The 122,190-nt window shown below is 36.5% G+C and overlaps 5 protein-coding genes and 1 long non-coding RNA gene across 8 annotated transcripts; 2 read left to right on the top strand and 4 right to left on the bottom strand.

Moving 5' to 3' along the window:
• Positions 1-7,280: 7,280 nt before the first annotated feature.
• LOC121426587 lies at positions 7,281-9,953 on the bottom strand. The gene is made up of 2 exons (XM_041622939.1): positions 9,796-9,953; positions 7,281-9,551 (listed from the first exon to the last, which is right to left on the bottom strand). Exon 2 carries the CDS (start codon positions 9,373-9,375, stop codon positions 7,588-7,590), a length of 1,788 nt encoding a protein of 595 aa, XP_041478873.1. The 5' UTR covers positions 9,376-9,551; positions 9,796-9,953; the 3' UTR covers positions 7,281-7,587.
• Positions 9,954-17,933: 7,980 nt separating this feature from the next.
• Positions 17,934-23,041, bottom strand: LOC121426489. The gene is made up of 2 exons (XM_041622818.1): positions 23,000-23,041; positions 17,934-20,600 (listed from the first exon to the last, which is right to left on the bottom strand). Exon 2 carries the CDS (start codon positions 20,422-20,424, stop codon positions 18,592-18,594), a length of 1,833 nt encoding a protein of 610 aa, XP_041478752.1. The 5' UTR covers positions 20,425-20,600; positions 23,000-23,041; the 3' UTR covers positions 17,934-18,591.
• Positions 23,042-27,850: 4,809 nt separating this feature from the next.
• On the bottom strand, positions 27,851-30,055 carry LOC121426567. The gene has a single exon (XM_041622917.1). It carries the CDS (start codon positions 30,053-30,055, stop codon positions 27,851-27,853), a length of 2,205 nt encoding a protein of 734 aa, XP_041478851.1.
• A 4,783-nt stretch (positions 30,056-34,838) lies between these two features.
• LOC121426566 (aqualysin-1-like) lies at positions 34,839-42,548 on the bottom strand. The gene is made up of 8 exons (XM_041622916.1): positions 42,507-42,548; positions 42,209-42,350; positions 40,416-40,594; positions 40,025-40,163; positions 39,221-39,423; positions 37,123-37,300; positions 35,475-35,589; positions 34,839-35,217 (listed from the first exon to the last, which is right to left on the bottom strand). The coding sequence occupies exons 1-8, from the start codon at positions 42,546-42,548 to the stop codon at positions 35,214-35,216; spliced, it is 1,002 nt and encodes a 333-aa protein (XP_041478850.1). The 3' UTR covers positions 34,839-35,213.
• An 8,170-nt stretch (positions 42,549-50,718) lies between these two features.
• LOC121426590 lies at positions 50,719-75,206 on the top strand. 2 transcript variants are annotated; one of them, XR_005971615.1, is made up of 3 exons: positions 50,719-51,134; positions 73,377-73,535; positions 75,002-75,206. It is a non-coding gene; the product is annotated as an uncharacterized LOC121426590 (long non-coding RNA). The 2 variants fall into 2 exon arrangements; XR_005971614.1 differs by lacking the exon at positions 50,719-51,134 and adding an exon at positions 67,321-67,785.
• LOC121426589 (ly6/PLAUR domain-containing protein 6-like) lies at positions 75,204-120,013 on the top strand. Of its 2 annotated transcripts, none has more exons than XM_041622944.1 (6): positions 75,204-75,238; positions 100,201-100,286; positions 101,442-101,634; positions 115,646-115,744; positions 116,821-116,966; positions 117,973-120,013. In XM_041622944.1, exons 3-6 carry the CDS (start codon positions 101,508-101,510, stop codon positions 118,156-118,158), a joined length of 558 nt encoding a protein of 185 aa, XP_041478878.1. In that variant the 5' UTR covers positions 75,204-75,238; positions 100,201-100,286; positions 101,442-101,507; the 3' UTR covers positions 118,159-120,013. The 2 variants fall into 2 exon arrangements, with proteins under 2 accessions (XP_041478878.1, XP_041478877.1); XM_041622943.1 differs by lacking the exon at positions 75,204-75,238 and adding an exon at positions 95,652-95,926.
• The last annotated feature ends 2,177 nt before the right edge of the window (positions 120,014-122,190 follow it).

The raw sequence follows: 122,190 nt of genomic DNA, 5'->3' as shown, positions 1-122,190 counted from the left end.
ACTCCTGGTCAGCGTTTCATGAAAGGATTAATCGGACGTTTAATCCGACAAGTCCAATTTTATCCGATAGTTACTATAAGCACAGTGCTCTCAACCAATTAAAATTAAGGAAAGTCGTCAAATCTGACAGCTTGTCAGACGAAAAATATTGGGGAAATGCTCAAAATGTGAGGGAGAATGAAATCCAAGGACCGGTTGACGGGTGCATGAATAAAACAGGAAAAAAAATCAGTGTTTGCGTGAGAAAAGAAATTAATGAATAAGTTACATTTTGTGGATATGTTATTTGTATTGAGTGTTTAAAAATGTCGTCAAATGTAATAAGAAAGGAGATGTGTTCTGTAAATCTTGTTTGAGCAAGTTGACATTTTACATGGGAAGTTCACCCTGACAAAAAAAGTTTGTTGTAGAGATAGCAGAAAAATGATTAAAAATATTGGAGAAGGTTTGAGGAAAATCCAAAGTTGTCTTTTGCGTCATATACGAACAGCTTCCCCATCTGTTGTGTAATGTGAAATGCATACATTTTAACTTTTTGATAATTCGTTTTGACACATAATTTTATTCCTTTCAGGAGCTGGTGTGAAATTATTTGTCTATTGACATACTAAAGGGGAATAAACACTTTTTCAAAACTAGTTTTTTGGGGAAAATGTAATTTCATTGATTTCTTTTACTATTCTGTATGTGGGAAAGCTGCTCGCATATGACGTGACAAATAAAACAAAATAAGCCTAATAACTTCTTTCTTCTTTGATATATTTTCCTCAAACCCTCAAAAATATATTTTCTACTTTTTTGCAACAAACTTTAGGTCAGGGTGAACATCCCCATTAATCATAGTGTGAATATATTAATGAAGCTATATGTTAAGAACTATTATTCTATGACACCCATTCGCTGACTTATAAATTATTTGTCAATATTGTGGATGAATCAGATACTGTATTGGTATGAGGATACAGATTACAAAAGTGTAATATATCGTATATTTCGCTCCTTCGTGCTTAATTTTTGTTTAAAGGTATTGTTTAACTTTGTGAGCAGCCGATTTAAAAAAGTCTTAAACCAAGATGAAAAATGTGTACAAGTGCATGTATAAGAACTAATAAACCCTGAAAACGACCATTATTGATAATGAAAAGCTAAAACTACAAGGCAAACCCCGATTTTGTAAATAGGCGTCTCATAGACGCCTAGATAGTACACATAAGTGTATGGGACGAAATTAAGATGGTGTTTCCGGTCACTTTATATTTCAATTTTTGAAGCACTAAATCATTATTTTCGAACGCAATTTTTTCTGGGCTTCATTTTTGTAACATATCACAGACACAGGTGACAAGTGTGACCTTCTAGCTCAGATTTTTTTAAATTCAAACCAATGTTAACCAATCACTTTAACTTTCTTGATCATGTTGATTAATGCATTTTCAAGTTTATCTTCAACACTCCCTTGTACTGTCGATCTTTTAGTTTCATTCAATTTTCATTCATTTTAATTTGTATGATATAATGGGAAAAGAAAATGATAATAAACTAATGATATATACGCGGTAAAATATATAGTTTGTTTGCCAGTTTTTCTTCACGAATCAACACACCATCGTAGAGAATCGTTACCATGCCTCTGTTAGGAAATACATTTTCCCATTCAATATTTTCTGACAAGCGCAAAAGGGTCATCGTATCTTCTTTAGAACAACTTCAATTAAACCAAAAAGATTGACGAGACTTAATTGGTTTTATCATGGCTCTTGCACCAGATTCTAGGGAGTTTGTCGATACCTACATAGTGATTACGAGCTATATTTATAGGGCAAGTATTGGGCAAGCCCACAGACTTGTGATGATGAGATGATACTTTGATAATGAATAGATATGATATGAATATACGAAAAGGAAACTTTGATGATATAGACCACAAATCCTATGAGCGAGAGATTCATGTACAAGAAATATATATATTTTTTACTTTTTAAGCAAAATTTTTTTTTTCTATTTCTTCGTTTATTTTTTTTTTCATGTTCATGTTTTTGTTTTTATTTTTTTTATCAATATTTTTTGAGGGGTCCAAGGTCCCCTTATTCATTTTCACCAGAGGAGCTTATAGTAAGGTTAATCCCCCCCCAAAAAAAAAAACGAGGGGATCAAGAACAAGAAAAGGGAAGAAAATGAAAGGAAGAAAAAGAAATCCATTCATTACTACATGATATTATCAAAGTATAGTGTCCTATGAAATATAAAAAAATACTATATATTTCTTTGCGATATACATGTTAGGTTTATGCCCGATAGAACTCAAATAACTCTGGGTTCTATTTCTTCTGGATATAGAATCACCCAAGCATGGAATGTGCTGACAAATTCGGCAAGCTATTTACTAGCTTTCCGATGTTCATATACTGGCTATATACATAGTTATGAAACAAAAATGATATGATAAAACAAAAAAATAGTTATGATACAAGATACGTACTTAAGCGATAAAAAAAAATATTCCTCTCAGAGGGTGCCAGATACCTTGGGAAAAAAGTCAACTGAAATTATTGCCCTGTTTACTAAATGAAACGCATCCTTTTCGTTAATACAGGTCCAAAACTGAACACTAAGTATGGCAGCAGAAGGACGTCTCCTTCCTCGCTCTCTCGACCTCTTTCCTTCTTCCTTCCAAACCAACGCACACCCTCACTCTAAAAAAAAAACCCACATTCCCTCTCGGACACCTTTCTTCGCAATATACATACACACACGTGCCCCTCACAAACACTCCTCCACAACCAGACACCCACCCCATACACACCCGTGCGCGCCCCAGAGGAACGCCAATATAAATATCTCTCTCCTACGCACATGACTAGCTAACAAATGCACACACACAACCAAACACCTCAACCTGACCTCAACACACGTGCGCGCACAGAAGATCACCCACATTCTTGCCAAACCACACACTCTCTCCTCACAAAAAACGCACTAGACACGCATACACCCCAACGGGCACAGAGAAAAACCCAGACACCCACCTTCCCCTTCTATATCTATCTCCCTTATTGACCTCTTACAATAAGGTATATAAATGAGTTTCTGATTCAACAGCCTAAGACAGCTCCAAATCCCTCGACCCCCTCCCCTTTCTCTCTTTCTCTGGTCGACAATGAAATCATGCTACCTCAGGAAATCACAACACTATACGGCTTATATTATGGAATGACGAATACTTTTATTGAAAATGAAAACACATATGAAAGGGATGGTCCGGGCTTAAAATATTTATATCTTGATACATAGAGTAAATTTCACTGAGCAAAATGCCAAAGGTTTCATCTAAATCGTATGACAAATAATAAAGTTATTAGAGTTTAAAGTATAGCAATATTTTTGGGCTGATGGCGGTTTTTACTAAATATTGCTAAACTTTAAAATTCAATAACTTTGTTATCTGATTTTGATGACTTTCCGGCATTTTGCTCAGTGAATTCTACTTTTTTCATAAAGCTATAAATAATTTCAGCCCGGACCATCCCTTTAAGCTCGCAGAGTGCACGTTACATAATACCTTGATTTTGAGTGTAACTTTTTTTAATTCAAATTCAAATTTATTTTCATTCTTCAAAATTATACAAATAAGTACAAGATAGATTGATTCAATTTAAATAAACAATAGCATGAACAAAATTCAATATTGGAAGAAAAAAAATACATATTTGAAAGTAATCTAAATATAAATTAACATACATGTCAAATTAAATCAATATAATCAATATCATTAGATATAATTGAATCAATGCAATTATATATCATAAGAAGAACTTGCACCATGCAAAAGCCTATGCATTTATGTTGTCGGAGACTAAATGGATCAAGACTGTTGTACAAATAATACATGGAACCGACAAGAATGAGCAATGCATCTTTTTTAAAGCAAGATTTAGGCCTATTTAACTGTCAGTTATTAGTTCTCCGTTGTCAGACGGGATCCATGTTGGGGCACATAAAGGAGCACCCTCCCCCTGCTGTCTTTGGAAGTGAGGATGAAAACAGTGATATACGTAGCATTTTTCTTTCTTTCTTTCTTTCTCTCTCTCTCTCTTTCTTTCTTTCTTTCTTTGGCTTGACATCTTATGTAAAGAGAATGGGAGAGACAGACAGACAGACAGACAGAGAGGAAATACTATCTATTTTAGAATAATCATTTCCCCCTCGCTTATGGGGGAGTTGTCACATTCTTTAGGCATTCTTTGTGCCCTCATCCGGAATCATGGATCCGTCCCTTTTCGTATTCCAACACTTTTCAAAATACTAAATCATGCATATTTTTTTCTATACAACAAGAATTAGTGGAAACTTTCGCGATTTTTGAGAAGATGTCAACGAGCAATGGATAATTGATGACGATCTTGAAAGTGAAACCTCTCACAATCTTGGCATCCCACTTTAGGTTTACATAGCTAATGATAACGCAAGCCGTTATGAATTTCTGGACTTGTATAGGACCTATATACAATTCATAAAAGTAAAAACAGACCAAAGTAAAAAGATCTTTGCAAAAGCTATTACTTATATCGACTACAAATTTCCAACTGACTGATCGATTGAGATTTTTTTTAGAAATAAGAACACGGTGTCAGTTGCTGAGTTGCAATTAGCAGAACAAGGGGCGTTTCGAGAGGCTGTTCGTAAAGTTTTGCGTACTTGACTGGAACATGTTCTTATAGGTTGAAATACACACGTCATGTGACACAAGAAAGTCTCATCAGCCATGCTTAATCTCAATCGTAACTTACGAACTGGGGTCCGTTGCAGAAAGAGTTGCGTTTAAACGCAAGTCAAAAAATCAATCGCAAGTCAAAAATGCGCGCTGTTGATTGGTTGAAAATCAAGTTGCGCATGATTTTTGGAGTTGCGATTGATTGCAACTCTTTCTGCAACGGACCCCTGCTCTATGAAACACCCATCAGATATACATCACAAAAATCTTTAAAGATTCTCGCAAGAGTTCAGTTTGATTTCAGATCCCTTTTTTACACTGTCAAAACTGTGGTGTTAAAACTGACACCAATTGGTGTTAATAGAGGACCACACCCTGAGGTGTTAAAATAACACCCTAGAGATTGAACATAACACCAAAGAGTGTGAACGTAACAACCATAGGTGTTGTAATAACACCTATAGGTGTAAAACTAACACCACCAATTTAACAACGGTGTAAAATAACTGGTGTGGTCCTCTATGTACACCGGTTAACACCACAGTTTTTGCTGTGTACAATCAACAATGGGACATCAATCAAGTTACACGTCAGGCGCCACTGCAATATTCGATACGACGCATTTTTTTTCAAATTGTGGTTTATATTATATTTGAGAGTTCAAAGAAAATGCTTGGAATACTCAAACTAGAATTCTGCTTCACAGCAAGAGTTGTAGCAGGAGTAAATTCCCAAGCGGCTTCGATTTTGTGAAAATTTAATCAGTGTACAAAAATATACGTTTATGTTCTCTGCAGCAAGCAACTATGCAACTCCATGGTCAGATATTTTGTTGTACCTTCTAACCAACGGTTTACTTCGTTTGTAATAATATTTCATAGAAATTCATATATATACAGTGCGTATCAAAAAAAGTTTACACTTTGAAAAAGCCCTGGGAATTCAAAAATATACAACATGTGGGTAATTTTTTCACATATGATTATGGGTTTGGGTCTCATCTATCAAATGAAAGTAAAGGTTTTGACAGAATGTTACACTTGAGTGAGCACTGTCCATTTTTGTAAAGCTCGCAGAAATCTTTTTCATGTTTTGCGCAGAAATGCTTGTTTTCACGCTGTGTCAAGGGGAAAGGGCGAAATCAAACTTAACCTGAGAAGCATTTCTCATAAATTTCCCTAGCACTTTTAGCCAATTGAAATAAAACAGATACATTCAAGCATTTGTAACAATTTTGCCGCCCAAATTTGAAATTTTAACACTTAGTAAGCACAACCTTTACCCTTTTTGTGCCAGCTGGATTTGAGGACATAACTGAATCTGAACAAAAGTTTATATCAGCCATCTCCAGCATTTTCACTAAGTTTTATCATTTAAAGTGGCTTTACATTTTGTTTTTCATTTAATACTTGTTTCTCCACACTTTTCCCAAGCTTGGCAATGATTAACAAAATAAAAATCAAGCCTAAGCCATTTCATGTAAATCACAGCTCAGTGTAAAGCAAATATCGGAACGATGGACTCGGTGTGTGGGGGAGTGGGGTGGGGCGCAATGCACTCTTCGAAGTATTTTGGGCAAGGAAACAAGTTTAAAAAGGTAAAAGATATCTTCAAATCAATTTTAATAGCTAAAGTCCACGTGTTCCTCATGATTAAGGTCTACTTTTATTCGCATAACTATTTCAAAGTTCTGCGCAAATCATTTTCACAAACTTTTCAAAAGTAAGTGGTGCTTACTCAAGCGGAAATATTTTTCGACAGTTATATCGTCATTTGCTTAAATGGATCTGTACCAATGCTAAAATGTGGAAAATCTTCAGGATATTACAAATATATAATTTTACAGGATTTTTTCTAAGTGTAAACTTTTTTTTGATACGCACTGTATAAACAAAAGAATATACAAGTAATATTATCAAACAATAATTGACAGTAATTTTAGTCGTTAATCTCACCTAAGTTTACAACTCAAATTGTCAAAATATCGTTGAAATTAATTATCAGAAAAGTTAAATGCGTAAATGTAATATATATTCTCTTTATCATGTACACCATATAAAACTCTCAAATTTTAACACCACTTGATCTTTATAGACAGAAGATTTGTATTATTTTTTTCAAGCTTGGAAAAGTAAGTTTCAAGGAATAAAATGTCATCGAAAGTCTAATAATATTGTTACGTTATTTATAGTTTTTGCATTTTACATTTTCACTACTAAATAGAGATAACACTAAAATCAAATTAAAAAAAAGGAAATTATTCCATCATCACGTAGTATAAAGTATAAAGGGTCAAATTATAATGTTTAAAAACAGTATGATACAAATGGTAAATGTCGAATGCAAGTAATCATATAGAATATAAAATGAAATGAATAATACACGAAGAAATGCGATGATCAACCTATTCAGCAGAACGTAAATCACATGTTTGATTAATTTTAACTGAAACAAAGAAAGTATTCCGGTATAGTTTGGTTAAAAAAATGATGCAATGAAATATCAACTAGCCTGTACCACCACGGAAGTCTATAACCATGATAACGTAACGTCTCCAAGCTTGTCAAGTCAGAAAATTGTCAAGCTCATTATCCATGGTAATGCTATCAAATTAATACAATATTTACAATTCTTCTATATACCTCTTCCTGTTTCTCCTTGTATTGGTGTTAAGGAATCTAGATGTCGAGCTCAATGCCATGCCATTTCCCAGGTTCCTGGATGTAAGAGCTTTGGTTTTGAATATTGTTAAGGTCATAATAATCGACAAAAATTAACCAAAGTTTGAAATAAATCATAACCATTCTTCCTCGTGATTTTTCCAAATTGAAACATACATGTTCAGTAATATTATGATTGTGATTAATACCATCGATCTAAAGGATAAAGCGCTTTTTGAATATGAGAATATTATCGCCATCACATGCAAGCATATTTCCCGATGACGTCATCATCACTCGAGACGCTATAATGTGAGCGGGTCTATTAGCCCGTGTGAGTCTAATTGATAAAGGGAACGATGTTACCCTTCTCTTTATTACATCACCCCCACTCGTCACCTGATCAATCACACACGTCTTATACTCATCATCTGATGTCACGACGTAGAGGTCGTCTGTCATACGATCAACACACACATTGTAAATGACGTCAGTGTGGGAGATTTCCCTATGATCACCGCCGCCCCTGTTAACGATGCGGATCCTCCGATCAAATGGTGTGGTTCGAGCGATGATGTGACCTGATGACAGCACACAGCTCATTCTCATCTTCTCTTGACACGTGATCGCATTGATAATGGTAGCATCAGCTGGGTTGTCCATGTTGATGGTATAAATCTTAGACTGACTCCCCTCGGCTGCGATGATCGTCCCATTCTCATTAGCTTCAACACCCACCCATGTACCATCGTGCATTGTGTTCCTTGGTATTGTGACGTCATTGATGTGATTCCACTGTCTGTCGTATACACTGATGCATCCAGGTAAACTGCGTCCTCTACAACCTTTGACGTATCTACCACATACCACCGTGCCGTCATTCAGCACCGCACAAGTAATAACCCAAGACATTTGATTACCGATGATCACTCTCTGGATATTTTTACTGTTCAAATCTAATATGTAGGTATTGCAGTGTTCTTCACTAGACGGTCCATTTGTGATCATCACCTGATCTTTTTTAATACACCCAACAAGGCGTGGGAATTTTATTGTATCTGTGACATTGATTGTATCAATGAGCTTCCACACTCCGTCATACCCACCAATTCTTCCATCATACTTCTCTCTCCCAACACCCTTCACAAACCTCACATCTGATATAACACGAATCAGTTCTTCCACCTCACCCCCGCTCAGTTGCTTCTTTAGTTTCTCACTCGCTGATGCATTCACACGATGTCCATCGTTCACAATACTTATATCGTCATCAGGAATTCTGTCCACAATCTCTTTTGCGTTTCCTCTTGCACTTGTGTCGTCTTGCCTTGATTTCTCTAGCTGAAGAATCCTTTGCTTATCACGGATCAGTTGTCGTCTTTTCTTTGCATTTGAATTATTTTTTTTATGCCGCCTCCCTCTCTCTTGGTTGTTGTTTTGGATCTCCTCCTGAATCTCTTGAAACTTCTCTTGGAGTGATTGATTGCTCACATCGATCTCCTGGTCGATTTCATCACCATCTTGTGTTTCCCTGGCTCTGTCTCTTTCAATAGCCCATTCTACTTCGTAACCAACCTCTTTCTTAGTAGTCTGGATATGGTGGTCGGCAACTGTTTTAATCTGACGAATCTCATTTCCATAATATTGGAATAGTTCTAATTTGTCCAGCGTAGATTTCTTGAGGATGCTGAGCTTTGCTTTGTTGTCTAGGAGTGCGTCCTTTATACCCTGATGTTTGCATTGTTGTTGGCGATGATCTATCATAGAGCATGAAACACATATAGCTTCCCTATGCGTCTTACAATACAAGTCCATGGTTTTATCATGCTTTTCGCAATACAGAGCAAGCCGGCCTCTTTTATCTAATTGGATGCATCCTTTCTTCAAGGCGCAGTCATGACAGAGCTTCTTCTTCTCCTTCACATAGAATGTTATATCAGTAATCGATTCACAGCCGTCTTCTTCGCAAACGACGCCCTCTATTGAGCTGAAATCACATGCCATCGTGATAGGTCACCTCAAAGGAAAACAACAGATGATATCTAGTGGAAGTTTTGACTAATATAAGTCACGATGTACTGAAACCATGGATCGTACGAGTAGCATCTATGTCATGTATGTTGAAACAAGAACATGAGAAGATAAAATCGGCTTGCAGCATGGATGGTGGTATAATAGCACTGTTGAGAAGGAAAAAATGAGGGAAACTTTAGATATCTATAAAACACATATATAACAACATGGTAGCGTTACGGATTGCATATACTGACCTTTTTATGACTCTTCTTTCTATTCACATACATAATGACGACGTGATGTTTTTATATAGACCTACTGCCTGTATTGATATATTTCCTTTTCTTTTGCCGATGCTTGCTACCTTTGTATCATATAACCAATGCATTACTTGTACTTTCGGCTTACCTTTAGCACTGCACTCAATGTCCTGATAATCACTGCCCAAACATGCTCCGAGAAAATTTCATACGTGATGCACATTACGTCTTATCTGAGTATTATAACAGTATAATGAGAACATTTGTACGATTTATAAGGTTGAAACAAAATATGTCACTAATTGATTTTCGAGACTTTGCTTATCTTCTTTGTAGGACGTTATCTTGTGTTTGCTTTCAGAGACTTGGCTTTATTGCTCAGATTTATTTAGCTAAGATGGGTATAGTTTTGTTGGGAATAAAAAACAGTTGAACGAAGAGAAAGAGTGGCATTTATCTTGTGTTATAACATTCAGTTTAATTTTGCCCAAACCTTAATATCCAGTGACAAGTGATTTACAATTTCCAGAGATCTAATATGAATTGATCAAGGTTTGTCTCGGTCATTACTTCATTTCACATCGATTTCCCTTCATCTGTGCCAAAAAATATCATGAATATAATTCTCTGGGCTTCCCGATGCGATTCAGACCTTTTTAAAGTTCCCATCAAATATTGAGGATGGAATAAAATAGGGGAGGTTAGAAGTCAATGTTACTAGCTTGTCTAGCTTGGCTTCTAGCTGACCGGGCTCCCTTTGGGGATGGCAACCATAGCTTGCATGTTCAGGGGCTGTGAAGAGGGTCTGTTTTAGTCCCAGGAAGATGTGGCTTCGGTACCAGGTTATTATTGTTTTGGTTGACTGCCCATTCCATCTAATTACTATTGTCAAATTATTTAATTAATGTTTATTATGTGGGAGTCATTCGAATTTTCCACTTTTCATCAATTTATGATGGCATATATCAGGCCCAAAGAACGATCTGAAAAAAATGATAAAAATAAAATTAATATCCCCTTTCTGAGGTAGGGGATAAGATAATGGAAATATCCTTGTATCACTATTCAATACAAGATGATACAATGGCAATATACATGCAAATGAAACGTAGAGCCTAAACCTGTAGAGCATTGTGGCCCAGTGGATTAGTCTCCAGACTTTGAAACAGAGGGTCCTGGGTTCTAATCCCAGCCATGGCGTAATTTCCGTAAGCAAGAAACTGATTTGTGCTGCACTCAACCCAGGTGAGGTAAATGGGTACCGGTAGGAAGTAATTCCTCAAGAAGCTGTGTGTGCTGTGAACGCCTAGCTTAGCCTGGTAATATAGGAGCGCCATGAGCACTTAAAAATGTGGATATGTGAGCAATATAAATATCCTTTATTATTATTACTATTATGCTAAAACTGGTTTTACAACTCTTTAAAAAGACCTTATACACGCATTAATGACACTAATGATGGAGATTTTTTCTTACCTTCGTATGATAAATTCAATCTAAAATGGTGAGCAATTAGACCGTCCAACATATGTCAAAATATCAATGAGGCTTTGTAAAACTCGGATACTTAACACATGACGTATCATAACAGTCCAACCGTGCTTCCGGAGTTTGTTTGACTTGAATTTGCACACAATTCATTTATACGTAGAATCTTACAAATGTCAAAGGTGTGTGTACATAACTGTTCACGTGTCAATAGCATCGTATATCAAATATGATGTACATATTGATGCAGATATCAGAAGACCTTTGAACAGTGCGGTAACTATGGCAAATGTGGAGTAAAATTAAGAAGGGGTGGGGCTGATTTTCAATACTAATAATTTGTCAATTTTTTCTAGGATTAATACATTTATGCCAATGAATGAATAGTATCTAGATATTTCGTCGTTGCTTTTAATAAGAAAGACATGTACTGATCAAATGATTTATAAAAGAAATCAGTGAAATGTCACAAACTAGGATTTGCCATTTTAGATAATGGGAATTTGTACAATTTTCAAGGGTCCTTTGGTCAGGGAGCTGTTACCCATGGACAGCCATTTTATTCTGGGGATACAGCAATAGAAGCCTTCAGTTTTTCGTCAGCTCTGAACCAAGATGATATATCCTGAGTGTTCAACCCAGAGTTCTGCATAAGTTCTTCTCGACGTCATGCTACTGGTAGAAAGCGCTTCGGTGACGCCAATCTTCGTGGATCTTCGATAACCCTCGACACACGTCATTCTACGTCATCGGTTTTCAAGGTCATTAGGTAACCGCTACTTCAGTCAATTATCCCCATTTTTTCATGGACATCATATGTACTGCATCCATGATTAATCAGGGAAGTCCTTTAATATAATAAACCCTTAATATTGTCCGGAAAAATTAATTTTTCTCAAATCCATTACTGATTTTTTTTGTTCCAAAACTGAAATTCTAAATTGATAAAATCAAACTTATTTTTTTTCTCTTCTGAAAGTCAATAATCATTAATTTTATATGTGGACTCATGTTACATTCATTGTTAAATTTTCCATGGAAATGAATCGCCTTTGGAGCGAAATGATAAAGTTGTAATAAACAACTTTAAATTGGAATGAATATTATGCAGTGCAATTACTTAAGTGTAATTTGACTACATCACAGCTCTCTTCACTTGAGGTTGTGATTTGGGGGTGATTGGTGACAAAATCTTTAGGTAAGCAAAAACCCAGTTTTTTTTCCTGACAGGACCATTCTGATGATTTTTTTTATTCTCCCATATTGGAATATTCTTTAAGGGGAATGAAACCTTTGGATCAAGTAGGCTTGTGTCGAAACAGAAAATTCAAAGAATAAGAACACAGAAAGTTTAAGAAAGATCGGCTGAATAATGAGAAAGTTATGTGCGTTTGAATACTGCAATCACTAATTCTATGGAGATCCTCCCATGATTGGCAATGCGACAAGGATGTGTGATGTCATATGTGAACAACTTTCCCTTTGATGGACTATAAAATACCCTCAAAATGTCTCTTTTTGCTTTTTCTTATGGCGATACAAATTCTTTATCCATGATGTATTCTTTAAAAATCTGTATAACATGCCCTCTTATAGAAAGAACACATGATCCCGCCGCCATTAAGCTCACGATGGTGGAAATAGTTTTGAGTTTTCGAGAGACGTTTCCTTGTAGGTCCATGGTTAAATTGACAGTACTCACCGAAAAACTTTCAAGGAAATATCTTCTTCTGTGCGGATGACGTCATCTTTCAGCCTTTAATTAAGCGGAAGGGACGATAAGGTCAAACTATTACGTTCAAATTTAAATTAAAAAAATACATTATTCATGAGGTAAGGTCCAATCAAATCTCAGTTGTCTTTTGAGTACGCAAAGAAAAAAATAAATGATTCATTAGCAATATGCACAAGCAATATGCACATATGGTGCTTAGGATTTGGTTCATTCATGTCAAATGTCCACCGGGAGGTGTAGCCGAAAGTTGTTAAAAATACGCGTATCACCATTGAGCTTTTATGGGGTGTCTGTAGGTTATATTTTTAAATGTTATTTAAATGATACTTTTCCGCGGGTGCTACCTTTCCGGTCTATCGTCTATCATGCCTATACGTACACTCAAACACACCCACCCAGTGCGCGCACAGATAAAAACCCAGACACCTTCCTTCGGAAACCTACCCCTAACATATCTCTCTCTTTCTCTCTCACTTTGACCCCTTTAACATAGGCGGATCCAGGAGGGGGGTCCCGAGATTTTGAACTGTAAATTTTTCTCGAAGTTTCTTCATTACGCTTCCCTTCCCGGGTTCTCCACCATGTTATGTTGGGATGGGATCAGTGATTATTGAAAGGGAAGCGTAATGAAGAAACTTGGAGAAAAATTTACAGTTCAAGATCAAAAAGTATTTAATCATCAATATTCAGCTATAGTTCGAAGTAAATGAAGATTCAGAGAATATCAGGATACGATGAATATAAAAATAATTTAGAAGTATCAGATTGAGATTCGAAGTGAAATTAAATTAACACTGGATGGACGTCTAAGTCTTTAAGTCAGTCAGTCTGTATCGATGAGTGTGGGTCTATTCTTCTGTATATTCTATCTCTAATAATCAAGAAGTGTTATTTCTATCATTAGTTTTAGGTTGTAACAATTTAAGGTGGGAGTGATCTCAACTTTATCTGATTGGTCTACAGGTAACTGTCTATCGAATTTTCTCTGGTATAAGGGGTGTGGTGATGCTCTGTGCAAGTGACTGGGGTTGGACGTGTGAGTCATACTTCTTCAATGAAGTTAGCTGACGTCACTGAGGGTTGGTCTTTTCATGGTCAAGGCTTAACAGTTAAATGGTATTGGGGGTTTAGGAATTCTTAGATAACATTGGGGGAGTTTGTAAACAAGTGAGGGTGAATGACTGAAAGGATAACAGGAAGTTAAATACATACTGACATAACACTCCTTTCAATCTCTTGCCCCCCGTCTTTGTAACAAACTCCCTCCATCTCTTCGAAACCTCTCTTCTCTTGACCTCTTCAAAAAAATCTCAAAACACACTTATATAACCATAAACCTTAACTTGTCTTATGCAATCAACAGCGCATTGTATCCACTGGAAAAACCGCTATATAAGTCCAATTATTATTGTTATTACAACAAACTAATTAAAATCCCCTTTTCATGACAGTGTATAAAAAATCATCAGGCTCGCATTAATGGTTAAAATATATTAACTGATGCATCCTATTAATAATTACAAAATTGCTTAAAATGTCCAGTTTTCAGGCCAAAATATTATTAGATTTCGCACCCCCATTAGGTATCAATGATTAAAATATTAATTTAATGATTGAATTGTCCCTTATGTTTCATCTCTCACTTAGCAAGTGGAATAAGAAGACAGTCATCGTTTTTATATGATGACATCATGTCCTAAAGATATCCCGTTCCTATGTCAAAACTCAAAGTAATTATCATGAAAAATATTAGCTCTTTATTAAGTGCGATCCATACCCACCTCACAATTTTTCCTACGAAGTGCATGATCAGAATATCAAATAGTTTAAGCTCGCGCTTTGCGCTCGTGTTGATTTTCATGATAAAAGAATATTTAAAATGCCTAGATTCTAAGTCTAAATATGAATTCAAATTCTTGACTTGTTCTCTATTCAAATCGTTATCTAGTTTCAGATCACAAAATCAAAAATTTTCTGCTCGCGCTTTGTGGTCGCATTATTAATGTAGCTTTAAAGCTTGGAATCTCCTCTTTCATCTCATATATATTACTTAGGTTATTTCTTATTCACACATGAGTGAGCAAAAACAATTTGAAGAAAGGATACCAAAAACTCATTTGGCGGGGGGTATCTGGGTTTCAAAAAGAAAACCAGATTTCTAAAAAGTTCGATATCTGCTCTTTAATTTGGTTCCTCAATTACAGAAAATGGTCAAGAAATAAAAAAGTTCTGGTCATTAAGGCTTGTATTTCCATAATTTCATGAGATAAACGTGTTTTCACCGGTTTCCCACAGAAGCTTTCGCATGGTGAACAAAGATTTAATGCCCGGCTGATCGTCAACAAAACGGAGTGTCGAGTGAGTTTGAAAGCCAGCCTGGAGAACCTCTTCATTTTATGAAATTATTGAAATTCAAGCCTTACTTCAAATGACCAGAACTTTGTTATTTCTTGACCATTTTCTGTAATTTAGTTATCAAATTAAAGAGGAGATATTGAACTTTTCACAAATGTGGTTTTCTTTTTGAAACCCAGATACCCCCCGCCAAATGAGTTTTTGATATCTATTCTTCAAATTGTATTTGCTCACTCATGCGTGAATAAAAAAAATAATCTAAGTAATATCAGATGAAAGAGGAGATTCTAAGCTTTAAATTGGTAGGTCATTTGTCTATTTTATTTATGATTAAGTAATGATAAATGATCGCTAAACCTCGGTTTCGTTTTTTCTGGGACGCACTGTACATCAATGTAAGGAAGATCCCCAATTACTTTTCCTCTTCATGATTTACGAAACATGAACAGTGTCTCGTTCAGTAGGTCTAAATCTCGAAAAATTTCCGCTCGCGCTTCGAGCTCGCATCAGTTGTTTAGTTATATACCTATTCTGTTCTAAATTACCAATTGTGCTTAGAATTTCCATTTTTAGTTAAAATGTCTAAAAATTTCAGCTCGCGCTTCGCGCTCGCAGTATTTTACTTTTAAAATATGTACCGCCTTAATGACTTATTGCATGCAGTCCTTAACAGATACCTTTTCCATCAGTCCATTTGTGCTCGCGCTTAGTGTTCGTAGTAATTATAATTTTATATCCATACATATTTTTTGTCAGGATTACAATCATTGCCCAGAATGTTCGAATTTTAGGAAAAAATCCATCAGATTTTGAAAATAAAATTGCTCGCGCTCGCATTATATGAACAAGGATTATGATATTAAATGTTTATGCTGATTTGTAAGAATAAAGCTAAGGAGTGACTATTAGGAATACCCCTTCAAAGAAACCAAAAATCATCTTCGAGTGGGCGATCGGGGAAAATAAGGCTGAAAAAAACCCCCCCCCCCTATTGGCGAAGGCTGGATCCGCCCCTGTTTAAGGTATGTAATTGAGTTTCTGATTCAACAGCCTCAGACATCTCAAAATCCTTCGACCCCCTCGATCCCCCTGCCCCTTCCTCTTTCTCTGCCCTCGCCTTTTCTCTTTTTGGTCTTCATTGAAATCATAAGTATTGTTACTTGAAGAAATCACGAGACTATACGGCTTATATTATGGAATGAGGAATACCTTTATTGAAAATGAAAACACATATTAAGCACGCAGAGAGTATGTTACATAATATATTGATATTGAGTGTAACTTGCACCATGCAAAAGCCTATGCATTTAAGTTGTCTGAGACTAAATGGATCAAGAGTGTTGTACAAATAATACATGAAATGAGAATATGAGCAATGCATTTTGTTTAAACCAAGATTTAGGCCTATTCAACGGTGGCAACTTTCTCATTAGAGGCGGACCCATAATGGGGCACATAAAGGAGCACCCCCCCCCCCCCCCGCCTGCTGTCCTTGGAAGTGAGGATGAAAAGAGTGATAGACCTTAACATTTCCTTCTTTTCTTTCTTTATTTCTTTCTTTCTTGGCTTGTCATTTATGTAGAAAGAGGGAGAGAGACAGACAGAGAGGAAATAGCATATATTTTGGAATAATCATTTCCCCTCGCTTATGGGAGAATTGTCGCATTCTTTTTGCCCTCATCTGGAATCATGGATCCGCCCCTCTTCGTATTCCAACACGACTAAAATTACTAAATTATGAATTCTTAAACAACAAGACTTAGTGAATAGTTTTGCGAATGGGAATATGTCAAAAAGCAATGAATTGATGACGAACATGAAAGTGAAACCGCTTAAAATCTTGGTATCCCACTTTAGGTTTACATAGCTATAATGATAACGCAAGCCGTTATGAATTCCTGAACTTGTTTAGGACATATATACAATTCGTAAAAGCAAAATCAAGATAAAGAGTTAAAATATCTTTGCAAAAGCGAATTGTTTGCTATATCGATTACATATTTCCAAATGATTGAGCGATATTATGTTTTGAAAGAAGAAAACAGTGTTGGTTGACATTGGCAGAACAACGGGCGTTTGGAGAGGCTGTTCGTTAAGTTTTGGATACAGGAAACTCTCACCAGCCATGCCTAAAGTCAATCGTTGAAAATTTAATTAATTACCAAAATATTCGTTCATGTTCTTTGCAACAAGCAACTATGCAACTCCATGGTCAGATATTTTGTTGTACCTTTTAGCCAACAATACAGTTCGTTTGTTTGTAATAATATTTTATCGAAATTCATGAATATAAACAAAAATACAAGTAATATTATCAAACAATAATAGACAGTAATCATAGCTGTTAATCTCACTTAAGTTCACAGCTTAAAATATCATTAAAATTAATTATCAGACATGTTAAATGCGTAAATCTAATATACCGTATATTCTCTCTACCATGTATACCTTACAAAACTCTCAAATTTGTAAACCACTTTATCTTTCTTTGATATAGAGACAGACGATATATAATTTACATGCGTGTGAAAGTAAGTTTCAAGGAATAAATATCATCGAAAGTCCTATACTATTGTTATGCTATTTATAGTTTTTGTATTTTAAATTTTCACTTCTAAATTGGAGCCTTTAATCAACAAGCTCTGCTTTTACCTTTGGCTCCCCATACCCACACCTCTCATTTTCTTTCTTACTTTGTCATTATATTACAACCATTTACAAGAATACATTATAGTACGTTTTTCTATTGTTATATTAACTATACATTTCATATTTTACGATATTTACACTGAATTTAAAAAAATGCTTCATTTTATCATCACGTGGTAGAGTATAAAGGGCAAAATGATAACGTTTAAAACCAGTATGATACAAAATGAACTGGTAAATAAGGAATACAAGTATTCATACAAAGGTATAAAATGAAATGAATAATACACGATGAAACGCGATGATCAACCTATTAAGCGATCTGCAAATCACATGTTTGATTAATATTAACTGAAACAAAGAAAGTATTCCGGTATAGTCAGGAAATTATTGTCAAGCCCATTATCCCTGGTAATACTATCAAAATAATACCATATTTACTCTCATTCTACCTCTTCTTCCTTGTATTGGTGTTAACGATCTAGATGTCGAGCTCACATGCCATGCCATTTCCCAGTCCCCCATCCCTCTCAAATATCTAGGTTCCTGGATGTAAGCGCTTTGGTTTTGAATATTGTTAAGGATTATGTATAATGATCGACAAAATAAACCAAAGTTTGAAATAAATCATAACCATTCTTCCTCGTGATTTTTCCAAATTGAAACATACATGTTCAGTAATATTATGATTGCATGATTGTGATTAATACCATTGATCTAAAGGATAAAGCGCTTTTTGAATATGAGAATATTATCGCCATCACATGCAAGCATATTTCCCGATGACGTCATCGTCACTCGAGACGCTACAATGTGAGCTGGTCTATTAGCCCGTGTGAGTCTAACTGATAAAGGGAATGATGTTACTCTTCTCTTTCTTACATCACCCCCACTCGTCACCTGATCAATCACACACGTCTTGTACTCATCATCTGATGTCACGACGTAGAGGTCGTCTGTCATACGATCAACACACACATTGTAAATGACGTCAGTGTGGGAGATTTCCCTATGATCACCCTCTCTGTTAATGATGCGCACTCTACGATCAAATGATGCAGTTCGAGCGATGATGTGACCTGATGACAGCACACCGCTCATTCTCATCTTCTCTTGACACGTGATCGTATTGATAATGGTAGCATCAGCTGGGTTGTCCATGTTGATGGCATAAATCTTAGACTGACTCCCCTCAGCTGCGATGATCGTCCCATTCGGATCAGCTTCAACACCCACCCATGTGTAATTATTTACTGTGTTTCTTGGTATTGTGACGTCACTGATGTGATTCCACTGTCTGTCATATACACTGATGCACCCAGGTAGGCTGTCTTCTGTACAACCTATGATGTATCTACCACATACTACCGTGCCATCATTCAGCACCGCACAAGTAATAACCCAAGACATTCGATTACCGATGATCACTCTCTTGGTGTTTTTACTGTTCAAATCTAATATGTAGGTATTGCAGTGTTCTTCACTAGCCGGTCCATTTGTGATCATCACCTGATTTTTATTTACACACCCAACAATGCGCGGATAATTGATTTTATCTCTGACATTGATTGTATCAATGAGCTTCCACTCTCCATCATACCCATCAATTCTTCCATCATACTTCTCTCTCCCAACACCCTCCACAAACCTCACACCTGATATAACACGAATCAGTTCTTCTACCTCACGCCCATCCAGTTGCTCTTTCAGTTCCTCACTCAATGATGCATTCACACGTTGTCCATCTTTCACAATACTTATATCGTCTTCAAGAATCCTGACCAGTATCTCTTTTGCTTTTTCTCTTGCTTTTGTATCGTCTTGCCATGCTTTTTCAAGCTCTCCAATCTTTCTCTCGATCTCTTGAGCGATGTTCTGAATGTCAGCATGAAGAATGTGTTGTTTATCCTTGATTAGTTCTCGTCTTTTCTCTGAATTCGAACGATTTTCTTCATGCCGCTTCTCCCTTTCGTCGTTGTTCTTTTGAATTTTATTCTGGAGCTTTTGAATCTCTTCTTGAAGTTGTTCACTTTTGGCATCAATTTCCTTGTCGATTTTATCAGCGTCTTCCCTCTCCCTAGCTCTGTCTCTTTCAATAGCCCTTTCTACTTGGGAACCGATCTCATTCCTAATAGTCTGAAGATGGTGGTCGGCAAATGGTTTAATCTGATGAATCTCATTCCCATAGTCTTGGAATAGCTCTAATTTGTCCACCGTAGTCTTCTTGAGGATGCTGAGCTTTGCTTTGTTTTCTAGGAGTGCGTCCTTTATACCCTGATGTTTGCATTCTTGTTGGCGATGATCTATCATAGCGCATGAAACACATAAACCTTCGCCATGCGTCTTACAATACAAGTCCATGGTTTTATCATGCTTTTCGCAATACAGAGCAAGCCGACCTCTTCTTTCTAATCCGATGCGTTCTTTCTTCAAGGCGCAGTCATGACAGAGTTTCTTCTTCTCCGTCACATAAAACGTGACGTCAGTAATCGATTCGCAGCCGGCTTCTTCACAAACGACGCCCTCTATTGAGCTGAATTCACATGCCATTGTGATAAGTCACCTCAGAGGAAAAAAAACAGATGATATCTCGTGGAAGATTTGACTAATATGAGTCACGACTTACTGAAACTGGATCGTACGAGTAGCATCTATGTCATGTACGTTGAAACAAGAATATGAAAAGATCCAAATCGGCTTGCAGCATGGATGGTGGTATGATATCACTGTTGAGAAGGAAAAAACAGATTGAGCAAGACTTTGAATATCTGTAAACCTACATTTTGGTATTTTTACGGCTTGCTAACATTTTCTGACTTGTTCTTTCTGATCTTTCTATCCACATATGTGACTACTGTATTGTTTTTAAAGAGGCATACTGCCTGTATTGTTAAATATTTATTTTTCTGTTGCTGATGCTTGCAAAGTTTGTATCAAATACCCATGCAGTTTTATTTGTTCTTTCGGCTTATCTTCATAGTACTGCAATCAGTTACCTGATTATCACAGCCAAAACATGCCTAAACCAAAATGTTCTAAGAAAATTACATACGCTTTACAAATTACGTCCTATATAATTATTATCACAGTATAGAATCAGAACATTCGTAGAATTTATAACAAAATATGCCACTAATTGATTTTGTTGACTTTGCTTTCATTTTATATGTAAAAGTTCTCTTCTGCTTCTATAATTGATCCTTGCTTTCAGAGACTTGGCTATATTACTCAGATTCATTTCTCTTGGATTGGTATACTTTTGATGGGAGTGGAAGGACAGACAAACGGAGAGAAAGAGTGGCATTTATTTTGTTGAATTTTGCCCAATCCTTAAAATTCACGAACAAGAAATTTGCAATTTCCAATTTAAGATGAATTGATTAAGGTTTGTCTCGGTCATTACTTTATTTCATACCGATTTCCCTTCATCCATGATAAAAGATATCATGAATGTAATTCTCTGGGCTTCCCGATGTGATTCGGACCTTTTTAAAGTTCCCATCAAATATTGAGGATTTAATTAAATAGGGGAGGTTATAATTCAAGGTAACTTGTCTAGCTTGGCTTCTAGCTGACCGGCCTCCCTTTCGGGATAGCAACCCTAGCTTGCTTCCATCCAGGCTGTGAAGGGGGAAAGCCTGTTTTAGTCCCAGGAGAAAGTGGCTTCGGCCCAAGGTTATATTTGGTTTAGGTTGAATGCCATTCCATCTAATTAATATTGTCACATTATTTAATTATGGTTTATCTTGTGGCAGTCATAAACATTTCCCCACTTTTCATCATTTTAAGAACAATCTGAAAAAATATAAGTAAAAGTATTACCTTCTTCATAGGGTGTGGGATAAGATAGTAGTATCCTTTTCTTACTATTCAATACAATCATGACAATGGCAATACACAATAGCAGAGAGAGCCTTAACATGCTCAAACCATGGGCGGATCCAGCTTTCAATAGGGGGGGGGGGGCCGAAAAATATTTTGATCAACATTTTTCTCGATTGGCCGCTACAATCTGGCTTTTTTTGTTGGTTTTTCAGGGGATAGTCCTAACTAAAGACTGACGTTTTAAGTATATGTTAGTGTTTATTGCTATAAACAATATAAGGTATCTCATGTGGTCTTAATAAATAATGCAAGCGCAAAGCGCGAGCTAAAAATCTTTGATACTTTATGTCCTTAGAACTGAAGATTCAGAGCAGTTTTTATAATCATGAACAAAGATAAGTATCCGACTAAACAAGGCGAGCGCAAAGTAACGTGAAAAGTGACTCAATTAGGACTGTTTTAGTGATTAATGAAGAGGATACAAGTATCACCAATTAAATAATGAGAGTGCGAAGCGCGAGTTCAAAATTTCTGATATACCGACCTTAAAAAAAATGAACAATTTAAGCGCGTTTTTATTTAAATAAACAAGCTGTGTGTCTCAAACAATTAAATGCGAGCGCGAAGCATGAATTTTTTGATATACTGACATGATAAAGGAGCATTTTGACAAATTTTGGTAAGAATTTCCAAAGAGCTTAGGTTTCTCACAAATCAAACAATGCGAGCGCGCTGAACATTTTGATACACATAACAATTTGTGTAAATCAAACAAAATACTGAAAGCTTGATGTGCGAGCTAAAAAAATGTGTGCAAATTGATATCAGAACTGGATATATTGTATATATATATATATATATATATATATATATATATATATATATATATATATATATATATATATATATATATATATATATTGGTTATATATTAGTGTCATTTAACCCTCTTGAATGGGATTCATTACACAGGCAATTTATATAAAGTCTATTTTCCAATTCTTCCCCTCACCTTTTTTTGTATCCTTTCGGGGTCGGGCCGGTCGGTACGAGGCTGTAAATTACACATCATGGGTAAAATACCTCTTTCTTACTCTTCTTTCTGTTTTTCGTAGTTTCGATCAAGGTAAAGAGTACACTTTTTTTCTGCAGGTTGTCAAAAAATAGGGAGGCCGGGGCCGGCTCGGCTCCCTCCTGGATCCGCGCCTGCAAACTGGTTTTACAAATATATGTTCTTCATCATGTTCATAAAGACCTTTTGTACACATTAATTACACCAAGGATAGAGATTTTTTCTTACCGTTGTATGATAAATTCAATCTAAAATGGTGAACAATTAGACCAGGGATTGTCAAATGGTGGCGCGCGCGCCACTTGTGGCGCACCGAGCCTTGCGGAGTGGCGCTTGGGAACCGGTATGAAAAAAAAGTAAAAATAAGGAAAAATTGGTGAGAAAAAATGTATCTATCAGTAACCTTGAAATAAGGATTTGGTGATCATTTTGATACAAAGAGAAAACAAAAACTATTGCTAATTGATCAGTTTCCTCTAATTTTGTCCAATTTAGCACTCGATAACCCCTATTATGGAGGATCGATGGTGTTCTCCTTATAGTATGCTGTACAAAGTTTATGTGCCACACAAGTGATTTGAAAACCCCGTTTGTAGGATTTCTATTTCAACGGCGAGAAATTTTGATTGGGGATTGGGGCCCCCCAAGTGTTTCACAGCCAAGAAAAAAGAGGAGAAAAGGAAAGGGGAAGAGTGGAACATTGTATTATTCTTTTAAGTCCAAATATAGATTTTTGTATTGAAACTGAGTTCAATATTTTTACTTCAGCTGCCATATCTAGCCCACTCATTTTTTTTTTACTCATTACGCCACTAAATTGCTTCAGCCAATAGATCTGGTGCAGAACAGTCTGAACTAGTGGTATCATGTACGTGTTGTGAAAAAAGTCATTGGTCATTTTTCTTTTAATGTTGATATTGTGTAGTTTGTTGGAATTTTAATTTCGTCTGTTGATATCAATTAGAGCCCCTCTGGGCAGTTTAAAATGCCTCATATTCCAAAACTTCTGGGGGCTCTGCCCCCTCGACCCCCATCAGGGGCCTCTGGACCCCCTCCGCTGATACATTGCTGGTTTGCGTATGGATAGTGGAGCATTATAGATTCTCAACAAGAAATGTGGCGCTTCAAAAAAAGTAATTGAGAATGGCTGAATTAGACCGTCCAATTACTGTCAAAAGATCAATGAGGCTTGGAAAACTCAGTTACTTGGCAACATGGCGGCGCACTAGCTTATACCAGTCCAGCCGTGCGTCCGGAGTTTAACTTAAATTTGCTGACATTTCATTTAGCTACGTACAATCTTATGAATGTCAAAGGTGTGTGTACATAACTGTTTACGTAGTCTGCTATGCAGACTCTGAATGGCTCGTGAGGTGGAGCTGCTGGTTTGCGAAGCAAACCAGCCTGAAAGGGAGAGCGAAGCGAGCCTCAGTAGACCTAGTCTGCTATGCAGACTCGTTGAATCAGCTGAGGTACACACACTGCAGATGTGGGTCTACATTTGTAGACTACTGTTTACGTGTCAATAGCATCGTATATCAAATATGATTTACATATTGATGCAGATATCAGACGCCCTTTGAACAGTGCGGTAACTATGGCAAATATGGAGGAAAATTAGGAAGGGGGTGGGGCTAGTTTGTCAATATTGATAATTTTCCGGACAAGAAATCTGTAAAATACATGTACATATCTAAAAAAAAAAAAACAATACCAACCTAAATTCCCCCAACCAAAAAAAAATGATAATAATGATAATTAATAAATTAATTTTAAAAATAATATATGATAATGATAACAGAAAAACAATAGAAAACAATAAAAATAATAAATGACAATACTGAAGATGATGATGATTAATTAATAATTATCTTAATGATTGTTAATGATGATAATATTAATAACGTTTTTATTCACCAAAGGTAACCTCTTAAGTAAAAAAAAAAAGCTCTACCAGCGGGGTATTTGCATATGCTGAGTGCCAAGCATGAAGGGAGAAGGTCCCATATTTTTGTGTCGTCTGCAAAGCAGAGCGAGACTATAAGCGCCGCTTTTCCGATACGAGAAGTCCAGATTGGACCTTGTTGTTTGGAAGTGCCCTTTCCCAAAGCTAACATAGAGGGCACGAATCTCCCGATCTCTAATGGGCACACAATGAGTATTACAGACCCCCATTCACTCACGTGTTATATCATAGCTCATCAAAAAATCATTAAAAATCAATCCCTCGATAGATTTTGCTTTAATTTACTCAGATTATTCACAATTAACAGTACATTAAGACTTGATATCTTAATCAGGTACTTGCCCAACTCAATCAAAAGATAAATGGCCTGAAATAAGAATAACCATAATTTCGGCCAGTTCTGGGCGTTGTGGCGTGCGCCTGTAATCCAAGCTATGTGGGGAAGTTACAAATTGATGCAGAGGTTCGAGGTTCGAGCCCTGGTCACGTCTTTTGGATGGTGACGTTAAAGGTCGGTCCCAGACGTAAATAATCATATCTGATTGATACACGTCTGACAAAACTCAAATACACACACACACACACACAGTTCATTGCCAGAAAAACCAGTCTGCATTGTGGGTAATAATAATTAAAATGAAATACAAAAATGCAGTCTAGCCTCCCCATACGCCTTAATTATGAAAGAGTATGAACATAGCATTATCTCTATGGTTTTTCTTTTGATATACCAACATTTGATCTATTTTTAATGAATTATTTTAATCAAGAAAGTCATGCGATCTTCACCAGTCCGGCATGCTTTGCGCGCAGATGAATTACTCTCGTGTGCCCTAATCAGCGCCAATCCACTCATCTTCCCTGGATTGGCGCTAATTAGAGATTAGGAGTCATGTGCCCTCTATGTTAGCTTTGGGAAAAGGCACTTCCAAACAACAAGGTCCAATCTGGACTACTTTTCGGATGGTGGCCTTGGCATCGGCGACATCGTCAATATTGAAATCTTAACCCAGGTTAAGTTTTTGAAACATCATCATAACGTAGAAAGTACATGAACCTAGTTTATGTTACTTAGAGATAAGGTTAATCAAGTATTACTGAATAGCCTAACAGAGTTTCAGGTCACATGACCTAGATCGAAGTTTATATAGGGTCAATGATGGACTTCATAGACCATATTGAGATGTTGAGGAATCAACGATGAAATCTTAACCCGGGTCAAGTTTTTGAAATTTCGTCATAACTTTGAAAGTATATGGATAGTCTCCAATCCTAGCTAGATAGATAAATGGATTTTATTAAAAACATCATGTCTCGCAGTAAAAACTGAAATGAACATGAATTACAGATTAAAACAATTACAAAGACAAAAAGCAATATAAAGTATTAACATAGGAATTTAAATTAAAATTAAGGGGTCACTCTCGCAGTGCACTTAATTTCGGCAAGGAGGAATACATTTCCAGGCACCCCAAATGGGGTACCTGTAGAAAATTAACTTTGAATGCAATCATCCAAAGTGCACCACAAAAATGACCCTGTAAATACTTGACATGAAAAAAATCTATATATAAAAAATACTAAGTTCTTACTTCGGTATAACAAGGCATAAATTAAACTAGATTCGATTCATAAAAAAATCATGAGTAAAGTTAAAACTATCAAAATTGTACAGAGGAAACCATTAGGACTTTACATTTATTATTGATAAGACACTTTACTACTAATAAAATAGGGAAAACTAGCATTTATATAAAACAGAATTTCAAAATATATGGACCCTAATTGCACTTAAAATTAGTTACACCAGTGACTAGGCTTATTTATGTGAGATATTGCACGAAGAGAGAGAGAGAGGTGGAACGAGAAGTATTACATGTATATAAAGTCATCAAGCAATGGAAACCTCATATACAATGAATAAATTAAAGTTATATAAGATATAATTACAATTAACGCCAATATTTAATTATAAATGCATTGTCAATGGTAACTTGTATTTTTTTAATTATTGTTTTAATTTACATTCCATAAACCCAGTAGTTTCGCTTTTCATTTCATTGATTATATGGTAAATAAGTATGTATGTAACCTTTATGTACGCAAATTGTGGTTTAGCAATTTTCCAAATAATGTAAATATAAACGTTAACTAGTTACGCCAGAGTTGATATTCCAATACATTTGAGACCAGTAGGTGTGCAGGGTAAGACGAAACCATGAGATGACATAATTTTCTTTTTTTTTAAAGTGTCAAAAGCCAAAAAATTGTAAAAACTTGTTAAATACAAAAAAAATAATCTCGAAGTCATGCAATCAGGAAAGTGTCACTTGTTCATTTACAGTCCATATTCATTCAGCAGTCTGTGGAAAAAAGGAACAGGACTGATGTTCATTCTAGTAGTTCTACTTCTTGGTTCAACACAGACACGTTGTTTCCTAAGCTCTCGACGATGTTCAGCAGGTGCAAACCATCCATGTACTGCATTCAACTTGAAAGCACTGCGAGCAAAGGAAAGACACAACTGAACCCTTCTTTCGGACAACGTCTGCAAATTTGTCACAGAAAGAGCATTTTGGTATGATATGTACTGATTCGATAGGATGATTCGCAGAGCACGTTTCTGGACGCCCTCGATGGTCTTAGCCTGCTGTTGGGTGAGGGAACTGTGCCAAACTTGACATGCATATTCCAAAACTGGTCTGATGAAACCGGTGAATACTAATATCATGTCATCAGGAGGGCAAGAAAATGGCTTCAACGATAGCAACAAGAACAGACGGCGATTTGCACGAGAGACAATAGCATCTACATGTTTATCCCATCTAAGATTATCCTGAATTGTGATTCCAAGGATTTTGGTGTCATTCACTTGCTGGACCGTTTCCTGACACAATTCAATGTTAGGTTGTGAACGAGTGGTTTTACTAAATGATACTTCAAATGTGACACACTTCTTGGCATTAAGTTTAACATAGTTGTCCTCGCACCAATTTTCCAGATATGATAGAGCATCAAGCAATCTGTCCTGGTGGTCACTAGCTTTCCGTGAACAGGCAATAGACATATCATCAACATATTTCCAATGGTTTACCGATAGATCCCGCATAAGGTCATCGATCAAAACAAGGAAAATTAGTGGACCCATGCAGACGTGTGCCCTGTGGCACTCCGGCATCAACGCGTTGCCATGATGAACAGGTGTTGTGGAAACGGACGCTGTACTCGCGCTCCGTCAGGAAGTCGCATATCCAGGAAATGACAGCAGGCTGTACACCTAGGTCAATCAGCTTCGTGATGGCAACTGTATGGCTTACACGGTCGAATGCCTTTTTAAAGTCAGTGCAGACAACAGTAGAAATGTTGGTTGGAGCTTCAGCTTTCTTCGCAAGGAAGTTGATGAAATCGACAAGGTAGTGAGTAGTTGACAGCCCCGTTCGGCATCCATACTGCATGGGATCAAGAATCGCTGAAGTATTACAGATGACCTGCTTGGCGATGAATAGTTCTGCGATTTTTGCGAAATGATCCGTCAAGGAGATAGGGCGTAAATTGTCAATTGTCACTGGCGGAGATTCCTTGGGCAAAGGTACCAGAATAGCTTTCTTCCAACAAGATGGGACACTGCAAGCTGCGTATGACAGGTTAAGAATGTGACATAATGGGGTGGCAAGAAAGATGGCGAATTCACGGATAAGTCTCCCTGGTATCCCATCTGGACCACCGGATTTGCCAGGTTTGATCCTCTTCAACTCATTATATACCTGCCACACGTTAACCTGCTTAGCTGGTTGAGCTGAAGGGAGATATGCAGGCAAGGCATTTCTGTCGAGTGGTGGTATATCGGCGTTAACATCTGCGAAGAAGGATTTGATTTTCTCTGCTGTTTGTGCGTCCAAGTCTTCAGAATTAGCCTCACATGAATCATGAACCACTTCCAATGGGGGACTCCTGTTACCAGTAAGTAGTTTAATGTGTTTGTACCAACTGGCAGGGTTCTCGTCTTTCAGATGCTTCACTCGACCTACGTAGAATTCAGTCTTCAGGTTCCGAATCTCTCTTTGGACCTGATTGCGAAGTAATTTCCAGCGGGCTTTGTCACCTTGTATAAACGCATCCTGTCTTTTCCGTATAAGGGATTTCAGGTACGGGGTTACCCAAGGTTTATCACGATGGTGAATCTTAACTTTCTTTATCGGAAAGTTCTGATTCATATGTGAGTCAAGTTGATTATAGAAGGTGTCACAAGCAGATTGGACGTTGTCATCGGTAAGAACTTCTGCCCAGTCATGGTGCGAGATCCAATCCCCAAATCTCTGTATGTCAGAGGCTTTCATAGGCCGGATTACTCTAGTCATCGAACGGTTACTTCTCTTATCACGCACAGAGTTAGGTGACCAGAGTACACAGTTGTGATCCGAAGAGCCTATAGGTGACAGGATTTGAGGCTTGGAATACAAGTTGGCAAAATTAGTCAGAACTTTGTCCAGAACAGCATCGCCTCGAGTTGGTAGACTGACTATCTGCCTCATATCATTTCCGGAGACTAGCTGTTGAATACTCAGACGGTTGAAATCACCTAGGATGATGAATCCTGCTGACTGATATTTAGTCCTCAGTATGTCCATACACCGTAGAAGGTACTGAATGAGATCTTCACCATGATCATCATTTGGTGGAGAGTAGACCGCTGCGACACATATACAGTTCACTGAACGAGGAAGGCGATGAGGTCTCAACTTGACCCAGGAGACCTCAAGATGACCAGGTTCAGGTAGTCCATCGATGTTTTGAGGGTTGAAATGGGGTTTCACATATATGGCCACCCCACCCCCTTTCCGCTCAATTCTTGACTTGGTAAATACTTTGTATCCGTCAATAGAAAAAGAGCTCTCAGGTTGGTCGGCAGTCAGCCAAGTCTCTGTAACAGCGCACAAACCTATTCTTTGCTGATTTAGAATGATGTCTAGTTCATCTAATTTGTTATTAATTGACCGTAAGTTGCAAAGAAAAACAGTTGGTAGTACAAGTTCAGTAGAATTGCGTTCGAAGATGACATGAGTCAAATTCTTTTCATTGACACAGTGTTCATTTCTTGATTTAGTTTCGTCACGATTTGATGATAATACTTTGATAGTACGACGGATATGTCTACCCCCACGACGTCCTCGATGCCTTGCTATACCGAAATCACTGATAACAGTTTTTACTTCATTGCTGAGAGGTTCACTGACATTATTACGTAATGCCCGGAGCTTCTCGCTTGTATACCGGTGTATCGACACGGGCCTGTCCAGACATGCTTGCGATGAATCCATGCATGACGAATGAAACCACGTACCGGTATCACAGTTCACAGTATGTACTAATGCATAGGCGAATACAAAAAGGCGAAGGCAGAAAATTAAACTTGCACATATTTCATCTTAATACTACTCCATTACAGCATATAAAAGTCACTTCGATGGATTATCAGGAGTTCAATAATGAAGATGATAAAGTTAAAAATAGCATTCAAACTCGAAAACCACTCTTCAAATTGAAGAATTTCAGGAGCACTTTTCTCCCCGTCGGCACAGTTCTTGAAACTTGAATACAATTTTTAATCAGATATCAATTTTTAATCAGATATCAATGAACAGCCAGCCTAAGTTTCGGGTCACATAACTAAGGTCAGGGGTCACTTAAGGTCTATGATCTTTGGACATGCTGGGGTATTTGTTGAATGGCCATCATAACTTTGAAAGTTTATTGATTCTAGTTTATGAAATGTGGATAATCAAGTATCACTGCTCGTCTTGCACGAGTCTGAGGTCGCACGATCAAGGTCAAAGGTCAGTTATGTTTAATGAACATAAAATCTTATTACCATATGAATGGTACTTAAAAAAACAGTAGTTGTTTTCACAGTCAGCACTACTGCTTTATTTTGAATCGGGTGTTGCAAGCAAGACTGCCAGAGGCGTTCCACTTGTTACGTGTCTTTGGTATGACTCGGTTAGGGATCGGACCCGGTCGACTTCCCGTTCATGGGACGGGCGATCTACCAAGCTACCATGCCCAGTTAAAGATGAAATCCAGGGGGGGGGTGCGAAAGTAATCAAAAGTAATGGTAGGGGAGCAACAATATTGAAAAACTAACAGCATGCTTATTTTGTATTACCAGACTTTGGATGTAATAAAGTTATACAACCCAAATATTTGTTTTAGTATTCTTCAGCATTCTATTTCGTTTTCCCTTCGATCATGCTATTGGAAGAACCTATCAATACACGTGAAGAGGGTTTGCAGTGTTGACGAACATGGCCGTTGGCAGCAAGGGGGCTAGGGGACAGTCCCCCCCCCCCCCCCGCCAAATATTTATATTGAGAAATTTTCACTAAAGTGTGCACGAAATCCTTCAATATTTATTATTTAACTATAGGAAATGCAAAATCACTCCATGACAAGCTTGGTCGCTTCGTTTCTTTGACCTTTTTGGAAGGGCTTCTTGCCTTCATCCTCCAAGAAAAGCGACTTTGTGTACAGACGGCCATGTTGACGAAGAAGGCACAAAATCTTGTGTACGCAAATAAAGATTATTATCAAGATAAAGGCAGCAAAGTCTATTATAGGATCTTGTTTCGAGCGATCAAACCTGAAGATTTAACGGGCCATTACAACATAAATGGTAATGAGGTTGATGAGAGAGCAAATTGATATGTCATACAATTATCAGGATTATATTGTTGCATTCTACGACAATCTGCCCGAGGGTTCGATCGACAAGTGAATGTTTATGTATAATTATGCATGTTAAGAGGTGCATGAATTGACATTATATGAAAAGGCCTCGTTTTTCTTCTTGAACGTGTTGAATATCAATTGTTAAGTTATCACGATTCAGTCAAGGGCGTCGTTATTATACAAAAATTTTGAGATATCTTACATAGTGAGGATGCAAGGAAATAATGGCCCGTATTCAAATGTTTAAATGACACCATGGTTTAAAGTAGTTTTTATCTATGGATAATCATTTGGGGCAAACATTTATAACAGTACAGTCACATCCAATTTATTAACTCATATGACAGTCAAATTGTTCACAATTGTCTGGGAATAAAAACTTATAGGTCAAGTCCACCTCAGCGGCGTACCCAGGATATTCCAAAAGGGGGCAATTTTTTGAGGATATTTCGTCCGCGAAAAAATTGACAAGCCCCCCCCCCTCAAAAAACAAGGTCTTTAACCATAATTAAAGGATTTTTTTACCAGAAAAAAAAATGACAACCAAAAAAAAAGAAAAGGTCTTCAATCACAAATAAAGGATTTAGTGCCAGAAAAACAATTCACAAGCAACAAAAATTAATGAAAAATAAAAAAAAAGTTTTCAAGTTCAAAAGAGGGGGCACACGTCTGTCATTTTTACTTTACAAGTTATTAATTTTGCTTCTCAAGAGGGGACGTCCCCTGGATCAGTTGTGAATTGTCAGGGGTGGGGGGGGGGGGGGTAGTCAGTCCCCCCGCCCCCCCCCCTAGGTACGCTAGTGGTCCACCACAGAAAAATGCTGATTTTAATAAATTGAGAAAAATCAAACTAGCACAACACTGAAAATTTAATAAAAAATCGGATGTGAAATGAAAGAGTTATGACATTTTAAAATTTCGCCTATTTTTCTAACAAGTGGAATGCCTCTGGCCGTCCCACTTGCCTCACGCAGTTCAATATAGCAGCAGTGCTGACTTTGAAAACTACTCTAACTCGCACAAGATGTTCAGTGATACATGGTTACTCTTATGTCCACTTTTTATGAACTAGACCAATAAACTTACAGAGATATGATGGCTATTCAACAAAAAACCCCAACATGGCCAAAGTTCATTGACCTTACATGACCTTTGACCTTGATCATGTGACCTGAAACTCGCACAAGATGTTCAGTGATACTTGTTTACTCTTATGTCCAAGTTTCATGAATCAGATCCATGAACTTTCAAAGTTATGATGGTAATTCAACAGATACACCCAATTAGGCCAAAGTTCATTGACCTTTGACCTTGGTCATGTGACCTGAAATGCGCACAGGATGTTCAGTGATACTTGATTACTCTAATGTCCAAGTTTAATGAACTAGACCAATAAACTTTCAAAGTTATGATGGTAATTCAACAGATACCCCCAATTCGGCCAAAGTTCATTGACCCTAAATGACCTTTGACCTTAATCATGAGACCTGAATCTTGCACAAAATGTTCAGTGATGCTTGATTACTATTATGTCCAAGTTTCATGAATCAGATCCATAAACTTTCAAAGTTATGATGGGAATTCAACAGATACCCCCAATTCGGCCAAAGTTCATTGACCCTAAATGACCTTTGACCTTGGTCATGTGACATAAAACTCATGCAAGATGTTCAGTGATACTTGATTAACCTTATGTCCAAGTTTAATGAACTAGGTCCATATATTTTCTAAGTTATGATGACATTTCAAAAACTTAACCTCAGGTTAAGATTTTGATGTTGATTCCTCCAACATGGTTTAAGTTCATTGACCCTAAATGACCTTTGACCTTGGTCATGTGACATGAAACTCTAATAGGATGTTCAGTAATACTTGATTAACCTTATGGCTAAGTTTCATGAACTAGGTCCATATACTTTCTAAGTTATGATGTCATTTCAAAAACTTAACCTCAGATTAAGATTTGATGTTGACGCCGCCGCCGCCGTCAGAAAAGCGGCGCCTATAGTCTCACTCTGCTATGCAGGTGAGACAAAAAAACCGTGATATGCAAAATTCAGGGACATGTAAATAAGAGTCAATGATGTCCTTACTCACAATTTCTTTTTTATTGTTTGAATTATACAATATTTCATTTTTACATATTTGACAATAGGGACCAGCTTGACCTAAACATATGTTTTTAAACAATGCTATTTCCAAAAGTTCAGGGAGGAATTAATCATTGTTTCACTTGACAATTTGTGAAAATTTTGAATATTTCATGTAATAAAATACTAAAGAAATAGTGAGTGGATGACATTATCAGTCTCCTCATTTTGCATACCTACCAGGATGTGCATATAACTGTTTTGTGAAATTAAGCAAAACTTTATCATAACTTTCTCATTTTACATCCGATATTGATAAAATTTTCAGTGTTATGCTTGTTGGATTTTTTCTTTTTATTCAAATTATCTTTTTTGTTGGAATGAACTTGTCCTTTAAGTATTTGGAAGTATTACTTTTTGTTATGAAGGCAAAAGGAAAACAACGTAAACATAAGAAATAGGCTTATACAGCATAGACAGAAATTTTGAATTTCTGCCCAACACAAAGTAAGAGCGTGGTCTAAGATAAACCAGAATTCAGAATACGGGCATGATCTATTTCATCCCTGATTTTACGCCTATGAATTTTATAATTCGGCAAAGTTCAACAAAATCTGAAATCTCTTAATCTGGTAGGCCTATTATTCATCATTGGAATATTAGTGCCAACATTTAAACATTTATTAGATGTTTAATAAACAATTTGAAAACAAAGTTGAGAAATTGAAAAAAGCAGAAAGAATTACATTCCAGACTGGACTGAAAACAAAAGCAACAGCTTTATCTCTCTCTCAAATACACACACCCATCCACCCGACTTACCCACACTCACACACACACCATCACAATCATAACACACACACACACACACACACATGCCCCCTCCCTCACATATTGCTACGGCCATGAACGGTAAAAAGCGCTGTAATAATCCGTGACAACGCATGCGTTTGGCTTCGTATGTGGAGAGAGAGAGACACACACACACACTTTTGTAACTGGGGCCTGATTATCATTATTATGCAAAGTGGGGACGTGTGTGCGCGGTGTACTGAAATCCGAAATGTATTTATTCCACCCGACTCACTAAACGGTCTCTAATCTGGTTACAAATCATCAAACGGTTTTAAATGAGACAAACTGGGGATGGTAGTCTGAAGTCCCTGATTGCCTGGACTAGGGACGTCCCCGTTCTGTGGATGAAATGTAAGAAAATGCCACAATTTCATTGCTCAGTTTAGGAAGAAAGACATAAAACAAAACAAAATCTTTTTAGTCTGTTTATTCTACTTTCAACTATTCAGTGCAGAACTAATACTTCAAAATACAGTCCATTAATTTCGTTTTCTTCGCTATTTTATGAAGCATCACATATGCATTGATAATTTCTAAGAGCAGAAAAAAAATGATTGATGAAACTCATATTCCAAACCAACCATTGTGTCTTGTAAATCCCCCACCCCCTTCCACATTCCCTAGAGCTTTACATAACAATGATGAGAATGTGAACCATACCGGTCTATCGTATATATGCATTATGCAGAATTGAATATTTTTCACTTCAACAACGGTTTGTTTGTTGTTTTTTTTTTAATTCTCCATCATTCTACTATTTTTGCGGATACTTTTGAAGTTACAAAGTCTTGTCGTGTAAAGTTCCTCATCTGTATAAGAAATAGAAAAAAGGGAGAATGAGATTTAGATACAAACAAAAGCGAAAGAGATTTGCAAACATATTTCAGAAATACAATTGCTTAAATATTGTTCACTCAACCTGCTCAATGATTTGTTAATCAATTACAAAATTCACCGAACTTTCTTTTGAATGGCAAAAAATATAACACAGCAATTAGAATAACTCCCAGGTCTCACTTCCAGCATGGTCCTTGATTTTTTTTACCAAACCTTAAATTCGTCTAACCTTTTCTTATGGACATAGAGGAATCTGTTTGGCGACCCAAGACCTGCATCTCCTACTACATTAGCTGTACTCTGATGCATTAGTTCCTCTTCAGTCAGGTAAAGAGCCAGGGCACCTGAGGAAAAGGGTCAACATTGCAATTATCGTTTTCGTCATCGTCGTCATGATCATCGACATCTTTATCATCTTCAAAATCATAATTTCATCGTCGTCCTCATAATATCATCTTCATCGTCCATCGAAATCGACATTATCATCATCAACATAATCGTCATTATTACCACATAATTATCATCTACATCATCCTGCTTGTCACAATCATCTTAATTATCATCGCCATTGTCTCCATTGTCATCATCATCACTGTAATTATCAAGACCACTATCATCATTATCGTCGTTATTATCTTCATCATCCAATTCATATTTGTCGTCCTCCTCCTCTCCACCGTCTTAATCATTAACACCATCATCGTAATGGTCATTATTATTCTTGTTCATTTTAAAATATACGGTACCAAAAGAGACGTGAAAGCGACTTTTTCTCCTGAAGAATACATTATTGGCATTTCTCTTCTTCTTCTTCTTTTTCTTGGAAATGGAAGACTATGACATCAAAAAAGCAACAACAATATAATGTTTATGATAATCTATACTCTTAATCTTACTGCTACTACTACTACTACTACTACTACTACTACTACTACTACTACTATTACTACTACTACTACTACTACTACTACTACTACTTTCCATTCTTCTTCTCCTTCGTTTCGTATTCTTCTTCTATTATTTTTCCTTCTTTTTCTTGTTCTTCTACTTATTTCTCTTTTATCCCCTTCTTCTTTTTTTTCTCCTTCGTTTTTGTTTCTTCTTCTTCTTCTTATAATATCATTCCATTTGTATTTTATTTCTAAATATATTCATCAATTCATACTGGAAAAATATTGCTCGTGCAGATTACTTCGATCCACTCGTTGGGCTTTGACAAAGAAAGTGGAGGTTCTAAAGCTGAGGTCCGTGAGGTGGCCAATGAGGCGAATGCTAGTTTGTGATAAACATAATCTTTTCTATTACTATTATTGGTTGTGTTTCTGTAGTTCAGATGAAAGAAAAATTATTAAAACATTCGCATAATCAGAGTTTTCACATCGATGCTATCTCTGCAAAAGGCTCCCGATGATCATGATGATGGAAATGAGGAAAATTGGTTAATCGCGATATTAGAGGCAGAAAGCGATTTAAGTCAACATGGTCAAGGAGGCCAAAGTTCCTTTCTTCGTGAGAGGAAGCATAATGGTGTTGTGACTCAGTGGATAGGTCTTCGGACTTTGAACCACAAGGTCCGGGGTTCAAATCCCAGCGTAGCACTAGTGTCCTTTGGAAAGGCGTTTATCTACATTTGCCACAGTAGTATGCAGCGCTTAGAACATAGGTAATTAAGCGCTATACAAATGTTGCATATTGTTATTATTGATTCAAGAAATTGGTTCCTTGCATCAATATTCGAGAATATTCCCAACTAGAAGGTATCACCAGAATGCACCCCGGGGAAAAATGGTAGAAATGGGATAAGGCAGAGCTTGTTATACCTATCAGGCATGTCAGGATGAGCAAAACTTTTCTGGTATCAAGTGGAATAAACATACCCGCAACGTGAGCACAAGCCATAGAGGTACCACTCAGAGTTTCGGTTGCTTTGTTGCTACTACCAATCCATGTTGACTTGGTGAAGGCGCCAGGAGCGAAGATGTTGACGCATTGACCATAGTTGGATGTGACCATACGGACATCTGTATCATCATAGGTTGAGCCTACAGTTATTACCTAATCAATAACACGGATGTGAAACGGTTGGTTCGAAGCATTGAGTGAAATAAATAAGAGGCATATTTAAATAGTTGAACAAGTTTTTGAATTCGGTCTCCACTCCACAGAATCAAGACCCTTGAAAGAACACCAAAAGGCTAAATATTGGCAAAGGTTTTTCATTAGTCTCCAACATGTCCAAGATCAGCCAAATTTCCTCTCTTTTTTGAATGGCTCCAAAAACCTGTGCAAGACCAAATAAATTTCCAGCAGGATCACTAAAGGTACCTTGAAGAGTGGAGACAGCTGAAAGTTTAATGAGACTAATAAGACCATTAAACGTTTGTTGAAAGATCATCCGGCATATTGCCAAAGATTTTTCTGGAAGATCAGTCAAGAAAAACTGAAAAATGAATTTGAAAGAACTATAAACAGATAAAAGAGTAATGGATGAACTTGCCCCGAGAAAACTGAAAGACTGATTAATATTGATTTTATTGTCTTCTTGAATTTACCCCCATCCCATACAGTCATGGCAGATTCTTTTAATATTCTTTAAGTGGTCTTTCGAGAATCTTATATTTAACAAAATCTTTTAGCGATCTCCATGCATGCCTTTTACAGATCTTTCATCTATTCTAGGCCTATGTGGTAATGCTCTCTCAGCATTACTTCAGTGTTCTCAAGTGATTTCCATTCAAGAAAACAATAATGTAGGATTTGTAAAGCGCACGTATCCACCTTGCTAGGTGCTCAAGGCGCTCCTATATCCCCCCGGCTAAGCTAGTCTACCGTTGATTCTGGTGCGCACAGCTTTTTGAGAATTACTTCCTGAATTAATGGAAGATTGTCGAAGGACCATGGATTACGTAATGACCTATATCGAGACCGCTCAAAGATCAAAGACCAATGAAAATCCGATGAAAGACTGTTTGAACTGTTTTAAAAAAGAGTTGAAGAAGACGAAGGCAACAAAGACCACTGAAATATCAGTTGTGCAAGACCTTGCAGATCAATATAGATTAATTGAAAGAAAACAAGTTCCGTGATATTTAGTGGTTTTCCATTAGTCTTGCTTTCTGTGGAATGAGGATTTAACATGGATCAATTGTAGATTTATCAAAGTATCAGTATTCGTAAGATAAATTAATCTCCTATACTCTCTATACTATATCTCTTTCCATCTATCTATCTATCTATCGATCGAATCCGGTCCACCTCTAATGCAATTTGCTCTTTATTCTTATACCCCTTTCATAAACCCAATTATGCGGCTAATAGCAGCATAATTTGGTCGTAAAATCGGAGGAGGACCAGAGTTATCTGCATTATTTTGATGCTGCTATTATCCGCATAATAGCAGCATCGGGACCTGATTCTGACTTTATGAAAGCATTTCCAAATAATGCGGATAATTGCCATGGTGCGGTCACAAGGTCACCCTTTTCCAACACCACCGCATCGGAGGGGGCGTGTCCAGTTGTCATGACGGTTATCCGCCTTTTTCAGGACGGGCGCGCGTAAAAATAGTGCGATTATGATTTTCGGAGTTTGTGAACGCAATTTTTATTGAATTATCCGCATTACTCTAATAGGAGGATGGGTTTATGAAAAGGCTATAATTTTAACTCCTATCAAGCGCAACATCCTCCTTGTTAACTTTCTTTCTCGTAATCACCACCTTCGTCCTCATCCTCAATACTTTGCGATCGTCAGCGTCATAAGTGGCCCAATCATCATCACTGTCATCGACAACCTAAACGTCATTTCACAATCGCACGTCACATTCTTCCACCACCTCCCCCTCTCCAATCTTACGATCGTCATCGTCATAGCATTAGCCAATCATCATCATTGTCATCGACATCATCAAGGCTATCACAATCATATCTTCCTCCACCCTAACTCCACCTCCCACTCCCCAATTAGACGTCTTACTTTCGTAGAACTGCCTGGTGAATAGTCGCACGCATCTACTTGATCGTTGCCGGCAGCGACCGCGGTTTCGATTCCAGCTTCGACCATGGCGTCCACGGCATCGTTCAAAGCTCTGGAGTAAAACGTGGCTAAAGGCATGGCTGCAATAGATGGTCGGCGGCGAGCTTTCAAGCGGGTAGCTTGTTCGATAACCCAGTTCACTCCTGTAGATGAAAATAGACCGACACGTAGAAATAGGTAAGCATAATTCATTAAAGGTCAAGTGCACTCCAACAAAAAAGTTGATTGAGTAAAAAGAGAAAAATCCAACAAGCATTACACTGAAAATTTCATCAAAATCGGATGTATTTTTCTGGGGTGGATTTGGGGTGGATTTGACCTTTAAGAAGATAAACCACCTATCTGCTATAAACATTTCGGGGATGCCTTGTCGATGGTCAGATATTAATGGCATAACGATCTAATTTCACAAATATGTGAAAAACTTTACTTAAACCTCATGGAAATGTTTTAAAGGTTTAAATGTTTTAAAATTTGTGCTATAGCTGGGATGTGAGGCATGTCAAACTTCGACTCGATGTGCTCTCTCCAACGCATGAATCCCGACCCCTGGTAAATGTGCTGAACAGTATACCACCATAATCGTCTAATAACGCTTCTACCTCCAAACTTGGCCGACCTTGACTTGTTCGGTAATTAGTTATTTGACCCGAAGACCTACGCACGAATTTTTCATGCACATGTACATCCATTCTTTGCCCCCATCTAGCACTTATCGCAAACGGAAGTGACATCACAACTAACCTTCAATAGCTCCCGCAGTTGACCCGGAACCGAAACAACCAATGACCTTGACCCCTATAAGATTCACACCAGGAGCTACACCGTACGTTTTGGAGCCGACAGTACCCGCGCAGTGGGTTCCGTGACCATAACAGTCCACCTACAAAGATACATTAGTCAGGATTTCAATTTAGAGACACCATTGTCATGATTGTGAAAACATAAATAAATGAATTGAGAAATGCGACAGTGAAAGTCCGTAATGAAAACAAAGTCCATGAATTTTTGTTATTGTATATTTTTCTGTGTTTATCATTTTAGAACATCAAAATAACGTTTACAAAAATATAATCAGATATAAATGTTAATTAATAGATAATATTATCGTAATAAAAAAAACAAGTGTCCTTACGTTTCCACCACCCAAAAAGTCAAAGAGATCGGAAGCACAGAAGCCTTGAGTTGCTCGATCACCGAAGTCCTCGTGAGTGTCTAAGATTCCTGAATCAATCACATACACATCTACACCAGCTCCAGTCACTATGAAAGATAGAGCAACACAAAGGAATACAAGATAGACATGGACTATACCTTAGGTTTCTTGTGAAAAGATGGATCCAATATCAAAGTGTTTGCATAATTTTTTCTTTCGGCAAGCTGGTATGACATTATCATAATCGTTCAAGGCATCTCGCCAATTGGAAAATGACTTTAAATTCGTTTAGAATTGGACTTCACAACATATCTCATGTCGCCATTTCTACCAACAAATAGATCGCTTAGCATTGTTATTTTCATCCCATATCCTCTGATCACAGGAGCATGTACATGCAGTAAATTGGAATGGTGACACGGGTGTATTTTTGGAGAATTTATCTAAACTAAAGTTAACAAGATTAAATACAATTTCTTCGTCAAGAAGAATCAATGAGCTCCTTGATAGAAGAACACTTGAATGATTCTGTACACATGACACAAATGAAAAGAAGTTTTACTCTGTCCGATTGCTGTCTATGAAATCAACATAGCTGACTCCAGGCCGATTGCTGGAAGGGCTTGTAACACAGTGTACTCACATAGTGGATTATAAGATAGTAGCCTATTCACACTGTTATAATGCTCAAATTCAACCGTGAGTGTGAATGTATTGTCACACTGTGGACACCACGACAGTCAGTGACTGTTCATAGCGTGTTTACATGGTTAACTATGTGAATATGTGATTCACACTGTTGAAATGCTCACTGTGAGGGTGATTTCACACTGGGTGAACACAATACAGAGTTGTAATCACTGCGCGGCCGCTCTCTACAACGCACCAATTCCTTTAAAAATTAAAGTCAAATCACAATGGAGAGCCGAGAAGCTTTTGTCAAAAGTTGGTGGACCGGGGCAGGAGCGTCGTCTCGTGACTCTGGACAACGACATATTTGCAATGAAAATTGTTCATCCGGTGCAAATCTCCCGATGATATGCTGTCCCGTTCCACCAACTATCAACAAAAAGCCTCCAAGCTTTCCATTGTGGTTGTTACATTTACACTCTTTGGTTTTTTGTTCAATGTCTAAGGTGTAAGTTTAACACCTCAGGTTGTGGTCCTCTATTAACACCAACTGGTGTCAGTTTTAACACCACAGTTTTTACAGTGTGGTATTATTATCAGTTTTGTGACTGACTACAGAATTGATGCGCTGATCGCTGACTTTTGTTTTTGTGTAAATGCCGATATAGTTAATCATCACGAATTCTAAGCATGCTATTGTTATATCTTCCAACTCATTAGGTGATTTCGAGTTCACTGTTGACCTATTGGTGTTGGTGTTAGGTCATTGTTTACACGCGTACAACACTAAACATAAAATGAAGATGGTCCTGAAAAGTCACTCACTAGTTTTGAGATGTGATCTGGATGAGTTTTACAAACACAGAATAGATTTTGGAGGTAGGGGAAGCAATCCAAATTCCAACACCAACACCAATTTCCACACCGGACTTGAAATCACAGGCCCAGTGACACAGTGGCGGTGCAAGGAGTATACTGTGAATGAAAATATTAGGGGCAAGGGAGGATTACTCAACATTTTCTCCTTCATTTTTCTAAAATATTTGGGGCAATTATAGGATATGCTCCTAACCCCCTTACCCTGGTGCCGACACTGTAAAAGACCTACATAGTGACATAATTTTTAAACTACTCCAACTTACAAAAAGGCGAATAGTTGTTATCTAAAACTGGGCCGTATAGTGTACTATGGGCATCGATACGATCAAGGCCCCATGATCCTGCAGACTGAGATCGAACTACACCATTCTCCTCGATGTACTCAACTCCTGGCAGCTTTCCGACCTAGAGAGGTTAAAAAGCAAGAAAACAGGTTTATAACACGACGTTTTATTAGCATCGTAACAGAAAGGGAGTGAGAGAACATGGGGAAGAGGGAGAGAGATTCGCGTGATGTCATTGAGGCATGAAACCCGCCCTCAACGGTGTCATCCAACAGACTTGAAACCCATTTGTATTCCAGATTCCTTTACTGGCATACATGTTTAGTATGGTAATTCATCTTCATCATCATTATTAGCATTATCATCACCATTATCGGAATCATCATTATTACCATTATCATCACCATTATCGTAATCATCATTATTACCATTATCGTAATCATCATCATTAACATTATCATCACCATTATCGTCATCATCATCATTATAACCATTATCATCACCATTATCGTCATCATCATTAATACCATTATCATCACCATTATCGTCCTCATCATCATTACCATTATCATCACCATTATCGTCCTCTTCATCATTACCATTATCATCACCATTATCTTCATCACTATTACCATTGTCATCATCAATATTACCATTATCATCACCATTATTGTCATCATCATTATTACCATTATCATCACCATTATTGTCATCATCATTATTACCATTATCATCACCATTATCGTCATCATCACTATTACCATTGTCATCACCATTATCGTCATCATCATTATTACCATTATCATCACCATTATCTTCATCATCACTATTACCATTATCATCACCATTATCGTCCTCATCATCATTACCATTATCATCACCATTATCGTCATCATCACTATTACCATTATCATCACCATTATCGTCATCATCATTATTACCATTATCATCACCATTATCTTCATCATCACTATTACCATTGTCATCATCATTTACCATTATCATCACCATTATCGTCCTCATCATCATTACCATTATCATCACAATTATCGTCATCATCATCATAACGATTATCATCACCATTATCGTCCTCATCATTACCATTATCATCACTATTATTACCATTATCATCACCATTATCGTCATCATAATTTTCCATTATCGTCACCATTGTCGTCATCATCATTATTACCATTATCATCATCATTGTCGTCATATTCATTATTGCCATTATCATCACCATTATTGTCATCACCATTGTCATCGTCATCATGATCACCCTAATAATTGATTCATCTTACCGACTCAAGAGCTTTGTCGGAAAGTTTGGCCTGGAATCCTTTGATTGCCCTTCTAAAGACAATACCGATATTACCTCCTTCTCTTCTTACGGTCGAAATCGTTTTCTCCAGGTCCACCCCATCCTATGGCAGGATTAATTGCAAACAAGTTTTACATGAAATGGGTTTAAAATTTACTTCAAATTTTGACTTCCTAATCAGAGGTAAACCAATAAAATACTGCCAATATCGTTTAGATGGCGAAAGTCAATTGTGTTCCCACCGACAACATTCATGTACATTTCAGGCCTATGGTTGTCACATTATAGATTTAGCTTTGTTCCCCAGTAAGTTGAGAATTAGTTGCAAGGTTAAAAATAAAAATAGACCTCTTACAATACTCTGAAGTCTGTTAACATACGGGGAAGGGCGGTGGGGGCAAACATTATCTGACAAGGAAAATAAAAGCTTACACTTCCTAGTCAAAACATTCCCTGCAATTAGAATAAAAAAGAGGAGACAAATTCATTAAATTTTGTCAGGGATCACCCCCCCCCCCTCTGCTTGTCATACTCTATCTGACTTAAATCCTATCAGGTTTCTTTAGCTTCCATAATAACCATGATAATATCAAGCTGCAGACCCCCCCCCCTTCATTCTAGCTTATTTCTAGTCTTAATATACATCCAAACGTCATGCACCTTCAATCAAAATGTTATAATTAATAATAATAAAAAAATATTTTTTTACACCCCCATCCCCAGTAATCGTCTACGTTATATCTTAAAAATGTTTCTTACATTTAATTTAACGATGTAGCTGTTCGGGATTCGTTCTCGAGCACGAAACACTGGGGTGCCGGAAGCTAGAGCCACGAACAGAATGACCACGAAGACTCGCATGATTCCTGTATTTCTAAACCTCAAGTTTATTTGAGGGTGAAAAAATGACATGAGTATTATAGTATAATAAATTCCATGTCATTTTCGAGGCTATTTCACATTCACCAATCCCCTACTCCCGATATTGTATTATTTTTAATGAAACAATAAATCGAAAAAGAGCCCCATCGTCTATCTTAGAATGGTCCATAATAAATTCGTCAAAGAATTGAAATTGGTTGAGTTATGGAGAAGAATGAGGTGCTTTAATCAACTCCTTCCAAAGAAATCCAAATTATGACAGTAATGACAATAATCAGATAATGTTCTGGTACTGCTGCTGCTGCTGCTTTACTACTACTATCCTTATACTGACTACTACTTCTACTTTTACTACTTCAACTACTACTACTGTGATAATGATAATGATAATAATGATAAAAATAATAATAATAATAGTACATTTCTTAAATACGCATAAGACCTATACAGGTCTATATGCGCGAGTGACTAGATATAGCATTCTGAAATAATAATCATAATAACAAAAATGCAATGACAATAATAATGATGATGGTGATGATGGTGATGATGATGATGATGATGATGATGATGATGATGATGATGGTGGTGGTGGTGGTGGTGGTGATGACAATAATGATAGTGAATTATTAGTTCAATTTCATTTCCATTCAAAGATAATACAAAGTAAAACAAATTAGTTACAAATCAACCGACTAACATCTTTATAAAAAAGCACACATCATAGAATAAAGCACATCGAAATGGAAATGAAAATAATTACGACGGAATTGAGTAAGACTTTCTAATAATGGTGAATTTGAGATAGCTTACCAACTCGATTACCTTTCAGTATGGTGTCTGGGGTATATATTATTTTTTTAAGAGCCACCATAGAGTGATGAATATTATGACGTCGTTGACACAAATTTTCATTCCATTTAAACCGTATATAGACCGCACCTTGCTATAGTTATATTTATCTACGCCCAATGCATTTGATTTACGATGCGTATGCCCTGAAATTAAAGTGATAAAAGCTTTGTACTTTATAGTCATTTTCCCTAATTACTAAATACATTAAGATAAGCATAGTACACCAATTATATCTCGAGTACGCGGCTTACGTGTCTAATTTGTTAAATATTCTGTAATTCCAATATTTTAAACAAATAAAAATTTTGAAGTTGAGAATAATTTCGACAATAATTAATCAACACTGTTAAAATAAAGACCGTGGTGAATATCTCATTAAAAATCACATAAATTTGTAGATTGTGCCGAAGTACACCTACGAACGTTTTAAAAGTGCATTAAACTAGGCCATATGTATTAAACAAAACTGACATGTGATTTAGGAGTGCAAGGTAATATTCCATTTGGAAGTTATCAAGTCCTTTTCATCAGCTAATGTGTATATATAGGGGGTGTTGCTATCCATAGTTAAACTGCAACTTTTAAGGGATGCTCCGGGCTGAATATATTTATATCTAAATGAATATAGTAAAATACACAGAGCAAAATGCTGTAAATTTCATCAAAATCTTATAACAAATAATGTAGTTATTGTATTTCAAAGAGTCAAAGTTCTATGTATGTGTTTTTGAATATTCATTAGTTGGGCTGATGACAGCGGCGTACCGTGGGTCACGGCATTGGGGGGGCACCAGCAAAAATTTTGAGTCACTTAGTGAGCGCGCGAAGCGCGCGCCCAGTTACCAGGTATACTAACCTATTAGAGACATTTTAAGGACAGTGCAATTAAACGGATATGTATCTCACTTGTCAAATAATGCGAGCGCGAAGCGCGAGCTTAAAATTTTTGATATTCAGACCTAAAAAGAGCCATTATAATCAATCTTTTGTAATCATGATACGTACCTGTCTCGCAAAAAAATGCGAGCGCGAAGCGCGAGCTGAAATTTTTGTAAATATTGACCCCCAAACAGGAAGATTTTAAGGACTATATTTGAATTATACTTGCTTATATAGCGCTTAACGCTTACTTTGTCAGAAGTCTCTAAGCGCTCTACAGTATATGCAGCATAATTACTTTAGGAATCCAATAAGAGTATATACATCTCACTATAAGTCATCCAATGCGATTGCCAATAAGCACTTGCTGATTTTATTAGAATTATATCTAAACATGCACATAAAGCACTTGCAATCGTGATTAACATGCCCATCTCAGCAATCAAATCTTGCGAGCGCGAAGCGCGAGCTGAAAATTTAGGAAATTCAGACCTGAAGAGGGGCATTTTAAGTCTTGTTTGTAGGAATTCACGAAGACCATACGTAGTTCACTAACCAAATGATGCATGCGCGAAGCTCGAGCTGAAAATTTAGGAAATTCAGACCTGAAGAGGGGCATTTTAAGGCTTGTTTGTAGGAATTCACGAAGACCATACGTAGTTCACTAACCAAATGATGCGAGCGCGAAGCGCGAGCTGAAAATTTTTGATATTTAGCTCAGAAAAGGGAAATTTTAAGGACTGATTCTAGGAATTCTTGGAGAGCAGACATATTTCACCTATCCACTACTGCGAACGTAATCACGGAAAGGATATGTTTTATATTAAGACCTTAAATAGGGCGCTTTAAGCAGTCATGAAAAAGAAGCATGCTATTTTACATAAAACAATAATAACTCCATCGAAGTGCGAGGAAATATATTTGGCAGTTTGGTGTATATTGACTTGAAAACGGGAGGTTTTAGTATAACAGGAGTATATATCTCGGCAAACAGACAATACAAGCACCAGGAACAATGAAGAGATAGGCCCTGAGCAAATTATGTTTCATTAAGTTATGAAATTTTTTTTTAATGTAATATAACATAACATAATTATGATATAATATAACATTATAATGAATAATAATGTCTTCTTTCCCACTACGTTTCTCTTCCTTTCTCCCTCTTTTTTCCCTTTTCCCCGGTTTTTTTTGGGGGGTCAGCCGATTGGGGGGGGGCACGTGCCCCCCATGCCCCCCCCGTAGTTACGCCACTGGCTGATGATGTCACTCCCCATTTTCCTTTTTTATGTTACATGAAATCATAATAATTCATTTTTTCATAAATATGTATATGATGTTCCTCCATTATGATGAAATAAGTTGCAGCAAGATAATGCATTTATGATATGTCAATCCCATTGCTTTAGTTCTTGGTATAATTTTTTTTAATAAACCGAATTTCATATAATAAGATACAAAAGAACAAATTGGGATGTGACATCATCAGCCCACCTAATGAATATTCAAGAATACATGCTTAGAACTGTTTCACCGGAATAATGCAAATCTTTGAAATTCAAAAACTACTTTATTTGTGATCCAATTTTGATCAAATTTTCAGCATTTTGATCTGTGAATTTTACTCTTTTAAGATATACATATTTTTAGTCAGGAGCATCCATTTAACCCAGAGTTTAAATCAAAGCCTACTTCAGAATAAGGGCCATTTATTCTAAGTTTATTCCAAATCCCTAGTCATATCTTGAGCTTAAATAAAAGCTGTTACAAATTAAATGAAAATATGATGTTGCAAATAGGCTTAAATTATATTGTTTTAACAGCATGTTTTAATAAAAGTTAAGTGCTAATAAGAATTTCAATTTCTTATTTCAGTTGACATCCTCTCTCAAAGGTAAAGCCAGCGTAAATTTTATTAAATACAGAGAACAAAAATCCAATCTGAACAAATTGTAAAATCGGATGTAAATAGCAAAGTTATCATTTTCGCTTGTACTTACTATATGACATGCACAATCAACAGGTAGAGGATACCACACACTCATTACACTGCCAAAAAAAGTGTTGATTTAACACCAGCCCGAAATCTATATGTGCACACCAGAAGTATTGAAACAACACCAGTTTGTCTTAATGCTGTCTTAATACAAATAGGTGTTTTATAAACACCTATCTGGTGTTAGACCTAAACGAAACTGGTGCTGTTTAACACTTCTCTGGTGTGGACATAGGCCTATATAGATTCCAGGCTGGTGTTAAATCAACAGAGAAATTTTTGCAGTGCATATTCCTTTTGTATTTATAGAGTCAATAGAATATTTCATTTTCTAACAGATCAACAATCTTTGAATCACAAAAGCTTAAAACAATATGATATGCCACGTATTCAGATAGGAATCAAACCTAGCTTTACAATGGGAAAAAAGGACAAAAGAGGTACATGTTAATTCATCAGTATAAAACCAATTTCCGAAATAAGACGAAACTTTAAAATGAAAATCCGATTTTGATTAGATTGTCGTGTTTATTCATTGTATTTTCATCCAAACTGACTATTTGGTTGAGTGGAATTGATGTGCAAATATTCAATTTTGTGTTCTGCTCATGAGAACTTTTTTTTCGTGATTACCATCATCTGACTAAATGAAATACCTCGGCTTATTATGGTCTGTTTTCCAAAAATGTAACATACCGAGTAACAAATGTAGCATATATTACAAGTGAACGGGAAGTGTTTACTCAAGCTATTTTCTTCTCAGTATGGGTAAATTAACGACCCTACGGGTTGTCCGCTTGGGATTGACCTTAGGATATTAATGGATTGACCTTATTAACTGTTCTGGCGCCATCTACCGTCCAAAAGAATCGGAATATTTTATGACGTTGGTTCCTTTTTTTTTGGGGGGGGGGGGGGGGTGGCTAGCATTGTTTTGTCGCACCTCGGGAGGATGAGGGAGGGGGGCATGGTCCTGGGAACCGGGGTTGCTGGGAATAGGCAGAACCCTCTGCAAATCAGGTCGATGTGCGAAAAAGAAGGGAGATCTAACCAAAAACCACCGTAATCACCTCCTCTTAGGGGTGAAACCTTTTCTTCTTCTCTTTTTTTTTGGGGGGGGGGTTACCTGCACCCCTCTTTAAAAACAAAATTCCCAGAGCACTGAGGGAAATGTATTTTTCGTAAATTTGTCGGAAGTGCTGTTTTGTATTTTTTGAATCCATATCAACCTCATCGTCAAATCTTTATGAAGGGCAATAGTATTGTGTTAATACCATGAATGCTTTTGTTGTTGATAACTTAATAGCAAAATACCATTCTAGAAAAGAAAGAGTAAACATGTGCCACATGAAAGCGATCAAATGAGGATTAAAACATTTTGATATATAAATACTCACCTACTAACAGGTCGGAGACGGAGAGAAAGGAATAAAGTAGTCAATATTTTTTTCCTAAAAAATGTGATCAGGTCTATATCTTCAAGATAATGGTCCCTTTTTATATTAAATAAACATGATGAATGATAATCACTTACCAAAGTGAGAATTAATGTTCAATAAATGTTCAGTCTATTGGGAAAAAATCGTAAATATATTGATGATATCCTCAAAGAATCTTTTCCTATGCACCTTGACGAAAAGTTTATTGTAAAAATAGCAATATATAGGCCTACATGTGGTGATCAAAAATTAGTGAACCCCTCCAGAAAAAGAAAAATTATTAGAATTGTATTTGTGACGTCGTATATGAGCAGCTTCTACACAGTGTGGGGGTAAACACTGTTTATGATGATGAAGTTTTCTAAAAAAAAAATATGAGTTTTTATCTTTTTATATATTCACTATAATTTCACGCCTGCTCCTGAAAGAAACAAATTTTGAATCACCAAACATCACTACAAGAATTAAATTCGGGCAATCATTATAACATAACATTTTTTCAATAACTGTCGTATATGACGTAACAAACTAAAACTTATAGTTTGAATGACTTTTTATAAAGAAGAAAAGAAAAAGATATATTTAGGCCTAATGGATTTTCCTCAAGCCTTCAAAGATCTTTTTTGTTATTCTTTCTTATTTTGCCAAGAAAATTTTCGTCATTATAAACTTCTCAATTGGATCAAATCTTCCTATGTTTCCCCCATTTCTCCACTTTTTTCTGTAGGCCTTCTCAGGGGCGGATCCAGGAATTTGAAAAGGGGAGGGGCATGTGTGCATGAGCGAAATTACTATGACTCACAAAAGGGCGGCACGGACCATTGGATCCGCCACTTGGCCTATTTGACCCCCCCCCCATATTTATCACCCCCTCCCATTATCTGCTTGAACTTAAAAAAAGTTAAAATTCGGCCGAGTTTTTTTTGGGCGGGGGAGGGGGTGCAGGGGGTAGGCTTTAATGCTTTGAGCTTGATCTTTACAAAGAAGGATATTATCTTATCAAGCCTAGATAATCTGAGCTTGAAGCTAAAATTTGTTAAGAAATTGTCCCGAAAGTTGGCACTGTTTCGGCACTGTTTGAAGAATGAGTATTTATGCATAAATTGTCACCATATTATAGTCGGCCAGCACAGTTGCACTTGATGCACTCTCGATCCAGAATCAGGAATCAGATCATGCGCCCCCTTTTCTGCAGAGCTGTCGTCGCGGGAGCTGTTGATCTCGCTCGGTCGAACTCGATCGTAGGACAGGCAGGAAGAATTATCAGGCAGTTCTTCTGTAGTTGTGGTGGTGATTAATACTGACCATGAACTCGATATTCCATCCTTATCTAGTTTGGTAGATATCCTGGACTGTCTTATGAGGAAACGGTTTACATTGTTCTACTGGTCAAAGTGGTCACAGAGCTGAGGCCCGTTGAAGAGAGAATACTGTAGGCTAGATCTACTGTGAAGGATTTACCCCTGTTTAGTGCGAGGTGGACGGCGTCGTTTTAATTTGGGACCAACAATCGTGGCATGTTAGAACCCCGATGTAAGTTGAAATTCTGTACAATATTCAAAGTATAATATAAATTCCTGATTCCAATTTCGATGTAGGCCTATATAGTTTGAGCCGCATATTGATCGGTCCCAGAATGTGACACATTGTCATTAATTCACAAATAATTGGGGATTTGGGCCTCCTCAAATGGCATGTGTTTTGTGTGATGGCTAGTAATTTATATCTGTGGTGGTGGTGGTGGAGGTGGTGTTGGTGATGATATCTGATGATGAAGATGACGATGATGATGATTGTGATGATGATGATGAATGATATTGTTGAATGTTGATGATGGTGATGATTATGATGAATAATGAGCATTATGATGATTATTAATGATGACGTTGATAATGCATGATGGTGATGATGAAAATGCATGACGATGATGGACCAGTGTTAATGATCTTGATGATGAAGATTTATGGTGGTGATGTTGAACTGTTGATGAAAAGGATGTTGAGAGTGATGATGTTGATGATGAAGATATTGAAGATACATGTAGTGGTGATTATGATGATGATGATGAAGATGCTACAAGTACATATAATATTATGTATCCATTTCAGATTATTGTTATTAAACTTTTTTTCTTTCCTGTTCATCTTGCCATTGTTTCCTTGTATTAATTTTCTTTGTTTTTCTAATGGCTTCTGTTTCCTCCCAAGAGCTAGAAAATATACCAGAAGATGTGATTTTTAACAAATTGGGAATGCAGTTATCTCTAAAAAGTTGCTCTATCTTTCCTGGGAAAATAAAACTTTTTGACAGTGACAGATAGTCAGACACAAAAATGAAGTATGAGTCCCAGTTTCTAAATGACTGAAAATTTAAACTTTATGTGAACAATAAGGAAAAAAAATCAGAAAAAAAGTGTTGAGTGGGATGATATACCCATGTTCCCAAACACTTGATATGAGTGTGGTATTGATTACATCTTGTTTTATAACCAATATATCTTGGTCCCTGAAAATAGATTTAGCCAGACCTAGCCTATGGAAGAAACTCAGACCACCATGTAAAGGGGGCCAACAAAAGACATAGATGCTGATTAACTTTGTTGTCATCATAGATGTTGTGGGAGATTCTCACTCTTTCCGTTGACAGAGCGGAGACATCTTGAATTACTTTCTTGGCTCGTGATTCAATACCTTTCAAGGTTTAGGCCTAGACCCTACTTGTATTTTTTGTGACCATGTACACTGTACATGTAGGCCTACCTTTGTGGATGAGGAGGAGGAGGATGAGGATGAGGATGATGGTGATGGTGATGATGGTGATGATGATGATGATGATGATGAGGATAGTGGTGATGATGATGATGAGGACGATGAGGATGGTTATAATGAGGATGTCTGATGATGGTGATGATGGTGATGATGATGATGGTGATGATGGTGATGATGATGATGATGATGAGGATGATGGTGATGATGATGATGATGATGAGGATGATGGTGATGATGATGAGGATGATGAGGATGATGATGATGAGGACGATGAGGATGGTTATAATGAGGATGTCGGATAATGATGATGATGGTGATGATGATGATGATAATGAGGACGATGGCGATGATGATGATGCTGCTGCTAAAAACTAAACTGATTTATATCACATTTGTAGCGACTTTTTGATCATTTTTACCATAAAACTATCAGAAAAGCTTTGTCATTGCATGAGTAGGTCCATGGTCATTGAGATCAAAGGGCTAAATCAATCCAATTTACAACAATTCCAACTTCAAACTCAAATTTGCCTGAATCAAAATACCATCCAAAGCGTAATCATTTTGTAGGGTTCAAGCCCGGGAAATTAGAATAAAATAGGCCGCATGCCACACATACATGTAGGCCTACTGTATACAATGTAGGCCATTTTTATGTTAATTTCAATCAGTAAATTGTAGCACTTATGTTTCTTGAAACCAAAACATGATCTTGCTGTTTGTGCTACAAAATTTGGTAGTAGAAAATCTCTTGTGTATGGTCAATAGGTCAACAGACATTGTCTTTTTTAGCCTTGTGTTGTAAGTGTAGAGTTCTGTTTGCTAGTGGAGGACCCATCATAAAAAGTGATAAAAGGCTGGTCATGTGAGAAGTTTATAGTTGGTGATATCTGCCAGACAGGTGCAGGGTTATTTGTAGAAGATTTATACTATCCCTGGTTGGTATTTGGCACATTACTGACACTTGACAGTCATTCAATGCAACTGAGAAGCCCAATAGAGCTGTTTGATAATACCCTAGTTTATAGTTGTTCCTAGATTTCAGATGCCAAATCAAATTTCAAAATATAACAGATACATTTTTATTTGACTTTTTATTCCTGGGAGCAAATGAAAAAGGTGTCAGGGTTAAGGAATAGACCAGTTGTAGTTACTTCATGGACAATTTTGGTCAAATGACCTTTCATTTTTTCATTACTATGATAGGCATATTTCAAAGCATGATATTATTAAGCTTGCCTTACATAGCAGGATGAAGAAATTGAATAGACCAGGTGACTAGAATAGCATACCCATTAACACTTTATGAAGGTATTTGTTGCATTCCTACTTTGAATGTATATCATAGCATGCTGTACAACGTACTTGACAAACTGTGAAATACCAGTCGTTCGTGGACGCATTGTTGTTTTTTGTGGATGTAAATGAAAACCACAATAGAATATATGAATAAGTAAAAGGTGGTGCTTATCTCATTTTAAACCACCATGTCACTTTTAAATAGTACGAATGACCTTCCTCTGATCATGCGCAGAATATTTTGATCATGCGCAGAAATGAACTACGAACTGGCTTTGGGCCCATTTGTCACAAGGAAGCTTGCTGATACCTATTAAAGATTTTCAGCCCTAATTACCATTGTACATGTAGGTGTCATTTTTAATTTGATTGTATTTAATTTGATTAGATTTGTTTTCTTTTGATTATATACTTTCTATTTTCCATTATATAACAAATGTATTATCGTTGTTTACTGTTTTGGGCATGAATCATAGAGATAGAAAATTGATGAAAAAATGCCATTCTAAACAAATAATATTGGTTACTTGACTGACAAGTCCACCAGGCCTGAGTCTACTATTATATCATTTATATGAATAGGCCAAGATGTTTTGAATAAGATTCAAGAACAAAATCAAACCAGCATTTTTATTACAGAGCTGATGGTTGAATGCAAACACATTGGTTCTCAATAGGTGGTTTCAGACCGCCTCGAAGTTCGCCAGTTCCAGGTATTCTCTGATCGGGAAATTTACCCCGATCAGAAAATACCAGGTATTTTGGTAATAGTAGACCGGCCAAACCTAAAAAAGTGCTCTAGATAAGGATTCGACGGCAAAATTTGTTAATGCTTGGCATCCCAGCTAATAGTCTTGCAAAAATACCCAGGAATAGCGTACGGCCGGATGCCAAGCGCAATTTTGCGTGAAAGTGTAATTTTAGCGTAAAATCTGAAAGACTGTCGAAAATCACGCATTTTGATATTTTGACGGATTATCATCATATTTTTTATTATCTTTGATATGAAATTATTTTTATTCAGAATTTCAAATAATAAGTCTACTAAATATGCATTTCAAATTTGAATATTACACACACACATATGGCACAGGGAAACATAAAACCGCGATTTCCTCGAAATAAAAGTTTGTGAAAACTATCAATAGTTTGAAGTTTTTTTACGCAACATAAATTCATCGATTTAAATGCGTTTATCCATCGGATGTATAGTAAATGTCCTAGTGCCACAAATATTAAAAGAATTTTCAAGTAAGATGGTAGATATCTCATTTTATGTTATCCGAAAGGAGACAATGTGCATTTTACCAGGTGCGTATTTTGAAAGAAAACTGAAAATACCGTACATTATGTACATAATTACATACTAAATCGAGTTTTTATTTACATGTATAAGTCCATAATAAAGCGAGTTTTTAATTGGATAGCACAATTTGTCAATTCCTTGCATCCCAGCTAAAAGTCTTGCGGAAATACTGAGGAATAGCGTACGGGCGGATGCCAAGTGCACTTTTGCGTGAAAGTATCATTTTTAGCGTAAAATCTGAAAGACTGTTGAAAATCACGCATTTTGATATTTTGACGGATAATCATCATATTTTTTATTATCTTTGATATGGAATTGTTTTTATTCAGAGTTTCAAATTATAAGTTTACTAAATATGCATTTCAAATTTGAATATTACACACACATATATGGCAATATGAAATATAAAATCGTGATTTACTCAAAATAAAGGTTTTTAAAAATTATTAATGGTATAATGTTTGTGTTCCGCATCTCAATTTCGTCAATATTTAGTGCTATTACCGAATAAATACTTGATAATTGTTATGTCACATATAGTGAAAACAAATACTGAAATAAGATGCAAGATATATATCATTAATGTTATATATGCGAAATATAACAATGCACATTATTTTATCAGACGCGCATTTCTGATAAAAAAATAAACAGCGCACAATATTACATCGATATTGCACATATCTTATATCAGTGCGATACTCGTCATGATATTATATAGGATTATGTTTGCTTTTGTAGAGTTCGATCTTCTTGATATTTCCACGAATGAATTGGTGCTGAACTTAAATCTACCTGTGGCGATATTCAGAAATAGGTCTGATATTTAATTTGCCGTTACCATGGTAGCATTAATTTTACAGGAATATCTACATGTATATCCAAAATCATAGAAAACATACATGTATGAATAAAGCGATTGAATTAGCATTTTTAAACCACTCTGTCAATTTTCAGTGTAATGCTTATTGGATTTTTTTCTCTTTTCAATCAAATCAATTTTATGTTGGCATGGTTGGGGTGGACTTGTCCTTTAAAGTTCACAATTAAAGTTCACATTTCAAATCTTAAAGCTCATTTCACCACAGTGTATTGCCATTTTGGGAAATGCCGTCGCACGACCATTATGACAAACAAATCTAAAGGCTAATGCCCAGCGTCCAGCGCATATATTGTAATATATAGATTGTCGTACAACTGCATTTCCCAAAAGGGCATTGGTATGTCCAGGGCTGCCCAGGGTCGGGCTGTCCGGCCCCCGTCTTAGACCAGAATATATAACAACATGGACCTGTGATAATAGCAAATGCAAAAACTTTGAAGTAAAATGAATTGAATGAAAATTATAATTTGCAATGCAAAAGACCAAATAACATTTATTATTCATATTTTAACATAATAATTATAGCAGCAGGACATTGGAAACAACTGAAATTAATAATAAAAAAACGCCATCCATAGCTCATCGAACCAAAATAACGTATGACCTTGATCATGTGAACTGAAATATGTGCAAAATGATCGATGATACTTTAATACCCTTATGTTCAAGTGTAATCTTTAACTGGATCAATAAAAATCAAGTTATGATGACATTTAAAAAATACCCCCATATGGCCAAAGTTCAGTGACTCTAAATGACCTTTGACCTTAATCATGTGATCTAAAACTTGTGCAAGACGATCAGTAATACATGAATATTAAAGTGTCATTAACATTAAAGTGTCATTATTTTTTTTTTCTATACGTTCAAAGTTATAATGAAATTTTGAAAAATGTAACTTTGGTTAAGATTTCAAGGTTGATATGACGCTGTTATATCAAAACTACCGTCACCTCCACCGGAGAAGTGGCTCCTTTAGTCCTGCTCTGCTATGCCGGCGAGACAAAAAATAGGTACTGCCGTGCAACGGCCATTTTTTTAATATACTTTGATAATCAAATAACTGAAGTAAAATGTAGATTGACAGAGTGGTTTAAAAATGCTAATTCAATCGCTTTATTCATACATGTATGTTTTCTATGATTTTGGATATACATGTAGATATTCCTGTAAAATTAATGCTACCATGGTAACGGCAAATTAAATATCAGACCTATTTCTGAATATCGCCACAGGTAGAATTAAGTTCAGCACCAATTCATTCGTGGAAATATCAAGAAGATCGAACTCTACAAAAGCAAACATAATCCTATATAATATCATGACGAGTATCGCACTGATATAAGATATGTGCAATATCGATGTAATATTGTGCGCTGTTTATTTTTTTATCAGAAATGCGCGTCTGATAAAATAATTATATAATATTGACTGGCCTTGAGGGGAACATCAAATATATTGCCAGCAAAAGAATCATATTGGCCCGAGTCTTTAGACGAGGGCAATATGGGTCTTTTAAGGGCAATATATTTGATGTTCCCCGAAAGAAGAGCCGGTCAATATTTTTATTATCATCCAAATCAGATATCTAGAGCAAAAATCATGATAATGGGGATATTTCTTTTGAAAATAGAGTTCTATTGTGTCATGTTAATATCGGTCTAGGCTCTGCACTTTACCATTATGACGTACTTGCAAGCTCTCGGATCCAGCGTTGTCTTTATTATGACGTATATTGTTGGTGCGCGGATCCTTATGAAGCGTATTTCTTTATACGCATCCACAAATGCCCGGATGTGAGACCAGGGAAAATACAAAGGTATATTTTGCGTCGTCTCTGCATGCAAAGTAAATGCGCACATTGAGACCGAGGAAAATACAAACAATATACCGGTACCTACCCTTCCCGATATTAAGAAAATGTAGGGCAATACGGTTTTGTAAATGACCAGCTCAGATGTCTGATACGGGTGATAATGTACATTGTTATATTTCGCATATATAACATTAAATGATATATATCTTGCATCTTATTTCAGTATTTGTTTTCACTATATGTGACATAACAACAATTATCAAGTATTTATTCGGTAATAGCACTAAATCTTGACGAAATTGAGATGCGGAACACAAACATTATACCATTAATAATTTTTGAAAACCTTTATTTTGAGTAAATCACGATTTTATATTTCATATTGCCATATATGTGTGTGTAATATTCAAATTTGAAATGCATATTTAGTAAACTTATAGTTGGAAACTTTGAATTAAAACAATTCCATATCAAAGATAATAAAAAAATATGATGATTATCCGTCAAAATATCAAAATGCGTGATTTTCAACAGTCTTTCAGATTTTACGCTAAAAATGATACTTTCACGCAAAAGTGCACTTGGCATCCGCCCGTACGCTATTCCTCAGTATTTCCGCAAGACTTTTAGCTGGGATGCAAGGAATTGACAAATTGTGCTATCCAATTAAAAACTCGCTTTATTATGGACTTATACATGTAAATAAAAACTCGATTTAGTATGTACTTATACATGTAATTATGTACATAATGTACGGTATTTTCAATTTTTCTTTCAAAATGCGCACCTGGTAAAATGCACATTGTCTCCTTTCGGATAACATAAAATGAGATATCTACCATCTTACTTGAAAATTCTTTTAATATTTGTGGCACTAGGACATTTACTATACATCCGATGGATAAATGCATTTAAATCGATGAATTTATGTTGCGTAAAAAAACTTCAAACTATTGATAGTTTTCACAAACTTTTATTTCGAGGAAATCGCGGTTTTATGTTTCCCTGTGCCATATGTGTGTGTGTAATATTCAAATTTGAAATGCATATTTAGTAGACTTATAATTTGAAATTCCGAATAAAAATAATTTCATATCAAAGATAATAAAAAATATAATGATAATCCGTCAAAATATCAAAATGCGTGATTTTCGACAGTCCTTCCGATTTTACGCTAAGAATGACACTTTCACGCAGAATTGCGCTTGGCATCCGGCCGTACGCAATTCCTGGGTATTTTTGCAAAACTTTTAGCTGGGATGCCAAGCATTAGCAAGCATTAACAAATTTTGCCGTCCAAAGTATAAAAAATCGTTTTGGCCGGTCTACTATAATGTGAAAGCAAACTACGCGTAATTTCCCTGAAAGAGAATACCCCCTAAATAGTAGGTACTTGGCAAAATTACGAGAACTTTCGTGGGGATTTTTCCAAGGTCGCAGGTATTTTGGCGATGTGAAAGCAAATTACGGGAACTTTTAGCCCAGCATGTCGTTGGGCGCAATGGCGTGGGTGGCTGCTGGGCTAGTGATTTTTAATCTCGCGCCTTGCCTGCTTATCAGACCATACTGCGCATGCTCGTAACTTCAGGAACTTATCCCAAAGGATGTGTTTTGGGGCGGTGTGAATGCAGGAATAATTAACAGGTACTTTTTTAGCCTGAAAAGTTCTCGTAATTTAACGGGGATTCTTGTGATCGAGGCGGTTTGAAAGGTTGAATTGTACTGGATGCAATCAGTGCAATAGAAAGAAATGCAATGAAGTCTGTACCTGGTCCTAACTGCTGTCGACCTGAGTTGAACTTATGCAGTGCACTGACTCTCTGATACAATGCATGCACTTCTATTTTGTGTTATTACCCCATTCAGGTCTAAAGTTATAATTACTTCACGGCTTCTGAAATAATTCTAGCTCTCAAGAACCATGTATACAAAAAGGCAATTATCTCCAATTTGTCCAGTAATCCCTTCACAGAATTCCTATATTTTTCCAGATTATTATCAGGGGCAATGCAATTCACTTCGATACTCCACTACAATTCAGGCCGTTGAGGCTTTGCACCTTTTGCCGGTGGCTATTTTACAAGTTTTTCAAATTGTTTATCGTAGGAAAGAAGTTTGATATTCATGTTTTATTCCCTAAATGCCCTTTTTACACAGGATTTTCTTAACCCCGGACTATCGCTAACCCCGTACTATCCTTAACCCCGTACTATTTTTTTTCCTTTTCACACATGCCAAATTGTTATTTGCTAACCCCGGATAAGGAATGCTTGCTTTTTACACACGAAACTCGCTAACCCCGGACTAGTGGTTTTTGTCGATCATTCGTAGTACAAGTGCTTCACTCGTACACTTTTTACACACGCTACAATTTCCTTAACCCCGTACTATAGGTGGGGCCAAATTGCCATTTAGCCCCACCTATAGTACGGGGTTAAGCTTAGCCCACTTTCGTTTTACACATGCGATCTTAACCCCGTACTATTGCTCTTAGCACCGCAATTGGTGGGATAACCCTGCTTCTTTGCAGGGCCAAATAATCCCGTACTATAGGTGGGGTTAGCCCACTTTGCAAAAACGCTGTGTAAAACGAAAGTGGGCTAAGCTTAACCCCGTACTATAGGTGGGGCTAAATTGCCATTTAGCCCCACCTATAGTACGGGGTTAGGGAAATTTTAGCCTGTCTAAAAAGGGTATTAGTCTTTAGAGGTGTTCTGTTGGAAGTTATCTACTAATATGGGCTGTGGCAGAGTAGGCTTACACTAATGTTATGCAAAGAGCTGTGTATAAGATTGTAATATCAGTAGGTAATGAGTTTGGTTGAAATCGACAGAAATTATAGGAATTATTTATCTAATACATGTATGAATTGTAGTTAATTTTGAAAACCTGAAAATAGAATAAAGAAGAGAAAGAAAACATGCACCACACAAATTACACATAGCCATACCCCTTTTCAAGGAAACAAGGCTTTATATATATTTAAACAACTTTATTTGGAGGAAATACGTCTGCCTTTTTAATTTGCAGCATATACCTGTGAATAGATGTTCATTAACCAAAATCAAAAAATAAAAAGCAGCACAAAACCAAAAGGTAAACAGAGGAATGTAAACAATACCACATAGACTTTGGTCCTAGTCTTGTTTCTATAAACTTTTTTATACAAAAAAAAATGCAAACAAAATTTTAGAAACCTTCTTTGAAGATGAGAATGCATTCTTTAGATTTAATTTTACAAATAAATTAGGAAAATAAGTTGGTGATAGGAGGATATTATGCTTGATCTATTTGTATGATTACATTCCCAATGTTTTTGTTTTGTTTTAATAACAGTTTTTTTTAATTCTATTTTTCAATATCAAATTGATAATTCTGTATGACATAAAGACAGCTAGACCTGTAATAACAGCTTTTATATTGATTTCTTTTTTTTTCAAGCGGATGGCAGCCATTTTTTAGCAAATCTTTTAACGGGTTTTTTCTTCAAATCTATATTCTTAATGTTTCAATTCAAACTATGTAGATTGAATTGATAATCTAGACATTTTTAGATGGAAAATCTTTGGAAAAATTTTAACATGACATGGAAATACATGGAACTGTTCTTTTTGAGAGACACAATAAGTGATGAATAGAATTTTCATAAATTCACAGCTATAGTTGTAATATTTGAAAACAAATTCAAAGCAGGTGGCTAGACATTAAAACAAAGGCCATTAACAAGCTCATCCATAATCAAACTTGTGACAGTTGTCAAAAACTTCCTTTTACCACTGCTATCGAAAATCTAATACCCCTTTCATAAACTCAATTAAAATGAATTAGGTGGCTAATAGCAGCATAATTTGGTCATAAAATTGGAGGAGGACAAGAGTTATCCGCATTACTCTGATGCTGCTATTATCCGCATAATAGCGGCATTGGGATAAGATTTTGAGTTTATGAACGCATTTCCAAATAATGTGGATAATTGCCATGGTGCGGTCACAAGGTCACCCTTTTCCAACACAACCGCATCGGAGGGGGCATGTCCAGTTGTCAGGCCTTTTTCAGGACGGGCGCTCGTAAAAATAATGCGGCTTATTTTCGGAGTTTATGAACGCAATTTTTATTGAATTATCCGCATTACTCTTAGGCGGCTAATTGGAGGATAGGTTTATGAAAAGGGTATTAAAAGGTTTTTATATACCTGGCCTGTTCATATACTGAAGGTATATTTTGATAAGTTTTTGTGCCCTGCATTATTGTACTACTTGCCCAGGTGAGGAGTTTTCTGAAAGGCCTTGTTATGAAGGTCACTAGCCTGCTCAATGCCCATAGTCCAGTCTGATTGTGACCATGCCCATTGACCAGTCAACATTGCCTCCTGTAATTATTTCATCAAATTAAAATTGAGTTCACAAAGGGTCAGTCCATTGGAGATTAAAGGCTCTCAAACTTGGCCATTCAATACAGCTACTGGTTCCATTACCCCCCAATCCTCTATTCAGAAATCCCCAGAAATGAAAACGTTTTCTTCTCCTGTATAAACCAATTTTGTTTTGCCATCAGGCAAAATCCTGCTTTCAACAGCTGCCAGACGACGAACTTCCTTCGTCGAAGGTATAAGAAACAAATTTGTGAATTATATTTACAGGAAAAGGTTTTAATTCAAGACCCGGTTCCTGATGGAAATTTTAATATTTTGAATCTTGGGGCGGTATTTTTCTAATGATGTGGGCAGAAAGGTGGGGACAAAGCTGCTGTATTTTATAATCCATGTTTTGTGTTGATGAATTCGTCTTCGTAAGACCCCAGGCCGGAGGAAGTTTGAGTAGATTTCTTTGAAAAAGTGCCCAAGGAAAAAGATTGTAAGATAAGTCAATAGTTAAGATTGTAATTAAAGTGTTTGGGATTGAACTTTACTCCATGTTCTAACAAGTTTGTGGTGTCTTTAAAAGGTGTACTCAAGGAATGTTTTAAAAAAGCATGTAGAAGATTGGTTTTTTTTGGGGGGGGATTAGTGATAGGCCAGTTTTAAGTTTCAAAATTTATTGATCAAAATCCACACATATTGGATTTTTTCAATTTTGCAAAACGAGGTCATGATAGTGGAAAATCAGATAGTTGTGAATGGATCAAAGTGAACCCAACTCACAAATACACTCATTCATACTGAGTGCTGATGCTGAATATAGTCAACATCACTGCAATGTTCGGAGAGCCCAGAGAAACAAACTATTGAAATTTTGAATGTAATATTTTATAACCTGACTTCAACATGGCAGAACTTCAACTTCAACACTCCAATAATGTTCAGAAATTTTTGTGGGGTTCACATTCTAGCACCACTGGACATGCCTGCATATACTCTTCAGTGGTACCCCTATTAACTTGGTAAAAAGAACTATGTTTGCAGTATAAGTTTACCTTTTTATCTTGAACGTTTGGACAACATGTGTAATACCATCTTACAGGGCATGGCTTTTCTTGTTTAAGTAAATATTGGCCAAATTGGTATCATTTCTAGTGTTTGTTCAGCCAATAAGTCGAACAGGACACTCCAAACATGGTATCCTGAAACAGTACAGTAGTGATTACAGGACTATACATTAGCCTTATAAATACAGTTTTCTGGGAGGGAGATTTTGGAGCGTTGTGGACGAGTGGATTTATAGTCTCTGGAATTTGAATTGAAATAGAATCTAGGGTTCGAATCCCGGGTTTGAATCCCAGCCACGCCATGGTGTATTTTCTTCAGCAGGCAATTGACCCACATTCCACAATATGTTGCACTCAACCTACATGCACTTTTTTCAGCTGATGGAAGGCCTACACTTTTCAGCATTTTGAGGTTTAATTCAGCCTAAATAATTGTTTCTTTTGCATTTGCCTACAAATTGCCTAATCACTCAGTTAAAATATGCTTTTTGTCACACTTTTGTTGTATTATCTCTATTGTATTAGTAGTAGGGCCTATTAGAAAGCTGTTTACTTTCATGCGACTTTGTTTGATATTTTCAATCTGAAGGACGTGGGTTCAATTCCAAACCATGGCGTGTATTCCTTTAGCAAGAAATTTACCAACTTTGTGCTGCACACAACCCAGGTGAGGTAAATGGGTACCGGCAGGAAGTAATTCCTCAAAAAGCTGTGCGCACCGGAATTGGTAGACTAGTCTAGCCAGGATAAGATAGGAGCGCCTTGAGCACCTAATGTAGCAAGGTGGATACATGCAATATACAAATTATCCTTTATTATTTTACTTTGAAGTTTACACTGCATTCATCCATTATGACCCATCTTAATAGACTAACATCCATGTTGAGCTATTTACATTTGGATGCTTAACCAGTGTAATTAGCCTTCAGAACAGATAGATGACAGATAAGAATCAAACATCACTACTGTAAATTAAAGGTAACCATTCTCATTTTGGTATTCACCTTTAAGTTTAAGGCTGCAGATATATTTTTACAATTGACAGAAAGAAAGTTGATTCTCTTGTGTGAATCTTGATAAAACTTTTTTTATACCAATTATTTGATTTGTGCAAATTATGAATGCATGCATGTGTCATAAAATTGACAATGTGCATATTTTAGTAGAGTGTGTTTGGTTTCACTATTGACATTCAGATTCTGGTATAATTTTTCAGGCCATATTAGAATGAAAAATAAAGATTTCTAATTAAAAGGTTGGAGTTCTGTCAGAAATAATTCCTCAAAATTTGCAAATGTTGTGTGAGGATACTGACATTCAGGCTTATGTCGAAAGGGTGGGTGCTGTCGCGTTAGGGTGCGTCAACGCGAACGCGAAGATTCGTCCAAAGCCCCCCCGGTTTGGCCGAAAGGGTGCGTTGGGAGCGCCACGTCGCGTCGCGTTCACTGGAACGCGCCCTTTCGTCCAAAGCCCCCCGGTTTGGACGAAAGGGTGTGTTTAATAAATACAAATATTTATAAGAAAGCTGAATATAAGGTATTTTGTCAAACATTGCCAATTTGCACGTAAAATAGTGGATTTTCAATCATTTAAAGCATTGACAATTTGAGGAAAAGAAAGAAATGTTCAACTAAGAATAATAATGATAATAATAATAATAATAATAATGATAACAAAATCAGATACCCACCCTTGCAATAAGCCACTTGGCGTGAAAATTATTATTATTATCATTATTATAAGTATTATTATTATTGTTATTATTTTTATTATTATAAGTATTATTATTATTATACAAACAACACGCACATATTATTATTATTATACACACAACACGCACACATGCACAACAGATACATCTCACAAAATATACTGAGGCAGGGTCTCAAGTGTAAAATATAGTAAGGTAGGGTCTGAAGAGTTAAACGTTGTGAATGCTGACCCGACATCAATTTTGGCCTTGCCTTTCCAGGACACATCTGCCGTAAGTTTTATAATTTGGGGGACACCAAATATCTCCAGGTATACGAATTTTTTCCTTTGTAATAAATACACACCTGCTAAATATAAAATTGAAGGTAAGTTACTTTTATTTATTTGAAAGAACCTTGAAATCAGTCATAATTTTTACATGTATCAATATTATACCATAAAACATTTCCACCGAAAAAATCCTCATGCAGCATGCCGTCATTGTTTTTTTTACCTTAAAAAGAATGTTTGTGCCATATGATGATTTATGTTCCTATGCAAATTTCACATATCACTCGTCTTTTTTGTTTGTTCAGCTTTCTTATAAATATTTGTATTTATTTATTCATTATTATTAAACACACCCTTTCGTCCAAACCGGGGGGGCTTTGGACGAAAGGGCGCGTTCCAGTGAACGCGACGCGACGTGGCGCTCCCAACGCACCCTTTCGGCCAAACCGGGGGGGCTTTGGACGAATCTTCGCGTTCGCGTTGACGCACCCTAACGCGACAGCACCCACCCTTTCGAAATAAGCCGACATTCATGCCTTATAATACATACAGTAGGGACATGTTGGAACAAAAATAAATAGTTGGATAGGAGTTCTGTCAGATGTTCATTATTTCTCAAATTTTAAAGAAAATTCACTCTTTAATAAGTCTTTATTCCAGATGATTCATATCCTTTTTCAACAAAACGTTGCAAGTTTCATTAATGAAATCTCAGAATAATGTACTTCATTACCTTAGATAACAGGTTGTTTGAAAAACATGCTAATCAATGATGAAGGAAAAAGTAGATGACTATTAAAGAAATATTACAGCCTTTTTTAAATTTGCTAATCAATCTGCTTTTGCCAGTTTCATTATTAAAAGATAAGCGCAATCATTCTATTTTACAAGCAATAAAAAGCACACACCCAGAGCAATAGTTGTGAATGAATTCATATTTTTAAAGGCTCATTGTCAAAACAGGTCATCAAATGCAAAGTGACGTGGTTCTTGGATTTTATAGGATAATAAATTTTTGATGATTTGCATTTGCTATTTATACACATAATTTCAATTTCAAATGTATTGTTTGCTGATGAGTTGATCAATGTACAGGGGGGGTGGGGGAGGGGGATCCTTACAATCTCCTTGGCATATTGTCATTGTCTATATTTGTATGCAATAATTTAAACAATCGGTTCATTAGAATGTGCAGGACCACCCATGTATTTTGTCTTTTTTCAATACTGCTTAAAATCTGTAACACAGCTGACAGATGTTGGCCTGTGTAGATTCTATCTATGTCCATTTTGATGATCCAAAACCATCGTATTCAGGAATGTCAATCATAAACAATTCTTTATTTTTTAAAATGTTTTTTCTTTCAGTCTTTTTGTTCTATAATCTCCCCTATTTCTCCCCTTTCACACCCGAGATCCTCCATCCTACTTCTACAATTGTATTTTACTTTATTTATTTATTCATTAATTCAGCACTTCAAACATTCACTTTACTATTGACATCAGAATCAATAGCATTGAATAAAATTACAAAGACTATCAAAAGTACAAGTTTTACTGTAGAAATATTAAAGAAAATTTGTGTTATTTTGAAAACTTTATTATTGTATGGTATAGGAATCATCTTTTTCTTCTTTTGAGGTATATTTTACTGACTTTCCAGCCTTTCCAGGCCTGTTACATAAAGCCAAGTGATTGATCTTAGAACTAATCTCTATGATTGATTGCAATGATTATTGTGTCTATGATCAATCGTAAGAATCAGTCCCTTGATTATGTTTAGGGCCCCTGGTTTGAAAATATACCAAATAAAGCAAGATAATTCGCTGTTTGTTTGCTTTAAAGTCAGGATAACATTGATACCATTTTTCTTTTTGTTTTACAGTACCTCCAAATCTCTCCAACTTTTAATAAGGAAGTCCTTATACATGTATACATGTAGCTTTGGGCTAAAAAAAAGATGAAATATGATCCTCCATACTGACACAACATGTATGTTTTGAATACAACAGTATTTTTGTGTCAGTGTGCTCCCAGACCGGATATGTACAGAGTGAGATGTAAACTTTTAATTGAATTACTACCTTTCCATTTCCCCCCTCTTCTTCCATGTTACCTGTTGCTCCGTACAGGTATTCCCTCCCTCCCTCGTCAGAACTGTCTGTCCCAGATGAACTAGTACTTAAACAAGTTTTCTTAATAGAAAAGGGGGGGGGGGAAATATTAAAATATATCTCAACTCCTCTCAATCTAAACCCACCTCCCCCAAATCAATACATGCATTGTGTTTCTGTTTGAGAGGATTGTGGCGAAGAAGTCAAGCCTGACGTATTATTGTGTCCAATATCTGTCGGGGCTAGAGTCCACAACGTTGCATTTGTCTTGTTTGCCTTCCTCCGTACTGCACGCTAGCGCTGGAGTGTCCTATTGTGCTGTGCGTCTGGTTGGCTGTTTGGGTTTTGAAAGCCATTGTACTTTGGTGCTTATCTTCATGTAGCTCTGGCTAATGTACATTGTTGATCACAGGAGGGATGGTATGATTGCTGCTGTCCTTTTGTGATGGTTGGAGTCATTTTCTTGTTCCTTCCGCAAATGGACATCAATTTGGAGGACTTCGATAAAGAGGAATAAATTGATTTTAATGGCATGAGGATTTTTGGTTCCAAAGGATTATAGACCTATGGATCAAATTGAGCTTCATCATAGGTAATTATAACTGACATAATTATGACGAAATTTGTCCATTTGTTGAATGTAATTCAAGTTACGCTCCACAATTATTTTTGTTCTAATTTTACAAAATCAAATCCCATAGACTATAGGCCGGAACGTACAGTACTCTAAAAATAAAAAAATGAAAAATTAAAGAGGAAGAATGATTCACTTGTTCTGCTCTGAAATTATTCTGCACTTATGCTACAAAGTACAAGTGTTCGGAAAACAGCAATGTAGAAAGTGAAATTAGAATAAAACATAATGATCTCATTTGCAAGTTGATGTCTCTCATAGGCCTACATACATTCACAAAACTAAAACAACATACATGTATGCCTTGGCTAGGCCCCATTTGGCTGTTTTTTTTTCATTAAAGGACAAGTCCACCCCTTGATTTGAATAAAAAGAGAAAAATTCAACAAGCATAACACTGAAAATTTCATCAAAATCGGATGTAAAATAAGAAAGTTGTGGCATTTTAAAGTTTTGCTTATTTTTCAACAAAATCGTTATATGAACGAGCCAGTTACATCCAAATGAGAGAGTTGATGACATCACTCACTCACTACTTCTTTTGTATTTTATTATATGAAATATGAAATATTTTTATTTTCTCGTCATTATCATGTGAAATGAAATTTCATTCCTCCCTAAACAGGTGGAATTCCATTATTTTAACATTTTGTGCTTCAGGCAAGGAGGTCCTAATCATCAAATTCGTAAAAATTGAAATATTGTATAATTCAATCAATAAAAAACAAAAGAAATAGTGAGTGAGTGACGTCATCGACTCTCTCATTTGGATGTAACTGGCTCGTTCATATAACTATTTTGTTGAAAATAAGCAAAACTTTGAAATGTCAAAACTTTCTTATTTTACATCCGATTTTGATGAAATTTTCAACATTGTGCTTGTCTGATTTTTCTCTATTGATTTATATCAACATTTTTCTGAGGTGGACTTGACCTTCAAAGGGGAAGTTCACCCTGAAGAAAACTTTGTTGTAAAAATAGCAGAAAAAATAGTAAAAAATATTGGTAAAGTTTTGAGGAAAATCCGTTGAAGAGTAAAAAAGTTATTAGAGTTCAAAGTTTTGGATTTGTGACGTCATAAACGAGCAGCTGCCCCATGTGTTATGTAATATAAAATGCATGAATTTCAAATTTTTCATAGTTCCTGATGACTTAATTTTGTTTTCTATTCATGATCGGGTGTGAAATGATTTGTATATTGATATACAAAAGGTACAGTGAAAACCATTTTCAATTTTCTGAGAAAATGACATTTCATTGAATTTTTACCATTCGCTATGTAGGAATGCTGCTCGCATATGACGTCACAAATCAAATAATTGAAATTCTAATAACTTTTTAATTATTTGATGGATTTTTCTCAAACCTTCGGCAATATTTTTTATCATTTTTTCTGCTATTTTTACAATAAACTTTTTGTCAGGGTGAACTTCCCCTTTAAGCCTGTTTTGGGTGGACCGCTTTAAACCATTTTCTTGTTGTGTTGGTGATATTACTTGTATGTATTCACCATAAAGAGGGTATCACCAAGGAGATTTAAACAGGTTGGTATCACTTGCATGAGTTCAGTGATTGCCAGGATTGTTTGTGTATTTTAGATCTGCATTTGGGTGTGATAATTCTTGTCCTCTCTCTATTTTGACAAGTGCATTGATCAGTTTTCTCCTGGAACTGACTGTATGAAAGAGATGAATTGGGTTTGTTGCTACCAGGATACCAGATTTCTACAAGCATTGTATGAATAGCAATTAAATTGCAAAGCATTCCCTATTTCCGTCTTTAAAAAAAGTTCTAACGATGAAGCCTGCAAAAACCACATGTTTTGTATGGAGTAAAATAGTAAGGCCTACTTTGAAAGTGAAGAAGCCACTAAATCCTACCCTAGGATAATACACAGACTAATTATACATGTAGGCTACTACAGGTACATGGCGTATGCAGAGCACCAGTTATTCCACCATGTTTAGTATAGTGTGAAAACTTTGTATTAAAAATCTGTATTAAAATCTGACCATATCATTCTTGAATATTAAAGGTCAAGTCCACCTCAGAAAAATGTTGATTTGAATCAATAGAGAAAAATCTGACAAGCAAAATGCTGAATATTTCATCAAAATCGGATGTAAAATAAGAAAGTTATGACATTTCAAAGTTTCGCTTTATTTTCAACAAAATAGTTATATATGAACGAGCCAGTTACATCCAAATGAGAGAGTCGATGACGTCACTCACTCACTATTTCTTTTGTTTTTTATTGTTTGAATTATACAATATTTCAATTTTTACGAATTTGATGATTAGGACCTCACTGCCTGAACTTGAAGCACATAAAAATAAAATAATGGAATTATGTACAGTGTTCAGGGAGGAATGAAACTTCATTTCATATGACAATGACAAGAAAATAAAAATGTTTCATATAATAAAATACAAAAGAAATAGTGAGTGATGTCATCAGCTCTCTCATTTGGATGTACATTTAACTGGCTCGTTCACATAACTATTTTGTTGAATATAAACGAAACTTTAAAATGCCATAACTTTCTTATTTTACATCTGATTTTGATGAAATTTTCAGTGTTATGCTTGTTAAATTTTTCTCCTTTTATTCAAATCGAGTTTTTGTTGGGGTGGACTTGTCCTTTAATCATGAATAAGAAATGGGAACAGAGCCTTAGAATTAATGCCTTAGCCTTAAAATTATACTTTCCAACAAAAGTATCTGATGAAAACCAATTTTGATTTAAAGTGCATATATCCTTGTAAAAAAAAAAATTAAAAAAAGATAAGATGTGAATTCAACTCTGTATTTTGTACAATTTTTTTGTTAGAAGTCTTTGATATCCATAACAACATTGAGTAAATAAAAGAGCAAAATGAAATTATGATAATCATCCCATTGCCCTTGAATTTAATTCATTTCATTTTCAAAACACAATGAAAATCGATAACTGGAATGATTACCAATTGTTTCCCTTCATTAACTTCAATATTTCTACCACTTTTAATCGTAAAGTCACCCTTGAAAGAAATTGCAATGACTGAAATTCAATTTGAATGATAATGGGACGTGCCGAAAGTACACAAAACAAATATGGCTGTGGTTTTATAAATTGCTTTTGGATTTGAAAGGGTAGGAAGTATTTCAGGGCTGACAGTGATGAATGGTGGAATGACTACTATTAGCTGATTTTGTGATATGCCTAACCACAGAGGAATGTGGCTTTGGACATGACTTCATGGCAGTGAAGCAATTGGTGAATTATCGAAATTGTTTGGTATAACTTCAGTTATACACCAATTATGGAAATACTGTTGATGATGAATATTAACAAGAGATATAGATTATAGAAGTTAATGGCCATTTTGAAATGAGTATCATTTTACATACATTTGAAGGGTTGACGATTTTGTGGCAAAAGCAACAGCAGCACATTTGGCCTCTGTTAATAATCTGTCAAAATATTGTATCTGACATAATGATTATTTTTCAGTTTTTATCTTGGACTTTTGGAGATTGTAGAGATCCTGATAGGATGAAGAATTGTTCATATCATGGACCTACATACTACATGTCCATGTTCAAATCAACCGTTTTTTGACAATATGAGTAAAAAAAAACTTCATAGTGAATAGAATCAAGAACAAACTACCACTATGAACAAAAAAAGTATTTGAAACTTGTCTCTTATATTTTCAATATTGTATGCTTTAAAAGCATCATCAAGTACTGCTTGTATCCATGTATACCTGCTCATTAATGTGAGCCTACGGGTATCTGCCTTCCTCTTCACATCTACTTGCTATAAAGCAGATGCATAAATAACATCCCTGTCATGCAGGGAGATGTCTATATCTTGTCATGCTCATGTGATGTATTGAGCAGCAGTAGCATGGATGAATGCAAACTCCCCTAGAGGAATGCATCAGTTCAGCTGTTGCCATAGCGATGGCTTAAAGAAGATGTCGGGTACCTATTCTGCAGATGATACATGTACATGAAATAGCAGAATAAGCTTTAGTGTAGGTGTTTAGAGGATTAGAAGGAGATGTTTGAATTGTTGACAGAAATCTTTGTTATTCTCAGATCAGCTTTATAGTTTGTCCTATTTGAAAATCATTGTACACGTATGCTAGTTTTTTGTTGCCCATTTGCCATGGTATAATAAATTCTATTGCCTATCAAGACCTTTGTTTACTATAACTGTAATAATTAGACCTGATTGATGTATAGTATTATTATGCCATACTAATGTTGATTCAAAGTCTTCTAAATTGCTGTCTGAGACAGTGTAGCTTGAAGAAGAGTTGTGAATGGGAAAGTTGCTATGCACTGCACACTGTACTTCTTATATTAAAGGGGTGGTCCAGGCTGAAAGTATGTACAGCTTAATAAATAGAGTAGAATTCACTGAGCAAAATGGCGAAAATCTCATCAAAATCGGATAACAAATAACAAAGTTATTGAATTTTAAAGTTTAGCAATATTTTGAGAAAACAGTCGTCATGAATATTCATTAGGTTGGCTGATGATGTCACATCTCCACTTGTTCTTTTGTATTTTATTATATGAAATTAGGTTTATTCAATTTTTTTCTTCCAAGAACTAGAAAAATTGGATTGACAACTGATTTTAGTGCATTAGATATTCATTGAGCACTGCAAACTTATTTCATTATTAGGGAGACATATTATTCACACAAGTATGAAATAATGAAAAAAATATGATTTTATGTAATAACATAAGAAAACGGAAAGTGGAGATGTGACATCATCAGCCCACCTAATGAATATTCATGACGACTTTTTTCACAAAATATTGCTAAAGTTCAAACTTCAATAACTTCATTATTTGTTATCCGATTTTGATGAAATTTTCGGCATCTTGTTCAGTGAATTCTACTCTATTTATTACGATATAAATATTTTCAGCCTGGACCATCCCTTTAAAGAAGTATGAGATGAATTAAAGAAAAAAAAATCTTTGTAAGGAGATGGTCACCTTTCCACATTTGTTCAATTCACAATTGCCTCCCAGTTGTGATGACCCCCAGACGAAGTCCGGAGGGGGCATTAAGCATTGCCCCTATCCGTCTGTCCTTCCGTCCATCCCCCCACTTGGTTTCCACACAATAACTCCGAAAAATATTTAGTGGATTTTAAACAGTTTTGGTGTGTAGGTTGATTACACCAAAATACAGGCTAAGCTCGAATTTGAAGTCCGCAGGTCACAGCTCATTATATATGCGAGATAAATTTGTTCATTATATAATATGCATATTGGTTTCTGCACAATATTAAGTACTTGTTGAATGAATTTCTGATCGCGTGAAGAGGGGGCATCTGTGTCCTTAGGACACGTCAAATTTCTAGTTCTAAATTGATAGTAATTATGTACATACCAGAGTTACAAACTATGTGTGTGTACTTTTAAATTTTTCTGTTTCCTTTTTTTTTCTCTACGAGATTACATTGTAAGGGACTAATCTTGGTAAAATATGAGGTATTAAAGTGTCTAATTCTTTTCTTGTACTTTATTTCTTGTGCAGGTTGTAGCCAATCCTTAGAGGACCAGTAAGAACAATACAAGGAGACACGCTTTCATGCTCTGCCGGGTGCAGTATTGTCAGGGTTACGCCGGATATAACCAAGCACTTATTTGGCAAGAGTGAGCTGGTTTTCAACAAGGATAACAGCAATTGATTTAGGTAGGTGATATGGATGGTTGATGATGTCCCTGAATATAATTATTTCAGTTACGTGCTATGAATTTCATTATTTCATTTATGACTTATGAATATTATTGTTCGATATCCCTTACCAAGACCCCCACGCCCCCTATTTCATCATTGTTTCCATTTATCCACATGCACCCACTTCTCTCAAAACCCCCATCATCCAACACCCATCCCTCCACAGGCCCATGATCTTTTGAGTGGAAACCACTTGTAGAATAGATTACTTGTAGTTTGAATCAGTAATACAACACTCACAATAACAGTCTATAGTACCAATGAAAGCAAAAAAAGACCCACTCTACAGACCACAGGGGTCCAAACGTGATGGTGATGTGATTTTCTTCTCCCTGCATGGGTGCTGGTTTATTCATTTTTTTAATGGCTATTTTTACACTACAAGCATAAACCAGTTTCCTGAATACATTTTGGCATAAACCATATATTTTTAATTACATTTTTTTATGTTTCGTAAATGTTGTTAATTAATAGTTGACTAGAGGGGAAGGGGTTACCCAAAATCATGTGAGAAGGGTGCCTTGAAGTAATCGGAAAACTTCCAAGGTTATGACATTGGACAGCCGTTTGATTGGCCTCTCATTAGCCTTGGATATTTCTTGTCTTCCTTTCTTATTTTTCCATTTTGTGCTATATATATATATGAAAATGTGCTGTGTAGGAAAGTGGTGGTATTAAAAATGATAAAAATGAGGCTAGATACTTCTTTCATGTTGATTCAACTATTTATTTTTATTCCCTAATCTAGGCCTAATGTGAAAGAGGCATTTTTTTGCTGCAACTGTTTTGTAAATTGAGTAGTCTACGTAAACATACATATGTATAGATCAGGATACCAGATATAGGTACAAGCACAGTATATTAAAAAGCAGGGAATGCGTTACATTTGCTGGTATAAGGCTTGGTGGGTCTAGTCACTCTTGTGTTTAAATTCACCATCTAGAGTTGCAAGGAATTGTAAACATTGCTGAAAATCAAGAAATTTGAACTTGTCGTTGAGTTCAGATGAACGCATCAAAAAAGAAATGAACAAAAGTTATTATTCATTTTCTCTGTAAGTTTGGATTGTGAACCTACAATCAAGAATTCAATGAAGTCATTGCATGTTTTGTATTTTTGTCTTTAAAAGTTTTGAAAAGTTTGAAGTGGGTTTTGATTGAAAAGAATTCATTATCAAACAGTGTGTCATTGTGAAACTGCTTCTGTTTTATAGTGGAAAAAGGGGAAAGAACAAAGCGGGTGAGTGAAAAAGTAATAAAAACTCGAAGTTTGAAACAAGACGTTCTATTTCATTGTGAAAATAGTATGATATCATATCAATTCATGATTGATTTGAATTACTTTTATGGAACAAACCACATTGAAGAACATGTACTCATTACATTCTAATCAGTGTATTTGGTTTCTGTTCTTATTCACAGGAATTACTACTGTTTACTACTTGATTATATGATCATCATCATAATCCAATCTGGAATCTCCTCTTTTGAACTTGGACCTTGTACTTGTACATTGGAAAAGCCAATCATCCTATCATTGTGCAAATAAGTGACTTTCTTTTTGTTACTTCCAAAGTCGGACTCGAGTCGGATTTATTCAATAGACTCCTGGCGTCTACCATAATTTGTTTGGATCTTTGGACTGGGACCATTCTATTGGTGAGTACAAAAGAGCGCCTGCAGACCGGTTGGGTAGCAGTTCATCTATTAGTTCAATTTCGATATATTCTTTAATTCTTTGACCTAATTTTCCTTGTGGTATTTTTGGAGGTGCAGTGAAGCGTGTTTGATGTATGCTAGCCTTGTTAGGTCTATATAGTGGTTGATGGATATTTTATGTGTTTGATTGAATAGGCCAGCTATCAATCATATTTTACAGGCAATTCATTGGGGTCATTTGCTTTATGCCTGGGATTAAGATTGCGTGAAAAATTGATGAGGTGTTCTATTTCTTTTGAGAGGTGATTTGTGAGGGTTTGACCAGGTTATTATTCATAGGATTGACTCCATTTGCTTCCATTGATTAAATTCTTTAAGAGAAAATATGACTCAGAGACAATTTGTGATTTAATAGTACACAGCATACAATGTTATTTCCTTGTATCTTTATTGTAAACTGTTTAATATGTACAACGTAACAGAATTACACCATGGAGCTATTATTAGCTCCATGATTACATTTGACCTAGGCCTTTTATACTCACAGGCTCAATGCAGAAGCTCTATTATAATCTGATAAATGTTGTCTCAGTAAATGGATGAGTGTTTTGTGTTAATGGGTTTTATGGTTTAACTGTAAGACCAATCAATGACCATAAGGCTCAGCTTTTAATCTCATTTGAAAAATTTGTCCCAAGGATTAGTATAGACTGTACATTGTACATACAGTTAGGCACCTTTTGAAAAGGTATTTCATTTGAGGTATGGATGTTAACTGTAAGATTAAAGCAGGAAAGGTAGGATTAAGTTCTTTCTATAATTTAGTGTGTTGGTGTTTCTATCAAGGAATAGTCTCTTCTTTATGTTAGAAACAGCTCTGGGATTTTCAGCCAGGAAATTGAATACTCTGCTTGACTTGGCTATTGATTTTTACAGACCATTTTGGTTTCCACCCAGTAGAATGATTCTATTATTGATGCATAATAAATGAAAAAAATTGCAGTCTGTGTTGTGGACATGATGGCTACAAATTATTTAGGCCAAAGAGTTGGCAGATATGCATTTCAAGTTGAGGCTGCCTGATGAGAGGTGTAAAAAAAATTTGGGATATTTTTTATAAATTCATTTTTTATGTTGGAAACAGTTTATTTTTACATTTACAGTATTTTGTGATCATATATTTACATTTCTATTGAAAAATATTGCTTGACACATGGCTACTTGAAAAGTTCTCCTTGCAGCTGTGGAGGATGTCTTCACACTCTAGATCAGTTTATGGCTATTTCTGATCGGGCAAATTATCCTGATCTGAACAATCTCAAGATCATTTTTTATGGAGTCGTTATCATCGCGCTAGTTTGCTGGATTAATCTCGAGATTGCAATCCCAAGTCAACTTGGGATTGTTTGCAAAATACATGTAGTGCGTTATTTAGTGCTATTCTTGCGATGAAGGAGACGGTGTTTCTTGAATTTCGAGATTAATCGCTAAGGGGCTGATTGGGCTAAAATCTCATATCAAGCAAACTCGGGCTGGTGCAGCACTGCCTCATGAGATGCATAGGCCTAGTTTGATGTATTATTAGATGATACAGCTGTTTTTGTAGTTGAGAAACAAATTGATTTAGCTGCACTTTGCATGTACATAACCAGGTGATTTTGGTGAACTTGAAATTTCTAGGAAATTCCTCTTGGCAATGACATTCAATGTGTTGCAGGTTCAGGCGCAAAGAATTAATTCCAGTACTTTACAAGATTTGGTGGAGAAGCATGTTAAGTTATTTTGTATGGCTGGTGTCTGTTGATTAATGGTGCTGTAGAATTGATGTTTACTAAGTCACTTTTCATGACTTTGACTCTCGGTGATATGCTTTTTTTTAAATGATCAATAAATTTCTATTAATGTAGTACAGGAAAAAAAGAAACATTAGCTTGTTGAAATAGTTTCTCATATTTTCAAATACTTTTTTATTGAATAAAAGTATTTTCGGACTGGCACATACGTGTACATGCGTGACGCTTTATGCAGGGGAAAAATTACCCAGGGACTTGGGGCGATATCTTCCATGAAAATGCTAAAAGGACCCCCCCCCCAGAAAATCTCATTCATTTCAGTGTTAAAGCTTTTCTAAAGTTGCAGATCTAATTTACTATATATTGTGAAACAGTGAAAAGTAGCACCCCCACCCCAGAATAAAAACAATTTTGGCCTGCCTTGAGATTGAGATGCCCTATCCCTGTATTGAACAATTATGAACATGTTACAGAATAGGGCCCTGTACTGTGTGAAGTGGGTTAGGGTGGAAGTAATTATTGATTGGATAGAGGAGTGAGGAAGACGAAGCAATAGGTTGGATGTTGAGACAGTATTCAATAAATGTTTGTTAAAGATATCACTTGCTTTTGGTTGTATTGTAAAAGAGAAATCAATAGGTGGGAGAGTATGACACTTGAATTGTGGTCGATCGAAGACTGCGATTAGGTGGAGAAAATGAAGTAGCATGAGTTCAGCCATGTGCAGTTTGAAGAAAGCAGGAGGAATTGATTATTTCAGAAAGGATACAGTATGTAACATGAAATTCGTCAGACCTGTTTGTCACGGATCTTGCCTGCTGTACAGTACATGTAGTTTCCAAACATGATAAATTTTAAAATCTTAAAAGGGGCCGTTTCATAAAGCTGTTCGTATTAAAGTTAAAAGCGACTTTAAAGTCGTACATGTATAGTTGCTCTTAACTTACAAACAGATTTATGGAACACCCACCAGAGCTGGAGAGAATAGATATCTGAGTAGGCGTATAGAAAGTGAGAGGGGGATAACATCCTAAGCTGTAAGAGAAGGAGGAAGGGGTCAAAGGATGGGGAGAACACAATGGGAAGGGCAAAGAGTGTGGATATAATACAGGAGAGCAAAAAGAAATGCAAGAGAAACAACTTGAGAGAAAGATTTTTGAGCATGTTGGGAGATGAAAGTTTGTTCAGGGGAATGAGAAAATCCACATGCATTTATTCAAAGTCCAGACAGACCAAAATGGAATTTTTGTAAATTGGAATCTTGTTTAAATTTACCAGCAGGAGACTAGTAATATTGTTTTCGTCTAATTGGAAACAGACGCATTGTAAAAATGGAACTGTCTGCTACTGAAGGACTCAACCAGCAGGGTACGGAAGACCAGCCAAGTTTCGGTGTTCTATCATATATTTTGCCATACATGAATTTTCAAATTTTGATAAAGACTTGGACACCGTTCTTACGAACTGTCCTAAAACTGGTTTACTGGAAACTTTAGTTGAAACTAGTTTAACATGTAGAATGGGCGAAGGGTCTTGGAAGTGATCTTCCGAACCGGTTTTGAAGATCGCTTTGAATCGTTAAACTGGTTTTAGTGTAAGTGAGGACTCAACCGTTCTTCGAGAAGCGATCTTCGCTAATTTCAGCTGCTCTTTCATCCCATTCAGTATTGAGTTTGAATTGTCAAATATCGACCCCTCCTCAATTCTAATTTTGTTCGATTTGATATTCTATCAACATATGATAAAAGGAGGATGGCATAGACAGGGAACTCCCTGGTATAGAGGTGGGGCCTTCAAGATCGTCCCAATGCAGGTATGTTTTCTGGTATGGCTTATAGGGAAAGTGGTGAGTGAGTGGGTACTGGATAGGTATCCACTGGGGTCAGAGCAGAGAGAAAGTGACACAAGGATTTAGAAGAGGATGAGAACAAGTTGATCTCGAGAAGGATTTAGCTGTGAGGACTGGATTAAAAGTGACATTTTGGAACGTGGATCATTGTATCAAACTCAGATTACCTTCTGATGACAGAACTTTTCCAACTGAAATATTTGGAGGTATTGGTTTTGGGTCAAGGTCTCATCCTCTGAGCTCCTTGAAGACTTTTCCAAAATAGTCTGCAGATATTCTTGTTGAAGCTTTTCGAGTTTGTACTACCAGATAAGCCATAATGAAAGGCTCTGTATTTGTAAAGGGGGGGGGGTCCTATAGCATATTTTTTTTCGATGTAAGATGGCATCGTTTTGATCACCTCATTCATGTCCTTCCTATTGCCTCAAAGTAAAATCTGCGGCAAATTTGGTACCACATTTCCCTTTGTGCAATTTCTTTTACGGTGAACAGGGTCTAAAATCATACATAGCTTTCTTTTCTGGAGTTGACAAATGGAAGATGACAGCATTCCCAGCTATAGAGTTGAGCCTGAAATCCCTTTAAAGCTTCTGGTAGATTGGAAGATGAAATCAATGAAATCTTTGTCTGAAGCACCTATGAAGTACGCTGACCTATCCTACTGACAGTCAATCGAACGCTAGAAATTTGAATAGTGTGGAATACTGAGGATAGTACAGGTGCAATAATTATACATGTGTTCATAATGACTGCATTCATGTTGAGATATATCTCTCTCTCAAAAAAAAAAAAAAAGAAGTTCTCAATATACTATGTTTGTTATATTATGGAAAATGTATTATATACGAATGATGTAATTGCAGAAGTAAACAATAAAATCAAATCAATCAAATCAAATCAAAAAAAAAAAAAAAAAAAAAAAAATATGGTTTCAAACCGCCTCGATCACAAGAATCCCTGTTAAATTACGAGAACTTTTTTAGGCTAAAAAATACCCATTAATTAATCCTGCATTCATAATGCCCCCAAACACACCCTTCAGGATAAATTCCCGAAGTTAGGAGCATGCGCAATATGGTCTAATGAGCCGGCAAGGCGCGATATAAAAAACCACTTGCCCAGCAGTCACCCATGGCGCCCGCGCCCAACGACATGCTGGGCTAAAAGTTCCCGTAAATTGCTTTCACATTGCAAAATACCTGCGACCTTGGGGAAAATCCCCGCAAAAGTTCTTGTAATTTCGCCAAGTACGACAAGTATGTGTAGTTTGCTTTCACATTACCAAAATACCTGGTATTTTCTGATCGGGGTAACTTTCCCGATCAGAGAATACCTGGAACTGACGAACTTCGAGGCGGTCTGAAATCACCTATTCTCCGCTCTCCTGAAGTAAAAGCAGATGTAGATTCAACAACCAGTATTCCATTTTCATTTTTATGACATGTGACTACATTTTACAAAACAATTTTCTTTTGGGTTTTGAAATCAAACAAAAGATACAGCCTATAGGCCTCTACAGTGGATGCAAACATGTCATTTTTGCAGTAAATTATAAACTGTACTAATTATTTTTCAGGCATTGAAAGAAATATTTTGAGGAATTTCACTTTAAAAAAAGCATAGTGGATGGATATTTTGATCAGCGAATTTAATACTTTTATGCGCATTGAGCAAAAGTGTTAAGAAAATGCCTCCTCCATGACAGAGGTACTTATTGAGTCGGAGTCACTCCTAAGTTTCATCTTATGAAATGGGATCAAATGTCAAGGAATATGGTCTTTTGTCTTCCTGTCACTGCACTTTATGTTGATCAGAAAGGCCTTTGATTTCCAAATATTAAGATGACATTAAGAATTCATTATTCTGGCAAGTGTGGAAGATGGCATCAATGTCCTACCTGTGTTTATTTGTTGACTGTACAGTGGATAGTTTTCCAGAAGGGTGGATGCTGTCTCACCTCTTGCTTTAATTATTCATACCTGAAGCAGAAAGGTGTGAATCATATGCTGCGCACATCGGCCTCGGTTCAGATGACCCTATTTCTATTCAGGCATTCAACACAGGGCCGGGATTTCATCTTCTGTCATTTGCCTGCTGGTTCTCTTTGATTCTGTTGCAATTGTCACAGGTACTCTTCTGCTTTTAAGAAGTTAGGTGATGTCCATCTTTATGTTAGTTGAATGACTGCATGTGCTGATTGACAGACTCATTCTTATTTCATCATCCGATCAATAATGCGCTTATAGTAGAAAGAAATGTGATGTAAAGGTGTAAGAGTGTGAGGGATTCAAGAGGATTATGGGGACTTGACAATACTTTTTAATTCTTCTCAAAAGTTAAAGAAGTGTCTCAAGGATGGCATGAAGTGTTGCGCATTTCTTAGTGCAGCCTCTGAAGATGTAAGTAAAGAATGATCCGATTGCCCCTTGTTGTTTTGAAAGCTTTGCTCTGGTGGGACAGTGTGACAGCTTTGCAATGATTATCTTCTAAAAAGAAGCTGCTTCTAGCACATGTTATTTCCATGGTATTTGTACTGGCAATAGTTTTACCAAAGTTTGAAAAAGATCTGACTTTCCATCAGACATTTTTACAGGAATAACCGGGTTCATACAGGCAATTAAAGTAGAAATTATCTGACAGAACATGCACTTAGACAATGCTGTATATTTTTTCCCTGTGAATATCATCAATATTTCAAAGCAGTATAAGTCGTTATTCTTCATTTCAAAGAGAAATGCCAGTAGTTGCAGTAAACACTAATTTCATGAGAAAGTCTGTAAAACAAGGCTTAATTGTCAGTATATCATCGAGGATCTAGATCTGGTACAGTTACATAAACTGAACTTTGTGAAATCTTGAAATCTACGCTGAAAATGTTCACACTGAAGATCACCAACACAGATAAGCGCACATGGGACAGTGTATAATTATTGCTTTGAATGTCGGGTCCGACACCTGAATCCTCTGTTCTCATTTGCTGATTTCTCAGCAATTACACAATTTCTTCCAGAATCCTTTTATATGTTTTATTTGTACAAACAGACACTTTGGTGGTCATTTCATTGGATTCTGTACAAACCCATTTTGATGTTGTTACCACAACTGGCATTTACCTTTCAGTAAAAACACAAATGATAATCAAGGTTGTCCCACACTGTGCATGAAGCTGAAAAGAAAGCCAAAGCCAAGGTAAGAAGAATTAATTTGTCCATGGCCTAACAACATGCACTCATTCTCCTCATCATAAATCATTGGGATGGAATGATGCAGAAAGATGCCCTCCTCATCCTAGTGAATTAATCTTGTTCACAATGATTTAGGGCTCTCTCTCTCTCTCTCTGAATGACAGGTTTACTACAGCATGAGAATCACCGTCTAGTCATATACATTGCTATTATGAGGCCAATGCAGACTTCAGTAACTTTGCTCAGTGGACTCCTATGAATGTTGATATTCCATTAAGTTTTTAATCATGCTTTTTAGTTGAGAATGAAAATGTGAAGTCAAATATTCGAATTATGAGGACGGATGAGTGGATACTTTTATTCTGAGGGTAGACACTGCTGGCAACTAATATGAAGAGCTGAATTGGTTATGGGAAGTTCTAGACAGAGTGGTAGAAGCCATTTAGAAACTGACAGAAAAGAAAGTCAAAAGGGTAAGGTATTGATCTAAGTAAAACTAAAATTAAATCAATTCAAAAACATCAATTTGAATTTTCTTTCAAATTGATAATTGATCCTACATTTGTACTATGAAAAAACAAATTACCCTTTTTAATTGAAGGATGGGCAACAGCATTTGCTATGAAGGAAATCAAAAGAGATCAATTGTAAAGCTCAAAGGATTTTGATTTGATTTGAATTTATTTTTCTTCTACATAACAATATAATATAACATAGATATAACAAACATATATTGGCAATAAATCAGGCATAAATCATTTAGCATGGATTGCCATTGTAAGCAAAAAAATGCTTGAAATATATGACAAACCAAAACTTGAAAAATATGACAAACCGAATATTATATGAGAGAGACTGATGTGGATGGAGTACCCGGTAGTGCTGAAATTTTAGAAATAGAAAACAATCTGATGTAGAGAGGGGTTGGAGCTTCATCTATGTGATTGGGTTATCGGGGGGGGGGGGGGGGTGTTGGACAGACACTTAAAAGAAAATGAAAATTGATCATATTTCCTGCATGTTTCTGTATTTCATATTCTGCATATTTCCACAGCTTCTCATATCCAATTATACAAATCTAGAAATATACATCCTGAGGAATCTAAGGAGACACTGGATGCATATACCCAAAGGGTACAGGCGAAGGATCAATGAAGAAGATTCACCACAAAAACACTTGGAAGATGTGATGAAAAGTGTTTTCACACGAGATAAAAGAACTGACAAACTTCAAGGCGGTCTGAAACACCTATTGAAGACATGAATGGGAAATGGATCCGTGCCTTTTACTAATCATGTTTATCATCATTACTACATGTATTTGAACAATAACTCACATGATACAGTGAAAAGCACAATTAAAACTGGGGAAAAGAAAGAGACCTTTAACTTTAAGTTTCTCTGATCCTCTTCCAATCTTGTGACTTCAAGGATTAGAAATATTGAGGTGAGATGATTTATTATAACTCTGTATAAACCTGATGCCAATTTATTAAAAACAAGAATTAAAATCTTTTAAGAGTGGGAATAAATTTCCAATTTTATACCTCCAAACCAAAAATCAACATTTTTTCTAGAGGTCAACACATCATATCAATTTGTTTGCGCTCCTTTTTTGCAGTGCGTAGCGTGTTAAATTATTTCCCTATGGAGAATAATAGAAAATACGCAGTTTTTGAGGGATTTGCTAAGATATCTCCCAAACGCGTCAACAAGGTGATCTATCAAAACAGAATAGAATAGAGCAGATTCTCACCTTGAACATGATATGATTTTCATTCAATTTTAGTCAAATTAAGTTCTGTCACTTTTGAGGTTTTTGGAACCTTTCTTGATGATTTTGGAAATCCATTTGTACATGAGCCAATGGGCAAGTGCGGGAAACGAAACGTTTGGTGCGACTTCACATTGTTGTAAAAAATATATACGTCACAATAGACCCTATCAAAAAAAGACATTTTGCAGAAAATGCTGTAGATTGCGAATACCTAAGAATGATTTTGATTGGATAAAAAAAACCTCTGTCACTTTTCACATTTGCAAAAGCTTTTGCAATTGGTCACTATAGTTTGGCGGGTTCAGCCGATGGCATTGTGTGTACACAGTATAGTACACACGCATAGCTAGGCAACGCAGCGCGTGAAGAATTTCACTATTCGTACAGCGATGACTTGAGTGTATGTTGGATAGGACCGTACCATTTTTGACCGGGGGGTGTGCCAATGAATGCAAGTGATCAAGAAGAGTTACAAAACTGAAGGGAGTGAGAAAACAAGGAAAGTGAGAGGGAAATTTATGAAAACAAGTAATGCGAGGAAAAATGACAAGAAAAGGAGAGAAAGGAGAAGAAGTGAAAACACGCAGCTGAGTGCGCTCACGATATGTAAGTTGAACACCCCTGCACCGCAATGTAGCAGCCCGCCACTATACACGTAGACTGCCTGCACGATGCGAAGACAGCGGCGTGTATTAGTGACTGTGCGTTAAACGTCCCATTTCTATGCCTTATAAGAGGAGCGTTTTTTGTACACAACAAATTGATATGCCATCAAATATATGGTACTTTGTCATTATTGTCATGATTTCAGAGATTTTAATAGCATTAAACACGGCATCAGAGCAATAGTTGGATTCAATTTTACAAATTTCAATTCATTTATTCAACCATCATCAGGTCCAAACAATTACACAAGAGATGCTAATCTGTTTATTAACAGGACATGAGATAGATACTTAATTATTAGTTATGTTATATATGAAACCAAGGAGTTACTCCTTGATGAAACTAAATGATCACCATGTGATTGCATTTTGCTCATGTGAAAACCCTTTTGGTTTGTCATAAAAACATCCAATATTGTGCTAGATAAAAACTCCAGATTACATTTACTTCTTCTTTTATGAATACTTTGTCTTTGGTTTATAGCCTGGAGGAAATTAATTTCTACTGGAGAAGGAAATTAATCTTCAGTCCATTATGAGATGAACTCTCGGGTTTGTCAGGGTATTGTCAATTGATTTCATGTTTGAATATTAGTGTATCTCAGTTTGCGCAGAATTTAAGGGAGTTGTCATACAACAACATATTTATTTTTTCTATGATGCACCTTGTATTTTTTTAATAAGGTCTAGGCCTAATAAAGTATTCATCTTTGTGTGTGTGTTTATAATGGAATAATGGAAGCTTTGGAATGTTTAATCTGATCTGATATGATATTTTACAATAAGGTGGTGTATGTTTTGATGGCATTTTGATCATGACTTGAACCTGATGATGACAAGGATTGCCATATCCATGACATAAAGCATTTCTTGAAATTTACATGATCTGCTTTCACAAGGATATTTTTTCATTGTATATTCTTTTTCAATTCATTCATCCTTTGATATGTAGTTATGATCCATAAAAATCATTTTAAATCATTTTAAATGCTCTTCCAAGAGGCTTGCAAGCAGGCAAAATATATATATATATATTCACTTTCGGTGGCTGCTTTTAACTTTTCACTGTCTTTATCAGCAAAATTAGATTTAGCATAAATATCAGTGAGATGAATAGGAATTTTTTTCCAGGGACCTTTTTTTAGTTTCCAGACTCTTTTGAAGGGGGGGGGGGGCTAACGATCTCTCAACAGGATGTCAAGTGCCGTTTTGCCTCTTCCAGCCAACCATGTTCAAGAATAACGTCAATAGGCTCAGAGATACTTTTAGATGTATAAATACACATGCCATGGTCTAGTGGTTACGACTCTCGTCTTTCAATCAGAGGGACGTGGGTTCGAATCTCAGTCATGGCGTGTTTTTCTTGAACGGCAAGAAATTTACCTACACTGTGCTGCATTCGACCCAGGTGAGGTGAATGGGAGCCTGGTAGGATTTATTCCCCAAGTGAATGCTTCAGTGCCTACATGAATATGTGTATGGGGGCTCTACAGCTGGGGCAATATGATACTAAGCATCAAGCGCAGTAGAGTACTGTACATGCAATTATTGTAGCTGAACAATAATACATTAAACATTTGCATGAAACACCTTTGCATGTACTGTACATGTACCATGAATTCAGTGTCTGTCTGTCAGACTTTACTACCAAACCAACCATATATCCCAGATTACAATCTGCCTAATATTATTGAATCTCAACCCTCCAGCTAGTCTCCACAACCCCTACTCATTGGATACCATCAGCTCTATCGAAGATACCTTCCGGTTATTTTCCAATGCCCGGGACATGGGTCGGTGGCAGCGGCTAAGTGATTGGTAATCCGGAGAGACCTTAGGCTAGCACCCATGTAGGTGGGGGTTAACTTTATCACAGTTGGATTGTACTACGGGGACCTGCATCATGTCTGCATGCAGAATGTTGTCAAGGAATTTCTGAAAGTTTGGAGTATGTTGTAATTTGACATGTCAGCCAGTGAGGGATGTTGTGGACCAGAATAAGCCTACATGTATCAGATGCTGCCTCTTTGTTCTTTGGAAATGAGCATTGAAGCTTTTCTGTCTGAATGAATGAAATGGGAAATATTTGTTATGGTTTTATTGTGAAAAATGTGATACGGAATATTATAAGCAAGAGGCCTGTGCCTTTTGTGGAGAAAAGTGAGGAAGGAAGTGAAAACAAGTAAATGTAAAACTGCAAGAATATTAGAAACGTACACTGTTAGAAAATTTATCCTTTAAATAAAAGAAGTTCCTGCAGCAGAGTCTCGAGTACACCTGTAATCGTTACTAGATTGTGTAATCTTACAGGAAATTGGTATTTGATGTATGGAATCTTACAAATTTCCTTCAATAAAACACCCTTCCCCTTTTTAAACAGACTTGTTCTGTTAAATTGCAGAAAAATCCTGTTTTATGAATTTACAGAGTGATTCTGTTATTGCTTTCTGCAAAATCTTCTCTTTTTTCTGTCAAATCATGTTTTTTTTAACAGTGTGAGACTTGAGTAGTTGAGAAGGGATTTTATTATGAACTCATTGCAGGAAATAAATGGACCAGGAGTCAGATTTTAGTGTTAATATTTGTGAGTCATCTGCATATAAACTGCTTCACACCACTGTGGCAGCTGAACGAATGACCAATGAGAGAGAAGAATTAGTGAGGAAACCATATCAACCATGACACATACATGTCATTAATTGGTAGATATTAAGCCTGTGAGTCACCATACCCATTCGTCACAACAAACCAGGTTGGGATGATTGAATTGAAATTATACACATGTAAATTAGCTAATATTTCATTTTTAGTTACATGTAGTCTAGAATACAGACTTCAATTGTGCCGTCATAAAAAAAATGAAATATAAGGTACGTAAATGGTGTATAGTTTTTATGATTATGACTTGCTTCATTGATGTTTGTTTGTTCCATAGAAAAAAAAGATGCAATTTTGAGACAAACTTGAAATCACATCCCAGATATAAGCACCCAAAAACCCCTAAAATTTGGGGGAAATATTTTCAAATAGAAAATTTGTATAGAATATGCATTATAATCGTCAAGTGCTGCAGATCCTTAGACCAGCACAGGCAGTTTCAAGTTGTTGAATCTAGAGTCACCTATTTCCATGGCAACAAATCATGAGTAATGATAGCTGCCCCAATATCCCAATCTGGCAATCAATTTTATGACTTTCATGATGGTTGTGTGTAAATGATCCCAGACTGAACCCAGGGAAGTGGGAGTTCTGATAATGAATAGAGCCAGGATAATGAATTATTCATTTGTTTCAATTTGAGGGATCGCTTTGTCAATTTGCCATTTATTATAACTAGATTGAAAATGTCAGGTTTTATTCCAGGGAGGATGTGTGTATGCTCTGTAAAGACCAAGACATATTTACAAGAAAAATATGGGCAGGGTTTAACAGCAGGCTTTGAGATGTATTTCAATTAGAGTTTACCTCCCAATTCCCTGTTTTGAGTTGTCACCTGCAAATGGGCAAAGTGATATTTTACTACCTGGCCATCATCATCACCATCACCACCAACATCATTCACCACCACCACCATCATCATCATTATCGTCACCACCACCACCATCATCATTACCACCACCATTATCATTATCATCACCACCATTATCATCATCATTATCATCACCACCACAAGCCTCAAAATAATCGACGGCCATGGCCGTCGATGCCCCCATTACTGGCCGTCATGCCCTTCTTCTTTTTGCTAAAAGTTACGGCCACTAAAAATGTGCCCTTTTTATATGGCTGTGGTGCCCTTTTTTCTCATAAATGTGCCCTTTTTCTGATATATAATGTACCCCTTTTGAAAGTCTGCACCTTTTTTTCTGAGCGAGGAAAACTTTTCTCCGATCTCAAAAAGTATTCAATACCTTAGCTTTACCAGCGACGTCCAGTGCATGTATGCAGTCTAGTCCGAAGCCGCGCCGAACGATGAGCTAGCTATACACGGCTGGCCGGCCGCTAGCGCGCTTTACATATGCTACATGTATGTAAGCTGCAGCATAAGAATGGACGAGCGCGAGCTCCGTATGTGTACTACACAAATGTCGCGCGCGCTGTACTGTCCTGGCGAGCGCGCGCGATGCGTAAGTACAGTACTTTGAATGGGAGTGTTTCATAAAGCTGTTCGTCAGTTACGAACAACTTACGAACGACCGGTGATACTTTCTTGGGTGCTAATCAGATTCACATTTAATTACATGTAGCTCAAGAAGGTATCACCAGTCGTGCGTAAAGTTCATTTTTTCTTAAGTAAATAATGTGGTTTGGTAATGAATCTGATGTATAACATCGACTATGGAAAGCCCCCCCCCACGCCGCGAAACTGTAACACCTACAAATAATTTATTACATGCCCCTTAAAAAGTGGCCTTGGTGCCCCTCTGTATGGCCTTGGTGCCCTCTGCTGCCTGGCCTCAGTGAAAAAGTGCCCCTCAAAAAAGTGGCCTTGCCCCCAAAAAATCCTATTTCGAGGCCTGCCACCACTACCTTCATCATCATCATCACCACCATTATCATCATCATTATCACTATCATTATCATCATCATTATCACTATCACCACCACCACCATCATCATCACTGTACAGGTACTGTATATGAAACATTAGCAGTTACTACTATCATCAGGCCATTATTACCACCTTGTGATAAAATTGAGGTTGTTGGGGGTTCAGGAGAAATGGAAACGGTCTGATAGGCCCATTTCTTTCCTATCTTCATAATTTGTTCAATATTTTGACTGGCAAACTCTACCAGACACAAGTCTGTTCACATTACCAAGTCCCATTTTGGCTCTTCTAGATAAAGACTTTGCTGCCCGAAAAGGCCCGCTCACACAGCCTAAATGCCAGGAGCCATAATGCACAAATCTGCAAATAATTACACTGCCAATTGGCTGTTCAGGAATGAGTGAAAACCTCTCTTTCAGGTTTTCATCATCACCACCTTAAAGTAGCATGTTTGAAGAGCAAACTAGTCAATATGCAATCCAAACAGATGGTACAATACGATAACAAAGATCTATTAGCCATTACAGATGCCTTCCTTGCTCATTTCTCATTTAGCCCCCACCCCCTTTTTTTCTTCTTCCAAGATTGTCCCCGAAACCTGTCTTTGTGTAATTGTAAGGATATGAACGACATGATATGAATGTAGATGAGAGGGTTGGAGGGGGAAAGTGCATGTTATGGGTCTGGGTGCAAGAGGTTGTTGTTAACATTTGGTGGTGTAGAATTCGTCCCCTTCTTGCTCTGAACTGACTTTGAGGTTGATTGGTATGTACATATTCATTTGCAAGCATTCAGTACTTGGCATGCTTGTGCATGTTCTTCAAGTTCAAATATTGGAAGAGTAGTACATTTCTATTTGACAAAGTTTTCAAGTATTTTGCTGAAGGTGTTGGTTGGATTTAGGTCTCTCTTGAAGTAAAATAAGAAAGTAGTTGATCGTCCTCGCGCGCATCACTTTTGGCCGCCGCATGAAAATTTTTGCTATTTACTATTTTCTAAAAAAAAAAAAAAAAAAAAAAAAAAAAAATTGTGTTGTTTCTCGTCCTCGCCATCTTCCCTTTTTAATTGCAGCATCAATTTTCTTGTTATTAACTATTTTTATGGCTGCTGAATAACGAAAAAATTCACAAGATTACTCTGGGATCTCTCTCACATCTTCAAAAACAATTGCAAAGTCCGATATCGCCGTAATTGCAAGAAAGAAAAAAATTCTGATTTGTTTTTTTATTGGATTTTGAAGATACCATCATAAATTAGCGAGGAAATAAAGTTTGCAAACTCGGAAAAGATCGCGGATTTCTTCATTTTGAGTGCATTTTCGGGGACTCCGCTTACTGAATCTGAACTAATCCGTCGCATGCTCTTGAAATATGGCGCAGATAAATCAATTCTAATGATTTAATTTGTATTTCAGCGGGTATTTTTGGTGAGTGATAGCGCCTGTACTTAGATGTGTGTTACGGTGATTGTGTGCTTGTGACTCTGTTGGGTGAACTGCATGTGTGCTAGGATGATGTGATTGACTGTGCTGGCGTGACATGTGAATTTGTGAAATGCATTGAATTTTCTGGCGAGTTTTCTAATGTCAGGAGGCAATGCATCGAATATTCAATGAGGGATTTAATATTCAATATAATATATCAATTTTAAAAATGAATAAAAATTGAGCAGTAGTATTAAACATTATGTAAACGAACAAGCACCCGAAAACTGCGATGCGAAACCATACCCAGAGCTAAAAATGAGATTGGCTCTGGAAAATTGAACAAGACTCCATGACAATAAAAAAGACCCCCCATGCATTTTTTTTACCCTTTAAAATGTTTAAATTATTCACTTGACATGAACATTCTGTTTAACAACAATACAGTACCAGTATACATCAGTAATAATACATCAATGGATTTTATTTTCCATAGATTTCCAATCAATCGTAGATATTTATACATACATAATAATATGTATATATATATTTCTAATCATTTATTATTACTATTGAGCATACATCGATCACATAATTCAAGCTTGACATGGCCTGACAATCATTTGAATAAAAAATAGCAAAAAAAATAGTAAATAGTAAGGACCTCCCTCATCACTGATGTCAAAAATCGGACCGAGAAAATGCCTCTGTGTTCTTAAAAAAAATAGTAAGATAGCAAATAGCAAGGACCTCCCTCATCACCGCTCTCAAAAAACCCGGACGATCAACTACTATCTTTTTTTACTTGGCCTTAGGTCTCTCTTGAAGTTCTGTATTCTTATCATCTGCTGTTAGTGAGTCACCTCCGTAGATGTAGTATCATCGCATCTCTGGCTGGCTATGAGCACCAGTGAGATTCCCCCTGAAATGTAGCAAATCAAGCCAACATTACCAGGGAAGCAGGCCTATGTGTACATGGCAGGCCTATAAATTCTTCTTTATTATTATGCTGTGCTCTGTCTGTTAATAAATTCTGTAAAACTTATGTTCTTTTTGACAAGTGAATTCTTATTTGTAGGCCATGTGTAGATAGATAGGATAGAACACATTTTTTTTAATATATAGTGGGAGGGGGGGGGGGGGGTAGAAAATAAATGAAGTGGCATTGGACATAGTTCTTTTTGTCTAATTCTTCAATTGGCAAGGAGTTGCCTTCATTCCTTGTGAGAGATCCCTGGTTTGATCAAACATTGATTGAATCAGGGATTCAGGTGTGATGGCAGTCTCAAGCGAACAGAAGAATCAAAGCAACTCTCATTCCCTCCTATTGTGTTCATCAGCAGTGACTACTGTTCAATGTTTGCTTGAGGTAAACTGACTTATATCTTTGCTTGAGACATGAGCAGTGCGTGTCACAAACGCAATCATGCCTTGCATCATAACTTGAGGATTACCAAACAGTTTGACTTTCACAGTCAGTGGAGATCATCCTTTGGGGAATAGTATCTGCACAGAGAAACACACCTAATGTTCTTGGGAACCTGGGTCTGTGAAGGTATAGGCATGCTTGGACCATGCCTGGATGTTAGGGACTAGTTTGTTTGTACTATGCATTCATTAATACCGTGTTTACACATTGACTCGGCTCGGGGGTTGAACACGAGAGCCGTGCTCAACACGGCAATTTTATGCTGTGTAAACGCGATCAGAGTGATCCGCGAGCCGTGTCGAACACGGCTATATCAATCCTACAAAATCGAAGGTTTCAACCCGCGACCCGAGTCAGACTCGGCTATTTTTTCGTGTGTAAACAGAAAGCCGTGTCGAACTCTCTTGACCTAGGTCACTGCGCGCGCTTTCACTTTTGGCAGTGTTGTTGTTCGCACGGACAAGATTCGATTCCGGCGGTGAATTTCCCGCCTTTAATTTGCGACGTCATAATTCCGTTCGAGATCCGCGAGCTGTGTTGAACTCGCCTTTTCATATGTACGTATGAACGCGATCTCTGATCCCTTCTTCGCAGTCTTCAACCCGGCTCGCGGATTCAACACGCGAGCCGAGTCAATGTGTAAACACGGTATAAATGGTATTGTGGCATAATTATTTGTCAAAACTTCTTCTTTCTGCTTTTTGATAATGCTAAAGGCCTGGTCCCACTGGCCTACAGACACAAAACACACTCATAATGGATACAGCAGAAAAAGCAAAATTTCGGGGTGGCTCCATCCGTTTCCATCAGCTCCAGACAGTGGACAAAATGGGCGAACAATGAAATATAGAGCGTATGAAACATGTATGCAAAGAGTAGACAATGGATACATAATATTTTCCCATGGATGGCACAATTCTTTTCCGTTTTACATCCTTTCTGCATCTGTAAGTGCAGTGTGACCAAGCGATTTTGTAAACTGTTGCTGTAGGATCCAGGGGTTGGGTGCAGGTTCAGTATGGGACTGTGGGCCTTACAAAATTTTGAGGAAAGAGAGATTCTAATTTTATGACATGTATAACCGACTACCAGGGTTTTTCCGAAGTGTGGTTTCAAGATTTTTTTTTTTTACGAAGATTGTACCACAATGCAAGCAGGGAAGTGGGAGTTAGAACCTCCCATTCCCACTGAATGCAAGGATGACTAGTTATGTACTCTCTGTATTGGATCCGTTGATAGGAGGAACTGTACGGGGGGCTCTAATCATAATTTGATGGGGTGTGCTCACTAAACCCTGAAATGGGGGTCGAAGGAACTGTCATACAAATTATGGGGTCTTGGGAATTAAGAATATACTGGGCGGTGTGAAAAATGGTCTACAGAACAGGATCGCTGGACAATGTAGGCAGGGCTGGGGACGGAGATGTTACTTTTGTTACAGGGATCTTGTTTACCTGGGTGGCTTTTGAACAGATCTTTTGTCATTCAGAGTATTTAGGGAACTAAAAAATTAAGTCTGAAAAGGGGGTCTTTAAATCGGCACATCCCCGTACCACCATTGTACTGGTGAGTGCCCTCCCCCTAGTCTGCAGGCACAGACCCTGATTGAAACTTTGATGTTTGATCAGCAAGTGTGTCTCCACGCAAAGACTAGCACAGTATACAAAACTTGCTGTTTGAGGGCCTTCAGTACACAGGGCATGAATAGTCTGCACATTCAGACCCTTAACTCGAGTGAAGGGTTTGCCCAGCAGGCTACCCCCCCCCCCGGGAACCGTCGGTCCATGATGTGGGGTACATGTAAGATGAGAGAGTTGTGTTCTATCCAGCATCCGGTAATCTTCCATCATAATCCTACGGGATGTAATCCATACCTCATCTATCTCATCATATTACCTGCTGCAATGTTGAATAATGAAACCAGCGTGTCTGTAGCTCCGAGGAACGGCATGCCATTGCTATCATCATCGTCTGTATGCAGGCCTGCACAGAAGGTGCTCTGGCTGCTAGTTGGCTGCGTTTCCAATTTAAAGTACACAATTTCTGGATGACAGTTCCCAAACATTTCAAAACATAATATGGATGTTCAGGAGTTGCTGGTTGGCTGCCTTTCCAATTTTAAGTCCACAATTTCTGGATGACAGTTCCAAAACATTTCAAAACATTATACATGTGCAGGAGTTGTCAGATTAGCATTCATTTTTTGTCTCACCTGCAAAGCAGAGTGAGACTATAGGCACCTCTTTTCCGACTACGACGGCGGCGTCAACATCAAATCTTAACCTGAGGTTAAGTTTTTGAAATGACGTTATAACTTAGACAGTATATGGACCTAGTTAATAAAACTTGGCCATAAGGTTAATCAAGTATTACTGAACATCCTATTAGAATTTCATGTCACATGACCAAGGTCAAAGGTCATTTAGGGTCAATGAACTTAGACCATGTTGGAGGAATCAACATCGAAATCTTAACCTGAGGTTAAGTTTTTGAAATGTCATCATAACTTAGAAAATATATGGACCTAGTTCATGAAACTTGGACATAAGGTTAATCAAGTATCACCGAACATCCTGCATGAGTTTCACGTCACAGGACCAAGGTCAAAGGTCATTTAGGGTCAATGAACTTTGGCCGAATTAGGGCCATATCTGTTGAATTCCCATCATAACTTTGAAAGTTTATGGATCTGATTCATGAAACTTGGACATAATAGTAATCAAGCACCACTGAACATTTTGTGCAAGTTTCAGGTCTCATGATTAAGGTCAAAGGTCATTTAGGGTCAATGAACTTTGGCCGAATCGGGGGTATCTGTTGAATTACCATCATAACTTTGAAAGTTTATTGGTCTAGTTCATTAAACTTGGACATTAGAGTAATCACGTATCACTGAACATCCTGTGCGCATTTCAGGTCACATGACCAAGGTCAAAGGTCAATGAACTTTGGCCGAATTGGGTGTATCTGTTGAATTACCATCATAACTCTGTAAGTTTATTGGTCTAGTTCATAAAAAGTGGACATAAGAGTAACCATGTATCACTGAACATCTTGTGCGAGTTAGAGTAGTATTCAAAGGCAGCACTGCTGCTATATTGAACCGCGTGATGCAGGTGAGACGGCCAGAGGCATTCCACTTGTTTTCAGTCATCATCAGTCTTCAATAAACTTCATTGAGTCATTTTGTAGACAGAAGTCCTGAGGATTTCTCAAAGATCAGCTTATAGCTACTGGCTGTGCCAAGATCTGTGAATAGTAAATATTGTAATGAAATAGAGCAGACAATACCTGCATAGTTTCCTAGCTCAAGTAGTCTATAAAATAAGCCTATATTAGTAAACATAGTAGAGGCCTCTTGGATATACCATGGACCTAATAGGTCCATGGATATACAGAGCTGTAATGCAGGTGTTTATTAAATGGGAGCAAAATGGGCCAGACAAGAAAATGAAAGCTCAAGTACTTAAGTTAAAGATCAAAGGAGGATTAGGGGTAATGAATGCTGAATAGAGGGGTAAGGAGAGCCCCTTTGATGGGTTGAGGGGGTTTTGTGGTCATTGTGGGGGTGACAAAGATTGGGCTCAAATCAATAGGAATTATTTACTTCTTGGGACAAAACATGAGGGTTTATTGGTTGAGGAGTGTATTGTGTTTTGGGTGGTTATGTGCTTAGCAGGGTTTTTAGTCTTTGATCTTTTGCAAAATGCAGCTCCTGTTTATGTCTCTGGTATTCTTGGATGAGGTGGATGTGTAGGAGGGGATAGGCCATGTGCATGTTAGAAAAGCTTCATTATGTTCTCTGTCTTACATCAGAAGAGAGATATCAACATAGCACACATTGGCCTACATCAGATCAAGGTGATGATATCTCCTTGATCAGACAAGATAGAGAGGTCTTCTACGGGATTGACACATAAAGTTTGACAGCATCCTTCATGTTTTTTGTCAAAATATCCTTGGATTACATTGGATTTTTTTCATTTCTAGAAAGCTACAGGTGAATATATATTTCAAGGTAAACTATTATAAACCTGTAATCTATATGTTTTATTCATTTCTTCAAATTTCTTCTAATAAATTAGAAGTTATAATGTTATTGTAAATTTGAAAAGTATAGAAAGTATAGAATATAATATTCAGTTTACATGTATATAGAAGTTGTTCTGCCTCAATCCTGCACAAATTTCACTTTGAGATAATTATTTTTAGTGCTTAGTATAAGGTGTTCCCACTTTGTAATGGCTGTACTCGTGATTGATAGGCCTACCGTTTTTTGCCAAATATTACATGTAGTTGGCAGTTTTATGACGCATTCAGCTCATGACAATCGATGCGATTAAATACAGTATTTGTATCAGTTTTTTTTTGGGAAATCGCATGCATGCTGTAATAAAGCGTTTATATTTCCCCTTTGAAGTGGTCCGTTCTTATTCATAAGTCCATGTATTTTGAAGGGCATAAAACAAATCACAATGCTAGCATTTTCAGTTAGTGTGAACCCGAACAGTGCATGATGGAGTATGTGCACATAATATCTGCCATGAAAGATTTGTTTGATTTATGTGTCGCCATGTCTGAGCTTGGCTGGATTGAACCATTCAATAGGGAAATGAGACTGTCCAATTACCTCCTGTATAATGGAAGCAAACAAACTCGGTTCTGTCCCCATTTAATATGATACTCACTTCACAAGAATCAGGCTGTGTATGTTGTAGGGCTGTCATTCACATTGTGGCTAATTAGCTGGATATGATGATCTCTGAGCATAGTGTAATTGACTGCATGAAATGCTTTTATAATCATAAACAGTCCTTTTCTTTTTCAAATTCTAAAAAGAAATGCTATAACATACATGTAGGTCTACTTGCCTCTGACTATAAACAATATATACATGTAGGGCCTACATTGGCAGATGGGCCTCCATACAACATTCTTTGTATGGAATTAATATTGAAATCAATACACAAGGGCCTTTCAGAATGACATTTGATTTTAAAAGTCATGTTCAATTCACTATTATAGTACAGCACTTTACATGTAGGCCCTACATGTTATTCTGAATGTACCAAATTGCCAATTTGTAAGATTAAAGAGAAATGCCAGTAGTTGCGGTAAACACTGATTTCATGAGAAAGTCTGTAAAACCAGGCTTAATTGTCAGTATATCATCCAGGTACAGTTACATAAACTGAACTTTGTGAAATGTTGAAAACTATGCTGAAAAATGTTCACACTAGGTGGTTTCAGACCGCCTCGAAGTTCGCCAGTTCCAGGTATTCTCTGATCGGGAAATTTACCCCGATCAGAAAATACCAGGTATTTTGGTAATGTGAAAGCAAACTACGCGTAATATCCCCGAAAGAAAATACCCGCTAAATAGTAGGTACTTGGCGAAATTACGAGAACTTTCGTGGGGATTTTTCCAAGGTCGCAGGTATTTTGGCGATGTGAAAGCAAATTACGGGAACTTTTATCCCAGCGTGTCGTTGGGCGCGGCGGCGTGGGTGGCTGCTGGGCTAGAGATTTTGAATCTCCCGCCTTGCCTGCTTATCAGACCACACTGCGCATGCTCGTAACTTCGGGAACTTATCCCGAAGGATGTGTTTCGGGGCGGTGTGAATGCAGGAATAATTAACGGGTATTTTTTAGCCTTAAAAAGTTCTCGTAATTTAACGGGGATTCTTGTGATCGAGGCGGTTTGAAACCGCCTAATGAAGATCACCAACAAAGATAAGCGCACGTGGGACAGTGTATTATTATTGCTTTGTCAGCCCGACGCTTGACCCGAATCCTGTGCTTATTTGCTAATTTCTCAGCAATTACACAATTTCTTCCAGAATCCTTTGGTACATATTTTTTATTTATACACACAGACACTTTGGTGGTCATTTCATTGGATTCTGTACGAATTCATTTTGATATCGTTACCACAACTGGCATTTACCTGTAAGTACTAGTTGTAGGTCTACCATTCCCTGTTCTTATAAGTTCAGACTTGAATGCGATTCAGTCTGGGCCTACAGGCCTTGGTAAAAATGTACTTCCTCCTTTAATGACTGGTATGGTAAGCTAGTCACATCAGGGTCATGTCAACCATGAATACATCTTCCATTCATATCAATCTAGATACACACCCATCCAAGCATGGCAGGCCTTTCTCATGATCCTTTGAACATGGTTTGAATCGTTGGAATAACAAACGCTCCTTATCAACCAAGCACCCATGATAAAAATGGGAGTGATTTACTCACCAACCCTACATAGAATGGGTGATCGTCTGCTAATGGATTCTGTAAGCAGAAAGATGGCATACAGCTGATAAGTGAGTGATAAGGTTTAGAAAATCAATGAAGAATGAATACATATATTTCGGGTGAATTAGACAAAACAGTTGAAAAATACCAGATACATGTACTGGTAAACAATGAATATCATGCAAGCCACAGTATCCCATTGAACAATTTGCTAAAATTCATAATTGTATACATAGGCCTACATGTATATTACTTAATAGGCCGAAACCATTCTAGAACTGGAATTTCAAGGCAAAAAGTATGTGTGAATGGTTCAGTGGTAGAGCGCCTGCCTCATGAGATTGAGGTAGTGGGCTTCAATACTCCCTGGCCAAGTTAATACCAAAGACTTTTAAAAAATTTGCCCTTCTGGCTTCTGCCTTCTTGTCCAGTGCTCAGAATAGGGTAATAATAATGTGTTTTGTCCACTGGAATTGAACAGCTTACAGCTGTAGTTAGTACCTAGCTGTACATGTAAATTCATGAATAGTGTGCAAAAAATAATAGGATATTAAGGCTTCCGCTTGAAAGTATATTGTGATAAAGTCAAACCCTGATTTTTTAACAAAAAGAAAAATTGAATCACATTCAGTATCTGAAGTTGATGCCATTTCCATTTCTAATTCAAATATGATCTGAAAAAATGTGTTCTTGAAAACAAGTACCAGACTGCTTTTATACCGAGGCTTGTCAGCATGTAGCAGTTCATAAAGTCTAGTTGACACACTTTACAGGAAGTTCATTTTCAGTTTATGAGGTAAAAATCTTTTAAGAAATCAATGATATATTGACAGACCTTAGTTTTGGTCAAGCATACTAAAATTGAGAAAGGTTTTACAAGTTATTTGATATTCATTGCAAGTTGGAGGTGTCCAGTGAGGTCTACTGGTGATGGCATACGGAGATGTGACAATTTGTTTTTAGTTTGAAAGGTTATATTTGATTTAACAATACTATCAGTTTGTTTTCTGTTTATTCTTCTGTTTTGTTGAGGGACTCAATCTATAAAAAGCCCACCAGTCGTGCAGACATGCTTCCTCACACCTTACAAATTGTCATACTAAATTAGCCAGAAAACGACAACCTTGGTGCACAATGACGAACCCTTTTAAGTGACGAAAGAATACCCGGTGATAACAACGATCATAAATTACCCCCGTGGTGCAGAGCCAATAATAAAGGAAGGAGGGGAAATAATTTGGGTTTAAGGGACCGTGAAAGATGCGACAAATGTGACGCTGGGATTCAATAATGGAATACGAGTATGGCCGATTGCGGTTGTAATATCAGGACGGTGTTGTCAATGTGTGACTATTGTTAATGAATGTTATCTTAGGGCTGTATTGCTGTCTGTTTGGACTTACATGTATTTTCTTCCAACGCTTACATGTACACTGTACTTGCACCTGCGTGCTTGGAATGAATATTATGAATGCTGTGAAGTGATGTTGTACTATTGCTCATGATAATTTTTGCAAAGTACATGCACACACATTTGGGTGTTACATGTATTTTGCTCAGGGGTTGAAATTGTTTCAAAGAATTTCTTTTATCTATTCAAAGAAGCTATTCTACCATCAATGCACACTATTATTTTCATCCAAATGTATGAAAAAATTTATCTACACAAATTTGTTTTATAAAATTGGAGCAACTTTTTATTTGTTGAAATGCATGTACTGAATGTATATCCCCAATGTTAATCATGTTTAGGTTTTGAGTACTCAAAAATATTTGACTGACTCTACAAAAATCATTTCAATTATGTTTGTAAAAAAAGAAATTCATTTTATCAAACATTTTTTTTTTATTTTAGTGCTCAGTTGGTTGCAAGTACTTCTAATTTATGCTTTTCAAAAGTGATATCTCAACTGACATTCATCAAAAAATAGTCTCCCAAATTCCAATGCACATGTGTACTTGTATTCCTAGTATTTTTTTTTAATTTTCCTTGTCATATAATCAATATTATCTTGATGTTGTTTTGTGCATACAGATGTTAGTGGATACTTTGAGGTCATGATGTATGTCTCAACGCCATCATAGAGGTACTTCCATAGTGCAAAACAACTGGATGATACTGTAAGTATACATGGGGACTTTCATAATAATAATTGTACATGTACCTTTTTAGGTTATGAATAATTTTTGGAATATGTCAAAAAAATTACAATAATTATATATGTACATGTATAATAAAGAAAGTTTTGTTATGTTGATAAGCAAAATAATCAAACTGTTCTTTCATGAATACTCAGTAGGCCAACATGTATTACACACTTCAACCACCACACTATACAAGCAAATGTATGCCTGAAAATAATATTAGATATTAAAAGGAGTTTGATTACAAATTTATTTGTAGCACCAATACTTTTATTTGAAATATATTAAATCAATGAGATTTGATTCTCACTATTTGTACATGTAGGTAATCAGTTCTTAATTCATTCATACAAAACAAGTTATCAGAGCCATCATTTGTTGCTGTACATTGTAACAAAAATTGATCATTACAATTTTACAGTTTGCTCTCGTGTGAAACTCTCCTGTTATAATGATCCTTGTTTTGCTATGAAATCAATCGGGCATTTGTGCATCTGTTTCATGTCCAAGAATTGTAATCTTGGGGTGTGTTTATGCTTCCATTGCGAGGACAGAATCAGCGATTTCAAACGTCGATTCAAAACGCCGATCGTAAACGTGGTTCTGGGAGTGCTGTTTATGCTTAACTTTTCAGAGCAAATCACGATAATCAGTATAATCAGCTTGTATAAAGGTGAATGTTCAGATGTCAGAATGTAATTTATATTAGCATATCATTGGCTAGCTGCTAATTCATCTCAAATTATTTTCTTATCTTAAATTTTGAAGGTAAAAAAAAATTAGTATCGGCATTGTACATTATTTTGGGTTAAAATAAATCAGGGCTCATGCACCCCCCCCCATACCCACACTCTCTCAATATTTCTCTACAAATGTGTAGAAATGACCATCTGAATATAATTCCCACTTTCAGAACCATTCAGTGGCCTCTGTGTATCATTTGATCAAGTCACTCTTATTCAAATTTGGCAATGAATAAAATATGGGGAGGAATACTAGCCTAGCATTTCTTAGTTTCAGCACAACAGTCCTGACATCAGTTCTCCTTGGCCTCTCCCCTTGAAATATAGCATCATTATATTTTTTTCAACATGAAAAATCTTTTGTTATTTCTTTAAAAAAATGCTTCAGACTGCAGATTGCCATCATCTATACAACCAGACATCTTGCCAAGCGAGGGGGTAAAACCTTCCCATCATGCTTCCAGTGATGATCCTGGCAGCGGGTAACCTTCATTGGTTCTCATTGATCATCTTCTTCCTTGGTATCATCAGTCTTCATGGCTTACCAACTGATCCACCTCTTATCTTCTCATATGATGACAGTAAGTACAATCAAGATACAAAGCTAGGTTTTCTCTGGACATAATAATAATAACATGCATCATTTATAAAGTGATTTATACAAATGTTTCTAAGCACTGCATACTATTACCTTAACTTTAGTACAGCTACCCTGAGCGGTCGCATCGAGCATTCAAGAATTTCTTCCTACCGGGTACCCATTTACTGCACCTGGGTCGAGAGTAGCAAATGTAGATAAACGTCTTGCCAAAGGACGCTAGCGCTGTGGTGGGATTTGAACCCCAGACCTTGTGGTTCAAAGTCCGAAGACTTATCCACTGAGCCACAACACCTCTACATATGTGATTGATTATTTGTGAACGATGCAATTCATGCAAATTTTGGAAAATGGCAAACTCCAAAGTCTGAGATGTTGCAGGATACAGGAAACTAAAACCATTATTGGGATGGGGTCACTGCAATTGAAGAGTTCACACCATCTGCAAAAAACGTCCTGAGAGATGCACCCGAAAAACAGATCCTAGGGCATGCTGCAATGACACTCTTTATGCAGATTTTGTGAAGATGTCCCCATACATGGAAGTGTTCAAGATTTGCACATAATTGGGGATTTTGTCCAGATGTCCCATATTTGCAAATTTTGTAGTCTAATAGATTCATGTTTTTTAGGCCATTGCTATTTTTCTTGTTTTGGTGTTTTTGACACTCATTCACGTTCCACATCTATCCGTGAAAAACACCCTTTTCCATGTTTTTTTTCTTGTACAGCTGTAGATGCTGTCTACTGTCCAATGGCTATGCCATCCCACCCCCCCCCCCCCAACCAACACCACGAGTAATTGCCAAAGCTTTCAAACGCTTGGTAAGCTTTTGCAGCATAAAATGCATGTATTTTAGACTTTGCCACTCATGTCCTTCACAAATCGTTAGTGTACCATCAAAACCACACTTGCAAGGATGTTGCAAGGTTGGCCTTTTTCGTCAGTCAATACAGATACATTGCAGATTAGTTTAAAATGAGGAGAATGTGCAGTGTGCTTTTCAACATTTTTTTATTACATATTTGTAAATCTTGTTTGTGAAACTAGCCTTAAACATTTGATTTAAAACACAGTATACGATGGTACTAACACCACTATTTGTATATCTTCCTTGAATTTTGAACAATATCTTCAGGGAAAAAAAGCAAAGACATCATTATCTCTCTTTGATTACAAGTGAACTTGACAAAAATCAAGACTTCCTTGAACTTGAGTAGAATTTAAAGCAAACTTGACTGTGGTTGGTCTGTCAATCTGGTAGGAATGTCTTGCCTTTGGCCAGCTGATGGGGATTTATCTTCTAGGATTTGGTAACCAGAGTCTAAAGAGCCTACAAGTCATAAATATATGACATCCGATACCTGACTCCATGGATGCTGACCATGAAGACAGCTCAGAAATCGGGAGAGGATTGTCCATCGTGCACGAGCTGAGTGAGACAGATATTCCCGTTCACACTTTCAGCACAGTTGTGTATTATGCTTGAAACATTTAAAGGAGAAATATATTGATTATAAATGTGGTCTTATTATATATCAATGGAAAGGTAATGATGTGGGGATCATCAGTGGGTCAATCAAAAATACCGAAAATAATACAAAAAGGTGAAAATCGCCGATTAAAAAATGCTAAAATGCCCCTCCGAAATATGCCTCGCATCGGTCTCTGAATTGACTGGAATTTGATGACGTCACTGTCTGTACGAGAGGCGTGATTGGCTCTCCCAAGTGAAGCTCCACTTGCATGCAAAACCTGTTGCGTGGGTACGTTTTCTCCACACTGTCAGTGAATACTTCCATCATGAAATGAAAGAAAACCCAGAATTTTATCTAGATTCGGATTTTCAAATTGATGATTTTAAAGATGAAGAGAATGATGATGAAGTGAACAACACAGTGACGTAGTTCGAGGTAAATTGGGGGAACTATGCCGATGATGATGATGAAAATTCAACTTGCCTGACGATCACAAGTCATGTACATGTACATGCCGATTCGCTACCAACTCATGCAGCTGCTGCTACAAGTGCTAGCCAAATTAAATCCATGAAAATGAATAACCACTCACCACATCCAGACAGAGTGTATCATAAGAAGGAAAATAATGATAATTGTACTTACAAACAAGTGAATAATCCGAACCTGAAGGCAAATCAACTCAACGAATAGCAGCAGACGATATGCACCGACGATAAACTTCATGTGGCTGGGATAGATTGTCACTCGTTCTGTTAGATGTAATTTGTAACTCATTAATTTGACAAAATTACGAAACTCGGGGAATTATTTATATATATAAAAATATAGTAACATCTCTTATTATTTTTTGTATTACGATAAAACCTGTTTTGAAGGAAAACGCTGAGGTAAACTAAAATTACATGTAAAAGATCATCCCCATCTCAAACATGCACGTATTCCTTCCTTGCTCGCCTTGCTGATTGAGAGCTGTGCAACACGTGCATAGATCTATTCTCTCAGCCAATGCGAGCAAACAATACGGCATGTGTTGTTGTGATGGTTTGTTTACGATCACATAATGCTACACATGATGGGATGATCTTTTACAACTAATTTTACCTCAACGTTTTCCTTCAAAACAGGATTTATCGTAATTCAAAAAATGATAAGAGATGTTACTATATTTTTATATTGATAAATAATTCCCCGAGTTTCGTAATTTTGTCAAATTAATGAGATAAAAGTTACATCTTAACAGAACGAGTGACAATCTATCCCAGCCACATGAAGTTTATCGTCAGTGCATATACCATATCGTCTGCTACTATTCGTTGAGTTGATTTGCCTTCAGGTTCGGATTATTCACTTGTTTGTAAGTAGTTATATCATTATTTTCCTTCTTATGATAGACTCTGTCTGGATGTGGTTATTCATGTTCAGCATGAATTCAATTTGGCCCGCGCGGTGTAGCTAGCACTTCCAGCAGCATGAATTGGTAGCGAATCGGCATGTACATGACTTCACTTGTGATCGTGTTGCAAGTTGAATTTTCATCATCATCATCGGCGTATATTCCCCCAATTTACCTCCAACTACGTCACTGTGTTGTTCACTTCATCATCATTCTCTTCATCTCCAAATCATCAATTTGAAAATCCAAATCTAGATAAAATTCTGGGTTTTCTTTCAATTCGGGATCGAAGTATTCAGTGACAATGTGGAGAAAATGCACCCTTGCAACAGGTTTTGCATGCAAGTGGAGCTTCACGTGGGATCGAGAGCCAATCATGCCTCTCGTACAGACAGTGACGTCATAAAAAATCCCCAATTTCGCGGACGTAATTCTGCGTGTTTGAAGCATTCAGAGAGAGAACTTTAAACTATCAATTAACTGAGTTTCATCGGTCTCCATGATGAATGATGTACACCATCGTGTTCTCCTTATTTTCTCCTTTATTGTGATATATGATTCTCCATTTTTACGATTTTCAATATATTTCTACTTTAAATTCCCTGAAGGAGGGGGGGGGTGACTTGAAGCTCTTGACTTGAGTGTACTACGTGTATAAAAAGATTCACATGACTTCACCATGGATGAAGTAACGATTAGAAACTTGCGTAATATAGGCCAGTGATTGGTCATGGTTTGGTAAAGGTTTTTTTCTCACCTGCGAAGCAGAGTGAGACTATAGGCGCCGCTTTTCCTACGGCGGCGGCATCAACACCAAATCTTAACCTAACGTTAAGTTTTTGAAATGACAGCATAACTTAGGAAGTATATGGACCTAGTTCATGAAACTTGGCCATAAGGTTAATCAGGTATTACTGAACATCCTGTGCACATTTCAGGTCACATGACCTTCGGAAAAATGAAGCTTCGGAATTATGAATGTATGCGGATATACGTATAGGGTGAGAGAAATCAAATTTGCAGTTTTATTTTTAATGAGTAGCAAAATTTGCACGAGGCATGATGTAATTTTTGCTGCATTTCTTCCTTTGTAAGTGTTTACATGTATGGCATTACGGTGAGACAAAGAGCACATTGCTCCACATTTCACTCAGTCATTTTAGATCATATTAAAGATAGATAGTATTTGAAATATGATGTCATTGGGCAATCATGACATTTATTCCTCTGTCATACCTCAGACGGACTATAGAACCTGTTGTGAATGCATGCATGGAAGTATTTTAGGATTGTTAATGCAGTAGCAAAGAGGTAGTCACCCCATACACACTTCACTCTTGTAATCAGATTGAACATACATAAATCTTAAAAACAGAAATGTCATTAAAACATTACATAATCCTGCATTGGTTTCCAAGAGCATGTTAGACATCCAAATGAGAGTGGATACAGTAGTTTCATTTACAAAGCAACTAGCGCAAGCTAAAACTGAAAGGCAGTATACAAAATATTGACTTTGAAAAGTATGATTCTCTAATATCTAATTGTGACAGAGTTTAGAATATTTAGTGATGCCCAAGTTCAAGAATATTATTGTTCAGCGAAATGAAAATGTTTGTAGTGTGAATGACGTCTTTGACATCTGATATCTAAGTTGCAAGCTTCTAGCTTTGATGCGTGGTAGGTGTCCATGAATGCCTTTGAGGGACATGAAAAGCATGAACAGGTACCAACCTAGATTAGTATATTGAAATAAACTTTTCTTGTGTTTAAGAATTTTGGGTCCCGATTTATGCACAATTTCCATCAGCCAATGATATATAAGGATTTTAGTCAGTTTAAACCGGTGGTATTGCAAATTTGTCGCGACAGGTTAATAAGGCATCTGATGTAAAACAGAGATCAAACTTACTTTAATGATAATAATAATATGGACCATTTTAATATATTCTACTGTTCTTCATGATTATTATTACCTCGCTGTAGTCAGCTGCTATATAAGTGCTCAAGCGTTCAAGGAATTTCTTTGTACCAGGTGCCCTTTCATCTCACTTGGGTCAAGTGCAGCACAATGGGGGTAAATTTCTTGCTGAATGAAAACACACCATGGTTGTGAATTGAACCTATGTCCCTCAGATTGAAAGACGAGTGATAACCACTAGACCATGAGGCCCCCTTTACATTCATTTCATTCTAAAGAAAATATTGGTTTATGGAATGAGATTCATAACAATTTTCATGCTCTATCTACACTGTCGACTTAAAATTTCAGGCAAATAATTTCCTGTGCGCTTCAAATGTGGCTGTGGGTCCTCTTTATTTGAATTCTCAGGAAAATTGAAATATTTTATAATGATTAGTTTGGCCCTGTTTTTTAACCTATTTTCTTAATTATTATTTTAGAGTACATATATTAATTTCTAAACTATAGTATATAATTATGATTTCAATTGACATGACTTTCATGTGAAAAAAAAATGTTCGAAAGCTTTTCACTTTACTCCTCCATAGATCAATATTGATCATAAGTGGTTGGACTTTGCATATTGTATGTGCCCTTGAGCCCTTCTCTGTTCTTTGCACTTGATTGCATTTTTTTAATTTCATGGTTTCTTGGTGTTCTCATCCTTAAGTTTGCTGTTGATGTCTCCCCTTGTCTCTGTAGAATAGATAATCTATGGCTTCAAACTCAATGTTCAGAATAATTTCTTCAGAAACTGGCTGTGAAGTTACTGCTCCAACCACCCTCTCTCTTCCTTGTTCTTTCTCTACCAAGTGATAAAATTGAAAGAAAAGATTATTGTGAGAAAGTTGTGACATGACAGACAAACCAAAAGCAAAGAATCATTAATGTTTTCCTGTGTTTGTTGGAGGCCTACATGAGTTTCTATTGCAAAAGACAAAGTAAAGCAAAATATATAGTTGTGTGTATGGATTTATTTTTTTCTTTTCTCGTGTTAGCAAAGCTACCCCTCTCCTACATGTACATGTATGAAGACCCGGTGCCCCCTTTCCTTTACTTGTGAAGTATAGCCTTTACATGGTTTATATTAAAGCAAAGCTGAACAAATACATCAGATCTCTCTGGATTACCTCAGCCAGTATACTAAAATCTATTCCACTATCATCTCTCTCTATATATTAGAATATCTGTCACCTAATGCATTAATGCTGAGCCTTAAAGCCGATGAGATTCAAGCAACAGCTAGACCAACTGACCGCTTCTCTTTTCTATGATTTACATTAGCCTTTCTCCTTTACCCTGTATAAGGGTCTCCGCTTTGCATCTTCCTTATTTTTAAGTGATATTCCTGGGGGGGGGGGGGGGGGGCAGTCAAATATGTTGCTGTACACATGCGTGGCCAAAAAAACGTGTTTAAAGGGGTGTTTTTTCAGTTTTGAACACGGGCCGCATGTGCACTCGTTAAGGGTATCAAAAACACAGATTTTCAAGAAAAAGGGTGGTTTTGAAAGACTGGTCAATGGTCAATTGCGGGGTCAAACGTATTTAGGGTATATTTTTCCAAAGCTTTTTTTTTTTAGACTAGCCAAACATGTTTAGGGTATGTTTTTCCCCAAGCTTCCCCCCCCCCCCCCCCCCCCGAGGTCAAATTCTGGCAACAATTTGTTTAGGGGCCAAATTGTGTATATAAAACCCCACGAAAAACTTTTTTAAGGGGTTATTTTGCACACAGAGAAAAAAACTTGTTTAAGAGGTCTTTGGAAATAATTTGGTCACGCATACGTACAGCAATATATTTGACCCCCATCCCCTCCCTGGGTGATATTAAACACTTGCAATGCATCAGCAGCAATCTGGTTAGGGGTGGGGGATATGGCGGGAAGGTGCAAACATGTTCCCCCCCCCCCTTGAATTTTGTACAAGAAAGTCCATTGGAATCCTTATTATTTTTTTCAAATGTGCAACTGCCAAACACATGTACGGTACCCTTTCTGTTTTTTTTTTTTTTTCTTTTCTCTTGAACTTTCACTATTCCCTTTTCTCAGCTATCAGGCTTGGCAAAGCTTAATCAAACTGTATATTGTAGGTTTGTGAAGTTTATTTCACAGCCAAGGAGATGCCGTCCATGCATGGAAGAGCAAGATATTTATACAAATTTTTGGTTTTGGTTTGACAGTGGTTATAATACAAAACCGTCTTTCCAAATGCCCAGCATTTTTCTGTGTTTTATGTTTGTCATTTGAAAGACTTTTATTTTCACTTTTGACTAAATGCAACAGTGATTCTGCAGAATTATGATTTGAATTATGATTCAGATCATGATTCTAGGGTAAAAAAGTGGCGCATAAATGCACCCTAGGTACAGGACACAGGATTATGAAATGTGAGAAGAGAATAAAAACTATATCCCATGATCTGTCCTCTCCTACCTTCATTCATCACCTCTTGCTTTCAGTAAACAACAGAGGAATGCCAGGTAGAATGCTCTTGAACTCAATGATGACTGTTTTCAAGATTCATAAGTGTAGATCTATGCATGCGTACCTGCACATGTTGGTATTTTCATTCATTTTATTTTATACATTGTATATTAAAGTTGAAAAGAGGACAAAATGGCTAGGGTAGTGCCATGCCAGGAAATGAATCCTTGACTTTCATGCAGTATATTGTCAGGCACATTTTACCACTAGACACATGAAATCTTCTTGCTTTCTCCTAAATTTGTGGCTTCACAAATCTTAATTAAAGCAAACTTAGACACTGTTCTCATACTTTCTAAAACTGGTTTACTGGAAACCAGTTAAGGAAACCAGTTTGGAAGATCGCTTTGCTAGCGTTCCCATTTGATCACCCGAAAGGGGTATTTAAAACCACTTCACGTATAAAGCTAGTGTTACATGTAGGATGGTAGTGACAATGGTGTCAAAGTCTTGAATGTTGAAAATTGGAGTTCAAGTTGATAGACAAAGCATAGATATTACCTATTAAAAGGACAACAAATTCTGAGTTTATGAGCAAAATTACTCTTTACATAGGTACATGTATATGCCCACTTATGCAAACTGAATGTGGTTTGAGCCATAGAGCTGTAGCTCCATGGTTTGAGCAGGGACTTGTACATGTAATTCTGTAATAGTAGCATAGTAGGTTCATGGTAGTAGTAGGATCCATGCTCTTCAGAACTTTGTGAGCTTTGCCTTGCTGCCAAGGAGACCCCAAGATCTTAAGATATCAAGGTCAAGACATTGGCTCTATTTCACACTCTGTTAGACACCAGATGGTGTGATCTAACATGACCGTTATCTGTCATCGCTGGATTTACGAATCTTCCAGGTTAAAATGCAATTTATAGATCCTCCACCTCATCCTCTCATCTCCCTCGCCCAGCCCTGCCAGCTTGTTTGGAATGACCCAACCTCTATCAAAATATCACAAATGTCTGATGAAAATTCCTTCGCCATGCTCAGTCGTCATACCTGGAAAGATGAAGTTGGCCTACACTGGCATGACTAGAAATTTAGGGTACTAAAATTGTAATATTTGTGTAATCATCATTTGGTTGCTTGTACTGTTTTACAGGGCCCCTTGAAAGAATCTAATTGATGAAGGCAGCACAACATATTTCAAAAATCAAGTCAGCAAGATTTTATCCATTAGATTCTTATGTGGAAGATTTATAAAGTCATACTTCTATGTTCTTTTTATGTCACACCCCCCCCCAAAAAAAAAAAAACATAAATGACATGCAGCAATATTGTTACTGTAACAAATTTAACTCATTTTTCAATCTTGTAGTAAAACTAAAAATTGTAAAGAGAAGAGTTTGAGTTTTAATCGGAAGCATTTAGGCCTGGGCATACACGTATACTTCTTTATTTGACTTAAAATTACAATATTTGTCTTGTGTACCATTTCTCACTTCACATACATGTCTTAAACAAACATGGACTTCGCTATCAAGATATGTATGTTTATCTGCATTCCACGGACATGGAGGCACATCTCTCCCTCTCCCTCTCTTCTCTCTCAGTGAATGTTGACAAATTCTTTCTAAATTTGGGGATGATTGATGCAGGTAATGTAATGTTCATGGACCATTTCTTCAACTTTGACCCCTAGCTAACCTCGCTCATAAACCCCATAACCACCTTCCTCATCTACATATAAATGGTTCAGTGATGTGTTCATATTGGAACCAAATCTTGAGGTACTTTCAAACATCGCACGTTTTGGTCTCAAAGTGCTAAGTCTGACTCTCGTCTTTCAATCTGAGGAACATGGGATTGAACCCCAGCCGTGGCATGTTTTCCTTCAGCAAGAAATTTATCTTCATCTTGCCTCACTTAATCCAGGTGAGGTGAACGCGTACAGGATTTAATTCCTTGAATGCATTAGTGCTCCTGATAAAGTAACTCGAGCTACATAGCTGGGTTATGCATTAAATCTTTTCCTTTGGCAAAAAAGGGCTATAGATATATTATTGATCAAGCTATTGTTGAAATAATGCTATCAATACTAATAATAACTAGATGACGTCATGATGACCTTTTGACCTTGAACTTGCTTTATACACATCACATGATAAGCCCCCATATCTGATGATATTTTGAAGATAATTGATGATGTAGATTTGGAGATTTTGTGCTCACAAGAAGAGGTGGGAAAATAAAAATAAGTAATAAATAAATAAAAAAGAAAATTCGTACGAAATTAATAGTTGATCTGTCGATTGACAGATCACCTAATGATTATAATGAAATTTATTGTTTTTAGTATTATCATTATAATCATTGTTATTGTTATTTTTGTTATTTATTATTATTTATTATTCTTATTGTTATCATCTTTATCATTATTTGTTATTTTATGAAGTGAATCTGAAAATGGAATGTAAGAATGCTATTAACTGATGCCCTTTTTACACAGGATTTTCTTAACCCCGGACTATCGCTAACCCCGTATTATCCTTAACCCCGTACTATTTTTTTTTCCTTTTCACACATGCCAAACTGTTATTGCTAACCCCGGATAAGGAATGCTTGCTTTTTACACACGAAACTCGCTAACCCCGGACTAGTGGTTTTTGTCGATCATTCGTAGTACAAGTGCTTCACTCGTACACTTTTTACACACGCTACAATTTCCTTAACCCCGTACTATAGGTGGGGCCAAATTGCCATTTAGCCCCACCTATAGTACGGGGTTAAGCTTAGCCCACTTTCGTTTTACACATGCGATCTTAACCCCGTACTATTGCTCTTAGCACCGCAATTGGTGGGATAACCCTGCTTTTTTGCAGGGCCAAATAATCCCGTACTATAGGTGGGGTTAGCCCACTTTGCAAAAACGCTGTGTAAAACGAAAGTGGGCTAAGCTTAACCCCGTACTATAGGTGGGGCTAAATTGCCATTTAGCCCCACCAATAGTACGGGGTTAAGGAAATTTTAGCCTGTCTAAAAAGGGTATGAGAGAATGTCTAATACATGTATGTAGGCCTTCAGACAGGCATATTGATTTCAGGGAATAACGAGCTCATTTCTAGGCTGAACAATGGTTAATTGTAGTTCTCAATGCCACATGAGAACTTGATTACAAAATGATAAATCTATTGGCCTTCTCTGTGTTATGACCCAATAACTTGGTGCAATTTAGACCTCATTTGTGCAATGATGTTACAATTTCCTTGGGATTTGATTAATCAGACTGTTGATCTAAGATATTGATTAACAATACCTTAAGATGTGAGTGGGATTATCATTTTGGGAGGATAATGAGTGTGGTTTGCAGAGTGATATTCTGAAGCTGAAGATGGCTACATGATACATATTAAAGTAGAAGTAGTATAGGCATCTTTATTGATTTATTCATTTTTTCAGACATACTAGTGTACACAAGAACATACATATATTGTAGTTGAAAGATAATGAGTAAACCACAAATTCCCTTATACTACATGACAAATGGAAGAATAGTTCCTACCACTTGTCATGATCTAATGGGATAATTTGAATACACTGATCAAATGTTCAGTTGACCACTAATCTCTTTTATTGCATACCGGGGTATCTAAGTCTAAGAAATGAATAAAATTGCTCATTCTTTTTTCATGAGCACTTCAAACAATAATTTTCCTGCTGGTGAGAGTCTAATCTTTTGTTTTTGAAAGGGCATTTACTTGTAGAATTCAATTTTATCAACAGATAACATACAATTTACATGGTGTATGAAAGATTAATTTACTTTTAATTAAAGAAAAACAAGTGAACCATTATTGCACATTAAAGAGAAATGCCAGTAGTTGCAGTAAACACTGATTTCATTTTCATAAGAAAGTCTGTAAAACCACGCTTAATTGTCAGTATATCATCAAGGATCTAGATCTGGTAAAGTTACATAAACTGAACTTAGTGAAATCTTGAAATCTACGCTAAAAAATGTTCACACTGAAGATCACCAACACAGATAGGCACACGTGGGACAGCGTATTATTATTGATGGAATAAAGACCCGACGGAAGTGACCGAATCAGCGCTTATTTTGCTTATTTCTCAGCAATTACACAATTTCTTCCAGAATCCTTTGGCACATATTTTTTATTCATATAAACAGACACTTGGGTGGTCATTATATTAGATTCTGTAAAAAGTCATTTTGAGATCGTTACGAATACTGGAATTTCTCTTTAAATAGAGGCCTTTCTGCATGGATGTATGGTATGTTAGCCCAAAATATATTAGACACAGTGTTTAGTACCAAGTGATTCCATTTTATGTAATTTTCTCTTGATATTTGATACTTTCCCCCAATAAATAATATATACTAGTCACTTTGTGAATTGATATATGTAGGAGTAGAATGGCAACCACAAGAGTTGAATTTCAAAGTTAATCTTCATAGAATAAACCCTATGGACATGCTTCAATGGAATAAAAGTACAGGAAGAAAGAGAGAGGTTCACATGAAACTTTTAATTGTTTGTAAACTAACATATGAACCAGTCTTGTATACCACCACTGCAACTACTCAAATCTGGGTCCCGTAACGCAAAAGATTAGCAATGATCTTAGACACATTTTTCGACGATAGATTACATTGACTACAATGTACAATCAATCGTAAAAATCAAGTGTACAATTAATCGCTAACCTTAGTGTTACAGAACCCAAGCCAGGTTTCTATCCCATCATGCATCATTGTGACCAGAGTAGTCTTGTGACAAAGGCCCACTGAAATGATAACACACATCAATTCACTAAGTACTCAATGTGTTCATACCATGGTAATTGCATTGCCTAGTATAGCAGGGGAAGTACTTTTCCTCTCAAAATATTTATATTTATTATTTATATTATATTTTTTATATTTTAGTTATCTCAAAAGGTATATTTCAATCAAGACTGCATGTAGGCCCTCCTACATGTATTTATAGCACACATATTGTTGAGCGGTTCACTCCACCGTCAAACATAAATTTGCTCTCAAATTCAGAGTAACATAAATACAATATAACAAAGTATTTGAAATTAAAATAGACAGGGCATTCTGTTATGCGACAATAATCCATTGACTAAATGAATCCTGTATTTCCCATACTTGAGACCACAGTCTGGTTCCTAGAGGTACATTTAAACCAAATGGATGAACTTCAGAATAAATTGGAAAGTTAAACTTGACTATAGAGACTAGAGTGTCGTATGAACGTCGCCAGAAAGAGGCCAGAAAGAGAGATGAATGGATTGAAGTATAAAAGGAGAAATTGATGTTACTTGAGGGAGAATGGGATTCTATTGAGACTTGATGGTGAGAGTGACCCTTTGGAGAGGCTACTGACTTACCGTTTATTGACCTCAATCGAAAGGGGGATACAGGGAGAAATAATCTGGGAAAATTCAAGATCTTCAGGGAGCACTTGTGGAATTTCATTAGATGAGATATTGCATGGTCAATGTGAGGTCAATTAATATGTTGTTAGATAAGTGAGTGAAATAAATCTTTGGGAATTTTTGTGATAATTAAGATTTTATCAACTTTTCAAATTTTGATGCATACATGTATGTTCACTTTAATTCTCGCTCTGAACATTCTCTTTATTTGTATTATTTTTTATATTCTAATTCATCAAAAGGGGCAAGGATTATTCCTTTGCCAAAATCTTCTTGAAAGTTGTTCTTCTGATAACACAAACTTGCTTGAGGTTGTGTGATCAGAAGAACATCATCAATAGGCGGTGCTGCACCATCCCGAGTTTGCTCAATCTTGAGATTTTAGCCCGATCGGCCCTCTTTGCGAATAATTTCGAGATTCAAGAAACCCCGTCTCCACCATTGCAAGAAGTGCGATTCCTGCTCGAGCGAGGCATCGATGCACTATGGTTCGATGCCGTGAATAAATAATCCTGAGTGCGTCTGCACCTGCGAATTAGCGCGATAATTCGTAAAAATAGCGCGCTATTTTGCTAATCCAAGTTGACTTGGGATTGCAATCTTGAGATTAATCCTATGAACTAGCGCCATAATTGCATCTCCATTGCAAATCATCTCGTGATTGTTCAGATCGGAATGATTTGCCAGATCAGAAATAGCGCGCTAATTTGAAAACTATTATTGGGGTTATCTTGCTTATTACTTATAATCTTATGAAGACCATTTCTTACTTCCGCTCTCTGATAGAGTACTTTGGTAGCTGTCATAGTCTACATTCTAAGGTTGTTACCATGATCATTGCAAATTTCAAATAATGGTTTTCTTTTGCAATGTTGTGAACATAAAACAACTATTGCTTTTACATCCATATGTACCTCTTGTATAGCGCATATCACATTATGTCATAACGTCCTTATGCGCTTCCAAAGGACTTGGATATTGTTACCCCAGCTATAGCCCCGCAGCCTTTTACAGCCCGGTGGCATTTTAAAGAATAAATTCCTGCCAGGTACACATTCATTTCACCTGGGTTGAGTTCAGCACAATGTGGATGAATTTATTGCTGAAGGAAAATATGCCATGGCTGGGATTAAAACCCATGAACCTCTGTTTCAAAGTCAGAAGACTAATCCACTGGGCCACAACGCTCAACATTATTACCGGTATGAAGTACTTCTTTGTCATTTGATAGCTAATGTATTCTTTTGTTTTCTTGTTTATCTTTTTTCTACAGCCACACCTTTCCCAGATGCGATCAAGTGTTTTACCTGTGATAGTAGAAAGACTAATAAGGAGTGTAATGATCGGGCTTATGATGCTTTCTGCCCACAAGGTTTGTTTTGTAGGGTTTCTTTGAAAAAACAATAATTTCAATGATGATGAAAATTGTAGTACAATAATTACAATTATCCATAAGGAAGTGAAGACACAGTTGAAAAAAAAATGAAAATCCATATTTTATTGTTTGAAATAGAATCTGAAATAGAATACTATGAACCTTCATTTTGCCCAATATTGATAGCCACTGTGCATGTTCAGAGATTGATGAGGCTCTATCCCTTTTATCGGTAGCAACTCCCATCATTTAACATCTTTTGGTCTGACGCAGCTGGGGGTTTGAACTCTTTACCTTCTGGTTGAATGCTCTACCAAATGAGCCCACTTACTGGCATATCTTTGTGCTTGATATATCCCAGTGATACTGCTTTTAATCTTATTTTTTTAGGAAGGGGGTGGGGACCTTGTGTTTTATTCAAATTTTCAACAGATTTTGTAAACTGACCTTTTCTAATTATAGGCCTACATGTACATGTTCTGCAGGTAATGTTTGGTAATGTTTCTAGAAAAAAGTAAACAAAATAACTTTCAAGCAAGATTAATTTGCTATAAGAAAGTACAAATATTCAATGTAACTATTCACCATATGTTACATGTATAAGAATTAAGAACGAATGCGTTTTCTCTTTCCTATTTGCTATACATTGATCATCTTTTAAAGTTTTATTTGCATTGTATTTTATACAAACTGTCTAAAATTATTATTTTGTTTTTGAAAATATAGAGGTTACCAAAGAATTTGACTTCAGTTTTGATGTGTATAAAATCTTACAATGTAAACTCAATGCTTTCAGCCAGCACATGGCAAATCATGCTTTTCATATTTGTATAGGCTACAACAGGAGACTGAGGAGAGCTTTCATGAAACAAATATTCAGCTATTTTAACTAATGCTTTTGCTCTCAACCAAACAGATACAAGTATTTCAGTAGCTTTTAACATATAGTCTGTGAAATTCACTGAATATTTGCTTCATGAAATGCTTCCCTGCATCTACTACCCTTCAGAATATCATTCCCTGATAAAATTTACCTATTATTTTCTTAAAATATTCATTCCCTTTTTTGACAGGTACAAAGTACTGTTACACCTCCCATCATCTCAATAGTCTATCCGGTGAGAGTGTTATGATTACTAAACTGTGTGCTACTAATGGAGAATGTACTCCAAATGCTGTGGGTTGCTTTGATTTATCATCTCAACAGTTTGATACAAAGGTAAGTCTATTTTAAATACGTTTGTTTGATAAAGTAAATGCATCACCGACGTTCATTGCCATGAGTTCGCTTACTTTTCCTAGTGGATCAATAACTTTTTCCTACATGTAGGCAGCAAGGTGATGATGATGATCCACAGCAATTTATATTGCACCATATTTCTGTTAAAAACATTGATACATGTAGGTGCAGGCTCATCCAATAAGTTGATTGCTACACATAAATGACATTCAAGGGTATGTTATATAAAGATATAAGTCTGACTAATCACACTTAAATTTCCATTTGCATGTGATACATGCATCACCTCATTGGTCAGAATCAAATGTTCATGTGGTGCGCACTACTGCCTATTGATCATTAATTTACAATTAAAATTAAAGAAATATTTAACTAAACAATGAATCCCCAATTCAGAAAGGATAACTTTAAATAAGAACCTCCCAGGAAGAATGAAATGTTTAATTGAGGTTTGTGATTACTTTGAACAAGAAACACTGCAATTAAAGCATTGGAATGAGCATTTACAGCTCTCAGGATTAATGCACAGGTGTAAAATGAGAGCAGGACTTGTGAGAATGTACATGTATTAATAAGGAATGCACAAATCAGTTTGCATCCATGACATTGAATTGTTGAATAATTGATGTGGCATATTCAAGCAGAATCCACCTTATAAAAGGTTGATTGGAGTCTGTACAAAATGTTGCAAAAAATGCATGAAAAGTTTTAGATTTAAATTTTTCTAAGTGAAACAAGTGAACTAAGCAGATATTACAGTAAAAGAAACCGTTAAAATTTAGTGACTCTGAGTTCATTAATGAAAAGAACCTTTCGGTTTTGAGGATGGTAGTGCTTTTATTTTCTTAGAAACATCTTGTATAAGAAAGTGAACTGTTTGTTTAATTTTTGTCAAGTTTAATACATTAACATACATGTATTGATATGATTGTGATTACAATTTACTCAATAAAGATTCAATTTTCATTCCCTTTTTTTTGTTCAGAAATGTATTTCATGCTGCGAGGGTTCAAAATGCAACGAGGCTGTTCCCACGAACTCGAGCACAGCTGTTTTTACAACGATCACGCCGTACAGCCACGGAACATTATTACAATCATCAAGACTGTTCACATTGCTGTGTTTAGTCTTATCAACGGTGTTAGTCAGAGGATGGTTATGGAACATCTAGCACTTTGAATGACTTCAAACTTTCTCTTTGTGTGAACACAACATCGTTCATTTGAACGTTTCAGTCTCTACTTGTGATATGTGGTGTACATTTAGCTGAAGTGAGAACAGTCCCCAGCCAAGTGGAGTAGTACTACAGTATATGCAATGCCAGGATAAAGCTTGTTAGGGTTATGTATACAAGTTTTGGAGCAGATTAAAAGACAAAATCTTAGGAAATTGATGAAATCAGACAGTACATGTATGTCAAACTTTTTAAGTTTTTGCTCCATAATGTTCACCTCTACAAGGACAAACCCACCGAGAATCAACCATTTTAAGACTTTTTTCCCACCATGGATGATCTTAATTTATCCCAAACAGACTAACAGTTTGGTCGCAGGATGTTAGGATGGTGACATCATTTCTTGGACTACTCTAGCACGTACTCATGTATACATCATGCAATAGATTAGCAGTTTTAATGCATTTTGCTAAATAGCTTGATATCCAAGAAAAACATCAGCATTTATGGACTGACAAGCTTTCCCTGGTTTTCATTGGCCGAGACGAGCAGGTACCAGACTGTTACTATGGTAACTGTTGGATAATGACATCTTGACAGTGCCAACAACTTTCATGGAATTGTCCTAGGATCCTTAGCAGACCTGGGCCCCGTTTCACAATCACTTATTATAATGACAAATGCACAATTGCTCAAGCAAATTTACTATCAACCAGTAAGATAGGATATCTGTAGCTGTTAACTGTTCTTGCAAATTTGTTATTATAAACAAGTTTTATGAAACGGGCCTCGGAATTAGTTGATCCTTTGGCTGCTGCTATTTTTTCTCTCTTTTATATCAGTTTGGAAACATCTTGTCATTTTATTATGAACGTGGGCGTAGTAGTCTAGGTAGATGTATATGTTTTTTTTTTCAGTGAAACAAGAGTGCAAGAATATATATTCTGTGAATATGTACATATGAGGATAACTTATAGAGATGTTTTATCTTGTTTTATACGTACATTATGATGTCTATAATGTATAGTATGCTAGGAAGAATATTTGATGAATACAGATTTGTCTAGTGTATGGGCATAATATGTAAATGATAAATGCAGAAAACGAATGTTCCCAGAATGTGTAGATGGAAAGGTGCATTAGGAATTGCACTCTGGATCATCTTTCTTGCATACATCAGTGTTCAGGTTTTCATGTATATTATCTTTGGTAATGATACATGTATAATTTGGCACAAATGTGCATTTAAAATTTAGTATGACTTTTTGTCAGACTTAATAACTCTTTGAGGAACAATTCCCTCCCACCACCACCCTTTCTGCCTTCCCCTTTCAGATTATGATGTAATGTCCCTAGAACCTTTGAAACATAATGTATTATTGGCCTGGTTCCTAAAATTTAGAACAAGGTCAATAATACATTTATTTCAGTAGTTCAGTAGGGCTAATTATATATTCAAGAGGTCATACATATCTTGGGGCCCCATGGACCGATTCCCACCATATTTGGGTTGATGCTCAGCTGAAATATGGTACAAAAAAATCCCTGGTAAAATACAAAAAAAAGAAAATTGATGATGTCACGCTGTGAACAGGGCTGTGTAAATGTATTTTCTTTATGCTTGCCCATTCTCTCTGGACTGCTTTGCCAAGAATAATCATGATTTAGATAGAGACCTTTGAGGCTGCGGTTCCTAATGATTCAGTTCATTTTTTACCTCCCAGGCACAGGTGATGCCAAACAAATAATGATAATAATGATTGCCCCAAGCATATATCTCACCTGCTTCATTTTCCAGTAATGAAAAGTAACAATTTGAATAAAATTTTGCAACATTAATATGAGTTGGCCATGCTATGAGCGGTACATGAGTTGAATATTTCATTTCTAATTCATTCTCCAAAAAAAGCTTGCCCTTTCACGTTTTTCATTTTTTCTAGTAGGCAAGTGTCTGTAAATCCCAATCTGAACATTTGTTTTGATTGATTGAAAGCTGCACTACATTATAGCATACTTGTTCATGTTATGTTGGCCTATGCAGTATGATAAACAAATATGAATGCTATTGATAACAATTATTGTATTTAATTCCTGTAATTGCTCAATAACAGGGTATTTTTCATTTTTATTTCTTGCCATTTTTTATTTCCATATGTACAAGATGTAGTTACAGCATCAATGAATTTTTAATCTTTTTTAAGACTTGGCCAGAAGCAAAATTAAGTGACAGAAGCAAAATTAAAATTGACAGATCAATGGAAAACTATTCTACAGAATTCAACGAGATGTATCATTTGTGTTTCTGTATGGAGCCTAATACCAAGCAGTTGTATGTCCGTGGTTCTTTCTTCATGCATTTCCCTTCTTTCTATTATTCCTTCTTCATTCTCATTTCCTCCATGTTTGCGCCTCATATCTCTATTCTTCACCCCCCCCCCCATCTCTCTCTTTTGCTTACTTGCAATCTCTCTTCACTTATATCTCATTATCCTCTGTTTACTCTTGTCATTTAAAAAAAATGTGTGATGGTTGTTATTCTATATACAGCTATGTCCAATAGTTAGTGAACCTTACCACACTCCTTCATGCCAAGAGTTGAATGTAGACAACACTACATTATTCAGCAAGCCCACAGAAACAAACTATATTGAATATAATATTTTATCCCCGGACTTCACAACTATAATGGCAGAACCTGAACACTTTAACCCTTATATGTATTAAACTGGATGAGGGGGTCAATTTGACCCCCCCCTCAACAAATTTCGCCGCCAAGCCCCTGCGCAAATTTTTTGACCATGCCGCTTGCTGACTTATTACTTACAAGTCTTGCGCATCTTTTGAGACCAAATTTGCGACGCCTGGGTACTGGTTTCCGAAATTATGCCATATTTTGTAAGTGCATGTCGGTCCCAAACTTGCTCAAAAACATGATTACGTGTATAAAGTCAAAGCAAATTTTTTTTTCAACCAAAAATCATAAATGTATGATTATTTTTACTTTTGTTGGTTTAGATGGATTCATTTGATGTTATTTATGATTGCAAAAGGGTCCCCGAAAATAGCCCAGTTTAGATAGGGTTAAATTATATTTTGATGGGGTTCACTATCTTTTGAGTAACACTGTATCTCATCTTGCAAACACACGATGGATGAAGCCACTACAAGCCATTCATTTGTTTACTTACCTGGTAGCACTTATTACCTCTGAAATTCATGCTCGGAAAATCTTCATACGGTTTTAGTAGGATTTGTTTATTTTATTTATAACAAGCTAGTTATAAGTAGGATTTTTTTATTCTTAAAAAACAAGCTGAAAAAAAGAATGAAATTCATCATGGTGTTTCTCCTTCAAGAATACAGTATTATAATGTGTATGATAGGCAAAATAATCTATTATACAAAAAGTCATTGATAACACAATTACATTTACATCATGAATCATTGAAATGGTTATATCTATTCTCTAATAATTTCAGAACTTTTCATTTGAATGTACATGTATAGGAAAGCTCTTATTCTATGTTTTACATAAATCAATTAGAGTATACAAAATGCATTAGCGATGTTTAATGTTGATAGCAAACATACACAAATGTAAGCCTGTCCTCTTTATAATCTTCATTCAAATGATTGGTTATAAGCAGAAAGGCAGATCTATACACAATTAGATGTAAGGTCTTATGACACATGATCATAAAGATGAATAAACCATTTATTTGTCAACAGCGATAGTAGCGAGGTACCAAGAGCTTTCCTTGTTTTAATAGAAAATGATTAATAGTACTGATAGGCTTCAAGATTAATACTCTTTTCTCAACTCATTGATGTTTAAAATGTCAATAATTATCTAATAAAATCTATGTTTAACTATTACATGCAAATGATACACAGCTGTACAAAAGATGTAATAAATAAACTATGTTCCTATTTTGTACATACACATGAGAAATAAAGACTGTTAAAGAAATCAGATAAAAGCTGATTGTCTACTTTGAAATAATGGATGCAGTGGAAGTTAACAGAAGT

Source organism: Lytechinus variegatus, chromosome 13 (genome assembly GCF_018143015.1).
Source record: "Lytechinus variegatus isolate NC3 chromosome 13, Lvar_3.0, whole genome shotgun sequence".
NCBI classification, from domain to species: Eukaryota; Metazoa; Echinodermata; class Echinoidea; order Temnopleuroida; family Toxopneustidae; genus Lytechinus; species Lytechinus variegatus.
This window is presented reverse-complemented; position numbering and strand designations above follow the sequence as displayed.

Excerpts from the sequence above, each read along its gene's own strand:
- LOC121426587 (XM_041622939.1), bottom strand. The coding sequence starts at position 9,375 with ATGGCATGTGATTTCAGCTCAATAGAGGGCGTCGTTTGCGAAGAAGAC.
- LOC121426489 (XM_041622818.1), bottom strand. The coding sequence starts at position 20,424 with ATGGCATGTGAATTCAGCTCAATAGAGGGCGTCGTTTGTGAAGAAGCC.
- LOC121426567 (XM_041622917.1), bottom strand. The coding sequence starts at position 30,055 with ATGGATTCATCGCAAGCATGTCTGGACAGGCCCGTGTCGATACACCGG.
- LOC121426566 (XM_041622916.1), bottom strand. The coding sequence starts at position 42,548 with ATGTATGCCAGTAAAGGAATCTGGAATACAAATGGGTTTCAA. Across the intron at positions 37,301-39,220 it reads CACCAGGCAGTTCTACGAAA|GTAATAACTGTAGGCTCAAC; the intron begins GTAAGACGTCTA and ends GTTATTGATTAG. Across the intron at positions 35,590-37,122 it reads GGCTTGTGCTCACGTTGCGG|GTGCCCTGGCTCTTTACCTG; the intron begins GTATGTTTATTC and ends CCTTTTCCTCAG.
- LOC121426589 (XM_041622944.1), top strand. The coding sequence starts at position 101,508 with ATGCTTCCAGTGATGATCCTGGCAGCGGGTAACCTTCATTGGTTCTCA. Across the intron at positions 101,635-115,645 it reads TATCTTCTCATATGATGACA|CCACACCTTTCCCAGATGCG; the intron begins GTAAGTACAATC and ends TTTTTTCTACAG. Across the intron at positions 116,967-117,972 it reads CTCAACAGTTTGATACAAAG|AAATGTATTTCATGCTGCGA; the intron begins GTAAGTCTATTT and ends TTTTTTGTTCAG.